The sequence below is a fragment of the Hibiscus syriacus genome, unplaced genomic scaffold, assembly GCF_006381635.1.
Source record: "Hibiscus syriacus cultivar Baekdansim isolate YM2019G1 unplaced genomic scaffold, ASM638163v2 tig00113548_pilon, whole genome shotgun sequence".
NCBI classification, from domain to species: Eukaryota; Viridiplantae; Streptophyta; class Magnoliopsida; order Malvales; family Malvaceae; genus Hibiscus; species Hibiscus syriacus.
The window spans coordinates 204750-315755 of NW_024063465.1; the positions used below are offsets into that span (position 1 = coordinate 204750).

General features: G+C 36.2%; 6 protein-coding genes and 8 pseudogenes across 6 annotated transcripts; 9 read left to right on the top strand and 5 right to left on the bottom strand.

Annotated features, from left to right (window-relative positions):
* Positions 1–3089: 3089 nt before the first annotated feature.
* Positions 3090–4743, bottom strand: LOC120186524 (annotated as a pseudogene).
* Positions 4744–6882: 2139 nt separating this feature from the next.
* LOC120186461 lies at positions 6883–10261 on the bottom strand (annotated as a pseudogene).
* A 5592-nt stretch (positions 10262–15853) lies between these two features.
* Positions 15854–17298, top strand: LOC120186462 (annotated as a pseudogene).
* A 744-nt stretch (positions 17299–18042) lies between these two features.
* On the top strand, positions 18043–20149 carry LOC120186522 (polyol transporter 5-like). Its single transcript, XM_039190421.1, has 3 exons — positions 18043–18322; positions 18406–18752; positions 18994–20149. The coding sequence occupies exons 1-3, from the start codon at positions 18172–18174 to the stop codon at positions 20032–20034; spliced, it is 1539 nt and encodes a 512-aa protein (XP_039046352.1). The 5' UTR covers positions 18043–18171; the 3' UTR covers positions 20035–20149.
* Positions 20150–21576: 1427 nt separating this feature from the next.
* On the top strand, positions 21577–23896 carry LOC120186521 (transcription factor GTE7-like). The gene is made up of 3 exons (XM_039190420.1): positions 21577–23199; positions 23283–23487; positions 23575–23896. Exons 1-3 carry the CDS (start codon positions 21781–21783, stop codon positions 23631–23633), a joined length of 1683 nt encoding a protein of 560 aa, XP_039046351.1. The 5' UTR covers positions 21577–21780; the 3' UTR covers positions 23634–23896.
* A 714-nt stretch (positions 23897–24610) lies between these two features.
* On the top strand, positions 24611–28837 carry LOC120186453 (annotated as a pseudogene).
* Positions 28838–29308: 471 nt separating this feature from the next.
* Positions 29309–38516, top strand: LOC120186463. Its single transcript, XM_039190373.1, has 6 exons — positions 29309–30947; positions 31551–31658; positions 35396–35774; positions 35948–36249; positions 36304–36696; positions 38112–38516. Exons 1-6 carry the CDS (start codon positions 29517–29519, stop codon positions 38514–38516), a joined length of 3018 nt encoding a protein of 1005 aa, XP_039046304.1. The 5' UTR covers positions 29309–29516.
* Positions 38517–42743: 4227 nt separating this feature from the next.
* On the bottom strand, positions 42744–44642 carry LOC120186496 (phytolongin Phyl1.1-like). The gene is made up of 2 exons (XM_039190402.1): positions 44398–44642; positions 42744–44148 (listed from the first exon to the last, which is right to left on the bottom strand). Exon 2 carries the CDS (start codon positions 43758–43760, stop codon positions 42951–42953), a length of 810 nt encoding a protein of 269 aa, XP_039046333.1. The 5' UTR covers positions 43761–44148; positions 44398–44642; the 3' UTR covers positions 42744–42950.
* A 595-nt stretch (positions 44643–45237) lies between these two features.
* On the top strand, positions 45238–46357 carry LOC120186497 (chromatin-remodeling complex subunit ies6-like). The gene is made up of 3 exons (XM_039190403.1): positions 45238–45515; positions 45733–45800; positions 46052–46357. The coding sequence occupies exons 1-3, from the start codon at positions 45344–45346 to the stop codon at positions 46181–46183; spliced, it is 372 nt and encodes a 123-aa protein (XP_039046334.1). The 5' UTR covers positions 45238–45343; the 3' UTR covers positions 46184–46357.
* Positions 46358–48704: 2347 nt separating this feature from the next.
* On the bottom strand, positions 48705–50295 carry LOC120186464 (annotated as a pseudogene).
* Positions 50296–52260: 1965 nt separating this feature from the next.
* LOC120186465 lies at positions 52261–53608 on the top strand (annotated as a pseudogene).
* A 650-nt stretch (positions 53609–54258) lies between these two features.
* Positions 54259–68842, top strand: LOC120186466 (annotated as a pseudogene).
* Positions 68843–70949: 2107 nt separating this feature from the next.
* On the bottom strand, positions 70950–72432 carry LOC120186467 (annotated as a pseudogene).
* A 6823-nt stretch (positions 72433–79255) lies between these two features.
* LOC120186468 (serine/arginine-rich splicing factor SC35-like) lies at positions 79256–79600 on the top strand. Its single transcript, XM_039190375.1, has one exon. It carries the CDS (start codon positions 79256–79258, stop codon positions 79598–79600), a length of 345 nt encoding a protein of 114 aa, XP_039046306.1.
* The last annotated feature ends 31406 nt before the right edge of the window (positions 79601–111006 follow it).

Genomic DNA, 111006 nt, shown 5'->3' on the forward strand with positions numbered 1-111006 from the left:
AATGCATTATGCATCAACATAACTACAGACATATGCATATCATTCTTTATCCTTATTATTATTATCATTTATATCTCTTAGTCATACATTCTTGTACTTAACAATTTATACATCAGAAAATGTATATCATTTCACAAGGAATACACATAACATTATATCAAATCATGCCTATTTAGGTACAATCATTTCTATTATTACCAAACTGTACATTAGTCCTTATAATTTTATACTCTTATCCATAATATCCTTAATTATCATATCATAACACATATATATCACTTCACACGAAATAACATGATCATACCAAGTTTATTTATCTTATCATTTTTATTAGCCCATGAACCATGTGAGAACTATAGATATGTGAGTCTATAGAGGTTTGCACTAATGCTGTCACACAGCTCGTATAATTGCACCGAAGTGCCACATAGAATTGCACCGTAGTGCCATATAATAATATCCATAAGGACCACATATCATTCCTTAAGAATCATATACATATACTAGGGATCAAGTATGTGTCTTACAAGACTTCACACATGTTCCACAGAATATATATATATCCCGAAGGATCGCGTAGAATTGCACTGTAGTGCCATATAATAATGTCCATAAGGACCACATATCATTCCTTAAGAATCATATACATATGCCAAGGATCACGTATGTGTCTCACCAGACTTCACACATGTTCCAAGAATACATATATCCCGAAGGACCACGTAGACCCTCGACTCTTGGCATGCCAACTATACCCCTAGCTCTCATGACACATAACATGGGCATTATCATTTATTTCATTTCGCATATTCGCATATCACGTATCACATAGCTTTTCACCTTTACCTGTATTCTTTTTCACATAGCTCATAGTCATAGGTCTTATCTCATAACATATACTTGTTTTCACATATATATTTCATATCATTTCTTATACCATCACATAATTCATTTAACATACATAACATATCATATAACATTATAATAGAAATACCTATAAGTCATATCACTTAGAGCACATATACTTATAGTCACATTGCTTATATCTTAATCTTATGCCTTCTCTTAGACATATATATTCACATGTTCAGGTAATCCACCATTTCATCACATAATTATGTATTCATATAACTCATTTCATTTCATATCTATATATATATATATTCTCATGATTTATCCTAGTATAATCATATCACTCTTATAATTCATATTCATATTCATCTATGTCAGACTTATAAACACATCTCACTTCTATTATTTCTTTATATATATAATCTAATCTGTTTACTTAGTTCAATTTCATATAACTCCTATAATCTTCTCATATAGCTTCATAAATTTCTATCATACAACCCCTGTGTTATAGTTTTATTTAAACATATGAATCTTTCCCATCTAACTTATCTTATATGTTCATATTATCATTTATGTTCAAATCTCCTAGTTAGTGTACTATTCTCACATCATCCTATAGATCAATATTATCTAGCTTATTTCACTTATCATTTAATAATATAATTATATTTTACTATGATCACATAGTTTATATCTCATATAATCATAACATTCTTATGTAATCACTTATACTTTATCACCTAGCACATAAAAGAATAGATCAATCCATATAATCAAGCATACATACATGCATATTCAACTCATGCCTTTAATCATGAATTCATGTGTAACACTTCAGGAAATAGACTCATCGCAAGTCTTATTCCCATCGCACATCATATACTATTGAATATGCACTCACCTAGCCTCACTAGTCAATTCCAATCTCTTATCTTTCCCCTTGATCGATCTTACTTGTCAATGATTCCGGAACTTGGTTAGGCTCTGAATCTACATAATTATACATTTTAAGACAATTATTAGGTACCTACACCTTGTAATTTGATACTAGCAACTTAAACGAACTTATTAAACCAATATTCATATTTTTCCTTTAGGGGGGAATCGGTTCCCTACTGTGGGGGTATCGATTCCCCTATGACATTCTGGAAATTTTTGTTCGTTTGAGGGGGTATCGGTTCCCCTTGAATGGGTACCGATTCCCCTAGCCCAGAAATCATATTTTGAGCTCGAAAATCACTTCATTTTCAGCTCAACACTTCATACTTCAACCCCTTTTATATACTAAACTCAAACACACATACTTAAGCCCATTTGTACTCATTTATCCCTTCTTAAGTCTCAAAATCCTATCTTCCCTATGAAATTCAAGTATCATACTAACTTTTCTACTTGTTCTAAATTCAATTCCATCACTTCATATCTCCTAATTAAGTTGAGGACAAGTCAAATTCATCCTTAGAATTTCAAAAACCTTTCTATATCAAAAGTTCATTTCTAATCTCTTAATAGAAATTCCTTTCTAATTCTCTCTTCTTGATGTTTTAAGTTTATATAAACTTTCCTTAAGCTTATATAACCCCCAAAGATTCAAAACCAACTTATAAATTCCAGAAATTAACAGTTAAAAATCAAACTTACCTTTAAGCTGGAGCTACGAGAAGAAGAAGAGAGTAAGAAGAAGGCTTCCAGAAATCTCCCAAAACCCACGTGTACAACTCTTATTTAAAGGAAACACAAAATATCATTTAAGCTGAAAAGACTAAATTGCCCCTTTAATTATCCATCTATGCTATTTAATCCATCATCAAAATTCTTTACTTAAATCCCAAAACTTTTAACTTATTTCAAAATTGAGCAAAAAGTTTTTAAAATTTACATTTTAGTCACTGACCCGGCTTTTGAGAGGTTACAATCACTCCCATGAATAGTCAATTTCCGAGGGCGCTGTTTTGAAGAACTGACGTCAAGTTGATGTGCAAATGATGCAATGGCTGAAAAAACCACACAAGTTGGTAACAAACTCGCTTCATAACACAGGTGATGACAGCCAACTTTTACCTCCAAAACAGGGGGACAAACCAGACCCCAACCACAAGTAATATAATATTGCTGCCCCGATAAATAGAACAATTTCCCGTACTAACACAGAAGTTGGAAATTACTTGAATATGTAAAATCTAAATAAAATTCGACACATTTCCTAAATTAAGCATAGAGTAATGATGTGAATGGAGTCAAAATTTGGTATCTAAAAGTGATGATATAAGCTTTGTTAACTCGTTGAAAGAACAGCTCGAAGAACCATACTCCATTAGGCAATCAGCGGTTTCGCCTTAAAATCCTTAGCTCTGTTTCTGATCTCATTCCCTTCCATGTCCACCATTAGTTTTTTACCCTTCTCTATATGTTCCCTCTTTCCAGCTCTTGCAATTCCAGCCCTATCTTCCAAACATTACATACATAAGACGAGTTAACCATCTGGTCTCCGAAGAATGGTTTGCACAACATCGGTACCCCTTCGCGTATACTCTCGATCGTCGAGTTCCAGCCGCAATGGCTCCAAAATCCGCCTGCGCGCCATGCGCTAGCACTTCCTTTTGCGGCGTCCATTTTACGATTCGACCTCTTCTCCCTTCCACCTCGAATCCATTCAGCATCGTTTGATCCATTCCGAGTTGCGAACCATACCGGGCCTAACCACCCACAAGAAAGGTTGTTCACATTGTACTAGCCCCCGAGCCATCTCGATTAGTCATTTTCCTCAATGCTTGCCAGGCTACCGAAGCTCACGTATATGATGGATTTCGGGCTTGTTTGTTGAGCCAAGCGATGCATTTATCATCTTCGGTCAGTATTGAGCTGCCGATGGTTGGTGCTAGTTGTGTAATGGTCCAACGGTGAAAATTGACGCTGGGAAGTGTTGTTTTACATTTGAAATTGCTTGTTGTTCAAGAAAAGCCATCGAGTTCACGATTATAGCCGACGAGCTCTTCACCGAGTTTGTGAATGCGACTCTCAATTCCACCATCGCTTCGGTCGGATACTGAGACAACAATGCACGTAACCGTGGAAGTTGAAGAGCTTGCAGCTCCGGCGAACCGATTTCAGAAATGAAATCTGCAACACAAATACTAAGAGTTTAGGATATTGACTGTTCCATCAACAAAAAAATGTTTAAATTATTAAAATCAAATGCGATTCAAATCCAATCTGAGCATATCCATGAACATATTTAAGCCAGATCATCTCTAACCGTAGGAATTAATGACGGATTAACGATGATAATTATTTATAACTTCAAGTGTCAAAGTGATAAAAATATCCTTAAAGTATTAAAATGAGAAAATCCAACTAATAATCATATTGTGTTAGTATGGTAACTTGTTGCGCAATCAAACATTAAAGAGGTAAATCGCATAGCTTTTTCCTCGAGTTCAGAAAACACAGGAAGGAACAGCAACGTCGTAGCAGAACTTGACGCAGACTTATCCCGGGTACCCTCAGCTCATCGGCGATAGTTTGAGCACAGAACATAAGCGAATCGTAGACGACGACGGTGCTATGATCGCGAGAGTGCACAATCTCTTCGATGCGTTGCCGTAACGGTGCTGCATTTCTGTTGAGACTCAGTGCGAGGCCGGCAACATCTCTATAAAAGAGCTGAGATTGCGTGAGCTTATCCGTTATCGATATGAAGGCAAATTCGAGGTGGTTAGAAGGGTCGGGAGAGTTCAATTCGGGGTGAATTATGGTGATCGAGAAGCCTTTCGAGTGTAAGATAGTGGCCAGCTGCAACATGGGTGTTATGGGGCCTTGAAAGGGTACCATTACCGGCACTAAATCACATGATTTCTGTTGCTTCTCCATTTGCTTGTTTTGGTCTGTTTCTCTCTGGGATTGACATGCTGTTGCAGTGAACTTTTGGAAAAGTTGATGAAGAAAATTGAAATTAGAGACTGGAAGGCCAGTGATTGGTATATTGAAATCAGTTTTCCACTATCTTTAGTTACTCAATATTCCATGGCTGCTGGCTTAAATGGGCTTTGGTTTTGAGTGGAAAATAAACCCAATCCTTGTCCGCCGCCCTTCTAGAATACTTGCATGCTTTTAGAACGGATAAATCAACATTTAGTCCCTTGCAGTTTATCTTAATTTGACCCCGAAGATTTTTGTCAACATTATCCAGTAATTTGGTGACCTCTCTAGTTTAACTATTGAATTTAGATTTTCTATTTCGTTGAATGTTTTTGCGCCATATAAACTTGGTGTTTTCTAAATTTATTAGACATTCGACATATTAATTAATTGGTCTAAATTCAAATATTGTAAAATTTTATTATGAGAATGATTTTTTTTCAACTCAACTTCATTCACATTGTAAAGTTTAACCCTAAATATTATCAGATGACCTCATCAATCTAACTTGTTCTGGTTGATATAATGGGATGATACATTAGGCCATATAAACAATGTCTAGAGTTTAAATCCCGATGTTGTGAATAAAATAAGTTCAATCAGAATTTTGTTCTTATGATGAGCTTTCACAGCTACTGATGTAACGCCCCGAATATCGACTTAGTAGTCTAGAGTCGAACCAATAATTTATTTAATAGATTTATTATTAAACGAAGGTCTCTTGGTTCAAATTTGAGTTTAATTGAATAAGAAATTAGCCATGTAGAAGTTAAAAAAGGAGATTTTTAAGCTTACGAAGAAGATGCAAGGACCAAAAGAGTAATTATACCATTGAAGAAAAAACATGGCTAATTTAGGAGGATTTTTAGCTGATTTTCACATGGGTTGGTGGAACCTTTTTCTCCTTCTCTTCCCCAAAAGTTTCTTCCTCTTTATATTCTCTTCTCCATTCACCTTCTCTCTTCTCTTTCTCTTTACTCAAGCAATAACAAAGAAAAAGGTTTCACTTTTCTCCATCTCCTTCCTCAATATGAAATCTATAGGTAAGATTCATAACCTAGAGTTTTTGAGCTTTATGAAAAGCTCACCATCTCCATAAATGGTGTTCTTGAGCTTTCATGGGAGTTTGGGAGGATTTAAGCTCCAAGAGCTTCCTCTAACGTTCCCATTCGATTTTCATGTGTTATAGTTGTCGTTTAACAACTTGTATCCTTCATTTTCATGTTGGATCCAGTTGGTGATTCTCGAATGATGGAAAGTGGAGGAAGAACCCCTTTTTAAGCTAAGTCAAGGAAAGATTAATCCTTGGGTAAGCTATAGACGTTTTGAAGTTTCTAAGAGTTGAGGTAACACATTATAATTCTTCCTTACCACATGTAATATCATTTAAATGAATATGTTTGCATGTATGGGGCAAGAAAAGAATGTGGGGGGTTTGGTTCAAATAAGCATGCTAGAGCAATTTCAGGGCAATATTCATATTTGTGTTTTGCAAGCATGAAAGTTAGTACCTTTTGACCTCTAAGACACTAAATAAGACGTTAAACATGTTTACTAGTCTTAGGGGAAGTGTTGGGTTGATTCTTGGGTGTTTCCCGAGCTTAAGCAAGTCATTCCTAAAAAAATAATCGATTCCTTGACCAAAGGGATCAATCCCAAAGTTTCTGTACGGAAAAAGATCGATCCCTTGAGGAAAATGATCGATCATTCGAAAGAAATGATATAACTCTTAAAATTTTGCTCGATGGAAAAATGGTGAAATTGTATTCTTTAGTGGTCTGAAGTATTGAGAAATGTTGTCTTGACCTCAACATGTTTTAATGAGTACAATTTGATCCATTAATTGATTTGCTTAAATACTTAAACCCTTAATATGAGATATCATTGATAATGATCAACTCGATTAATAACATTATGAAATAAAGTGACATAAAACTAGCCTTTGTTTGATACTCGAGAAACATCTAGGACACCCGAGTTACTCTAGCATTATGATGTTTGTCTGTTATGTTATGTTGATATCCGGATATCTTTTGTATGGGTACGCATCCGATGCACGTAAATTTCGGGTCGTACCGATACAAATTATGATGCACGTAAATTTCAGAATCATATCTTATGCTTAAGAGCCCGTATCTGTGGGATCAGGAAGTGAGCTTCCGATGCACGTAAATTCTGGACCTCACTCCGACCTCTTGAGGTTCCGTGGTAGACTAAGGGCTGCAAGTTTCGATGCACGTAAATTTCGGTTCTTATCCAGAAGCTATTACGTTTTAGATAGACTAGTATGTTATCCGAGATGCACGTAAATTCCTCCGACCTCATTGCTGGACCTATCTCTTGTTTGTTGATATGTTTCTGCATATTCATGAGATGTTAGGTAAGCTAAGGGTGTCGTCTTGAGATGCACGTACATTCCTCCGACCACACCACTATACTTACCTCATGATGTTTGAGTCTATTTGCATGCACATATTTTTGTTCGTCAACATGATCATTTGATGAATGGATGTAGTATGGTAGAGGTATTGTGTGATGCGGGGCTTACGAGCTTGGCATTCGGAATGTGTTTTCGTTCGTATGTTTCAGGTTTCGTGGATCACGATGAAACAACGAGATCATCATATGAGTCTCAACAGAGTACCAGGTTATGACAATGTCGGCTTAATGGGCATGTAGAGGTCATAAGTGTCACTTAGTATATATAAGGATTATTTATTTTATTTATCTAGTTTATAAATTGTTACGATTTGTACTTTATATAAAATACTTTGAAGCAAATATGATTTCTTAGGAAAATATTTTAGTCTTCACTTTTAAAATTTCATGTGACATTTGAATAAGTGTGATTTGGGTGTTACAACTGATCATTACAAAAAGTAAATAAATTCATGTTTCTTAGGGCATATTTTGACGAGAGTGTAATCAGGGATAGACTGAGAAGATATAGGTGGAGGCAATCACCCCCTTAAAATTTTAAATTACCATATATTTAAATTTTTTATGTATTTTCTATTGAAAATATATTTTTGTCCTCAGAAATTTTATTAATATAAATCCATCCCCTAATTTCTTAATTTAAATTCATCTCCTAAGTTTAAGTTCACCCCTACTATAAAATTATTAGCGTACTTATATGAAAATATAATTACAACACTGACATTGTATTTCTCTATGTCGTCTTTAATAGTACAAAATATAATTATATGATATAAAAATTTAATTATTTTAATAGTTTAAGATGATTATAAAATAATATTGGTTCAGATTTTTTATTATCGACAACATACATAATTTACAAACATTTACAGACGTAGTGTTCGAACCAAAACTTCGATAAATATCGATTCCTCCTTTAAACATAAATTAAAAAGTAACAATAAATTATAACGAGTACGAAAACACAATATAAATATATATGATTACACACAACGACTTTTCAAACATGGTTTTAGTATTACTTAAAAGACATAATTGTCGCAGTTGGACAGCCTGCACAGCCTGCATCGTTAGTCCGCACTCATCATCTGATGTTTTAAATCGAACTTAAAAATTTCGAATTATATATTCGTGTAATGTGACGGATACGTACTTCTTTCCGCCAAGTGGCTCGAAGCATCAGAAAGAGTAGAATGGTGGTTTGAAGGACGGTTCCGACCAGCATACCGGACCAAATCCCTTGCACCCTGAGGTTGAATTTGAATCCCAGCAGAGCTCCCGCTGGAATTCCAAATATATAATAGCAAACAATGTTGATTAAGCCAACATATGCTTGCCACCCTTCCCCCACTGCCACTCCTACGGAACCAAATCCATAATAATTAAATACGACATATTCTCGTATTCAAGACTTAAATTTGAGTTTCGGTAACGTAGTCCGAAATCAAATTACAGCAATTTTTTTTTACCATGGAGAACAGGGAGAATGCTATTGAGGAAGATCGTTGCCGCAAGGAAATATCCGAGATTCGATGCCGCCTTTATGACCGGTGGTTTGTCGGAGAACAACTTGGGAAAATCGTGTTTGGTTGCTAGAAGAACGGCCGTGAAAGCGATACCGACAGCCAAAGATGTCAAAGCGGTCACCATGATCGAGAATTTCGCCGCTTTGGGACGTCCGGGTCCGAGTTCGTTGGCAACTCGGACGCTGTGAGACAATAAGCATATGTTTCGAAAGCTTTAGAAGAAGATAATCATGGATATGATATTGAAACCATATTTTGTATGGAGGTTGAGCAATGGACCTTGCTGCTACGTTGAATCCCAAAGTGACCATTGAAGTCCAAAGTTGAAAGTTCATGCTGCAAAAATAATATCATTTGAAACTAATCCTTCAAATAATATCATTTCCTTTGATTTGAACCAACTAAATACATTTAACAAAAACTTTAAGATTGAGAAACAAACCAGATTGAAATCGAATCAACTGCAAGCGTAGGATTTTTAAGATATCCCACCATAAGAATAATTGCCGAAAATACCATATCTCCAAGCTGCAAAAATCAATCACTAAAAGAAACCTCAATTTTCTCATCAAATTTCGAATACGCAACTTAATCTTCACACACAGAGACCGAGAAGAACTAACCATAACATCACAGCAGAAGCAAGCGATAGTTTAACGAAACCCCACAACGATTTAAAGGCCAACAGCGAGAGACCCGTCCACGAATCCGGGAAAACCCCAGAAACCACATAAATCACCATCGCAATGACTTGAAGCCACCACGAGATATTACCGGCCATGGCTGCACCCAGTAGACCGAGCTCCAGCTTGGTCACCAGAGCCCAGTTCAACAAAACATGACAACCCAAGCTGACGACAGAGATCACGGTCATAACCCAGACTTTGGTCTGAGCTTGAAGGAACCTTTGGATTGGGAAATTGATGGCGTAAGCGAAGAACTGAGGGATCACCATCCTGCAATATTTTCCGGCAAGTTCCGCGATATCCTTGTCTTGTCGTAGTAGGTTTAGTATCGGTGCTGCGAGGAGGTAACATGGTGTTAGACTTAGAGCGGTTATTCCGGCTATGATCCATGATCTTTGGAGATAGATTCCGAGCATGTTGTGTTGTCCGGCGCCGACGGCTTGACCGCATAGTGTCTCCAGTGCACTTCCCATTCCTAAATAGAAAAGGACATGAACATAAGGATACGATCACCGGAAGATATGAGTCTAGGGTTTTGATATTACTCACCATGATACCAAAAACGAAGCCTTCGATGACATTCGTCGTTATGGTAACTGCAGCGAGTTGAAGTTCTCCCAAGTGACCGGCGAAAGCGACGGTGACGAAACCGATCGAAAACTGAGAGACCGATACCAAAATTGCAGGGCCTGCGATCTCCCACATCTTCTTTGATTCTTCCCAGCTTTTTCTTATGATCTTTTGCTTCACCGCCGGCTCTCCTCCCGACTGTCTCTCCATTCTAAATGTCTTTACTTCTGTTGGCTTTTCTTCTGCTTCTGTTGAATCCATTTTCGCTTTCTCAGATCAAATTATCTGTCACGCATAGAACCATATATATATATATATATAGAATCATATATATGTATGTATGTATGGATTGATGCAAGCAGAAACGAAGCTGGTAGCCCACACGTTGTTTAGGTTAAAAATTGAATTACGTGAGATTAAGTTGTTTAATTTTAAAATATTCGTCCGTTGGAAAATGAAGTCATAAAATTTAAGTGAATTATAGTTTAATTCCACTTGTTTTAGAAGTGAAATTTTTTAAAATTAAATATAATATTTTTTTAATAATCTAGAGTGATTATAAAGTAATATATATTTAAAAAAATAACTACCGACAATATGTACACATCTTTCAAATGTATTTACTCTAAACTCAGGATTTCTAAGATAAATAACATTTTCTTTTGAAGACAGAGGTTCATAACTAATAGTATATCTTAAAAGTAAAAACTTGAACATAAACACGAAATTAAACCTAAATCTTACGTTTTGAGTTTGAGAGTAACGTATTCGTGAGTTATGCCACACCAACCTCTCAAATGAAGACTAATCAGTAAAAAAATCTCATTTAATGGTATATGTTTTCAGAAAGCGATTCGAACTTTAGGGTTTTCTTCATATGGAGGGCATAATTGTGTGTTTAATGCTTGATTTGGTGTTTCTTTTGAAGCAAACCTGTGAAATCAATTTCTTTAACGTGCAGGCAGACCCCCTTGCAAGTTGCTACAACATTGTCTGATATAATTTATAACATGCCCTTTAGGTCCATAAACTGTAAAGAGCTGAAAATAACTGTAATTTTAGGGTTTCGTAGCGGAACACTCGTTTCATTTTTAACGGTGTAGCAATCTGGATCATTCAATCTATTTTTAGTCTTTCCAAAATGAGTGACACGTGATGCATTTGACTCTTGATTATATTGATGAAATATTGTTTTCGCAATAACTATGGCTTTTCTTCCTTTTATCATAAGAAACAACAAATAAACGAAGCAGCGGCATTGATTAATAGGAAATGGTGAGTACCAAAAGTTGACATTTGATGGGTCATGAGCTGCCGACTTTGCATCTCCTCCTCCACATGTTCTACCAGATTAACTATGTCGATCAGCTACAAGTTGGTGAGTGATCAAATCATCCGGGGATGGATCGAGGCGGGGTAGTCACTCCCTGAACTTTTAAAATTACGAATTTATATATATATTTCCTATTTAAAATATGTTTTACCCCCTGGAATTGTAGTTCGCCCATAGAATTGTAGTTCAATTCCTTAAGTTTAAATTCGTCCCCTAACATAGAATCCTGCATCCATAGTTGAAATCATCCTTTGTTTCCTGCTGAAATAAAAAAACTCCGATTAAATCGGTTGAATTGAAAATCGATGATATATTTGTTAATAATAATGTTGTTTCGATTCTTGTTTTTTCAAGTAATAGTGTTTCACTCCTCCTCTATCTTATGATTAAGTAACCTTATCAGACATATTCAGATATAGTTGTAGGATACAATATTTTAGGGACTCTCCGAATATGTGAAATAACTTTATGTCCTTAGGATACATGTATCCAACGCTTGAGCTACAATTTCAAATAACAATAACATTATTTTTCTTTGAATAAGAGATAAAATAATATAAAATTTAAAAAACACTTGATTATTAAAATAAAAAATATAATTCGGTAATTATTAATGCAATTTAGTCAACATACAAATTGAATGCAGGTTTTAGGAAGAGTATATCATTCAAACATTAATATATAAATATAGAAATTGGAGCGACCATATTTAGCAGGCTGGTCAAGATATTCATCCTTATTATTTCATAATTTTTTAAATCATGGACTTGCTAGGGTAACTCCCCTTTCTTTTCTTAGAGTTTCTGATCTTCTCCTCCCTCTAGATAAGATTAAGATAAATTTAGAATTTGTCAAAAAAAAAAAATGAGACCCCATGTCTCAAACAAACAATTTTAGTAATTAAGTGATTATTAAAATAGTTAAAAAAATTTAAACAAATATTAACTTATATTCATCCCAAATTAAAAAAGAAAGAAAGACCCCATACTTTTATAGATTGGCCATCTTTGTTGACAAGTTCAGTCTATCACTAACTTGTTTGACTTAAAACAATAATATACTCCCTATGCTTCATTAGATATGTCCGTTTCGAATTTTAAAATTATTCAATTTAAAAAGTTATATTAGAAAAATTAACAAATAACAATACTTATATTTATTTTTTTACACATATCAAAACAAATCTATCAATCATTTTTTGAGAAATAATATTGTCAACATAAACCCTAATTTAATATATACTAAAGTGTATTTAAACATACAATATTTGAAATTCAAGACTTTAAAAAATTTAAATAAAAGGTGAATTTTTTTGAGATAATTTTATGTTAATTGAAATTTGAGGATTTTTGTGTGCTGAGTCTAACCATGTAATTGGTCTAACTATTGATATAGTTTAATTATTAATTCATTAATACCTTAAAATTTAAACTTCTAATTAAAATTTTATTTTATTGAGCCAAGTAATATGTCGTATTATTTATGGATCATGTTGATTATTTAGCTTACATCTTTAACATTCGAATACATGTAAAATGTATTAAAAAAAAACAAAAGTGACTCAATCGCCAAACAAATTCACTTAAATTCAACAGAAGTTAAGGATCAAATACAAATAAATAAGAATTTAAAGAAATAAGATTTAGAACTTTTGTTATTTTAATGTATTAATAATAAATGTAAGGTAGAAGTAGATTACCGAAAGTGATGCCCACACAAATTGTCAGATGGAGTTAAGTTTTACTCTACATAATTATTTTGTATACATTTTTATTTCATATTGATTCTACTTAAGAATTGTATCTTTTAGCTGTCCATAATTTTATATGAATACGTAGGTTTTTACTTTAAAGTTTTTATTATTATTTAAATCTTGGTAAGTATGGCGTTTTCACCAATAAGTAATTAATTATTTAATTAAATTAAATATTTAAGAAGGAATTAATTTAAATATGACTTGAATATTGTAGATTTATTAGAATTAAATTAGGGTAAACTACGCAATTAGTATCTAAACTATCAATTTTGATCTGTTTTAGTATCTAAACTTTTAATGTTTTCAAAATCATACCTTACGTTTAGTTTTTTTTCCATTTAGTACCCGCCATTAAAAATTTCACGAGTTTAGTACCTAAACTATCAATTTTGATTCATTTTAATACCTAAACTTTCATTTATTTTCAAAACTTAACGTTAAATTTTGAGAGTACTAAAATGAAACAAAAACTAAAATTTAAGTATGATTTAAAAAGTTGAAAGTTTATGTACTAAAATGGACCAAAACTGATAGTTTAAGTATTAAACTCATAATTTAGCCATAAGTTTATAGTAAGAATCTACACTTATCTTTATTCTTTTATATAAATTCTGGTTTAAGATTTTGTTGTATAAATTAAAAATGAGTATTTAATTAAATTGAATAGAGTAAAATAATTTTAAATCAGTTGAATTGAGAAGTCCTAATATATTTGAGAAATTATTCGATAAATATGCTTTTAAAAATTAAACTTCACAAATTTATATACTTTAATTTCGAGTACTAAAATTTCAAATTTTAAACCTTAAACATTAAGAAGAATTATTTGATAGTGTAAAATTTAATTTATAAAACTCTACTTATTTTAATGCTAAACTCTAAAAACTAACTTTAAATTTTTAAACTTAAACCATAAATAATACAAATGATAAAATTGTGTAATTTTTTATGAAGTCTAAATTTAATCATAGTCTTATTGAGAGTGAATGTAAAAGAGGGATTGGGGAAAGAATGAGAGTAATCTTAAACTTTTAAACTTAAAACCTTGAATTCTAAACTTAAATAATTTATCCAACTCAGTCGCCTCCATGGTAAAAGAATTGTTGTTATTTATGAGGACTGGGATCGAATATCATAGATGCCAAGGTTGTGAACGATCAATGTCGAAAGGTTTAGAATTTATCTTTAAACATATATTACCTTATACTTAACCCTATATTAATAAAAAAAACAAATATATATCAAATAATTTTTTAAACATTAAATCCTTTTAAATTTAAAACTTTGAATTCTAAACTTGAATAACATACATAACATTTAATTAGGGGTGTGCATTATCGGATATCGGATATTATCCGATCCGAATTTTTGGATATCCAAAAATTTCGGATACCAAAAGTAATGATCCGTATCGGATCCGAAAAAATCGGATATCCGAAAATTCGGATCGAATATCCGAATATCCAGATCCGAATCCGATTTTTTTTTTTGCAAAAAAATTCAAAAAAAAAGTAACAGGAATTAAAATATTCATATTTGCCTGCTTTTTTATCGACAAAAGTTTTTTTTACTGCTGAATTTTGTTTTCCCCTCATCAGACTCCATCATCGAATCAACAAATACGGAATTAAAATCTCTATTCTCATCAAAAGATGACATATTCTGTAAACAAACAATAAAATATATTCAGTAAACAAGCAATAAAATAACCGATACATACAACTATTATATCAATTAAAGAATACTCTTAGAAGTATCCCACGTAAGACATTCTTTAATCCCTAATAAGTTTCAAAGACATTGTTGATTTATTCAAGTGACAACAGAAGTAACCGCAGATGATGCTTTGTTAACCCCAAAACCAGACATGGAATACTGTCATGTTTGGTGAAGATGAGTGACATCACCCCAAGCTTTTATGGTCCACACACCATCACCAGATATATGAAATATGTTCACAGAAGTATTTAGTATACTTCCCCGGAACCTTGTCGAGCAAGCCCGCCTATATAGTGCCCTTATGACACCTCCATGAGTCACCACAACGACTCGCTTTCCTAACATATCGGGAAACAGGCAACAATTCATAATATTCGAACCAGAAACATGTCCTGTCGGGTAAAACTTGGACGGATTGTTAAAAAATGACAGTATATACCTGTGTGTTTCTGACTAATTCTCTGTAATGAAGATGTAGCACGATGATAGAGCTGGTCTAAGCTTTCTCCACCTCTCTGGACGCATAGTGAAAACCAGATCGAGTAAACCAGTATGTTGAAACCAGAACGAGCATGTTTAATGGATATAAAGAAAATATCCCTAAATTTTTTCGGGTTTTCGGATAATCCGAAAATAGTTTTTTACCGATCCGTATCCGATCCGATAATCCGAAAAAAATTTCGGATACCCGATCCGAATTATCCGAAAATTGAAAAACGGATCGGATATCCGAATTTTCGGATCAGATCAACGGATCGGATTAGTCGGATCGGATTTTTTTGCACACCCCTACATTTAATTAGATAAAAGTGTGTACTCTAAATTCTAGGAATTCCTATAAATCACATGGCGGCTAACATATTTGTTTATGGGTGTTTATAATATTCCACGTTGATGTTAACATTTTTGTTTCTATTTATAGCAAGCTTTTTATCTTTCACAACAATATCTCTCTAAAAATCAAACCTCTGAGACTCAATATGGCTTCCACTGTCGTAGCTTGAATCTTTTATAATTCCAATATTAGAATCTGCTATTCTAACAAAGAAATATGTCTGGGTTTGAAGCAGATAACAATGGCGTTTCAGTTTCAACGGCAGCCGAGAACAAAACCCTAGCGGATTTCGAGCCTCCACAGAAACCTAAAATAAACAATGGCGTCGGCTTTGCACTTATGATTGCTCCTGTTTACACTGCCGAAGTCTCCCCCGCTTCCTCTTGTGGATTTCTCACCTCATTCCCCGAGGTCTTAAAACCTTTGAATTATTCCCTCTCTCTTTCTCTCTTCATTTCATCTTGGTTTAACATAATGTAGGGATAATAACGGTTCAGTTTTATAATATTGAATTAAAATTCAATCGAAATCTAATGTAACATTTTTTGTTTGAAGGTTTTCATTAATATTGGTATATTATTGTGATATGTTTCGAACTATGCGTTTTTGAAGCTGCGAACCGACTTGGTGTGGAGGGTAATGCTCGGCGTCGGCGCAGTCCCGTCGGTTTTCTTGGCTATCGGTGGTTTCATAATGCCGGAATAGCCTCGTTGGCTGGTTATGCAGGGTCGAATCGGTGAAGCCAAGACTGTTCTTGAGCGAACTTCCGACACCAAAGAAGAAGCTCAGCTTCGACTCACTGACATCAAAGATGCCGCCGGAATCCCACAAGATTGCACTGACGACCTCGTTCACGTCCGAAAGCAAACCCACGGGGAATGCGTCTGGAGAGAATTACTTTTACACCCCACGCAGTCTGTTAGGCACGTCTTGATTTGTGTCGTCGGAATCCATTTCTTCCAACAAGCGATAGGCTTAGACTCCATTGTTTTGTATAGTCCGAGGATTTTTGAAAAAGCCGGGATCACATCATCAAACCATAAGCTACTCCCCACCGTGGCAGTCGGATTCGTCAAGACGATTTTCATATTAGTGGCTACTTTCATTCTAGACAAAATCGGACGGCGTCCTTTGCTCCTCAGTAGCGCCGCCGGCATCGTGATTTCATTAGCTGCATTGGGACTTTCGTTAACAGTAATCGACCTATCCGACCAGATCAAGGTGACGTGGGCGGTCGGACTATGCATCGCAATGGTTTTGTATGTCGCTGTTTTCTCGATCGGCCGGATGGGACCCGTTACGTGGGTTTACAGCACGGAGATCCTCCCGTTGAGACTGCGGGCGCAAGGGGCGAGCATGGGAGTGACGGTTAACGGCGGGACCAGCGGTTTAATCTCGATGACTTTCATTCATTGTACAAAGCGATTACCATCGGTGGAGCCTTCTTCTTGTACAACGGGGCGGAAGTAGTGGCGTTTTGCTTTTTCTGCGCATTCTTTCCGAAGACGGGAAGGAGAACACTCGAGGAAATGGATGGACTTTTCGGTAAATTGGTGGGTTGGAGGGAAGAGGCAAAGAGGATGAAGATGAAGGAAGTTGACGGTGACGGAAGGAGTAACGGTCAGATCCAATTAGAAAATAATATAACACCTAAGGCTTGATAGTGAATCCAAGGATAATTTAGTAAATACGTATGTCGTGATAAATTGGGAGAAAATGCATTCGATAATGTTGGGATGTTTAAAGTTTTGATTCTTGTTGCTTAATTAGTTGAGCAATTCGTGAGTATTTTGAATTCGATTTGGTCAAAATTCGATAAAATCTCGATTCGAATTAACTTGAGCTCGAGTTCAACTCGAGACCTTAACGAGATGAATGGAGTAACAAAATTTTTTTAACGATCACGAATTGAGCGCTACCCAACTCGCGATCAACTCCCTTGATAAGCCCTCTTAATTCCAGTGATTAAAAGTCATGGTAATATAAATGCTTAATACAAAAATAAGTACTTAAACTATATCTAAAATTTACTTTTGACGTCTAATTTTGTTTTTGTTAAAAATAAGCATTTAATATTTTTTTATATAATTAAAGTTTATATGATTATAGGATATAGAAAGATTTATACAAATAATTAGAGATCCAATTTAATGTGTTAGGATAAAGGGATAAGAGATGTTAGATCATGCATGAGATCATGTACAAAGATGGGACAAAGAACCCAGTTGAGCCAGCAAGTGGTGTTTTGTCTTACGCTATTTTGAAACAAAACACCAATTTGTGTGTGGTCTAATTCTTTGTTTTGATTGGTTGTTTGAAGGCTTTTTCCACACATGTTTTAATGGCTATGGTTTCTCTTTTAGTACACGCCATGGTGTGTAAAATTCAACGAAGACTGTTCTTCTTGGACTTGGGAGGAGTGTTAGGTGTAATGACGACAATAATGTCCAAATTTGTTGCAACCTCTGCTTTTCGTTCTTAATCTGTTCAATTGCATACTTGGATAAATTTCTTTCTTTGCGGAGGTTACAATCATGGCTGAGTCCGGACCCGAAACCGGCGTCGTTTCGAGTCGGCCGGCCGTTGTGGTAGCGGATTTTGAGGTTTCAAAGAAACCTAGGATGAACAAGTTTGCTTTTGCTTGTGCTGTACTTGCTTCCTTAACTTCCATGTTACTCGGTTATGGTAAGTAAAAAAAAATTCATTTTTAAGCTCTTTTTGGGTAACTTTTTAGTGACGATTTCAGTCTAAATTTTGCATGAAAATAGATATAGGAGTGATGAGTGGAGCTATAATGTTCATAAAAGAGGACTTGAAAATCAGCGACGTTCAGATTGAAATCCTCGTCGGTGTACTCAGCTTGTATTGCCTAATCGGTTCGATTGTCGCCGGAAAAATCGCCGATGTAATTGGTCGTAGATATACCATAGCGTTGGCTAATATCATTATCTTCGTCGGATCTCTCCTCATGGGTTTCTCGATCAATTACGCTTTGCTTATGTTCGGTCGATTCGTCACCGGTATTGGCGTCGGCTTTGCCCTTATGAGTGCTGTTCTTTATACTGCCGAAATTTCCCCTGCTTCTTCTCGAGGATTTCTCACCTCATTCCCTGAGGTAATTCTATATTGTCTCGAGTTGAGTATTTTTACTTTAAACTTATACTTGATTTAATTTCATTTATTAGAAAAGTTTGATAGGATTTGATTTAAATTTTTTAAAAATAAAATTAATTTTATAAGATGGAACCAGGTTAAAATATATTAAATTCATATCAAATGTTTATTATTAATCCAAACCTTTAGGCACAATATTTATATATATAGAGATTGTAATCAAGATTTAATTTTATCTGTAGGTGTGTATTAATAGCGGGATATTATTGGGTTACATTTTGAACTATGCATTTTCAAAGCTACCGTTAAACATCGGGTGGCGGTTGATGCTCGGCGCCGGAGCTATCCCGTCAATTCTCTTGGCTTTTTCCGTTTTAGCAATGCCAGAGTCACCGCGTTGGTTGGTTATGCAAGGTCGACTTGATGAAGCCAAGATTGTGCTTGAAAAAACCCTCGAAACCAAAGAGGAAGCTCAACTTCGACTCAATGACATTAAAGAAGCTGCCGGATTCCCCCCAGGTTTCACCGCCGACGGCATCGTCCAAAAGCCAACCCACGGAGAAGGGGTGTGGAAAGAATTACTATTGCACCCGACACCCGCCGTTAGACACATCTTAATTTGCGCCGTCGGCATCCATTTCTTCCAACAATCATCCGGTGTAGCCTCTGTCGTTGTATATAGTCCGAGGATTTTTGAAAAAGCAGGGATCACATCATCGGACGGTAAGCTGCTTGCCACCATAGCCATCGGATTTTGCAAGACGGTCTTCGTCCTGGTGGCGACGGTTTTACTTGATAGAATCGGACGCCGCGTTTTGCTCCTGAGCAGCGTCGGAGGCATGGTGGGGTCCCTGCTGACGCTGGCGTTCTCCCTGACGATCATCAACAGATCGGAGGAGAAACTAACGTGGGCAATCGTGTTGTGCATGATTATGGTTTTAGCTTTCGTTTCGTTTTTTGCAATCGGGATGGGGCCGATAACCGGCGTTTACGTATCAGAGATCTTCCCGTTGAGGCTACGCGCTCAAGGGGTGAGCTTAGGAGTGGCGGTGAACAGGGTGATCAGTGGGGTCATCTCCATGACCTTTATTTCATTGTACAATGCGATCACCATCGGAGGCGCCTTTTTCTTGTTCGCCGGCTTCGCCGCCGTTGGATGGATGTTTTTCTACGTGTGTCTGCCGGAGACACGTGGAAAAACACTGGAGGAAATCGAAGGGCTTTTTGGTAAATTGGTATGTTGGAGGGAGGCTTCTAAGGAGATGAAGGAAGGTGAACCATGAAGGAATTAATTCTTCAATTTGCTACGGAAGGCAATATCTCATAATAAATTTCCCCTTACATTCCATGTTTGTACATTTTTATTTATTAAAATAAAAAAAATTAAGTTCTGATTCCTAGTGTTATCGTTCTAAAGTTTGGTCATCTTTATTATTAAGTTCTAGTCATCTATGTTATTGTTTTATTAAATTTTAATATCTCAAAAATTGAATGTCATTAATTTGATAACATACCATGTTAAAAAACATTTGATTTTTTTTTTATTTTTAACTTAAATTTTAGACAAAGTATTAATTATGAACCTTTTATAAACCCAAAGGAAGAAAATTTTAATTTATCCCTATTATTTAATATGTTTTTCTCACCTCTCTTGAAACCCAGACTTGTCGATCACTTTTCATGCTGGTGATAACTACGACAAACAACTCCTTGGACTTACTGTACGATACATTGATCACCGTGAAATATTCGGAATATCATCTTCCAAGGGGTCTCTATTCAAGTGAATCAAATAGTCACCTTTAATCCTATGTGGTGGATATTTTATATTAAACTACTCAAAACTCATAAATTAGATAACATTACGTACGGCTGAAAATATAAACGAAAAAGTCAATAGTTTTATTATTATATTATAAGTAAAATTTAAATCATGTGTAAAGAAACATTATTATCGTCGCTCGTTGACTCTTAAGAAAGCTGAGATGTCTGCTTGATTTTGGGCCAAAAACACCAAACTCAGATATCCCGTTTTATTACCACATTATACGGCATTTAAATCATCTCTATATATAATTTATTAAAACTTATTACTATTGTTATCTAAGTTTACCACATACATAATCACTTTAGTTATTGAGTGGTTTTCCTAATACAACGGACTATTTTAGTAATAAAGATAAACAAATCATGACAACAATACCTCTAACTAGTAATTATGTATTTTATCGCTTTACTTTACTTTATGAAAATTAAACATTTACTTTAGTTTATTGGAATTTCATCTTTGCACTTTACAAAAAATTAACAAATTAGGTAACACAATTTCCCAGGGTAATATTATCGTTAAATTATAAATACCAAAAAAAGACTTAAATATCAAATTTCACCTTAAAACTAGACCAATGTATCAAAATACATATTTATCGGATTAAAAATTAGACCTTAAACACAATATTATCATATATACACCCACACGTGCCAATGTTGGCTTTTTTTCGTCCACGTCATCACTCCGGTGGGCCGCATCTCTGAACATAAAAAATCCTAAAATTCACACCACATTCACCCCAAACTAAAACCCAAAATATACGATCCCGATCCACGGTATTGCTTTTTACACGTGTCGAAAAATCCCATCTCAACCGTTCATGCCAGATCACTTGGTCAGACTTCTCCTCGCCCTACTATTCTCTAACGTCCCTTGGATCAATAAAAGAACTCCATCGAATGGTCAGAATGCTGCCCGAAATTCAGCCGGGCAGATCTCATCGCCTTTAAGAGGGGACCTTATCCTCCTCTTGTTCGTCGCTCATCAAAATTCATTAGGGTTAAAAATTTAAACCCTAATCGTCTCGTAGATTGTTTATATTTTTTAGAAAATATTTTCAGTTTTTTCCCCAGTTTAAATTATAGGCTACATTGGTTAAGAGGCACGGGAAGTTTACGCTCGATCGTTTTCATGGTTCTAGTTTGTCAGCCGCGATCGCGAGACCCTCGCCGGAACCCTGCTGATTCCCGGAACTTGAATGGCGTCGGCCTTTTTGGCGAATCGAAGTGAGTCAAATTGGCCACGGCAGCTGAAAACCAGTGTCGCTTTAATGGGCAAAGTTCCCTTTACAGCAAAAAAGCCAAACCCTAAGCCTAAATTCAACAAGAAACGTCATTTCAACCATCAATTGGCGCAACCCGACGATATTGCAGGCCATGTAGTCGATGATCCCCCTGCCTTGACCCATTCGGCGGCTTCTGATGATGCGTCTTCAATTAATCGGAAGATAAATGATTTCAGCTCGGGCAATTACGTTAGCTTCCCCATCAGCTCTTATACGAGGAAGGAGTTGATTGATCTAAAGTGCCGGTTGATTTCCGAGTTGGAGCAGATTCGTGAATTGAAGAATCGAATCCAGTCGAATGATTTTCAGGCTAGATCCAGCTCCACGAAAAATTCGTTACCCAAAAAGAACATTTCAGGAAACAAGCGGCCTTTGTACCCAAATTTCAGCAAAGAATTGAAGAGATTGAACCCTCAAGAGAATGGAAAAGCATCGGAGGCTTATTTGATGAAAAGTTGCTCCCAAATATTGAGCAAATTGATGAAGCATAAACATGGCTACATCTTCAATTCACCGGTAGATGTCGTTGGGTTGGGTCTTCATGACTATTACGCTATAGTCAAGAACCCGATGGATCTGGGCACAGTTAAATCGAGGTTGGCTAAGAAATTTTATGTGTCTCCTTTGGATTTCGCGGCCGATGTCAGGCTTACTTTTAATAACGCAATGATGTACAATCCAAGGGGGCACGAGATTTATGCATTGGCTGAGCAGCTTCTTGCGAGATTCGAGGAATTATTCCGGCCGTTGAGTTTGAAATTGGAGGAAGAATATCCACAAGAAATGGAGTGTTACGAGGAAGAGTTGCAAGCAAGTTCTTGGGATCATGGGGAAGCTGAGAGGATGAACAAAGATTGGGAAATAGATAAGGATGATTCAATTAAAATTGCAGCGAGATCTGATAATGTTGCTGGGATTTCGGGCTATGTTTCAAACCTAAATCCACGGCCAGCACAAATGCAGTTGCAGCCGCCGCCGCCGCCAAGGATGGCTTCTCCAGTTAGGGTACCACCAGTGAAGCCAGCGAAGCTGCCAAAACCGAAGGCCAAGGATCCAAATAAGAGGGAAATGACTATGGAGGAAAAGCAAAAGTTGGGGCTTGGATTGCAGAGCTTGCCACAAGAGAAGATGGACAATGTGGTTCATATCATAAGGAAAAGGAATGGACATTTGACGCAGGATGGGGATGAGATTGAACTCGACATCGAGGCCATGGATACGGAGACACTGTGGGAGTTGGATCGATTTGTCACTAATTATAAGAAGATGGTCAGCAAGATGAAGCGGCAAGCATTGATGGCAAACAATGTTGCATCTAATGACAGCAATAGAGTAAGCACTAAGCACATTGTAATTGCTTTCTATGAAACTGATCTTTATTAATACACTAACTTGTGAATGATGGAAAATTACAGAGAGAAGAAAATGGGGAGAAGATGGATGTTGAAATGGAGATGAAGAAGATGAAGAAAGGCGATGCTGGAGACGAAGACGTAGATATTGGGGACGAAATGCCAATGAGCAGTTTCCCACCAGTGGAAATCGAGAAAGATAATGATCGAGCCAGCAGCAGTTCAAGCAGCTCCAGCAGTTCAAGCAGTGGTTCTTCGTCCTCGAGCGGTACCATTACTTCATTCCATAATATGTAATGATTGTGTCAAATCCGTTTGCGGAAGATCTCTCAAATTATTGATGCTAATTTTGCAGATTCGGGATCGGGCAATTCTTCAGGAAGTGATTCTGACGGTGATGATGCTCGGTCATAAGGCCTCGGTTTGAAGCATGAGCTTGTCTGCTCAATTTTTTTGTGTTGTGGGGGGGGGGGAATCCAAGAGGAATGGGAATTTAGATGAGGTAGATTTACTAACAGTGCTAACAAATTAAAAGTTAGATACGAACCATTTTCTTGTTTTGTTGAATGTACAGGGTTGGGTTGTTTAGAGTGTGTTGTGTGAACCTTGTAATGGTTGCTCTCTTTAGGGAAAAGAAATGGATGATTGCCAGAAGAATGATGAATTTGTGGGGTTTGGCAGATGTAGTGAAAAGAGGGTATTTTTGTAGGGAAGAAATAGTTTGGGGGGTTAGAAGGTATGCGTACTTTGATTTTCAGCATGAGTAGAGGCATGTACAATTCCAATCTTTTGCATCTTGACTTGTTATTGTTTGTACTTGGTTTGCATTGTACAATTACAACTGCAATGCTTGTTGAAGTTCATTGTGTTAGTGTTGAAGTTGGAGACTATACGATCTCAAGTTGGGTACATAACAACTCTTACTGCATAAATGGTGGGCTTCATTTGTTACTGCTTGCCTGCCACGTTCCACTTCATTAAACCTGAGAGCAGGTCTTAACTCTTTGGAACTCAACATATACATACATTAAGGCCTTAAGATGCCGTCAACAACACACTTATGATAAGGTCACGACCATCAAATTTACATTTTTCGGAATCGGAAACTTGAGATCAAATTTTAAATTATGCTAGCTTCTAAATACGACGACTATTACCATACTAGTGTGTTATAAAATAAAATTCATCAATTTAACTAATCTAAAATTTTTAATTTGACTTGATTAAATGATGATCGTATTCTTACTCAAATTGAAATAACCAATTAATTTGAATTAATATAACTTTTTAATTTTTAAGATTTCTTTATGAAATTAAGACTGCACTATTGAATCACAGAATTTGATACAAAGATCTAGTCTACACTAAGGGAGCTTATTCCTATTCAATGGCGGATCTAAACCACATTTTCACTGAGATCGGGCAATTCCCAGTACCTTTGTCGTGATTTTTCACCTTCGAGCTTCGGGCCCAATTCTCCATTTAGGCTCAAAATGAATATTCGAGGACGAAGAACCCCCCCCCCCCACCCCAAAAGAGAAATGGAAAAGCTGAAGAAGAAAATAGGATCGATTTCGTTTTGGAAATGGGTGGTAGCTTCGATCATCTTCAGATTAATTCCAATTTACTTCCGCAAAAACCTCAATCTGTCCTCTCGTCCCGAAGTTTCCACTCCGCTGTAATTTCCGTTTCCTTCAGTGTAAAATCAATTTCCTCTTCTTTGTACTTGTTTTTTAGCTTAATTTTCCTTTTTGATTTTTCTTGGTTGCAGTGGCTGAAGGTTACTGGTTAAAGCAGTCGCCCATGTCTCCTTATGCAGGTTTTTCTCTTTTTTTTCTTTGCCCAACATTTTCATTTTTTAAAAGTCTTCGTATTAATTCGATAAAATATTAAGTACTTGATTTCTCTCTGGGTTCATGTTTATCAGGATCTATGTACCATGGTTCACCTTTGTTGTTGTCTCGTCTCGGACCTCTTGCCGTTAAGAGGTGCCCTTCAGCTCATTGATAGACGTTAACCTATAATTGTTTTTTTTTAATTTACTTAATAATTTGGTTTTTTTTGGTTGGTTCAGAATTGAAGGACAACCTAATCATCTTTTGTATAGATAGAATGTTTTCTTTTTTACTAATTTTGAGTGTTTAAACTTTAAAATTCTATTTGAGGCAAAACGTAGAATATATTCTTCTATGGACTTCCGAGCATGGCATTCTATTTTCTTAAAAGATTGTGTATTTGCTTGCTCATGCAGTTAATACCTACATATTTTTTGATACAGTTTGGTTTCTGTGATTGCAGATGTGTTAGTGCAATGCTTATTCGTGCTACTGGACAGAATCTTCAGCTTGCCTATCTCCGTACTTTGGGATCGTTAGACCTTGTTAAACAAATAGAAGGTTCAGGTAACTTCTTTACTCGGCAGTTTTAGTAAGAGGGAAAATAACAGACTTCCGTATGCATTCTTCATGTAATTACAGTTAATTGCATGTTAATTCCTCTCTTTTTCTTGTCCGAAGCTGATGAACTTAGTTATTGTTTTTCAACCAGAGCTCCACTCTTTGGGGGATGTTGCCGCCCTTATCTACTTATGTAATCCTTTCACAATAGTTGCATATTTGGGCTTGTCAACATTGCCAATTGAAAATATGGCTGTTATTTTGTGCCTTAATGGAGCATGTTCACGTAAGAGACTTTTAAAAGCTGCAATATCCCTCCTGATAGTTGATTGCTGTGCTTTTATGTGTATGTTAATTTTCTTTGAACACTATTCTATTTGTCTTGATTTCTTCCAAATCTTGGGTGAGATACACCACTTTATTATTGAGAACTGTATTATCTAATAATCTTTAGAATGATTATAAACCAAAGAATTGAAATTCATGCTTCTGGTGATTCAAACCCTTAGTATCTGATTCTGCTATAACTTATGAAACAATGATACATATTAGATAATGCAGTTCTCAAGAATAAAGTGGTGTATATGGATTTGTATATGGACCATCATTTGGTAATTTTTTTTTCTATGGATTTTTCTGTTGGGATTAGCAGGTATCAACATATATATGGATTTGGTGTATATTATACCTTTCTCGCATAATTTGCTACTCAATAATGATCTTTCTGGATTGCAGGACTAATTCCCTTGGCTGCTTTTGGGTGGGTCATTTCAACTCATTTGTCTCTTTATCCTGCTATTTTGATCATTCCGGTATACCTCGCTTTTGTTTTATCTATCCGTATCCATAGAATTGCATAACATGCACAAGATAGTTTTCGAATTTCCTTGTTCAGTTTCCTCAAGTCAATCTCCAAGAAGTATATTCATTGTGCAGTTTTCTCACAGGTGATCTTTTTATTAGGACGTGGTCCAGATGCTCCTCCCAGGAAATTGTTTCTGCAAAGGAACCAACAAAATGGAATGTTGAATCAGTTGAAGCTCCCTTCTGGCTTCTCCTGGGGACCCATCATTCGTTTTGCATCTTGGTCTCTTGTGTGGTCAGTCTATGTGTTGGTTCTTTGTGGCATTTCCTTGAAACAGTTTGGTGGTTTATGGGAGATGTTTAAAAGGTAACGATCAAATGCCATACGTTTCTCTTTCTTATTGTATTGAGCTAGGGTAAAATTTGACGATTAACCCAAGAATTAGTTTGCTCAAGTTTTATTTTTTATTTTCAATATTGTAAACATCTTAGTAATAGTTGACTCTTTATTTTCTAGGCCTAGGACTTAATATCTACTTTATATGTAGCCAGAAACAATTTATCATGAATGCTGGCAACAACCTTTTAATTTGAAACCAAACTAAGAAGTTTTGTGGAGCTTGATAAATTTATCCTCAATGATTTTCCACAACTAAGAGCAGAATATTAGGTCATTTGGCATTTGAGTTAAGCCATATTTTATCTTACAAGATTGTAGTATAAAAGATTTTGATTGTTCATTCTATGTGGCTGGTTTTGTAGCACATATGGATTCATCCTCACTGTGGAAGATTTGTCTCCCTATATAGGTTTCTTATGGTGAGTTCAAATTTATCTGTCATACATCTTATGCTGATCTTCGCTGACAGTTTCATGTCCCTGATATGTTATGGCAGGTACTTCTTTGCGGAAGTTTTTGAATTTTTCAGGAACTTCTTTTTGATAGTTTTTTTCCATGTCAATACTTTATTTATGATATTGCCATTAGGCATACGGCTTCATCACCAACCTTGATACTTGGGTTTTGTATACGTTGCCATATTTTCCATGCTAAAGCCTATCCATCAGTATGTTCTCACTATATCCTTTTGGTTGTTCCGTTTTTACCATTTTTTTCTTCGTAACTAATTTGTGAAAATTTGAGATGCAACACCATCAACTTTGTATATGTGACATGGGCTAAATCAATCACATACCTGCGGTCTTCGATAATGTAGTGGTTTCAGGACCAACTTAATATTACAAAATCAGATTGGTCGTTCTCCTAACCTTTTGTGCTTTAATATCAATTAGGTTGGAGATTCAGCACTGTACTTGGGTTTGTTGGGTTGGTTTGTTAACGAATTATCAGGCAAGTTAATGGAATCTTTTTCCGATATTGAATGGAATTTATAATTGATTCATATTTTAAGCCTTATTTCTGCCTTACAGATATGCAATTCTCTCTCTTCCTCTTCTGTGGATATGTCGGGGTTTCTCTTCTAAGCCCGGTCATGCACAACCTATGGATATGGAGGGTACATCTCTTCCTTTTTTAATGTCGAATTAGTAGAAATCTATTATTCATTAGCGCTTATGTTGCTCCGACTCTTCATTTTTGTTGAGGTACCCATGTTCAAAGCCTGTGTCCGACCTATATTTAGACTTGTATGGGGGATATGACCTTCCAAAGACTCCAAATACATGGAAAAACTTCTGAAAGATGAATAAACCCGTATTGGACATGTACCCGAATCTTACACTCACATACGAGTCTGAATAATGTAGCTTAGTACTGCTATTGACTTGCTGAAATTTACAGGGTACTGGAAATGCAAACTTCTACTTCGCAACAGCTATGGTTTATGCTTGCTTGCTTGCAGGTGAGTTTTTTTTTTCCTGATTTTTTTGTGTAACTTGATATCAGGTCGTCGAAAATAGAACTCCAATGTAAACAAATTAGCTTCCTTGATATTTTTGGACGATTTTGCGAATGTTTCAACTTACCATTTTTTGAACGAAATTTGATAACTGATTCTATCCCTTACTTTGGCCTTGTTTTGCAGATTGTATTGGTCGTCGAGGGTGTGAGTGCCATGTTAAACCATGACAGAAAGTTGAGACGCCTAATCACCGGCAACCCCCAAGTCGACAAATCCAGAGTTCGTTGCGATTCTTCACCTTAATTCGGCACTACCAGAAAGATCCTTCCGGGCAGGTTGGTGCCACCATATCTTTGCTCTCACCACTGTTCCATTGTATCGAGATCTTGTTTGCCTTCACCGCATGGAATTCGTCGGAAATGATCGTTCATTCTATGTTTGTTTTCGCATGAATGGTTTTGTATAAGCTAAAAGTTGCCGAGAACCTTCCATCACCACTGAAGTTGTCAAAAATTGGTTCAAAATTATTGTTAAAACCTTCAAGTTTTCAATAGAAAGTAGAGGCCTTTTCACATTACATGAGATATTTGAGGTCGTGTTCAGATAATGCAAGTAAATCATTCCATTTCCATTTTAAAATTTTAACTCGTTGGTTGGATCCAGAACCTGTCAGAGGGTCGGATTGAGTCATGATCCGAATAATATGTTCTTTCTAAATAAATTAATATAGCATTTCCTCTGAAATATTGTATCAGTTAATATTACATTTCAAGAATTATATTTTTGAAGTAATTATATATATATATATATATTTATTTATTATTCGATAAAATAAAGATCTAGTTGAAAGAATACAGAGAGGAGTTTAAATACATGAAATTAAATATAGTATTAAATTAAACATTTTTCATTTTAAACTTAAATTTAAATTCATCTTTAAAAATTCTAATTAAATTTGATTCGAGTTTAGGCCTACCATTAAGTTTACCAAAAAAGCTGGTTTCTTTTGAATCTTAAATGGCGATAATATCCATAGCAGCATTTGATATTTCCATTCAAACCATTTGAAACCACTTGTGATTTGAGTGAAATAACTGTCCTCCATCGTCCACGCGAAAAGATTTCCCACTTTCGTCTGTATCTTTCCGTCAGACCAGCAAAATAATTCCCGGCCCGCAATACAGAAAAAGCAAGGATAGAAAATCTGAAAACCCTAGAGAGAGAAAGACAGAGAAATGGACGGTAACTCTACGGAGGTGGAGCGGTGGCTGACCATAGCGGAGAAGCTCCTCGCTTCACGTGACTTCCACGGGACGAGAACGTTCGCGATTCGAGTTCGAGAATCGGCCCCCGTCCTCGCCGATCAAATCCTCGCCGTGACAGACACTCTCTTGACCGTCCAAGCCAACCCTCATGATTGGTACGGCATACTCCAGCTCGTTCCCTTAACTCAGTCCGTGGAAGTGGTGGCGAGTCAGTACAGGAAACTCGCCATTCTTTTGAATCCTGCGGAGAACACGCTCCCTTTCGCAGATCAGGCGTTTCGGTTCATTTCCGAAGCTTGGAATGTGCTTTCGAATCCTTCCAAGAAGCTCATTTACGATAACGAGCTGAGGTTCCTTCAGTTTGGTCAGGTGAGTCAGTTCAATGAACTCGGTCAGCTTGGCCAACAGCATTATCAGCAGCAACCGGAACTCCAGCAACCGCAAACGCAGATGCTGTTCATGCAACCGCAGCCTCCTCCTCCCAAAGAAACGCAAACGCTATTTATGCAAACGCCGCAGAAAGAAACGCAAACGCAAGTTACGCAATCACTATTTGTGAGAAGCCCTAGGAGTAATAATAAAGATGGAAATACTGAATTAGAACGAGGAGGGCAGTTGGGTTTAAATAATGCTCCTCCGGAATCAACTCGGCCGGGTGAGTCAGCTTGGACGAGGCAGATTTATCAGCTAGGTCTAGCTGAGCCGAATCAGATGAATCAGACAGGATCAGTAAGTTCGAGCCATATTAGTTGGCCGGAGACTACACGGGCGAGCCAAATTAATCGGCCTGAGCCTATTCGAGCCAGCCAGGTCAATCAGTTCGGAACATCTAGCTCTAGTCACTTTAATCTGACTGAGCCGACTCGGACGAGTCAGGTTAATCACACATCATCTGCACCTCCTCCTCCTCCTGCTGCTTCTGCAACTACCACTACGGAGCATAGTCGGGCAGAGCCAGCTGATTTTGCTCAGAAGACCGATTCTACTCGGCCTAATCAGGCTTCTGGGTCAGAGGGACTGACTTTCTGGACGGCTTGTCCTTACTGTTACGTTCTCTATGAGTATCCAAAGGCGTACGAGGATTATACACTAAGGTGTCAGACGAAAGAATGCCGGAGAGCTTTCCATGCGGTGGCGATACCTTCACCTCCTTTGAATGGAAAGGACACATATTTCAGCTGTTGGGGGTTTTATCCCTTAGGATTTTGCGGGAATGGTAAGAATATGGGCGGTAATTTTCCCAGTTGGTCACCTATTTCTCCCATGTTTACTTGCTCTAACAACAAGAATGCAGGAAAAGAAAAGAATCCCAAAAAATCTGCTCCTAGAGTGTTCTATGACGATCATGATGTATATGTAGAGATTTCGGATTCGAGTATGAATTCTGAGGGTGACGATGAATGACCAAAAAATATGAAAGAAAAGTAAAAAGGTGAAGAGGTGAAGGATTCGTGGGAGAAATGCAAAGAAACCACGAAGTGATAGAGTGAAGAAGGGGACAAATGAGTAATGACCAAGTTTATTCTGCTAATTTTAGTGAATAATTTGAAAACTTGATGGACATTAGAGGCCATGGATGACAGAAATTCGTAATTGCTTTAGGTTTCTAGGTTGAATGCTTTCTGCTGGTTTTGGCCTTGTACTGTAATTCTTAGTGCTATTTTGCTTGTTTAGTGGTTTTATTGTTTGGTTGTACTGTAGTTTATTTTTCCTAGTAAAAGCTTCTTTATTGTATATAATCTGTTCTCTATGATTTTGAATTTTATTTAATGTCTTTATTCTATGTTGTTTTGCTGATAAGAAGAAAATAGTTGTATTGCAAGGGTATTACTTCAGGTTTTTATGTTCACTGCTACTCTGTTGGTATTGGCCTTGTATTGCAATTTGAATTGCTATTTTCAGTATTTTACTGGTGTAGTGGTTTTATTATTTGGTTTTGCTATAGTTTGTTTGCCATGGTAAAAGCTTCTTTATGATGTATATTTTGTTCTCTTTGCTATCTAGTTGATCATGAATCATGATCAATTTGAGGTGGGGTGGTGTATGATTTTGATCGAGTTTTATGCAATGTCTTTATTCTATGTAGTTTTTGCCGATGAGAAGGAGGCTACAGTATGAGTTTTTGGCTATCGGCTTGTTGAAATGGTTTTTAATTCAATGTTTTTTGGGTGGTTTATAGTATCTCAGTCTAATGTTTATTACCGGTGTGAGCTGATTGATTTATCTTAGAATGGTGAATTTTTTCTTGGTATTGTATTTGTTTAAAAGACTATCAGAGTTGACTAACTTCTTTCTTGTGTTGAGAGGATTCATTGCTTTAAGAAATTATTTCAAAAATGTTGATAATGTGTTGGAGGATCTGTCGATTGCTTGTATGGAACCATAACAATTGGAGGATCCCTGGTGTGCCTTGGTTGAGGATAACGCAGTCCGTAGATTGTGTCATACTTACCGCGACTTATCTTGGGTTCTAAGCTACTTCATGTGGTTCATCCTGGTTTATTTGGTTGGAGAGCCATGAGGACCAGTCGAAGAGTTTGTAGACTTGGAGGACCAAATTGGAGAGATAGTGAACCTTGGAGGACCAATTGCCACTGAACGGCGCAATTGTTGTTGAAATGCGTTTGCGGGAATTGTTGAGCACCTGTATGTGGGGCAACGGTAAGTACAACATGAACTATGGATCATGTTCTACTCAACTGAGGCGCTTCTGAGACCCTTGTAAGGGTTTGGAGACAAAAGTCCGGTGCTAAAACGGCATCGAGAGGCATCTAGAAAACACAATACCTCTCGGTTGTTTGGAGTTCCGACTGAGCAATGGGAAGATAACTCCAACAATATGAACTCTTTGGTTTAGGCTTTTTATGGTCTTTGTTGGTTGCTTGGAACTATGCTGGCTTGAAGACCTTATATCTTTTTGGATCAAAATAAGATCTTTATCTTGGCTTATGAATAATACTAGTTAATGCATGCATATCTTTTATGGTATGTGTTTAACATTCGTGTTCTAATTATATTTGGACATGTCCCTCCAAAGAGGCAAAGATCATACAAATATGTGCAAAACCATTACATATAAATTTATGTCGGACAAGTATCTGTATCCGATGCTTATTCTCGAATTCGATCAACATAATTGTTTTGTTCAAAGGAGGACTATTATGCAAATTTAAGTGCTTTAGAGCAGCATTTACAGGGAATTTCAAATAATATCACGTTGATTGATCTGATGATGTGATTTCAAATATCTTAATAATCATTAAAAATAAGGGTTAAGTACACAATTGGTCTTTCGACTATAAGATATGATTTTATTAAGTCTATTGACTATTAAAAGTTACAAAATGATCCTTTAATTATGGAGTGTTGACTTGTTGAGTCCCTTGACTATTAAAAGTTACAAAATGATCACCCGACTATTTATTATTCTCCAAACTCGTCATTTCTTGTTAAAAAAATTGAGGATATTCTAAGTTGAACATTAACTTATTGACCTTAATATGATTAAATCTGATATCAAAATCTCAAATGATTATCATATTTCAGTCATCATGTTAATGTTTAGCATAGACAATCGTCAATTTCTTAACGAAAAAGAACGAGTTTGAAACATAATGAATAGTTGGGTGATCATTTTGTAACTTTTAATAGTTGGAGAACTTAATAAAAAAAGTATTTTCTAATTATATGCTTATTTTATAAATAAACTTAATAAAATAATATTATATAATCAAGGATGATTTATGGATAACTAACATAATTACTTAAATATAATTCTAATACAGTATAATTTACTCTAATTAAACCCAGACTAATTGAAGTTCAAGCGAGTGCTGTAAGAATATCTCCACCATTTTAACTTTTCCTTACCTACCCCCAACACTCGTACTACAAGCTTGATCTTTTTTTGGTAAGACAAATAGTTGCCATCCTTCACCAAAAATAAATAAATAAATAAATAGAGAGAAAGGCTGGTGAGAAAATGGACGACGGCAGCAACACCGAGGCGGAGCCATGGCTGAACGCAGCGTCGAAGCTCCTCACTTCAGGTGACTTTCACAGAACCAGAACCTTCGCGATCCGAGCTCGAGAGTCAACACCTGTCCCATAATATCAAATTGCAATTGCGGATGCAATTGCGGTGTCACAGTTACAAATGATGCGGATATTACGTAACGTGTTACAGTTGTTACGGACGTAATATCTTCCTCAAAAATCACAATACATCTAAAATATTATATTTATATATTTTATTATTATCTTTTAATATACTAATATTAATATATTCTTTTAATATTTTATTTTAAAAATAAAAATTTAATTTTATAGATAAAAATTTATTAAAAACAAATATAAACTATAAAAATTCGATCATACTGGATAATGACTAATAAAAATTATAATGTTAATGAATAACATATAAACAATATCACTAAAATCATATCAAATTTATATTGTAACATAAAAATTTTCCTTTTACACCACTTAGAAAAAAAATACATAACTACAAATATAAAAATTATATATCTTTTAGTTCACCACAAAAATAAATGACGTCACATATTTAAAGCATTTTTATCTTCGTCATTGTCTTGGTTTTGATTCCTTCCTATTCCATGTGAAGAAGAAATTACATTATGTGCATCATAAGATATATTATTGGTAGAAAATATGTTGTATGATAAATAATGACAAAAAAATCCATAACTTGAATTTTGTTCAAGGTAAAGTAGATAACATAAATTTGATTGGTAAGAATGAGAACCATAAGATGATTAACTAATTTCATTATCATGTATAGCTAAACTATATGATGATGAACCTGTAAATGAATCATAAAAGTGTTCTCTCATCTTCGTATGAGTTCTATCATCATCATTTCTTCTATTTGTGATATATTTGTTCTATACAAACCTGAATTATCATCGTAAGGATATCTAGGTAAGTCAACAACACTATTATTATTTTTGTCTTTTACACATACTATCAAGGAATATATTCCTTTTTTATTTTATTTATAATATTATTTATTTATTTGTATTGGTTGATCCTAAATTATGTAATAATACTTATCAATTATTTATTTTTCTACGTTTATATTTCTGCACGCTCACGCCATCACTTTTTTATTTTGTCAATGAATATATTCTTTTTTTATTTTATTTATAATATTATTTATTTATTTATTTTTTATATTATATATTAGATAAAATTTTATAGTTTCATAATAAATAGATAAAATACATATACTATTATAGTATTATAAAGTGAATTCTTCTCTTATACAAAATTTATATAATAATAAATAATGATATTTAATGTTAATATAAAAATTTAATTTAAAATTAATCACGTTAATTTTAGATATGAGAAAAATTTAATTTAAATTTAAATTAATTTAATTTTAAAATAATATTAATAAATAATTTAATTAATTCAAATTTAAATAATAACTATTACAATATTACTAATGATATATATTTATAATCTAGTTTTAAGAATTAAATTAAAACAATTCTTCTATGTAATTTTATATTTTAGATAATTTAAAGTTTATTGCGGTGTTGTAGCGTAATTTATAGCGTATTGCGACATAATTTATAGTGTGATGCGGTGTTACGTAACGATTTTTTACCGCAACATCAAGATACGGTGATATTACGTCGCGGTAACCTTAAAAATGTTACGATGCAGGCCGCAGTTTAATACTATGGTCCTGTCCTCGCCGACCAAATCCATGCCGTCATCGACACTCTCTTAACCGCCCAAGCTAACCCTCGTGACTGGTACGGCATCCTCCAACTGGTTCCGTTAACTCAGTCCATGGAACTCGTTGAGATTCAGTATAGGAAACTGGCGATTCTGCTGAATCCTGGGAAGAACATACTCTCTTTCGCAGATCAGGCGTTTCGGAAGCTTGGAATGTGTTGTTGAATCCTTCTAAGAAGCTTGTTTATGATGATGAGTTGAGGTTCCTGCAGTTTGGTCATGTGAATCCACTTGGACAGCAACATTATCAGCATCAACAACCGCAGACGCTGTTTATGCAAACGCCGCTGAAAGAAACACAATCACTTTTTGTGAGAAGCCCTAGAAAAAACAAGGATGGAAAGGACGCGTTAAAAGGAGAGCAATTGTGTTTACATAATTATTCTGCTGGATCAAATTGGACGAGGCAGATTAATCAGAAAGGTTTAACTCAGCCGTCAGATTCATCAGACAATATCAGTTTGTGCGAACCATATTAGTTGGCTGAGCCTACACCTTCGAGCCAGACTAATCGATCAGAGCCCATCGGGGTCAGCCAGATTAATCAGACAGAGTATAGTCGGATTGAGCCAACTCAATCAGGTCAGATTAATCACTCGGCAACTCCTGCTCCTACTAAGAAGCATAGTCAGACACAACACAACCAACTGGTGCCACTCGGGCTAGTCAAGCTACTCAGTCAGAGGGACCGGAGAACGATTCGACTCCGGCTAGTCTATCTACTCTGTCAGAAGGACCGAAGAACGATTCGACTCTGGCTAGTCAATCTACTCAGTCAGAAGGATTAACTTTCTGGACCGCTCGTCCGCACTGTTACTCATGTTTCGAGTATCCGAAGGTCTACGAGAATGGGACACTAAGGTGTCAGACTAAGGACTGCAGGAAAACTTTTCAGGCGGCTGTGATACCGTCTCTTGAGACAGAGCCAAGTGGTGTGAGTCTGAATACCTATTTGACTCAAGCTAGTCAATCTACCGAGTAAGCGTGACCAACTTTCTCGACTGCTTGTCCATACTGTTACGTTCTTTACGAGTATCCGAAGGTAAACGAGGATTACACGCTAAGGTTTCAGGCTAAGAACTGCAGGAGAGCTTACCACGCAGTTGCGATACCATCACCACCAGTGAATGGAAATGACCCGAATTTCCGCTGCTGTGGCTTTTTTCCGATAGAGCGCACTGGTAATTTTCCTAGTTGGTCACCTATTTCGACCATGTTTGCTTGCCCTGACAACAAGAATGATGGAAAACAAAAGATTCCCAAAAAGTCTGCTCCGAGGGTATTTTATGATGAACGAGATACATATGTGGAGATATCTGATTCGAGTGTGAGTTCTGATGACGACGATGAAGACTGGAGAAATGAAAAGAGGGAAAAAAAGGCATGTTTTCAGAACCGATCATGTTACCGGTTCACTGGTTCAATAAGTCGAATCGATCCGACCGGTCGGAAGAACCAGATGACATCATAATTATTTAAAAAATTAAATAAAAATATCAAAAATATTTAATAAAAAATAATTTTTTATATCATAAGTCATATTCAAAGCAAGTCATAATATATATAAGTTAAAAACCATAAAATCAAATAAAACAAAATGATTCAAATTAACTACAACATAATATTTAAGGTAAAACATATTAAATAATAAATATAATTATATAACTATAATTAATAAATAAATTTTAGGTTAAAAAAATCATAACAAAATGATATTGTTTGGTTTAATTTTTTTTTAAAAACAATCTCACATGGCTAAGAAACATAGAAGAGCATCTCAAAAAGTCTAAAGAGTAAAAATATGAGAACAAAACAATCACACATTGCTAAGAAATATAGAAGCGCATCACAACTAACTTCTATAAATAATAGAGGTAATTTGACATTCAAAATCATGGAGCCTCTTGGTGAGCATTGAGTGAACTATTCTTTCACTTCAATCAAGCTCGAATTTTAGGCTTCAATCGAGCTTCTAAATTTTTTTTGAGTTCAAGTTTCAATATTATATTTCGAGTTTAAGTTGAACTTGATAATTTTTAGCTTGTGAGTTTGAGTTGAGTTGAGCTTACTTTTAAAGTTTTCAAGTTCGAGTTGAGCTCAGTAATACTCGAGTTCGACTTGGCTCGTTTAACAAACGACGTTGTTTGGTTTAATTTTTTTTAAAAAAAAATCCCGATTTTCAGTCGGTCCGGTTCGAACGGTTCAACAGTTCTGGCCGGTTCACTAATAGCAATTCAATCGGTTTAGATTGAACCGGACTAAGCAACGGTTCCGGTTGAACCGGCGGATCCGATTTTCAAAACAGAGGAAAAAGGTGAGCAATACCAAAGGGAAGAATCTCGGGGGAAAAGTGCGAAGAAACCAGAGAGTGAGAGAGTGAATCAGGGGTGTAATACCCAATATGGGGTTAGATTTTTTTTTCAATTTAAAAAAATGTGAAATGTTATAAGTCGATTGGAAAAAATGATTGTGTTATTATACTATTATTATTAAGCAAATTGATGGCCATTCAATTAGAGATATATTTTTTTTATTAAGGATAATGCATGGCCACTATGGAATCCATTGTTTTCCAGCTAAGAGGAATTTTATTTTATTCACAACTTGTTTCTTTGTTGAGAAAACAAATACGACAGCCTCTTGGTAACACATTTGAGCTCTAATTTCCAATTGTTTTATGAGAATTTGCTTCTTTTCCCAGTCTGAGAAGAGTTCAGTATCATGGCTTAGTCAGTTGCGTCCTCTGCAGTGAAAGCAATCGGCAAGCTGCTAGCAGACGAAGCAGTCTACCTTTAGGGCGTGGAAGAGCAAGTTGATGGTTTGCTAACTGAGCTCAAGTGGAAGCAAAGTTTATTGTTGGAGAATGATGTTAAACAACATGAGAACGAGGGGATTCGTCTTTCAGTTGCTGAAATTAGAGAGCTTGCCTATGATGCCGAGGATGTTATCAAGGATTTTGTTCTCAGGATTGTGTCCAAAAAGGAAGGTGGTATTTCCGGTTGCATCAAAATATCTACCTGCATCTTGATTGAGGGATGGACACTCCACAAAACACGTTCAAAGATCGAGGAAATCTTTGAGAAAATACTCAACTTGGTCCGACGATTTCAAGCATATGTCGTGATGGGATTGAAGGATGGAGATGGGCCGAGTTATTCAATCGCAAGGAGGGAATTAAGGAACCCAAACGATTTTTGTTAAATCGACTATCATTCATCATGATTCTTGGTGAACAAAGGCCATATCTGTGATGAGGAAAGCTAGACGAGTTTAGGTCTTGATTGGCGATTGATTAAGGTGGTCTGCGTGGGGGGTCTCCAACGATCAACGGTGGTCAGAGATCGGTTGAATGAGCAGCTCGTTTGTTAGCTTTCTGGAGAAGAGAATGAAACAAAGTGGGAAAATAAGAAATGAAAATTTAGTTCAGAGAGCACGTGGGTTTTGAAAATATTGATAAAGTGAAAAACATGGAAAATCACAAGGTGAGTCACCCAAGTTTGGTGAGATCTTTACCTTGTCTATTTGTTTCCAAGTGGTTATAGTTATGACACAATAGTTTCTATAAGATCAATTTAATCCCTAATTTAAGTAATTAAATATTTTGATAGCATCATTAGTTTTTAGTTTTACCAATTGAGTCTTCAAATTATTATTTAAATTCTAATAAGCTAACTTTATGGCGAGGGAAATTATTTGGATATGAGTTAGTGATTTTGATGGCATGGATCGTGAGGAAATTATTGGAAGTTGATTTCAAGATCGAGGACGTTTGAATGGAATTTAAATGGTCGATCAGTATGACACGAAAATTGAGATAATACATTACTACCTCTTTATGCTTTATGGAACATGTTTAAATTGATAAATGCATGAACAAGATAATGTTGGTCACTTTGGTGGAGTTGAATAATTTATACACTCGATATGATGTGGTAGAAATTCTGTAACTAATTACGGATCGAATGACTAATATAAGAGATTGATGAATTGTTAGATTAAATTACAAGTTTGTGATTAGTGATAAACAAACCAACCCTGTATATGCAACTTATAATTTATTTCATCAAAGGTTAAATGTTAGAGGTACTTGGATGAGAAATTATGAGAATATTCCGGTAGGGTAAAATTATGAAAATACCCTTATGTTATAAAAAGACAAGATTTGAATATGGAAGTTAGATAAGAGGATTTTACAGACATATTGATCTGATAAAAATATTGATGTGCATAAGAAATGTTAGTTTTATTTGGAAATTATGGATAATCAATTTTAATCCTAAGAGAGTTTGTGAAGGATACTAGAAGTCTGTTAAGAGAACCGTTTCAAGATCAGAGACTGTTCAAGAAAGTAATTAATCATAGGATCTCTAAATTATATTATTTTCTTTAAGAGCTAATATCGAAATTATTTGGTTAAGAAATTACGAAAATGCCCTTAAGAGGTAGAATAGTTTGAGTTGACCCTGAATGAGAAAATACTTTGAGGATTCGTACTTAACTCGATTAAGTACGAATTTGATTGTTAAGATCTTGACTTAGTTCAGGAAAATTCATGATATTCCGTTTGTAAAATCTGATAAGACACTTGACCCAGAAATATCCGAGTTATGAGTAAATACCTGAAGAATAATTTGTCGGGGTGTTCTGTTGTCATAATTGTTCGAAAGGACTGAAATAAATGATAAGATTGAATTTAATAGTAAGATCAGACGGAAGGAAATGATTGAAATACGATGAATCTGTAAAATGACCAAAATACTCCTGTAATGGAAATGACCCAAGAATACCACTAAGCTCAAGAATGATTGGATATCTTCGAGCTCTGAAATAAATGGAATAAAAATGAACACCAAAATTACCAAAATACCCTTGTGTCCTATTCTAAGTAAATGCCTTGGATTAATTAAGGAATCCAAATAAGTATAGGTGTTGAACTACCTTTAGAAGTTATAGATCACAACTTAAGTAAGTTGATCAATCTTAAAGATATGTCAGTACCTGAACGACATAGATGTTTCTTGAATGTGTGTTCGTCTTCTCAAGTGTGGTTCGATGATAATTTTGAAAGTACTCAGCTCAACTCTGGATCACATCCGGTACTAAGAAATAAATATTCGTTAGAGAAATCAACCAAGAAGACCAAATTGAATGGATCTGAAGTACAATATATATATGAAATACAGGAACGTTTGTATTACTCTGAAAAACCCTGAAGTAACTGGAATGGACTTGACTGCTAAATAAGCTAAGTAACCTCAATGATTGAGGATTAAGTAAGTGAATTGGATAAGTCTGGAAATTCTGATGAGTTTATAAGATGTACTGTCCTTATGGAACATGAACTAAAAATCAAGCACGTCAGTATTTCATGATATCGTGGAAGTTTGGAAATGAAATAAAGATCATTGGAAGATCTATTCAGCGATGATTCTGAAGATGATCTATGAACAAGAATTTGTGGTATTAAAAAGTAAATACCCTGGAAAGAAAATGAATTGACAAGTGGACATAAATTGTTAAGGTTCTGAATCTTCATTCTCAAGTTGTTCGATTATCCGATCAATTGACATGGATGTAAAGGATTTTGAATACCCTTCTGATTACGTACAACTTCTGAAAATTGTCCGAATAAGATATGATCCTAATAATTCGCATTTTGAATAACTGATAATTCCGTCAGTTATTGAACTTTTTACAATAGTGATTGTAAATTCCGCCATTCTATCGGTATACTGAAAATCCGTGTTTCTCTACTTGCTAAGATTATCCAGTACCTCTGAATAATATTTGTAAACTCTGGTGTGTTCCCTAATCATATAATTATTTTATATGATTTACGACTTGAATTCTGTTCTGATACATGACCTGAATTCTGTTCTGATTTCTGATCTGGATTCTGTTCAGATATCTGTTCTGAATTCTGTTTTGATTTCTGATATCTCCGTTTAATAACGGAAAAATGTTTTAATTGGGGGTATTGTTGAAGGAAGAAGTTCCGCAGGTTCTTCGGCTTTGTGCTCAGGGTCTTATATGATGTGTTGGGTTGGGTGTATGGTTCTGGGGAACCTACACATTCTGATGGGATGGGATGGGGTATATATATATATATATATATATGTTTTAAAAGATCTGTATCTTTTTACTGGTTTTACGGGAACACACTAGATAACCTATTCTGATCTCATGAACTCAGTCATCCGAAATATTTGTCTGAACTGAAAGCTCATTGTCCGTTACCACCTGAAATATCAGTAGGATCTCTGCTCAACATAAAAATCTGTAAATATTCAGAAACAATAAGGAAGTATATATTTATCTGTATCTGTACGTTCATCAGCATCATCTGGTAGTTCTGAATTACTGAGCTTTCCGAAGCTTACTTTATTACTCAACATTGCAGGTTAAAAGAATTGTACCAGTGCATCTATCGCCTTCAGTAAGGGAGTTCTTCCGGCGTTGTTGCAGAGTATGATACATGTGATTAGGGGGCATGTAATTGTATTTTGATTTATATACGAATCTTGAAATATGTTTTATTTTTAAATAGTGACAACTGATTTTATAAGTTACACGTTTCAATAAAAGTTTTAAATTTTCCGCTATTTTTACAGTGGGTCGCTCCGGTGGCCCAAATGTGACACCGCGGATCGGATCTGGTTACCCGCATCGGTCTGGGGGTTACAAGGGGTGTAATGAACAAGTTAATGCGGATTATGGTGGGAACCTGAGTGGTGTGTCTATGGCGCCCGAGGGTGTGCCAAGTGAGTCGAGCAGAATGGGGGTGACAAATAGTGGAAGGAAGCAGATGAAACGAGGAATGAAGGTTTTGGGGAAGTTGGATTTGAACGTAGAGTTTAGGAACGAGGCGGAAGAGCTTGTCGGAGGGAGGAGTAACGCTGGAATCAAGGAGGATAACAATGAAGGGAATGGCTTTTTCGAGGGTCTAGATGAATTTTTCGGTAGTTTGCCTATACTCTCGGTTGTCGGGGATGATAAAGTGAAGGCTACTGAGTGAATTCAGATCCTTCACGAGCATTCGAGAAGTAGGTTCAAGGTTAATTTGCTTCTTCAGAACCAGCAGTGCACACATTGGTGAGAGAAACTAATCCCACTCTCTTGGAGTTCAGTATGTTGAGTTATGGTGCTCGGATTAGGTACTTATAGGAAATATACGAAAGATCGGAATAACATAATCTATTGAGCTGGGTGGTAGTAGTGTTTTGTGCAATCCAATGGGGCTAATTACATATATGCCTGTTGTAAATGTTCCACAATTTTACTTTTAAAGCAAATGGTAATATCAATTAGCCTCTCAATTTCTTCAAAAAAAAAAAATGTTTGTGTTTGACAAATATTCAGATATGAAGTATGATCATATCCTAAAAACTAAGAAAAACTGGAAGAGTATACATCATGTCAAAGCATACCGACATCATTTGAATCCGCAATATGGTGCAAGAACATGATGTAAGAGACACTCATAGCAATATGATTATATGATGTGCATAAGCACTAAAACTATGAAACTATACAGAGGATTCTCAACAGCTAATGCCATTGGCTCGAAATTCGGACTGGTTCTCGATCTCTGGTCTGTAGAATGAAACTTCGAATGTTAGCATTGAATCGGAATCATTATCGTGTGCACGATAAGCCCTTACAGATTGACAACCAAACCACTAGCAGTAATAAACAAAAAGCTGCATCTACAGCGAGAATGATACGGACTTGGCGGCACCATTTTTTACGGATGTTCTGAGATCCGGGTCTGATCCTCGTCGAATCCAAGTCCTTCGGTAATGTGTTGGACGAACTTGCTCCGTTTTGGTTATTCGAATCTAATGCAGTTGGATCGGTTTTTACTCCTCTATCAGTTGATTTCCGAGGCTCCTCCAACTCGATATCTCTCACCGCGATCACACGATCCTTATTCTTCTTCTCTTGCTTGCTCGGTTTTCCCAACAAAGGGGATTTTGTGGAACTAACAGCTTCGAGTTGGGCATTTGCATTGCTTGGAGATGACGGAATCTCAGTTTTCCAATCATTGCCACTATCCGAAACTTGTTCCAACGAAGCTATTAAGCTCCGGATAACCGGCACTAGTTGCTCTTCGACACCCATCGAACTCATACTCGAGAAACTACTTCTCGAACCCTTCCTAGTTACATTTCTAAATTCATCTCTTATGTGCTCTAGAAACCGAAGCACACCATGGTTTTCAACGGCATCATCGGCAATCGCGAAATAAACACACCCATCTTCGAACAAAAACCCAAAAGTCTGTTTACCTATCGTCTCGAAATACCATTTGTGGAACGAGGGGATCCGTTCCAAACACAAGGCAGCCATCCTTTCAACCTCATGATCTCCCACGCTGTATTCATATAGAATCCTATCATCCTTCGAAACACAACAATACTGAACAGTATTCCGAATTGATCCCATTGGAGCTCAAATCTTCAACTTCCAACACGAATAAGGTTTCGATTTTGAAAATCCGAAAGTTATCAACACTAAAGGCAATCAAGATGAGGCAAAACAAGAGATGTACAAAGCTCTCAGAGCAAGCTTTTATAATGATCGAAAAGAACTCAAAACTTCGATTTATAACTCGAATAAAGCTTTCGATATCCAATCCAAAGTTGTCAACTATCTAGGCAATAAAGATGAGGCAAAACAGGGGATGAATCAAGTTCTCAAGGATCGAAATTAACACCTGGAAGAACACAATCAAGTCCTCAGCAACAATGTCGAAAGCCTCGAGAAAATACCAACACAGATCTTCTGCTAAGTACTCAAATTGAAGAATTAAGCTCCTCATGCCTGTAACTTCCTAAGTACAATCACAATTAACCAATAAATTCGGTAAAATTCATACACAGTTAAAATTCAAGGAAAACCCAGAAATAATTCTCAACCACAATCAAAAGATCAACTTAAAACCTCAACTCCAAGCTTAATAGAACAATCAAACTGAAAAAAGTTTTGAACTTTTCAGTCATTTTTTGTCTTCTAAGCAACAATCAAGAAAAATCATTGAAAGGGTTATTTCTTTTAGTGATCAAAATCATAATTCAATTACCTGAGAACAAAATCTCTGGATGATCTTTAAAAATTCTGGAAAAAATATTGGATCTTTTACATGGAGAAGTAGAGAACTGAGGGAAAACCAGAGAGGGCTTGAGGGAGTTGAACCATAATGAAAGAGAAAGAAGCTTATTGGTTTAAACAGAACCTGGAAAAGATAAAACCAAGTATTTTAAACTTGTACCAGTGAAGTAATGGATTGTGATTTGATGATCTTTCTCTTCTTGACTGCTTCAAACAATGTCGTGTTTCTTTATGACTTAAAAAAAAATCAGTACAAAGATCCGACGTCGTCTACTCATGTATAAGGAATAGGTTTAATTGTTATTTTTGGGATAACTATCCATTAGCTTTTGAATTATTTTGTTTATTGATTGATCACTTAAAATATTTTAAGTTAAATATTAATTTTATATATTAATTAATATATCATTGATCGTCATTTGTAGTAAAATCGATATTGAAATGTTTATATTTTTTTTTATTTTTTTATTTAGATTAATTTTTCTTGAAACTCAATTAAAATCAACAAAAAAAATTCATCTAAAGTCCAATATTTTAAAATACTAATCTCCACTAATATTTAAGATGTATCCTTCTTCTTTTTCTTTTTGAAAAATGCTTCAAAATAAACAGATACTTTAGACTCTTTAAATTATTTAGTTAATAAAAATAATCAGATTTTATCTAATATTTAGTTTTAAATAAAATATAAGACAAATGTAGAATTTTAATTAAAAGAACTAAATAATTAATATGAATAGTAGTATGGATATAAATGATGAGTGGCCCAACACGACATCGTTTGGTATCCCTCCATACAAAAAAAATTGATTATAGGGTTTTACTTCAGATTCAAGACCAAAATCTCAACTTTCTCTTCCCCAATTTCATTTGGGAGCTTTGGGATCATTTAGGGATTTGAGAATATTGGGAAATCAATGGAGGCAGAGGTGATAAAAGCAGAGTTGGTATTGCCAACGCATATGAGTTTCAAGAGGGTACAAACGTATGAGAAATACCCAAAGGGCCAATCGAAAGTTAGGTGGAAACAGCTCAAGCAGATCATCCAAGCTGAAAATTACCAGAATTACGATCCCGATGAACCCAATTGTAAGCCTCTTTCGGATGAATATTGCTGTTTTTGAGTTGTTTCATTGAAATTCCTACATAATTGCATAGTCCAAAGCCTTGATTGAAATCTTTATACGGTGTTCTTTTAAGAGGAATTCCATGTTTAAAAGTTATGTTTTTGTTTTAATATCCTTTTTGTAATGGTCAACGGTGATAAAGCAATGCCTTTTTTTTAAAAAAAAATTGTATTTTGCAGATGTTAATATCGAATCACCGCCTTCGATGCAGCCGTGTAAAAGAATTTGTGATATTACAGGATTTGAGGTTTGTGGCTAACTGAATTAATCACTTGAAAGTTGAAACTTTTGATTTTTTTTTTTTCAGAACATATGCTTTAAGCTTTCGACTCATGTTGATCCGATTCTTTATTTTTCTTTAAGTATCCGCGCTTGACACTTGCAATATGATCCCCAACTTACTCGTTTTGCTGAGTCGAATTCTAGCTAATTGTGACTTGAATAGATCATTTCAATTTCTTGAACATAATAAAGAACAATTAACAAATTGTTGTGCAGGCACCATACCAAGATCCAAGGACGAATCTTCGCTATGCCAATGCCGATGTTTTCAAGCTTGTGAGATCTCTTCCAAATGAATATGTGCAAAGGTATCTGGCTTTAAGGAAGGCTGCAGTTGTTTTGAGGTGAAGTTCAAAAATTCGGAGATGGACTCTGGTCTTGAACTGAACGATTTAGTTTACAATTAGGTCAGTCTTTACCTATATGAATCATGATAGAGATTCTCATGATGTTTAATCTAAAATTTGTATGATTGATGGATGTAAGGAATACCGAACCATGTATTCTGTTCCATTTCGTCCATGGAAACCGAACTTCGGATAGTTTTATATGGCCTATGAGAAATGAGAAAGCTCTGTTGTTTGATACTTATATGCTTTGATATTGGAGAGCATCTCGGAGGCAAATCTCTCATAGTGATGACAACTGAGATTGCGGATATGCATATTTGCAAATATGAACCGCTAGCAATGAAGTTTTGATCTCTCTCGCTCCCTTGTTCTTACCAGAAGTTCATCCATGAGCTTTTGGTCCAGCGATCTGTGCAATGCAATTGTTTGTACTTTTCCTTTTTTGGTTTGAGTGTCTGATATCCGGTAGTCACGTTGGGCAATGACTAAATCTTAGATTGAGCTAAGACCCTAAACCGAGAGGGGAGGGGCAAAATCTCCGAATGTTGTTTCCTTGGTCCACAAGACTCGAATCTGATATCTTATTGAGCTCCTTGAGTTGTTCAGTTTCGATAGATTCTACGTCATGTTTTGAAGCGTCTTCGAATCTCTTGGCTTAAACCTAATTTAAAACATTTCTAGCCCACCCATCAAAATTGGTTTCATTGTATAAAATATGTTTTGTAAGTCATGTTTGAATATGTATTCTATACGGAAATTGTATATAAATATCCCTATTCCCCAGAATTCTGGGGATTTGATAAGGCTTCATGTGTTGAACCTAAATGAGAACCGGTTGACAGGATCGATACCAGAGAGTCTGTCGGGGATGAAAAGTTTGGAAGTTCTGGATTTGTCGCATAACAGATTGTCCGGAAACGTACCTGGTTTCGCTCGCGGAGCTGAGTTTTCTGTCGAAGTTCAGCGTGGCGTATAATGAGCTCCATGGGGAAATTCCCATGGGAGGTCAGTTCATGGATTTTCCACATTCAAGCTTCGAAGGGAACAGCGGACTTTGTGGTGGAACATATGTTCCATGACCGGTTCAACATGACGCCATTGATGAATCTAAAGGGATGAAGGAATGACAGTTTTCGGTCGTCAGTTCGGATATGGAATTGCCACTGGTTTCGTTCTTACAGTTACTGTCCCTTCCATCCAAGAGAGAAAACATTTGAATAGGGCTCTTGATGTAAATGTAGACACCATGGTTAGCTACATTTTCAATTTTACACCATAGTAGTATTACTGTTAAAAGCCACATTTCTCTGGCTGTGAACCGTAAATCAAATCGCGTATTGGATCTTGGGTCTAATTTTTACAATATTGATTATAATTAAAATTGTGTGATGTACCTTCAATTTGTACATTATAAGTTTTAGTTCAATCCGTTAATACTGGAAACTTCATTAAAATTCTAAAGCACAACCGCTAGCTGTTGGTTCATATAAGAAGATATATACATAATCTCTATTAGTTTGAAAAGTAAGTTGATTACCAATATTCAGATCGGTAGGAGATATCATTCTCCCTTTTTTCTTTACTCATTGGATAAGCTCCTTCGGTTCTTTTTCCTTCTCGTGGGCCTGCCCTTGTTTCTTCTTCCTTTGTTCTTTTTGTACCGTGGAGCTCTGGTGACCACTTATAATTAGGAATAATTTATATTAGAACATTCTAAAAACTTCAGTTATTATTATTTAAAAATAAATAAATGAACTTCTGAAGAGTTTCAGTAGAAAACTGCATATGCTTGTTCTCTTGATTTTGTTGAAAGTAAAATCCACCGAATAGAAATTGTTCAAAAAAAAGATGATTTTGTTGAATTTTAGTAAAGGGTAAATTATTCAATTTAGTCATTGTACTTTAGGGTATTTATAAGATTAATCCTTAAGCTTCAACTATAAATACCCTAGCTCATTTAGCTTCAAAATCACCCTAAATCATTCTAATTTTCTCCCAATACTAGAGAATTTAGAGAGTTTCTTGAGGGTTGTTTTCTCTTTTTATCAAGAGAGAATTATCATGTTTTTTTCCTTGTTAGATCGAGAGAGATTGTAATTCCTATTTTCTCATAGTGAAATTCTCTCCGTTGCCGTGATTTTACCTTATATTTAGGTATTTTCCCGTAAATTTGTCTCTTTTATCTTCATTTTTATTTTCTCAATTATCAATTGCGATTTTTCTCTATCCGATAGTCGTCTTCTGCAACCACCTCATGACCAATTCCACAGAGGAGAGCTGAAATACAATCCAATGGACCATTACAACAACATAATGCACAACACACTTGTCCTGCACCCCAATCAGACAAATTTTCCACGTAAATTTTGTCTCTTTTTATCTTCATTTTTATTTTCTCAAATTATCAATTGATTTTCTCTATCCGATAGTCGTCATTACAACAACATAATGCACAAACACACTTGTCCTGCACCCAATTCAGACAAAAGCAATAACAAGTATCAGCATATATATTAATGTCACACAATCGGATCGCCAAGAGCTTCGGTTAACAGGTTATCCAAGTTCTGGGAAGAAGAACTGCCGTCATCGGAAGCCTCCTTCACTTTCTCCTCAATTCGATGGCCTTTGCTTTCATTTCGATACCCTTTTCTCCCGCCAGTAACTCCCTGACAAGCATCTCCACTTGATCTCTCTTTACGTCTTCATCGATCTCCATGCCGATGCCGAGCTTCGTGCAAGCCAACCATGTGTTTGTTTGCTGGTCCGCGAAATTCGGCAAACAAAGCATCGGCACACTGGCGGAAATACTCTCGATCGTTGAATTCCATCCCATGTGAGATAAGAATCCTCCTACCGATGGGTGCTTAAGCACTTCTTCTTGTCGACACCAGCTCGCTAATAGCCCTCGATCTTTGGTTTCGACTACGAATTCAGGTGGTAAAATTGCCGCGTTACCCTCAACGAGATTGGGCCTAATGATCCACAAAAATGGCTGCTTGCTATTAGCTAGACCCCAAGCAATTTCGATCAACTGGTGAGGACTCATCACTGCCATACTTCCGAAATTCACGTAGATTACGGATTCTGGTTCTTTAGAATCGAGCCACTTGACACATTCAGATTGTTCGACCCACAAATTTGAATCGATGTGTTTCAGTCTATTGTCCTCGATCTGATCAGCGAGTAAGTGAAGAGGACTAATGCTGTAAACAGGAAAAGGATCGATGATCGACGACATAGTATCCAAAGCGTCTTCTTCCAATGATTCAAATGTGTTGAAAATCATAGCCGAAGCCTTAAAGTGGCCGGACGTTGCTTTGAGGATAACATCAAGCATCCCGTCATTCGAGTCCGTTGTTCTAACATAGCTTGGAAGATCCTTGAAACATATATCTTTCATTCCAGGCATCCATTCTATCGCAGTATCTAAATATTCCTTAGTTAAACCGTCAGCACGTGCAATATATGTAACACATTCGGTATGTTGGTAGTGAAATATTTTCGTTTAATTCAATAAACGGATTAACATGACGTGTTCGTGATATTTAAGGTATCGAATTTGTATAGATTAATTTTGATAATGTGATGAGAGAATCATGCATACTTGTGACAGGGGTTAGCCCTTCTTCAAACAAACGTGGAACGTGAGCATAGCAAACCAATGAGACAGTGCTGGCCGTCCACAAAGCCACACAAGGGACCCCAAGCTCTTGAGCTGCTTCCATCGGGAATGACAATTCGTCATCCGTGACGATGCAGGTTACTCGGGGTACATTCGTAATGGCGCCGTCGTCGAGCTTGAAGGAGATCACGGAAATGTCTCAAGCCGTTGGCCGAAAAGGACTGAAACAAGGAGACGGAGTCTTGGGTGACATTGTCGTTATCCGACTGTCGGAGGCCGTCGGGGATGGTTTCGAAGCGAAAGTCGGGCAAACCGTCGAGGGAATAGGGACCTCTGGCTCGGAGAAGACGTTTGTGGTTGTATTCGGTGTTGACGAATATTATGTGAAAGCCTTTATGGTGAAGAACCTTTGCAAGGTTCAGCATTGGGGTTACATGACCTTGAGCCGGGTATGGGATACACACAGCATGCATTTGGGAAACCATTTTCCCAGAAAAAATATAAATATCGAGAAGAAGATCTTCTTTGTTGAGGCTGAAGCTGAATGAAAATGGAAGCTCTTTGCCTTCATTTATATGAACAAATTCTGTGTAAAAAAACAGAAGAAAATCTCATTACTATCATTATTGGATATTGATGCCCAACACTTGATCCTTTGAAATCCACGTTTTCTTTTTCTAACAAAAAAAAAATCAGCAAAATTTTTAATTAGTATTAATATTTTAGGGTTTTTTATTCAAAATAAAATAATATCAGACGTTAAAATTAAAATGATAAAAACTTAGTTTGAATTGAAAAAAAAAATTAAATTTAAGCTATTCGACTTTTTTTTAGATTGTATTATTTAACTTTTTTTAATATAAGAAAATACAATCATTAACTGTTTTTTAACAATCTTAGCATGTACGAATAAGATGGCTCGTCGCATATAATAAATTCAAGGTAAATTATGTTTAGTACCAAACTTTAAATTTGTTTTAAAATCATACTTAAAATTTAGTTTTTATTTCATTTTAGTGCCCCATTCAAAATTTAATGTTAAATTTTGAAAAATATTGAAAGTTAGATACTAAAACAGACCAAAGTGATAGTACTAAATGAGTTTTTTAACGATGAGATCTAAAATGAAATAGAAAATAATTAGGTATGGTTTGAAAAAATTAAAAGTTTAGATATTAAAACAAATAAAAATTGATAGTTTATGTACTAATGCGTAATGTACCCTAAATTCAATCGATTTAAACTAATAAAGGTAATCAAACTATGCCATTTTTTTTGCTTTAAGTACCTAATTATTGTTTGGTCAAACTAAGTCCTTAAACTATTATATGTAACCACTTTAAGTATCTAAACTATTTTTTGTCAAAATAAATCCCTAAACTATGACTCTTTTTCGCTTTAAGCCCCTAAACTATTTTTTGATCAAAATAAGTATCTAACTTTATACGACGTGTCAACATCTTATGGTCAAAATAAGTATCTCATTTTATATGATGTGTCAACATCCTATTGGTCCAAAAATATTTTCTAGCTGAAAAGATTATAGGACTTAAAATAATTAAATTTAATAGTTTAAGGGCTTAGTTTGACCAAAAAAATAATTTACGTACTTAAAGTAAAGATAATGCATAATTTGAGTACTTATATTTACTTTAAGCCAAATTCAGTACCAACAATCGATTGGTTTAATGCAATGAGACTAGATTTTTAACAAAGTCAGGGGTCCGAATTCTGGAATAGAGGAAATTGAGTTAGAAGGGTTGCCCCAATATTGGATCTTTGTAGTACTTGATATAGATTAGTCAATTAATAAATCAAATATCGTGTCTATATCAAAAAGAAAAATTCAATATTTAAAGTTAAATGATAGATTTTTTTTTAAAGAATAACTGACCAAAATAAGAAAAATGTCAAAGCTGAGGGATGAAAATCAGAGTTTACCCACTTAACAATCATTTTTGTTTTAGTAACCGTCGTTCAAATAAGCGATGGGACAAAATTAAAACCATGAGATAACAATCCTTAGTTGAGATCATGATCTCATTTTAAAAAATAGCAATCTTTAATATATGCGACGAGCCAGCTTATTTATACATGTTAAGATTGTTAATGAATTGGAAAAAAATGTTTTTTTATAGATAATAATTCGTATTAAAAAAGTAAAAGAAGTTAAATAATTCGATCTGAAAAATCATTTTATTAAATTATTTGAATTATAAATTCAACTCAACTGAAATCAAAGAAGTTATATAATTTGTTTGGCGAAAAATTAAAAAGTTGCTACAAAATAAACGTGGATTTCAAAGGATCAAGTGTTGGACATCAATATCTTAATATAATATTAGTAATAAGATTTTTCTTAAAATTTTTTTACACAGATTTTGTTCATGTAAATGTTCATTCAGCCTCAACAAAGAATATCTCAATATACTCTTTTTTTTCTTGGAAAAATGGTTTCCAAGTTGCATGCTGTGTGTATCCCATTTCCATTTCAAGGTCATGTAACCCCAATGCTGAACCTTGCGAAGATTCTTCACCATAAAGGCTTTCGCATAACATTTGTTAACACCGAGTACAACCACAGACGTCTTCTCCGACCAAGAGGTCCCGGTTCCCTCGACGGTTTGCTATACTCAAGAGCTTGGGGTCCCTTGGGACGGCCAGAACTGTTGCATTGGTTTGGTATACTCACTGCCCACGTTTGTTTGAAGAAGGGCTAACCCCTGTCACAAGTATGCATGATTCTCTCATCACATTATCAAAATTAAATTAAATAAAAATCCATACCTTAAATATCATAAACACGTCTTAATAATCCGTTTATATCGAATTAAAAAAATTCACTAACAATGTATCGAATATGTTACATATATTGCAGGTGCTGGCGGTTTAACGGAGTATTTAGATACTGCATAGATTGGATGCCTGGAATGGAAGATTTACGTTTCAGGGATCTTCCAAGTTACCTTCGAACAACGGACCCGAACGACGGATGCTTGATGTTAGCCGCAATCTAACATCCGGTAATATCGGCTTTAGTTTTGAACACATTCGAGTCATTGGAACGAGACGATTCGGATACTATGTCGTCGATCCTCCATCCTATTCCTGTTTACAACATTGGTCCTCTTCCCTTACTCGCTGATCAGATCGAAGATGATAGGTTGAAACACACCGATTCTAATTTGTTGGTCGAACAATCTGAATGTGTCAAGTGGTTCGATTCTAAAGAACCCGAATCCGTAATCTACGCGACTTTCGGAAGTATGGCAGTAATGAGTCCTCATCGGTTGATCGAAGTTGCTTGGGGTCTAGCTAATAGCAAGCAGCCATTTTCGTGCAAAATCAGGCCCGATCTCGTCGAGCGTAAGGCGGCGATTTTACCACCCGAATTCGTCGCAGAAATCGAAGGTAGAGGGCTATTAGCGAGCTGGTGTCCACAACAAGAATTGCTTAACCACCCATCGGTAGGAGGGTTCTTATCTCACATGGGATGGAATTTGACGATCGTGAGTGTTTCCGCCGGTGCCGATGCTTTGTTTGCCGAACTTCGCGAACCAGCAGACAAACACTTGGTTGGCTTGCACGAAGCTCGGCATCGACATGGAGATCGATGGAGACGTAAAGAGGGATCAAGTGGTAATGCTTGTTAGGGAGTTAATGGTGGAAGAAAAGGGCAACGAAATGAAAGCAAAGGCCATCGAATTGAAGAAGAAAGCGAAGGAGGCTTCCGATGACGGCGGTTTTTCTTCCCGGAACAACCTGTTAACCGATGTTCTTTGCACTCTGATTGTGTGACATTAATATGGAATGCTGTTCCTTGTTATTGCTTTTGTCTGAATGAGTGGTGGATGCATCAAGTCTCAATGCATCCTATTATTTTAAAAAAATGATTAAATTTAACTTAATATGTTAAATAAAATGAAAAACTTAAAATTTTTACATACTCATTTTTTAAAAAAAAAAATTAAACTTTAAAATCATATTCTTAAATTTTTAAATTCGTCACCTGTATGAATTGTGTGCAGAGTATGTTTGTGCATTATGTTGTTGTTATGGTCCATTGTATTTGTATTTCACCTTTTCTCTGTTGTAATAAAATATTTAATTCACTTTTTTATTTTAAAATATTTAATAATTTTTATTTTACAGTATAACTTTTTTAGTTAAAAAATATTAGTCATTAATCAAATAATTATTTTTATATAAAAAATATTATTTTAGTTTAAAATAAAAGATTGAGAGTTAAAATAATTTTAAAAAATAAAAACTAAATAATTATTGGTCAAAACGGTAAATTTTAGCATTATGACTAAAAGTAACTGTCTATGATCCCTTCAATCTTTGCATGCTCCACCAAACTCTTCACAAAAGAAAACCCAAAACCAAAAAATGAATTTACTTCCTTATAAATGAAATGCCATTTGGAAAAGAAAGCAAAAAGCGAAAATTGTTCTTTTTTTTTCTTCTGTTTGGTTTCAGAATCTGAGCAAAACCCAGATGATAAAAAGCGGTAATATGTTCTGGGTATTTGTTGTTTTACTTCTGATGTGCTTCCTTTGATTGTTTCTCGTTCTTGTTTTTTTTTCTATTTGTTTCTGTTTGGTTTCTGGTTCTGTTTCTGTTTGTTTGTCTGTGATGTTGGAATCCACCGCTGAGAAGAAGAAGGGAGGGGACATGAAGGATGATGATGAGTTTGATATGTTATTAGATGAGATACCTCATGCAACATCACCCCATCATCATCATCGTCAAAATGAGTCATTTAATGACATGTATGGTCTTATGTATGATGTTGATGTTGTGGAATTCGGGTTAATTTCCACCAATAATAATAAATTCACCTTGAAAACTATTATCTAGGTGACTAGTGTGAAAACGATTGTACTAAAAATCACCCCAAGGTAGATTCCCAAGAAAGAGGAGGGGTCACAATGGTCCCTCTTAAAACCCACTTTCCTTAGACAGAACTATCAAGACAAGTAATTTTAATAAGACAATAATTAACAACAACTATACCCGACAATAGCTATTAAATAGACATAAAGAGAACACCAAAATTTAACGAGGTTAGGCTAAAATTATGCCTACCTCCTCGAACACTACTAAAATATATTTCACTAGTAGATGAAAATTTAAAGAGAAAGAAAGAATACAAATAGCCTTTAATATAAAAGAAGGCTTATATTTAAGGGATGCTTAACTAAGGAAGATGATGACTCTATTTATAACAAATACACAACCAATGTGGGACTTTGCCAAAAAATCAACAAATCTACACCTTGGTAAATTCCACACACATCTATCAAAAATTCAATCTTCAGAGTGTCTACAAATTCATCTTTCAATTTGTAACAATATTGACCAAGTCTAAACAATGTTTAAACTTGACCGCAGCTACCATTTTTGTCAACATATCAGCAGGATTCTCAGTGGTCCGAATCTTCTGGATTATGACTCCACCTTCTTCTAGAATCTCTCGTACAAATTGATATCGAACATCGATGTGCTTCGTTCTTGCATGGTAAACCTGGTTCTTTGCTAAATGAATAACACTCTGACTGTCACAATGATCTTTGATGTGCTTCTGTTCCATTCCCAATTCACCAAGCAACCCTTGAAGCCAAATTGCCTTATTCACAGCCTCTGTAACTGCCATATACTCTGCCTCTGTAGTAGAAAAAGCCACTGTTAACTGTAAGGTAGACTTCCAATTGACTGGTGCCTTTGCAAAAGTAAACACATAACCAGTAGTTGATCGACGCTTGTCCAAATCACTTGCATAGTCTGAATCACAATACCCAACTACACACTGACCATCTTGTTTGTCCTGCTGAAAGACCAAACCAACATCTACGGTGTTCAGAATATACCGCAGAATCCATTTCACAGCTTGCCAATGCTCCTTTCCAGGATCATGCATATACCTGCTCACAACCCCAACTGCCTGTGAAATATCGGGTCTTGTACACACCATTGCATACATCAAGCTACAAACAACACTTGCATATGGAACCTTTGACATGTATTCCCGTTCTGCATCATCCTTAGGTGACATGGATTCACCGAGCTTGAAATGAGGAGCAAGAGGTGTACTAACTGGTTTTGACTTCTCATTCATGCCAAAACGTTTTAATACCTTCCTCAAATATTCTTTCTGAGACAAACAAAGCCTCCCCAATTTCTTATCCCTTGATATCTCCATGCCTAAAATCTTCTTTGCTTCACCAAGATTCATCTCAAACTCCCTGTTTAATTGAGTCTTTAGTTTCACAATTTCTGTCTGAGCATATCATCAACATAAAGAAGAAGATATATATAGGATCTGTCTTGTAGCTTGCGTAAATACACACAATGATCATATTTGCTTCTTGTGTACTTCTGCCCTATCATAAACTTGTCAAATCGCTTGTACCACTGCCTTGGAGATTGCTTCAATCCGTATAGCAATTTTTCTAATTTGTACACCATCTCTTCTTTTTCAGCAACTTTGAATCCATCTAGCTGAGTCATATAGATTTTCCCATCCAAGTCTCAATGTAAAAATGCAGTTTTTTACATCCATCTGAACTAGTTCCATATCCAATTGTGCTACCAAAGCCAACAAAATTCTGATGGAGGAATGTTTTCAACTGAGAAAATACTTTATTATAATCACTCCCTCTGTTTGAGCGTAGCCTTTAGCCACCAATCTTGCTTTGTAGCGAATATTCTTGTCAGGAAATCCATCTTTCTTTGTATATACCCACTTGCACCCAATTGCCTTCTTTCCCTTCGGAAGACTAGCTAGTTTTCCACGTCTGATTCTTTTGAAGGGATTGCATTTTATTCATTCATGGCGATCCTCCACTTTTTATGTTCTGAACTTTGGACTGCTTCATTAAAAGTGGCAGGAATGTCATCAATTGTAATTGGTGATGCAAAAGAGACCATATCAGCATAACGAGCAGGTTGTCTAATGGTCCTCTTTCCCTTTCTGAGTGCAATTGATTCATGTTGCTGTGGAGGTTCTTGTCTGAACCTCTTCTTCATCTGACTCTTCTTCTACCATAGGAGAGTCATCAGTTTCTTTACTGGCTGAGTCAATTCTGCTTCCTTCAAACTCCACCTGTTTAGGAGTTCCACATGTCTGTTCCAATTTTTCTGAAGTCACCTTTCTCAACATGGTAGATTCATCAAAGGTAACATCCCTGCTAAAGATTATTTTCTTTGTTTCTGGACACCAAAGACGATAGCCTTTCACACCAGAGGTGATCCCCATAAAGATCGCCTTCTTTGCTCTTGGATCCAGCTTTGACTCCTTAACATGGTAGTATGCAGTGAAACCAAACACATGTAAGGCATCATAATCTAGCAGGTACTCCAAACCATTTCTCTAATGGTGTTTTTACCACCAATAGCAGTCGGTGGTAAGCGGTTGACAAGGTGACAAGCATAGACCAAAGCCTCAACCCAAAATTCTTTGCCTAACCCAGCATTAGACACATACACCGAACCTTCTCCAATGTTCGATTCATACGCTCTGCCACCATTCTGTTGTGGTGTACTTCTGACAGTGAAGTGTCTGACAATACCTTCTTCTTCACAGACTTTCAGAAATAGATCATTTTTGTACTCTCCACCAATGTATGTACGGAGACGTTTGATTTTCCTGCCTGTTTGAGTCTCCACCATCTTTTCCATTTAAGGAAAAATCCTAGCACCTCATCCTTTGTCTTCATTGTAACACCAAACTCTCCGGGAAAAATCATCAACAAAGGTGACATAATAGTGTGTTCCTCCCAATGAAGTTGTCTTTGAAGGCCCTCATACATCTAAATGAACATAATCCAAAATACCTTAGTATCATGGATTGTTGTTCCAAATTCTTTTCACACCAGAGGTGATCCCCATAAAGATCGCATTCTTTGCTCTTGGATCCAGCTTTGACTCCTTAACATGGTAGTATGCAGTGGAACCAAAAACATGTAAGGCATCATAATATATAGCAGGTACTCCAAACCATTTCTCTAATGGTGTTTTACCACCAATAGCAGTCGATGGTAAGCGGTTGACAAGGTGACAAGCATAGACCAAAGCCTCAGCCCAAAATTCTTTGCCTAACCCAGCATTAGACAACATACACCGAACTTTCTCCACTAATGTTCGATCATGCTCTGCCACCCCATTCTGTTGTGGGTACTCTGACAGTGAAGTGCCTGACAATCCTTCTTCTTCACAGACTTTCATAAATGGATCATTTTTGTACTCTCCACCATTGTCTTACGGAGACGTTTGATTTTCCTGCCTGTTTGAGTCTCCACTATCTTTTTCCATTTAAGGAAAAATCCTAACACCTCATCCTTTGTCTTCATTGTATACACCCAAACTCTCCGGGAAAAATCATCAACAAAGGTGACATAATAGTGTGTTCCTCCCAATGAAGTTGTCTTGGAAGGCCCCCATACATCTGAATGAACATAATCCAAAATACCTTTAGTATCATGGATTGTTGTTCCAAATTTCACCATCGTCTTCTTCCCTTTGATGCAATGCTCACAAAAAACTAATTTGCAAGCCCGAGCACCCTTCAATAATCCTTGATCTATCAGCAATTTCAAGGATTTTTCAACAACATGCCCCAAGTGCATATGCCATAACCTGGTTGCTTCTGACTCCTGTTCATCAGTAGAAGCTGCCACTGCTGCTGTCCCAACAATTGTACTACCCAGAAAGTAATACACATTGTTTCTTTTCTGAATTCCCTTCATTGTCACCAGTGCACCAGAGATAATCCTTATAATCCCATCTTTTGCCCTCACTTCTAAACCTTTTGGCTCTAAGGTTCCCACAGAGATGAGATTTCTCATTAAATCTGGTACATAATGGACACCTGCTAAGGTTCTGATTGATCCATCCTGATTTCTCAAGCGAATTGAACCAATCCCAAGTGTGTCAAGAGGGGAATTATTTGCTGTGTAGACAATTCCACCTTTTAGTTCTTTAAAATCAAAGAACCATTCTCTATTGGGGGTTATATGGTGGCTACAAGCTGAATCTAACAACCATGAACTGGAACAGCTGGTTGATGGCGTAGCAGCGAATGCGAAATCTGAATCTGCATCATCATACTCGACCACATTTGATTCTGAGACAAGCCTTTCCCCTTTCAGGTTTGCCTTTGTTCTTTAGCCTGGGCATTCTTTCTTCCAGTGCCCTTTTTCTCGACAAAAGGCACATTCATCTTTGCTCAATCTGGACTTAACTTGATCTCCCTCTCCTTCCTTTATTCTGACTATTCGAACGTCCTCTAACAACAAGAGCTTCTGCTTCGACACTTGTGTTTTCTTGTTTGTCTTTCTTTCTCAATTCATAACTATACAAGGCATCAGTTATTTCACTGAGAGACACATCAACCTTCCCATGAAGTAGAGTAATTTCAAGATACTCAAACTCATCAGGAAGTGATCCCATCAACATCAGAGCCAGCTCTTCGTCTTCAAAAGTCACGTCCATATTCATCAGATCAGTCACCAGCTGATTAAAGCTAGTAATGTGATCATTCATAGTGGTACCTGGTACATAGTTGAAGCGGAACAATCTCTTTTTCATGTAGAGCTTGTTCTGACCGCTTTTCTTCAAAAATTTCTCCTCCAGTGCCTTCCACAATTTACTTGCAGAAGTTTCCTTAGAAAATGCATACTTCTGCTCTCTAGAAAACACGATCGAATAGTACTACATGCCAATCTATTGATCTTCTTCCATTCTTTCTCCTCAACATCATCTGGTTTCTCTCATTCAATAGCAATGTCTAGACCCTGCTGAAATAGGGCATCTAGAACCTCACTTTGCCACATGCCGAAATGACCGGTGCCATAAAAAATCTCCACTGCAAATCTAAATTTGTCACAGCTGTTGACGACGATGTGGATGTTTTTGTTGCGACTGTCATTTCTGCTACAAATTCTATTTAATAGCTGTCAATGCGGAATGCCAATTATCCCAAGGAAATTTTTTCTGATGTGGAAGATCAGCCTAAACCGCAACCGCAGAGCATACTAAAATAAACCAAGAGCTCTGATACCAATTGTTGTGGAATTCGGGTTAATTTCCACCAATAATAACAAATTCACCTTGAAAACTATTATCTAGGTGACTAGTGTGAAAACAATTTTACTAAAAATCACCCCAAGGTAGATTCCCAGGAAAGAGGAGGGTTCACAATGGTCCATTTTAAAACTCATTTTCCTTAGACATAACTACCAAAACAAGTAATTTTAATAGGACAATAATTAACAACAACTATACCCGACAATAACTATTAAATAGACATAAAGATAACACCAAATTTTAACGAGGTTAGGCCAAAATTATGCCTACATCCTCGAACACTACTAAAATAATATTTCACTAGTAGATGAAATATTACAAAGAGAAAGAAAGAATACAAATAGCCTTTAATATAGAAAAAATGCTTATATTTAAGGGATGCTTAATTAAGGAGGAGGATGACTCTATTTATAACAAAAGAATTTTCCCTCCTCCTTATATATAACCAATGTGGGACTTTGTCAAAAAACCAACAGATGACCCATCAAGCTATTTGCATAACCATACATGTGTTTCCACTGTAAGCGGTTTCTCTTTACTTTCAGATGGTTCTTCTTCGAATTTGTCTAATGGATCACCACCTCCACCGCCATTAGAGGACCTGAAGCCACATTTGTCTAATGGACTGTTCATGGATTCAACTATTAGGCAAAAGGCTAGTAGTGACAGCTTGTTTGATGAACTGGGTCTTTGTAGAAATCTTAGTAAAATGTTTATTAGTAATTATCAAGAGAATTTCGTTTCTAGTTTTAGAGATTTTTCACTCGAATCCAATGGAATTCAAAAACGTGGGGCTTGTGACGAACTGAGGAGAGGCTTTTATGATTTTGTGGGTGTCCAATCCCCTGTTTCAACGAGTGTTCCATTGAGTGTCAATGGTGGGAGGACTATGGCATTTTCTGGATTTTTCCAGCAGGAATATCCCCAAATGTACATTGGTTGCCCAGATACTTTGGTTTCACCACGACGAATGAATTGTTCGAATGGTGCAATGAGATCTCCAGGGCAGAAAAAAGAGTGTAATCTTATGATGAATGATGGTTTAATCTATGGACAACAGAACAGTATGAATTGAAACGATGGAAGAAAGCTGAATTTCCATGGTTCTCCCCGGTTTTTTTAAGCAAACCGTAATGCCAGTGTTGGAAATATGTTAAATCAGGGTTTTCCATTATTCGGTATGATGCCTAGAGCTCACTCGAATGTTGGAATCCCACATGAGGATAATTTCATTATTCAAGGAGATGGTTCAAACTTTGAAATCAACAAGAGGCTTGATTGTTCGAGGGGGCAGAACAAGGGCTCACTGCAGGAGATTGGTGTGAGTATGCGCCGAGATGAAAGCTCACAACTTGATAATCGGTCTCACTTTGCAGCAGCTTGTGGAAATGCCAAGTTATGTAACTCATTCTCTTTGGCGACTAAGTGTAACTCTTTGGCTGAAGCTCGTGGATATATATACTTAATAGCGAAAGATCAACACGATTGTAGGTTCTTACAGCAGCTATTCGATGAGGGTACCCCAGAGGACCTTGAAATAACATTTAAGGAGATCATTGATCATGTAGTTGAACTCATGATGAACCCTTTTGGGAATTATCTTATGCAGAAGTTATTGGAAGTGTGTAATGAAGAACAGAGAATGCAGATTTTGTTAATGGTTACCGAGGAACCGGGGCAGCTTGTTAGAATATCTCTAAACACACACGGGTATCTTTGAAACACTACAAATGTATATTTCTTGTCAGTTGTATTTCTAACATTGTTTTCCTTGTTTCAGCACCCGTGTAGTGCAAAAGTTGATCGAGACTCTCAAAACCAGGCAGAAAATTTCACTAGTTATATCAGCTCTTGAGCCTGGGTTTCTATCTCTTATCAATGACTTGAATGGGAATCATGTTGTGCAGCGTTGCTTGCTCTATGCCTTTGCAGTGAAGATAACAAGGTAAGCCTTCAACCCTTCTGGGTGTTAATGTCGGACCATTTCTGTGGCATTGCATTTTTGTTCATCAACTCATAGTGAAGTGTTATATCTTGTATTAGTTACTGATAAATCATCTCTTTTGGGGGTTTATACGAGTAAACCTCATACATGATAGCATTCTTAGAGGCAATGCATCACATTGCCTGTTCATGGTGATGGTGGATGGTCATATTGAAACTTCATGACCGAAAAGACTACTTCTGTTCTTTACTTATATATCGTGATTAACTTATATTTCTTATAAGTCATTTAGAATGGACCGAGAATCAGTGATTGTAACTTTATGCAAAATAATGGAGTGTTTATCAAGTGTTTTTCTCTCACTACATATTCCACCGTCTTTTAGAAGTCTTTTGCAGATATGCAGTTGCTAGCTATATATGTGATTTATTTTGTGTGTTTTGTGTAACTTAGCAATTCATTTAGAACTCAGCTAAGAAATGAAGTGTGCGCGCTTATTGAATTTTGCTATTGATTTTTGTTAGTTCAGCTTTGTTCTCGGGTCATTACTTAGCAGATATTGACAATGTCCTTTTTTCCAATTATTTCGACAGTTTATTTTTGTTGCTACTGCAAAGTATTGTGTGGATATTGCAACTCATCAACATGGCTGTTGTGTTTTGCAACGATGCATTAGTCATTCCTCTGGGGAATATCAGGAAAAACTGGTTGAACAAATATCCGCCATCGGGCTTCTACTTGCACAGGATGCATATGGGTAAGCATCAATCATCTCTCAGAGGAAACTCGACTTACATAATCTAACATAGTTGTGCATGTAATAAAGAATTTATGGTTTACCGAGTAGCCAGATTTTTGTTGAAAGTCATGGGGTGGCTACATCATTCAGCAGTCGGTGGCTTTGAAATAATTATTAAGCCAAATTGTTGAAATTTTCAAATGGTAAAAATGTTAATTTAGTCATTGTACTTTAGGGTATTTTCAAGATTAGTCCTTAAAGCTTCAACTATAAATACCCTAGCTCATTTAGCTTCAAAACCATCCCAAAGCATTCTAGCTTTCTTTCAATACTAGAGAGATTTTAGAGAGTTTCTTGAGAGTTGTTTTCCCTTTTTATCTAGAGAGATTATCATTGTTTTCTCCTTGGTAGATCGAGAGAGGTTGTAATTCCTATTTTCTCATAGTGAAATTCTTCTACCGTTGCCCGTGGTTTTTACCCTAAATATTTCAGGGGTTTTCCACGTAAATTTTGTGTCTCTTTTATCTTCATTTTTATTTTTCTCAAATTATCAGTTGCGATTTTGCTCTATCCGATAGCCGTCTTTCGCAACAATTGGTATCAGAGCCAGATTGGAGTGTGTAATATCTGCTTATTGTCTTTGTGGTTGCCACCAAAATGTGGATCCTCCAACATAAGAAAGTAAGAAGGTATTACCCATTCTTTGAAGGTTCCAGAGAACTATTCACGATAGTGAAATAGTGGGAGCTATTCGTAATAGAAGCTATGGCAACGAAATTTGATATTGAAAAGTTCAATGGGAGAAATTTCTCATTGTGGAAATTAAATATGAAGGCCATCCTGAGGAAAGACGGGTGTCTAGCGGCTATCAATGAAAGGCCGGTGGATTTCACAGATGACATCAAATGGAACGAGATGGACGGGAATGCTATGGCAAACTTTCATCTAGCATTAGCAGATGAAGTATTGTCAAGCATCGAGGAGAAGAAGACAGCTAAGGAGATATGAGATCATCTCACAAAACTGTACGAGGCCACATCGTTGCACAATAAAATTTTCCTTAAGAGGAAATTGTACACTCTCCGTATGCCAGAATCTACTTCAGTGACGGAGCACTTAAATACACTGAACACCTTATTTTCTCAGCTTACATCCTTAAGCTGTAAAATAGGAGAACAAGAACGTGCTGAACTTCTACTTCAAAGTCTACCGGATTCGTATGATCAACTCATCATCAACTTGACAAACAATAATGTCACTAGTCTAGTCTTCGATGACGTTGCAGTTGCTGTTCTACAAGAAGAAAATTGGCGCAAGAACAAGGAAGACAGACAAGTAAATCTGCAACAAGCAGAAGCGTTGACAACGATGAGAAGGAGATCAACAGAACGTGGCCAAAGCAGCAGTCATAAACATGGTAGATCGAAGTCGAGGAGCAAGAAGAATTTAAAGTGCTACCACTGTGGAAAGAAGGGTCACTTGAAGAAGGATTGTTGGAGTCTAAATAAAAACTCCAATCCACAAGGCAATACCGCAAACACTTCAGATGATGGAGATGCTCTATGTTGTGAAGCGTCAACCACCGTGGAAGAAGAAACGTTTTGCAGATATATGGCTCATTGATTCTGGAGTAACATATCACATGACCTCAAGAAGAGAATGGTTTCATCATTATGAACCTGTCTCAGGAGGATCTGTGTATAGGTGCAATGATCATGCCTTAGAGATCGTTGGCGTGGGAACCATCAAATTGAAGATGTATGATGGAATAATTAAAGTTGTTCGAGATGTGCGGCACGTGAAAGGCCTGAAGAAAAATTTATTATCCTACGGATTGTTGGATAATAATGCAAGCAAGATTGAAACACAGAAAGGAATCATGAAGGTGTTCTGTGGAGCGCTTGTGGTGCTGAAAGGCGAAAAGATAGTTGCAAACTTGTACATGCTGAAGGGAGAGACTTTGCTAGAAGCAGAAGCCTCTGTTGCCTCATGTAGTTCAGATTCTGCAATGCTATGTCATAAGAAACTTGGACACATGTCAGAACAAGGAATGAAAGTCCTTGTGGAGCAAAAGCTACTTCCCAGCTTAACAAAGGTACCACTTCCTTTGTGTGAGCATTGTATAACAAGTAAGCAACACCGGTTAAAATTCAACACATCAAATTCTAGAGGCAAAAGTGTTCTAGAATTGGTTCCCTCTGACGTATGGCAAGCACCGGTCACATCCCTAGGCAGAGCAAAATACTTTGTCTCATTTATTGATGACTACTCCAGGAGATGTTGGGTGTACCCTATTAAGAAGAAGTCAGATGTGTTTGCAACTTTCAAAAACTTCAAAGCGCGGTTGGAACTTGATTCTGGAAATAAGATCAAGTGTTTCAGAACAGATAATGGAGGAGAATACACAAGCGAAGAATTTGATGACTTTTGCAAGAGAGAAGGCATCAAAAGACAGTTCACAGTGGCGAACACTCCTCAACAAAATGGAGTGGCAGAGCGGATGAACAGAACCTTGTTAGAAAGAACACGAGTAATGTTGAGGGATGCAGGCCTAGAAAAATCATTCTGGGCAGAAGCAGTCAATACCGCCTGTTATTTGGTGAATCGAGCTCCATCAACTGCAATAGAGCTGAAGACACCAATGGAGATGTGGACTGGTAAACCAGCTGATTATTCAAACCTCCATGTATTTGGAAGTATTGTGTACGTGATGTACAACTCCCAAGAAATTTCGAAGTTGGATCCAAAATCCATGAAATGCAAATTCTTGGGGTATGCTGATGGAGTAAAGGGGTATCGCTTGTGGGATCCCACTGCCCGCAAAGTGATCATTAGCAGGGATGTTATCTTTGTAGAAGATAAGATACAAAGAAAAGAAGACGATGCTAGCGCTGAAAAGTCAGAGACTACTCATATACATATAGAAAAGGAGGTTGAACAAGGAGATTCTTCTGAAGCAGAACCAGCTCATGAAGAACAAGAACTAGAGAGTTCTGAAGCTCCAATAACTCATCAATCAGATCGTGTGAGAAGACGTCCCAATTGGTACTCAGATTATGTTATAGAAGGTAATATTGCATACTGCCTTTTAACAGAGGACGGTGAGCCATCAACATACCAGGAGGCAATAAACAGCTCAGATGTTTCATTATGGATGATGGCGATGCAAGAAGAAATTGAAGCCCTTCATAAAAATAATACATGGGACCTTGTGCCACTACCACAAGGAAGGAAGCCAATTGGTAACAAATGGGTCTTCAAAATCAAGAGAAATGGTAACGATCAAGTTGAGAGGTATCGTGCAAGACTGGTGGTCAAAGGATATGCTCAAAAGAAGGTATTGATTTCAATGAAATCTTTTCTCCTGTGGTTCGACTAACAACAGTTCGTGTAGTTTTGGCAATGTGTGCTACATTGAACTTACATCTAGAGCAGTTAGATGTTAAAACAGTTTTTCTTCATGGAAATCTTGAAGAAGAGATTTATATGCTCCAGCCTGAAGGTTTTGAAGAAGAAGAAAGAAGAACTTGGTTTGCAGGTTGAACAAATCTCTGTACGGTCTAAAGCAGGCGCCGAGGTGTTGGTATAAGAGATTTGATTCCTTCATTATGTGCCTTGGATACAACAGACTTAATGCAGACCCTTGCGCTTATTTCAAGAGGTCTGGTGATAACGATTTTGTTATATTGCTGTTGTATGTGGATGGCACGTTGGTTGCAGGACCCAACAAACATCATATTGAAGAATTGAAGGCACAACTGGCTAGGGAATTTGAAATGAAGGACTTGGGATCAGCAAACAAGATTCTAGGGATGCAAATTCACCGAGACAGAAGTAATAGGAAGATTTGGCTTTCACAAAAGAATTACTTGAAGAAAATCTTGTCACGATTCAGCATGCAAGATTGTAAGCCAATTTCTACCCCTCTTCCTATTAACTTCAAATTATCCTCCAGTATGAGTCCTAGCAGTGAAGAAGAGAGATGGAGATGTCTCGAGTACCGTATGCATCAGCAATGGGAAGTTTAATGTTCGCTATGATATGCACAAGACCAGACATTGCACAAGCAGTGGGAGTGGTTAGTCGGTACATGGCGAATCCAGGCAAAGAGCATTGGAATACAGTAAAGAGGATACTGAGATACATCAAAGGGACCTCAAATGTTGCATTATGTTACGGAGGATCAAACTTACTAATCAATGGGTATGTAGATTCTGACTATGCAGGGGATTTGGATAAAAGCAAATCTACAACAGGATATGTGTTCAAAATTGCTGGTGGAGCTGTAAGCTGGGTTTCAAAATTGCAGTCAGTTGTGGCTACATCCACAACTGAAGCAGAATATGTAGCAGCTACACAAGCCAGTAAAGAAGCAATTTGGTTGAAGATGTTATTGGAGGAGCTTGGGCACAATCAAGAGTATGTCTCTCTGTTTTGTGACAGTCAAAGCGCCTTGCATCTAGCAAGGAATCCAACATTTCATTCAAGGACAAAGTACATACGAGTTCAGTACCATTTCATTCGTGAAAAGGTGGAAGAAGGGACAGTAGATATGCAGAAGATCCATACCAAAGACAACATAGCAGATTTCATGACAAAGGCGATCAACACTGATAAATTTACTTGGTGTCGATCCTCTTGTGGCCTGTCAGAGACGTAAACAACATGATGGTACAAGGTAGAAAGAATGATGTGAAGATATGATTATTCTAATCAAATCTTCAAGTGGGAGATTGTTGAAAGTCATGGGGCGGCTACATCATTCAGCAGTCGGTGGCTTTGAAATAATTATTAAGCCAAAATTGTTGAAATTTCCAAATGGTAAAAATGTTAATTTAGTCATTGTACTTTAGGGTATTTTCAAGATTAGTCCTTAAAGCTTCAACTATAAATACCCTAGCTCATTTAGCTTCAAAACCATCCCAAAGCATTCTATCTTTCTTCCAATACTAGAGAGATTTTAGAGAGTTTCTTGAGAGTTGTTTTCTCCTTTTTATCTAGAGAGAATTATCATTGTTTTCTCCTTGGTAGATCGAGAGAGGTTGTAATTCCTATTTTCTCATAGTGAAATTCTTCTACCGTTGCCCGTGGTTTTTACCCTAAATATTTTAGGGGTTTTCCACGTAAATTTTGTGTCTCTTTTATCTTCATTTTTATTTTCTCAAATTATCAGTTGCGATTTTGCTCTATCCGTTAGCCGTCTTTCGCAACAATTTTCAGGTTGACTGGTGATGCAGAAAAGGTGCAGTAAACAGAAACTCTTTGCATATTTGATTGTTTTAGGTCTTCTATATTCGGCCTTTCTGTGATACTAATATGTGGTGATGAAAAAACTTTGTTTGAAAAAGTGAATTAATGGCTCATTTTGTGTCAAGGACTCATATTTTGTTAATAAGTCGAGCATGAAAGCATGCTGAATAAGTCATCGTGTTGGTGTGGTGCTCATATTTGTTCGGAAACAACCATTTGTCCTCGGTTAACCCTTTAATGTTTGAATTTTGCTTTATTTAACGATGCTTGTTGATTCCAAAATTGACATTACCCAATGCCCCTGAATTCAAGTTTTCCAATATATGTTCCCTTTTATGTGTGTCTTTTAACCGCAGATTTTTGTTTTCGATTTTGCAGAAATTTCGTTGTGCAGTTTATTTTGGAGTTAAAGATTCCGTCCGCCACTTTGACTTTGATATCTCAATTCGAAGGGCATTATGTGCACCTCTCGTCACAGAAGTTCAGCAGTCATGTGGTCGAAAAATGTCTGGTGGTGTTAAATGACGAGAGCCGATCAAAAATCATCCAGGAATTGCTCTCTACAACTCACTTTGAACGATTACTTCAAGATCCACATGCAAACTATGTTCTGCAAACTGCTCTCCGAGTGTTCGAGGTTCGAGAATCGATTACTTTTCTATTATTTACGAACAAACTCAGAAGACCTCATATTCAAATGAAATTGTTTGGTTCGAAATCGTCTTTTCTTGCATGTTACTCTAACCCTCCTACTAATGTCAGGAAATGTTTTCTGACTTCTCATTTCTGTCAATGATGTTAGGGATCTCTGCACAATTCGCTCTTTGAAGCAATCGAGTCCCATAAAGCACCATCACGCAACAGCCCATATTCGAAGAGGATTCTCTCTCAGAAGCTTCTCAAAAAGTGATGTACATTCTTCCCATCTCCGAAAGAAGCCGTCTTTTGCTGTTTTGTGTCTCTGTCCACTATAATTATCATCTCTACACACACACACATGCATGCATGGAAACCGGACTAAACTGTTAAGAAGACTCGTGCTTTTATCTGGGAAGAGTTTTCGTCTTCTCGAAATGGCAACACCCCTTCCATGTGATCAGAAGAGTGTAAAAGATAAAGCGATTTTGAGTTGCTTGAATTTTGGACATTGGGTTATTTATGTTGTTGATCTCTATCAATGCCATTGAATGTTTGCTTTGCATATTTTGCTCTGTATTGGATGTATTCCTTCTCCTCGGGATGAAGAAATCCGAGTCGGAAATAGAGAAAGGGGTTTCGGATTTCAAAAAGCTTCAAATCCTTAAATATATAAGATAGATTATATTATTATTCTCGGGTTGAGTTGAAAATTCTCTCCTCAAATTGATCTTATTTTATTTTTCAAAACGTGAGTTTAGAATCTTTTCAATACTTAGATCAAGTGGTATTCGCAGTAAAATAATTTTATATTGAATTATCTAATTCTCTAAATAAACTTCAGATATATCTATTTCCTTAATTTTGTATTTCATTCCCCTAATTTCGGCGAACAATAGTAGTAGAAACTAAAATAAAGTAAAATACCTAAATAAAATTAAGGGTAAATTATAAATTTAATAATTAACCTTTATTCGCTCTCTTATATTTTGCTCACTTAACTTTAAAAGTTTTTATTTTCCTCATTGAACGTAATACATTGGGTTTATTTGTCACTAAAATTTACTCTCTCTCCTATTTTGGTCACTTTAAATAGTTAACGGCATAAAAAATGACTTCGTTTTAAAAAAAATACCAAAATGATGTTTTGCATCTATATAACAACCCATTTTAATGATCGAGTGACCAGAAAAGTAATGTGTTAAGTTCAATGAAGAAATTGAAAAAATTTAAAGTACAATGAATGAAATAAGAGAAAGAGTAAAGTTTAGATACCAAATTTATAATTTACCTTAAAATTAATTAGTTTTAAAATTATAAACCGGGTAAATTAAAAATTTCATCACTAAACTTTATTATCTCTCCTATTTTATTCAGTGAGCTTTAAAAGTTTTCAATTTCTTCATTGAACTTAATACATTAGATTTTTTTATCATTGAACTTTACTCTCCTTTATTTTGATCACTCTATCGTTAAATAGTTAACGATGTTAAAAAAGATTTCATTTTGAAAATTAAAATTTCTACCAAAAGAACATCGTTTTACATCTATATATCATCTAATTTAAAGATGTTAACTATATAGTGACCGAGTGATCAAATTTATAATTAATCCTTGTGAACCTGACACGGCCACGTAACTAGAAACCTACGAAGAGCAAAGTTTCTGGCCAACCGTTTAGAGCCACGTGGCTCAAGGGACGCTAACCTATCACGTCGTGGAAACTGATCGGATCTCCTCAATGTACTTTTAGTTCACCAATTCTCACGCATACCCCACCTCTCATTCTTTCATGTTTCAACCTTTTCTTCTTAAATAAATACCATAAGATAAAATATTATTTAACCCCTTTCAAAGATATTTTTTTTATTAGTTTAGGAGATACGAAGTAGTATATGTTTAAAATTTTTTTAAACCATTTGATAATACACATTAAATCAACTTTACATATGTTATGCTCAAACTCAAGACTTCTAGAAATAATAATATTTTTGAAGTTGGTTGGTTCGTGCTTGATATATTTTATATGCAATATCTAAATTACCTGTAAATTATAACCAATAATTAATTGGTCTAAAAGAATGAAGCATTGGATCTAAAGAAAGGTTAGAGGTTTAAATTATGAAGTTATGAACGAATCAATTGAATTGAAAAACCCTATAATAAGTTTCTACAATACACAATCAATAAATAAATCAGATATCAAATTTTAAATTTAAAAATAATTTAAATTATTTGCATTATACGTGGAATATTTATGTAAAACTAAAGCATGTTTGAATTATAATCTAAATAATTAAAATATTTAAGTACAAATATGATATGAATCTAAAAGTGCGGTATGCATGGAAAAGCAAACTTTCAGTCCCAACGATGAGCAAATCCAAACATTGAGATATTAAAATCATCATCATCCACTTTTCAGTGACGAAAACCATTTTCGTCGCTAAAAAGAAATGGAACTTTGCAAATCGAAGCCATTACAGAGTTTGAACAACGAACTGATGAGAACGATCAGATGAAATTGTAGCTTGAAACAGTGTTTTGAGATTGTAAGGCCATATGATATCTGCAGTTCCATTCCACATCAACTCAGTGAATTGTTCGTAAGCCTTCTCCGTGTAATGATAGGCGTCGAAGAACAGATACTCGTCGGGATTTTCGAACAAAACGAACTCCGATACCCCTCTCTTCCCTCCGCAGCTGTAAACTCCTCGACCCTCGCCGGAGCCGCAACATGCCGTTGTTTTCTTGAAACCTTTACATCATCATCATCGTCATCCACATTAACATGCCGTCCTGTTTTGGTTAAATTGTAATGAGATGTATAAAGAAGATTGGGCTAACATTACCGTATTTTGAAGGGTTGTGCAACCTTTCAGTAATGGATTCATAGAAATCGTAATAGCCATACTTGAACCCATCGAGCTGGTTCATCAACTTGTTTAGGGTTTTGGGGAACTCTAAATTATGCAGCTTTGCCAGTGCATTGACTTCAACAATGCAAGGACCCCAGTTTGTGCTTTAAAAAACGGCAAACAACCGGCATCATGTTAGTGAGCCCAAACTTCCTCCCTCCTTTCTTGTATATTTCCTGAGGTTTTTAAGAAGTTTGAGCTTAGAAAAATGAACGAAAAGAGGTGAGAATTTCTGGGTTTTTTAGGTTTATGAAACTTACATTGAAAGCAGCAGTCAGGTTGCCGATCACCATGGAAACGAACTCTTCATCTGTGACACCTGAGGGTTTGGTCAAGTAATCATTGCCTCCAATGCCTATGAAATAAACAGCATCGAATAACAGCTTCTTGGTCTCTTCAACACCGAGTTCTTTCCTGAGTGATCTCTCAGCTTTCTTGAAGTATTTTATTTGTGTTTCCAAGTCTATTACCTGGCGTTTAATGGAACTAAATTACTTTGTTTTCTGGAAATCCTCTCAGAGAATCAAACAAAAAGTAATTGAAGGTCAAAGAAAGAAGAAATAAAAATGATGAAATAACATAAACATACTAATCCTTGATGAGTTTCAACTAGAGCACCCGCTCCACCCGACGCAAAATTCACCCCATTTGTAAACTTAGAGTTCCCCGGGTTTAAATATGCTGGAATCAACAGTAACCCGGCAAACTCAGCTGCAACAAAAGTCGACGAGTTCGCAAATTTGATTCAGTTGATTCATATGATCATCTCGAACCAAAGATATTTACCGATAAAATCCGGGATCAAACGGCCGTCGGAAAATCTACCGGTAGGGTATTCGAAGAAGGTCTCCCCATAAGGCCAGAAATCGGCTTTAAAATCAGGGATGGTGCTGAGATAATTGTTGTTTCCAGAATCAAGAATTGAATCCCCGAAGATGAACAAAGCAACATGGTTTTCTGGGAGCAGATGGTTATGGCAGCTAACCGAGTTGAGAAATATTTCAAGTGATAAAAAGCAACAAACAAGGGCACTTGATTTTGCCATCATAGGAAAGAAAAAAAATCGGTTTGTGTTCTTTCAATAACTAAATTATTGACTGCATAATCTACTTGTTCCTTACTGTTTGTCCTTTTCATTTGGAAACCTTCAATGATTCGATTCTAATGTTTTTTTAAACATGGTATTATTATGAATTAGGTTGACTTAAATTATTTAAGTATAATAAAAAGTTTGGATAATTATAAGTGGTTGAGTTTTATTTATTTATGTTCAACAAATATTACAAATTTGAATATAAAAATACAAATATGGGTCAATGTTAAGCTTTTTATATAATCATAACCGCACATAGAAAGACAAACATGCAAAAGCCCAAGTAGACATGATGGGTCAAACGATGGGAAAAGGCCTTGTGACTTTAATCAATCTGTCTACAATCTGTTATGTTCTAGTGCATACATTATGTTTACAAAACATATAGTGCTAAGGAGAATGCGAATAGAACAATTGAAGAACAAAATAAATATGAAAGTGTCCTCGTTTCATCCGAGTCATCATCTGCTGAATCATACGAATCCAAGTCTAATTCGTATTGATTCGATAGTGAACCACACAAAAAGAAAATCGAGGTCGTCCCTCAGTCGTGCACTAGTAAGAACCGGGCGGAAGTCTCGATTCTTTTCATTCATCGGATGATCCATAACAGAAACACTGCTCTAGATCTCTATAATGTAACATGATTATGAGCAAGCCGAGTAACAATTGCGTGAGAGGATGCCCCAAAGCACAATGTTAATGCCGAACCACACAAAAAGAAAATCGAGACCGTCACATGCTAGAAAGAATTATGCGGAGGTCTCGATTCTTCTTGTTCGCCAGATGATCCATAGCAGAACCCATGCTTTAGATCTTCATAATGTAACATGATCAGAAGCAAACCAAGTAACGGATGCTTGGGAAGTTGCTCCAGAGCACAATGTTAATGCTGAAACCGCAAGAGTCTTAACTCTCTAGTTACAAAGACAATGCAAATATAAAGATCTCGGACAGACTAAGCATAACAATAACAGCCTACTCAGAACTGCAAATTCAACAGGCACAGAGTCTCTTAACAACTAGTACTGTATGTCTATGCAGTGCTCAAAGCATAAAATCATATAGTATAGCTATTAAAGATTGCAAGACAATGTCTTAAATCCTCAATCCAAACTGGTTCAAAACAAAACCACACATCTTAAGCAATCAGCAATCCACAAGCATCCTATTCGAGATCTTGCAAATGATAAAAATCACTCTATACAATTTCGATGATGATAAATATACTAAACCAATAGTAGTAAAATTGGTTTTCCACATTGTAAATTACACTACAGAATGATCCCTGGGCTTAACTATGCACACATCCATTACTTGCACAAGCAAAACCATGAGATCACTTGGAAGTTGCATCGGTTGCTGCTGCTCTTGAACTCTTATCAAGCCTTAGCAGACTCTTCAATGCCAAGATCGCTTGCGGTGCCAAATCGTGAGACGCCTTCGCATATAAACACGTAATGGCGAACAATGTGTCACGAACTTAGGTTAGCTTAGTTGGTTCGGTTGCTAATCCGTACGACACTCGAAATGGACGCTTCCCCACTAATTCAGCCTTAATCTCATATATTTGATCAAACACTAACACAAATCGGGTTTGATATTTGTTGTAACTAGGTCCTTCGACCAAAGACCGAGATCGTGGGGCATAGCGGATGCACACAGTCGGCCTCGGACTTCTCCGAAGGGAAAAATATTTTATTAACGGAAAATAACATCGGGTTATAGAAGACTCACCCACACCATCGACTAGGCCGTAGGAGCAGCCCTCGATGGTGTTCACAAGACACATATCTTTACCTGTGGATCAGCCCAAACTTTGTCGGTTGTCCATCCCCTACATATATGAGAAAACAAAATAAAAGAAATGTTACCTGTAGACATTAAAATGCTCAAACTGAGGATTGTATGTCATACTCCCATTCTCTACCTAAAACATTGAAATGCTTGAAAAGAGAACAAGCTAATTCTACCCTACCAATAGGCCCTATACATGGTTGGTCTCGGCGTACCTACCCGGTTGTGGCCCCATAAAAGGGACAACCACGACATTTCCCCCACATAACTTGTCGACGCCCTCGTCGACTGCACTGCCTGAAACTCTTCGATCTTTTGTTTGAACGCCCTGAGGTCATACTCTCTCTCCAAACTGTTCTCTTCATGAACAAGACCTCCTCACTTGATTAGATACTCCCGTCTTTTCTTTTCGTCCATCTTAACCACTATACCTGTAAGAATCTCATCAACATGACGCTGTGAAGGTGGTTGCGTACAAATCGACTCCTTGGCAGACTGACTTTGATTGTCATCATTGGGATCGACATGGGCTTCAAGTTGCTCACATGGAAGACTTGGTGAACTCTCATCCAAACAGGAGGGTCAACTTTGTACGAAATATTCCCCACTTTCGCTACTATCGAGATCTGACCTTCATATTTGCGCACCAAGCGGCGATCCTTCTGGCGTAAGAATATATGTTGTTATTGCATCAACTTGACTAGCACCAAATCTCCAACCCGAAAATGCAAATCCCTTCTATCACGATCTGTACATTTCTTCATATGCTTCGCTGCTTTCTCCAAGTAAGCTTTGGCAATCTCAGTATTTTGCTTCCACTCCCCTATAAAGTTTGAGGCACAAGAGCATCTTCCTTGAGAAGTCTCATCCACCATATGAGGACCAGTTCAAAAGGGTTTTTATTAGTGGATGAACTCTTTTGTGAATTGAAACATAGTTGTGCAATATCCAATAAAGAAGGCCATGCTGCATGCACGGGCCACCAAACCGGCGAAACCGGCTAGGATCATGGATTTGATATCTTTTTCAACTGAGCCAACGCCGATTAACGACAAAGCTACTGAAACTAACCCATGGTTGGCTCTCAAAACAGCCGCTCGAAGCCGTTGTTGTCTCTGGGAGTAATAGAACTCGTTTTCACACTCAGTGCTGTCATTGAGTTTAGTCGACATTGCCATGACTAGAATATATGATAAATATTCAGAGATGACTCCCTTATATAGAAGATATTACACGCATAAAGTGTGAATAACCATGCAACAAACCCTAATAAATTTGATATCATGCCAGCACATCAGATTTCTCTAACAGATGCAATGCCAGCACAGCAAAGCTATTATTATTTCCAGCTCTTTTCTTCATGGTCTAACAAAGAGTAGCTATGGTGAGTGGGGTTTGGTTTTGAATTATAATGGAGATTCAACTATAAGGCACACGCTGCTAATAAAGACTAATATCTTCCCACACTCTTGCTATCATTTTCTTCTCCATTTCCGGAGCTACTTATCCTCCTGACCATGGCTGAGTTTTATTGATACAAATTTAATATCTATTATCAGTTGATTTAGTACGATAAGATATCGAATTTTTTTCAAACAAAGATTAAATGTTTAAATTAATTATTTTGAGTAGAGGAACTTGAGTTCAAAAATCATCTTCATAATTAATTTTTGTACAACAACGTTCAAACTAATTTGATTAATAAATTGATTACAGTTGTACCTCTGCAAATGCCCTTAAAATATTTATACCTGAACATCAAAGCCTCCTGCGAATAACCCAGAAGACTGTTTTCGTAGAAATAGCCTTAAGCATCTATAACTCTCTACCTATATGAGTTAAATCTATTGTTAACCAACCCTATCCATTTTGTATATCAACCAACAAAAAGTCATCATAGTTTTACGCCCAACACCATCACTAAGAATCAATATAAAATCGATTCGAATCACAAATATATTAACTAGTGAATTAATAAAAATATGTCATCCTATATCAGCCGATGATATCAACTAACGGATAGATGATTTATGCATAGAAACCATGCGAATTGCATGGCTTTCAGTGAAATAGCATGCATGCTATTATAAGGTATACGTTTTGATTTAATAAGTAATAGGTTTGAAACATACTTGATATGTATACTGTAATGTCATGAGTGTATAATTTTTATTAATAATAAATTTTGATATAATAATATATACAAATATCGTGTTTGTATTCTTTTCTTATTATATTTTTTTATAAAATTTAATTAAAAATTTATGTTGTGTCATCATCATACATTTTATATAATTAATCATTTTTATAAGAAATAGTATAAATTTATATGATATTTTACGTAATAATATATTAATTTAAATACAATTACATATACGATATGTTCAAATTATAAAGATCGTTTAAATCACATCATCAATTGGAACTTGATAGTTACGAAACCCATCAACAAACCCTTGAATTATGTTTCATTATAATATTTCTTATATATTTTAAGAATACAAGTGCATGGTCACCAATCAACAAACCCTTGAATTACGTTTCCTTATAATATTTTATTAAATATTTTAAGAAAACAAATGTATGGTCATCCAATTAACAAACCCTTGAATTAGCAGTAAATATCTCATTTTAGTCTCTTTAAATTTAGATTCATTTCCATTCATATGCTGCATCTGCCAAAATTTATTGCTTTTTAGCTTAACCTTTTAAAGAATAAAAGGATGGCACATATGGGTTTAGTTGTATTTCAATTAGCTCTAGTGCTTTCAATCCAGTCTGTGATAGGGCACGATAATGGATTAGGTTTTAACACAGACATCATTGAGGAGGTGAAGGAGAGATATTCTGCCTTGATTACCCTAAATTCTGATGATTTTAAAAGAATAGGTAGAGATATCCAAAAAGCCTTTGGGAAAAGTAAGATTCACAATGTACAACTTTCCCCTGAAGATGAAGAAGAAAAATCTATTGAATTTAGTTTTCTTGAGGCGGGATTTGTAAAACCCGATGTCGTGAAGAAAATAGCATCCTCCATTGAGATTAAGTTGATGCTCGCTAGGGCCATTCAAGTGTATAAAAGCACTGTCGGAGGTGTTGCGTTGAATTCGAAGTGTATAGTCTCTACATTAGCAGATGCAGATGTCGATGCGATAAAGAAGATGTGCCAACACGTCATGGAAGCCTTCGGAAATGCCAATCTGAAGGCGAAAGCTCTCGATGTGGCACTTTCCCCGGAAGAAGAAGAAGAGGCTATCGAATTTAGTTTCTTCCTCCCCATGATGTCGATGGTAAATGTAGGAATGATAAAGACCGATGTCGTGAAGAAAATAGCATCATCCGCCGAGATTATGTCGCGGCTAGCTACATTCGTTCAAGAGTATAAAAGCTTTGGAAGATGCTGCCATGAGTCTCGAGGGGCAGCTCCTACTTCATTCGAAGTCGATATCGAGGACATGCAAAAGTTGAGAGAACAGATGAACGAAGTCTTCCAAAGCGCTGGTCTCGACGACAAGGTTTCCGATGTAGCACTTTCCTCCGAACAGGACGAAAAAATTATCGAGATCGGTTTCTTACCCTTGGTTGCAATGGCAGACGCTGAATTAAAAGAAGAAGAATTAGTAAAGAGATCATGAATCACTTTCTCATACAACATGTACGGATACATCTAAAGCTGTATAAAGCCATCTGTTAAACTAAAAAGTCATACAATAAATTGAAAGTTCAATTAGTGTCTCATTAGAATTTATAATAGAGAAGGCTCTATTATTGTGTTATTTATATTTATGATAATATTATTGGAATGATTATAAAATATTTAAAATTTAATTAAAAATATGAAACTATAAATATACTTTAAAGTATATTCTAATACTCTTTCAATTTTATTCATAATTGATAGCTAGCGAAAATATAATGAGCTTATAGATAATATTGTTAGGATTGTTCAATATATATATATATATATATATATATATATTATATTGGCAGTCACTGAGTTTTAGCAAGGTTTATTTTAATCATAAAACTTTTAAAACTTGTATTATAATCACTAAACTTTTAATTCACTTTTATTACCATCGTTGTAGTTAGCTTCTATTATAACCTGCTAACCTGGAGTCCTCTTCCTCAAAAATCTTATTTTTTAATTCACTATCCTAAAAATTGAGTTTTCGATGAATGGAGCAATTCGAACATGATCGCCCCTTCCTTTTTTTTCGTCGTTGTTAAGTTGTTTCTCCTTTCTTTGTCTTTTTTTTACTCTTCTTTCTCTTTTCTTTGGTTCAACCTCCTCAAAAAAACCTTTCAATCTTAGGTTTTTTCATAAGAAAAATTTCACATGTTATGTCAATATTTGTTAACAACACTAACGACAATGATCATAATGAAAGTAAATTGAAATTTTAATGATTGTAATGCAAGTTCTAAAAGTTCAATGACCAAAATGAAAGTGCCTTAATAGTTTAAAGACCATTAATATAATTTACCTTAAATATTATTAAACATGTATTCAGTAATTAGATGATTAATATTAGCTCTTTTATTTATTTAAAAATTATATAAAAACAAAAGAACAAAGTACATAAATAGTCCTTTAATTATAGGAACTACTTTCTTGAGTTATCTGATTATTAAAAGTTATAAACTTGTCCTTCAGGCGCTATTTTGTTGAGTTCTTGGCTATTAAAAATTATAAAATAATCATTCGACTATTCATATGTTCCAAATTTATCTTTTTTAGGTGAAAATTTAATGGTCTTATGAGTTGGACATTAACAAATTTATCTTTTTTAGTTGAAAATTTAATGGTCTTATGAGTTAGACATTAACATGTTGACTAAAATATGATAGTTGTTTGAGATTATATTTTAACATATCTCAGTCAACATTTTAATGTCTAGCTTAGACTAACATTAATTTTTTTAATAAAAATGATCATTTTATAAATTTTAATAGTCGAGTATCTGAAAAAAATCGAATGGGTACCGTCACTCTGTTCGTGGACAATCTACCTGAGGCAATCCATTGGAAGGGATTATGGCATGTTGTAGGAAGACAAGGAGAGGAACATAGTGTTTTCATTGCTAGGAAACGGAGTCGTGCAGGTACAAGGTTTTCATTTGTAAGAGTTGGGAACGAGATGGAGGCAGCGAGGATTATTGAAAGATTGAATGGGCTCAAAATATTTGGCAAGCGGATTTCAGTGAAGTTAGCTAAGTATAGTATAAGAGATTCGAAGGAAAAATCTGTGAGAAGAAAGATGGTATGGAATCCAAAAAAAGGATGCTTCTATGCTGGTGGAGAAAGCCCAAGGGGAGATTAAGAGTCGGGGGGCTTCGGGAAGGAAGGAAGTGGTGGGTCATGTTCACGAAGAGGAAGTGAGAAAATTGAGAAGATGTTTGGTGGGTACCATGGCTTCTGTGTGCAGCGCTGGAAGTATTGTTGATAGATTAAACAAATGGGGCTTGGGAGAGATTAAGGTTCAGAGATTATGCGGGAAATCATTCCTGCTTACCACAGAAGATTAAGACTTATTCATCTTGCTTGAAAACCTTCAATGGTCGTATCTTAAGGAGATTTTTGAGGATATAACTTTGTCGACAGAAGTATCTAGTAAGAAGGAAAGAGTAGTGTAGATCGAATTATCAGGAATTCCTTTACAATGCTGGAACGAAATTACGCTGAGGAGATTGGCTAGTTAGAGGGGAAGATTTGAGGCTTATTGGCGAGAATATGAATGGTGACCACTTCTGTCGATTCCCGAATTGATGAAGTAGTGGATATTGTAATCGGAAATTTGAGATTTGGTGTCTGGACGCTAATGGTAAGAATGGTGGACAATTCACTGATTAAAACGAATGATTCAGTGTAAAATAAGTCTAAGGTGGTTGTAAATGACAAGGAAGATGCGGAGATTGGAAGTGCAGGTCATAATAGCTCATCAGATAATTGGAAATGAAAGTGAAGCGCTGAAGAAATTGGTGTCGTTGGAGGTATGTTGATTGTTCTGTAGGTGTGAGTTGGTGTGGGTCTATCTTTGGCTAAATGAGGTTTCTATTGTGGTTATAAGGGGAATCGGTGTGGTTACTAAAAATAGGGGCACTGCGGTTGCTGTTGAGAACTCATAATTAAGGGGAGTTGTGTAAGTTTCGCTTTAATCAAGGTTTAGGAGTTTAGTCGCTGGTTGTTTGTAGGTTTCGGATGTTGATATTTTAGCTTTGGGTTTAAGTTCTAAAGAGGTTATTTAATCAATGTTGGTTAAATTCTTTTACACCTTGGTCGAGTGGGAGGTAGGAAAGATCCAAAGTAGATAGTTTATTGGCTGGAATATTTGTGGACTTGGGCGAAATGGTAAATTGTCAGTGGGTGTAAACTTTTAGTGGTGTTTGAAGTTCGGATTGATTATGTGGTGATCGTTCCTTCTTAGTGGTGTTTGAATTTACATTTTTTGTGTAGTTTAGGTGGACGGGAGATGATGTTGAAAATTTTATTGGTGGAAGTCCGAGTTTAGCGGTTAACCTTGTGAAGTTGAATGCAACACGGTTATTGGGTTGTGATGAAAATTCCATGGTCGGTTGTTTTGGCTTTGAGATTTGCTAGGACTGCAGGTGAGGGAATAAAGAAGGCCAATGATGGTTATGAAGAAAGGACAGTAGCTCAGGATGAAAACCAATGAAGTTTGAACAGGTGCTATCCTTCTCAATTTTGGTGGTTTCTTTAGCTAATTAGTGAGGTTGGTCTTGTTTTAGTTTGTTTTAATCTTATGCACCAGTTTGAGTAGTATAGTATTGGTGGAACGTTCCATAGCTGGTTATCTTTATGTTTGCATAACTTAAGCTTGGTGACGGTCGGTTAGTCTGTGGTCCTTAATTCGGCTAGTGTTTTGCTCTCTTAAATCGGGTATGTTGTTTATATTGAGTGTGGTTTGGGTGCTGTGTGTATGTTTTACTGTGTGAATTGCTAAGGGCACCTCAGTTCTGTTATGGAATACGGCTATTGGATAGAGCAAAATCGCAACTGATAATTTGAGAAAATAAAAATGAAGATAAAAGAGACAAAATTTACGTGAAAAACCCCTAAATAATATAGGGTAAAAACCACGGGCAACGGTAGAAGAATTTCACTATGAGAAAATAGGAATTACAACTTCTCTCGATCTACCAAGGAGAAAACAATGATAATTCTCTCTTGATAAAAAGGAGAAAACAACTCTCAAGAAACTCTCTAAATTCTCTCTAGTATTGGGAAGAAAGCTAGAATGCTTTGGGATGATTTTGAAGCTAAATGAGCTAGGGTATTTATAGTTGAAACTTAAGGACTAATTTGTAAATACCCTAAATTACAATGGCTAAAAATATGATTCTACCATTGTCCAAAATTCAACATTTTCCAGCTACTTTCGATGCCAAATTTCCAGCTAATTTTGGTGCATTTATTGTGCACACTTTCCACCGAAATTTGCCATCAATTTGGCCACTTCTATGTTGACTTTTCAACAATCTTCCACTTGAAGATTTGATTGTAATAATCATATCTTCACACCATTCTTTCTACCTTATACCTTTATGTTGCTTACGTCTCTGACAGACCACAGGAGGATCGACACCAGGTAAATTTATCGGTATTGATCGCCTTCGTCATGAAAATCTGCTATATTGTCTTTAGTGTGGATCTTCTGCATATCTACCGTCCCTTCTTCCACCTTTTCATGAATGAAATGGTATTGAACTCGTATGTGCTTTTTCCTTGAATGAAATGTTGGATTCCTTGCTAGATGCAAGACACTTTGACTATCACAAAACATAGAGACATACTCTTGATTGTGCCCAAGCTCCTCCAATAGCATCTTCAACCAAATTGCTTCTTTATTGGCTTGTGTAGCTGCTACATATTCTGCTTCTGTTGTGGACGTAGCCACAACTGACTGCAATTTTGAAACCCAGCTTACAGCTCCACCAGCAATTTTGAACACATATCTTGTAGTAGATTTGCTTTTATCCAAATCCCCTGCATAGTCAGAATCTACATACCCATTTATTAGTAAGTTTGATCATCCGTAACATAATGCAACATTTGAGGTCCCTTTAATGTATCTCAGGATCCTCTTTACTGTATTCCAATGCTCTTTGCCTGGATTCGCCATGTACCGACTAACCACTCCCACTGCTTGTGCAATGTCTGGTCTTGTGCATATCATAGTGAACATTAAACTTCCCACTGTCGATGCATACAGTACTCGAGACATCTCCATCCTCTCTTCTTCACTGCTAGGACTCATACTGTAGGAAAATTTGAAGTTAATAGGAAGAGGGATAGAAATTGGCTTACAATCTTGCATGCTGAATCGTGACAAGATCTTCTTCAAGTAATTCTTTTGTGAAAGCCAAATCTTCCTATTACTTCTGTCTCTGTGAATTTGCATCCCTAGAATCTTGTTTGCTGATCTCAAGTCCTTCATTTCAAATTCCCTAGCCAGTTGTGCCTTCAATTCTTCAATATGATCTTTGTTGGGTCCTACAACCAACATGTCATCCACATATAACAGTAATATAACAAAATCGTTATCACCAGACCTCTTGAAATAAGCACAAGGGTTTGCATTAAGTCTGTTGTATCAAAGGCACATAATGAAGGAATCAAATCTCTTATACCAACACCTCGGCGCCTGCTTTAGACCGTACAGAGATTTATTCAACCTGCAAACCAATTTCTTTTTTTCTTTTTCTTTAAAACCTTCAGGCTGGAGCATATAAATCTCTTCTTCAAGATTTCCATGAAAAAAAGCTGTTTTAACATCTAGCTACTCTAGATGTAAGTTCAATGTAGCACACATTGCCAAAACTACTCGAACTGTTGTTAGTCGAACCACAGGAGAAAATATTTCATTGAAATCAACACATTCTTTTTGAGCATATCTTTTGACCACCAGTCTTGCACGATACCTCTCAACTTGATCGTCACCATTTCGCTTGATTTTGAAGACCCATTTGTTACCAATTGGATTCATTCCTTGTGGTAGTGGCACAAGGTCCCATGTATTATTTTTATGAAGAGCTTCAATTTCCTCTTGCATCTCCATCATCCACAGTGAAACATCTGAGTTGTTTATTGCCTCCTGGTATGTTGATGGCTCACCGTCCTCTGTTAAAAGGCAGTATGCAATATTGCCTTCTATAACATAATCTGAGTACCAATTGGGACGTCTTCTCACACAATCTGATTGATGAGTTGTTGGAGCTTCAGAACTCTCTGGTTCTTATTCATCATATGCTGGTTCTACTTCAGAATAATCTCCTTGTTCAACCTCATTTTTCACATGTATTTGTGTAGTCTCTGACTTTTTAGCGCTATCATCATCTTCTTTTCTTTGTAGTTTATCTTCTACAAAGATAACATCCCTGCTGATGATCACTTTGCGGGCAGTGAGATCCCACGAACGATACCCCTTTACATCATCAGCATACCCAAAGAATTTGCATTTCCTGGATTTTGGATCTAGCTTTGAAATTTCTTGGGAGTTGTACATCACGTACACAATACTTCCAAATACATGGAGGTTTAAATAATCAGCTGGTTTACCAGTCCACATCTCCATTGGTGTCTTCAGCTCTATTGCAGTTGATGGAGCTCGATCCACCAAATAACAAGCGGTATTGACTGCTTCTGCCCATAATGATTTTTCTAGGCCTGCATCCCTCAATATTGCTCTTGTTCTTTCTAACAAGGTTCTGTTCATCCGCTCTGCCACTCCATTTTATTGAGGATTGTTCGCCACTGTGAACTGTCTTTTGATGCCTTATTTCCTGCAAAAGTCATCAAATTCTTCGCTTGTGTATTCTCCTCCATTATCTGTTCTGAAACACTTGATCTTATTTCCAGAATCAAGTTCCACCCGCGCTTTGAAGTTTTTGAAAGTTGAAAACACATCTGACTTCTTCTTAATAGGGCACATCTGACATCTCCTAAAGTAGTCATCAATAAATGAGACAAAGTATTTTGCTCCACCTAGGGATGTAACCGGTGCTTGCCATACGTCAAAGTGAACCAATTCTAGAACACTTTTGCCTCTAGAATTTGACGCATTGAATTTCAACCGGTGCTGCTTACTTGTTATGCAATGCTCACACAAGGTAAGTGATACCTTGTTAAGCCTGGAAGTAGCTTTTTCTCCACAAGGACTTTCATTCCTTGTTCTGACATGTGTCCAAGTTTCTGATGCCATAGCATTGTCGAATCTGAACTACATGAGGCAACAGAGGCTTCTACTTCTACCAAAGTCTCTCCCTTCAGCATGTACAAGTTTGCAGCTATCTTTTCACCTTTCAGCACCACAAGCGCTCCACGGAACACCTTCATGATTCCTTTATGTGTTTCAATCTTGCTTGCATTATTATCCAACAATCCGTAGGATAATAAATTTTTCTTCAGGCCTGTCACGTGCCGCACATTTCGAACAACTTTAATTGTTCCATCATACATGTTCAATTTGATGGTTCTCACACCAATGATCTCTAAGGCATGATCATTGCAACTATACACAGATCCTCCTAAGACAGGTTCATAATGATGGAACCATTCTCTTCTTGAGGTCATGTGATATGTTGCTCCCGAATCAATGAGTCATATATCTGCAAATCTTTTTGTCTTCCACGGTGGTTGACGCTTCACAACATAGAGCATCTCCATCATCTGAAGTGTTTGCGGTATTGCCTTGTGGGTTGGAGTTTTTATTTAGACTCCAACAATCATTCTTCAAGTGACCCTTCTTTCCACAGTTGTAGCACTTTAAATTCTTCTTGCTCCTCGACTTCGATCTACCATGTTTGTGACTGCTGCTTTGGCCACGTTCTGTTGATCTCCCTCTCATTGTTGTCATCGTTTTCAATGCTTCTGCTTGTTGCAGATTTACTTGTCTGTCTTCCTTGTTCTTGCGCCGATTTTCTTCTTGTAGAACAACAGCTGCAACGTCATCGAAGACTAGACTAGTGGCATTACTGTTTGTCAAGTTGATGATGAGTTGATCATACGAATCCGGTAGACTTTGAAGTAGAAGTTCAGCGCGTTCTTGTTCTCCTATTTTACAGCTTAAGGATGTAAGCTGAGAAAATAAAGTGTTCAGTGTATTTAAGTGCTCCGTCACTGAAGTAGATTCTGGCATACGGAGAGTGTACAATTTTCTCTTAAGGAAAATTTTATTGTGCAGCGATGTGGCCTCGTACAATTTGGTGAGATGATCCCATATCTCCTTAGTTGTCTTCTTCTCCTCGATGCTTGACAATACTTCATCTACTAATGCTAGATGAAAGTTTGCCATAGCATTCTCGTCCATTTCGATCCATTTGTTGTCATCTGTGAAATCCACCGGCCTTTCACTGATAGCTGCTAGACAACCGTCTTTCCTTAGGATGACCTTCATCTTCAATTTCCACAATGAGAAATTTCTCTCATTGAATTTTTCAATATCAAATTTCGTTGTCATAGCTTCTTTTACGGATAGCTCCCACTATTTCACTATCGTGAATAGTTCTCTGGAACCTTCAAAGAATGGGTAATAACTTCTTACTTTCTTATGTTGGAGGATCCACCTTTTGGTGACAACCAAAAAGACAATAAGCAGATATTACACACTCAAATCTGGCACTGATATCAATTGTTGCAGAAGACGGCTATCGGATAGAGCAAAATCTCAACTGATAATTTGAGAAAATAAAAATGAAGATAAAAGAGACACAAAATTTACGTGGAAAACCCCTAAATAATATAGGGTAAAAACCACGTGCAACGGTAGAAGAATTTCACTATAAGAAAATAGGAATTACAACTTCTCTCGATCTACCAAAGAGAAAACAATGATAATTCTCTCTTGATAAAAAGGAGAAAACAACTCTCAAGAAACTCTCTAAATTCTCTCTAGTATTGGAAGAAAGCTAGAATGCTTTGGGATGGTTTTGAAGCTAAAATGAGCTAGGGTATTTATAGTTGAAACTTAAAGACTAATTTGTAAATACCATAAATTACAATGGCTAAAAATATGATTCTACCATTGTCCAAAATTCAACATTTTCCAACTACTTTTGGTGCCAAATTTTCAGCTAATTTTGGTGCATTTATTGTGCACACTTTCCACCGAAATTTGCCATCAATTTGGCCACTTCTATGTTGACTTTTCAACAAGTTCATAGGTAAAGAAGAAGAGATTACTAAGGATTTTGTTCATCTTGAATTCACTTTAAAAGATTTTGAGTTCGAAGAAATCAGTTTTCGGGTAATTTGTTAGATTCTTATTTTATGGGGTGTTGGACAGGGGTCATGTTTTGATTTTGATTTTAGGTCATAGTCGGGTTATAAATCGGTGGCAAATTTTGGACCCAATGTTAATCTTTTTTGTTGCATAGAAGGTGATGAAGGGTGAATTTGGCAGATAGTGGTTATTATATTTGTTGTGCATATACTCAATTTGTCCAGAGTTTTTAAGTCACATCCGCATTTACATGCATATACATATTTTATTAATTAGTTTAATTATTAATTTTGTTTATATATGAGTTAGTTGTTAGTTACCTTCACTAGTTGTACGTGTGTCTATATATATATATATATATATATATATTATATTAATATATATATATATGGTTATATTGTGACTTATATATTTATTTATATGGATAGATAATGTTATGGGTGATACATGTCCACATAAGTATATATATTAGTAGTAGTGTAAATCGAGCATAATTATATGTATTAAATTAAACTATTAATAGTAAATACATACATAGTTTAAAACAGTATTCTAACCTTTATTTTTTGTTTTTTTAAGTCCAGTCCACACTTTACAAAGCCGAAGCAAATGGGCCAACTAAAGTAGGCCCAATCAGTGACGAGTCTGCATATTGGAACCCAATGGAGCTAGGTTTCGGAAGAGAGTCCCAGCGCCGCCAAGCCTCGAACGTCGGATGAAGAATGGGTCTAATGGCCAGATTTGATTCGATCTAGGGTTTGTTTACCCTGGAATGTTGCTGTCGCCGCCAATATGCTACAGTCGTTGGGTCCAATCAGTGATCCAAAGGTCCAGATTCATTCAAGGAGGCTAGCCGTTCGATGCCCGGGCGTAAGATACACGTCATGTGCACCACCAGCAACACGACAAAGTCCTTGCCTCCGCCAGCCGTATGCCCCCTCTGCCACATTCCCTTGACAATGACAGAGGCTCCCCGATGCATGCAAACGAAATGGGGCAGAAAATATCAGCACACATACATATTACTTAACCTATTTAATTTTTGTTGTGGCCATTTTTGCACCCGAACTGTTGTGACATGGTTACATATATATTACTTAACCTAAATAAAAATATTATTAATCACTTTAATATGTATGTAAGTGGAAAATTTATAGAACGCATAATATCACTTTTGCATAATATGAATGAAGTCCTCACAAGCATAACTTTACTCGATCGAATAATTGAATTAAGGATAATGTCCAATCACATTCTAATCAAGGATTGGTGATGACTCCTCGAGCCATACATTTTTTACTTTTTAAAAGGGAATACCAAATTTTAGAAGCGAGATTTTTTAAAATCACACTCTTTAATCATTAATTAAGAAATTAAACCTTTGATTTTTTTTAATAAAATAAAATAAAAATCGTTTTGACATGTTGATTTAGTGCGCCAAATATTTTGTTCGAGCAGGAGAAAGAGCATTTTGCAGTGATTTGTTGTAGTGTTAGATTCAATTATTGAGTACTATGTTAAAGCGTGGCGTTGGTTGCTGGTTTTTAGGTCCATATCAAATTCGTCGTTTTGAAGAGCAAGCTGCATTAACTTCATGTTTCATGTCTTGAAGAGCTGCTATTTCAGGTAGGTCTGTAGCTTGGTTGAAGAGGTTTGTAGAGACTTTACAAGTCTCAGGAAGCAATTGTTCTTAGCCAAGGAGATTGTCAACAGCAGGGATATATGACTACACCCATCCTAGGTGGTAGTACCTTATTGTTGGTGTTTGCTTAGTTTAGTGTTGTGTTGTACATCATCGAGTTGCCTTTTGTTTTGTGTCTGGGAGTGGCTTTGCGTGCCCACAGTGTTGTGAGGTTGCTTTGTGATTCTACTCTACTATTTGTAATGAATCTTTCCAGTTCTGTCGGCTTCATTCTTGTTGCATGTACTTGAATTGCAACTGCACTGCTCGCCACACGAGCACCGCTTGTGGCCCATCTCGTCGGCTCCGCAGCTGTTGGATATTCATAAATATTGCATGAATTTTCATATTGTGAATAAATTATTCTATTATGATTCATATTATTATCAAAACCTTTTAATTGAATTTTTAAAATTATCAAAATTATTTTAATCGAATTATCGGAGTTATAAAACCAGTCAACAAACCCTTGAATTATGTTTCCTATCTATTCTAAGAATACAAGTGTATGGCCATTATGAAATTTATTAACAAACCCTTAAATTAGCCGCAAATATCTTATTTTAAACTCTTTAAATTTCGATTTATTTCTATTCATACGCTGCAACTGCCAAAAACTTATTGTTTTTCAGCTTAACCTTTAAAAAAAAATAAAAGGATGGCACGTATGAGTTTAGTTGTATTTCAATTGGCTCTGGTGCTTTCAATCCAGTTTGTGATTGGACAAGAAGAGCGAGCCAACGGTCTTGTTATAAATGGGTTAAACGGGTTAAGTTTCATAGGAGATTGTATCGAGAGTAGGAAGGAGACAGATTCTACATTGATTGATGTAAATACTGGTGATATAAAGAACATAGGTGGAGATTTCCAAAGAGCAATTGAAAGTGCCTTTTGGAACAATAAGATTCTCAATGTAGCACTTTCTCCGGAAGAAGAAGAAAAATCTATTGAACTCAGTTTCCTTGAGGCGGGATTAGTAAAACCCGATGTTGTGAGGAAAATAGCATCGTCCCTTGAGATTAAGTTGTGGCTTGCTAGAGCCATTCAAGTGTATAAAATTATTGTCGGAGATGCTACGGTGAATTCGAAGTGTATAACTTCTACATTAGCCGAAGCAGACGCCGACGCGATAAAGAAGATGTGCGAACACGTCAAGGAAGCCTTTGGAAGCGCTAGTCTGAACGTGAGAGCTCTCGATATAGCACTTTCCCCGAGAGAAGAAGAAGAAGCTATCGAATTCAGTTTCTTCCTCCCCATGATGTCGATGGTAAACACCGGATTGATAAAGCCAGATGTCGTGAAGAAAATAGCATCATCCCCCGAGATTATGTCGCGGCTCGCTGCATTCATCCAAGAGTATAGAATCTCTACTGGAGATGCTACCATGAGTCTCGAGGGGTCAGCTCATGCTTTGGCCGCGGTCGATATTGATGAGATGAAAAGGATGGATGAACATATGAAAGAAGTCTTCCAAAGCGCCGGTCTGGACAAGGTTTCCGATGTAGCACTTTCCCCGGAACAAGATGAAAAAGTTGTTGAGATGGGTTTCTTTCCCTTAGTCGCAATGGCAATGCTGGATTAATAGAGAAGAAGAATTAGAGAAAGGGATTATTAAGCACTTCCCAAGAACATATACTATATAATGACATTGCACGATGCACCTCCAATGTACGGATACATCTAAAATTTGTATAAAGCCATCTGTTAAGCTAAAAATTCAATGAAAATAATTTGAATGTTTAATTAGTATCTCATAAGAATTTATGGTAGAAAAGTCTCTATTGTTTGTTATTTATATAAAATAAACTTACTTGAATGATTATAAAATATTAAAACTCAATTAAAATAAAAGTTAAATTAATAAAGAATCAAACTAAAAAAAATCGTATATATACCGATTTTATTCATAAATGATAACTAGTGAAGTGATAATGAAATTATATAAATATTAAGATAAATTACATTGGTAGTTACTGAACTTTTAGTCTATTTTTATTTTTGTCATCAAAATTTTGAAACTTGTATTATAATCACTAAACTTTTAATTCTCTTTCATTACAGTCACTATAATTAGTAGAAAACAAAAGTAGATTTTTAATGAGGCACACAAGTAGGTTTTTGTGTATGTTTTAAATCTCTCTAATAAAATCATATTAACGAGCAAGTAAAAAAAACTAATGTTTGAAAATGTTGACGTGGTGTCCTCTTCATCAAAAACCCTAATTTTCCAAATTAATAGTCATTGTAAAAGTTGAATGATGAACAGGTTGCTTGTTAGACAATCCAAACGTTAGGAAGACTTTGGTTGGCCAGAAGATTAACATATCTTGATTTCAAGTTGATATGATTATTAATAGTGGTGGATCGAAAACAAATTAGACCATCACTTCCTTTTTGGGCCTTTTTGTGGTCGTTCGATGATTTCTCTGATTGAAAAAATCACCAAATTATTACTTTTCTTTTTTTCTTTCTTTCTTTTGATTCAACCATGTCAGAAAACTTTTCAATCTTCTTAGGGTTTTTTAAAAGAAAAATTTAATGTGTTAAGTCAATATTTTTTAACGATAACTAACAATAATGATCATAACAAAAGTGAATTAAAAGTTTATTGATTATAATACAAGTTTTAAAAGTTCAATGACCAAAGTGAAATCGTCTTAAAAGTTTAATAACCACCGATATAATTGAACTTAAATATGATTAATATGTATTCAATTGTTGGATGATTAATTTGTCACACCCCAAATTTCAATTTAAAATTTATTAAATTAATTGATTTTATGGACTAAACTATAAGTTTTTGAAACTTTTGGGTTAGTTTTAAAAATCTAGGAAGTTCAGGGACTTAGATCTAAATTTTCCCATTTTGGATTGGTAGATAAAATTTAAAAAATGGGAAAATGGTGGATAAGCTAGTTTGAACCCATGATCTAAGTGATGACCACCCATCCTTTTGCCATCTAACCTAGGCCACTATTTATGAATAATTTAATAAAAATATGTTTTATAACTTTGGTTTAGGGTTATAACTCAAAACCAAATCTGGTTCCCCCGTTCGTGAACCAAACCCCTAAAAAATCCTCAATCTTTCCCTAACCCCAAACATTCTTTTGCTCTATCATAGAATCTTCATCTCCAACCATCGGTGGTTGTCACTGCCCAGCCCAAAAGACGCACCTCGCCATCCCGGCCAAAATCCCCATGGTCGATCATTGTTAGCCATCGCCGTTAGCCGTGGGGATCTATTCGAAGTTCACCAAATACCTAAGTCATACGTCAATTTTTCACGAATTTTGGCCGTTCAAGGTGTTGGTTCACCTCACTGCCAGCACTATTGAACTCCCCACCTCTGTTGTAACATCCTCAATAACGGGTTAGTGACTAAATTGTAAAGTTTCAGAATTTGGTGATTTAAAGTATAATAATTTATTAGTGCAAGGACTTATATGAAATGTTATGTAGGATCAAATTATAAAGAAGAGAGAATAGAAGGATAGAATGATCTTTTGCAAGGAAAATAATTAAAGAAGTGATTTATATATATTAGCTCCACGTGGAAGATAAGAAAGAAAAACCAAGGTTCCAGAGTTCTCTTCTTCTCTTCTTTTCTCCCAAACGTGAAGACTTATAGCAAATGTGAGATTTTTCATAAGCTAATTGTTTTGGTTTTTCTCCTTAGATGTTAATTAAGCTTAAGGAAAGCTTAATTTGCTTTAAAACAACAAGATAAAGAGTGTGGGAAGAATTAAAGATTAGGAGTGCTTGAATGGAATTTTGAAAAAGAGTTCATATTTGGAATCAGATGTTGAATTTGACTTGTTATCGACTTAATTAAGACATACGAAGTGTTAGAATTAGATTTAGAACATGTTGAAATTTGAGGGAGATTCTTAAAATCTATGTGGAGGATTGAATTTTTAAGTATAAGAGGTATTGAATGGGTATTAATTAGTTTAAGTAGATGTATGCAAGTTAAGGAGATAAAAATATGGGAAATATGAAGTGTTGAGAGAATTATGAAGAGATTTTCGTGCTAAAATAACACTTCTGGGTTGTGTGCATCTATGCACATTCAATGTGTACCGATGCATCAAGGGTAAAATCCCAGAAATTGTTCAAGGTGTATCGATGCATGAGGTGTATCGATGCACTCCTTTAAAATAAAAACATCGAATGTCATTAGTGTATCGATGCACAAGTAGTGCATTGATGCACCCCCTTAAAATACAAACATCGAATATGATTTATGTACCGATGCATAGATTATGCATTGATGCACCCGTCAAGGGATGCATCGATGCATGGTGTAGTGCATTCGATGCATATCTTCATTAAAAGATGAAAATAGCTTTCTTTTTAGCCTAAGGAGTGATAGTTTAGAATATATAAATTAGAATATTGATAGTATCAATGTATTACTATATAGATATAGAACGTAATTTCGTTCCGGAACAAACAAAGGATTAGGATCAAGTCAAAATAAGCAAGGCTAAGGTGAGTGCATATCCTAGATGAAATGGAATTGAGACAAGACTTGCGATAAGTCTATCTCTTATCATTGAATTTATGATTTTATATTCATGCACATGCATACATATATATGTGTTAACGTTATAGTGATTTCATGCATTTTTCATTCATGATTAACATGGTATTATATGAATAAATGCCATTATCTGAGAATTCTTCCAGATATGTGAAATAATGAAAATGATCATATGAAGTGACTTATGTGTTTACATGGATAGTGATGAAAGATATATGAAATGAGAAATGTATTTATAATTAAGCCCATGTTATTTAATATAAGAGCTATAGGTATAATTTGCATGCCAAGAGTCGAGGGATTATCAGTGGTCCTTCGGGACAAATATTCAGTGCCCCTTGAGGGAATTATACGAGCTGTGGTGACAGCATAGTGCAGAACCTCTACGTACTCACATACCTTTGTTCTCCATAATGTATATGGGCAATTCAAAGATAAGTTAAAGTGGAATTAACATAAGAATATATGTTTTATATGTGCATGTTACCGTTATATATGTTATAGTGAAATATATGCATACAAATAAAGATGTCATGATCAGATGATAAGAATGCATGTTCATGAAAGCATTGTTATATATATATATATATATATATATATATATATATATATATATATATATATATATATATATATATATATATATATATATATATATATATATATATGCCTCACTAAGTCTATGACTTAGCATGTAAGTGATTTACACGTAGGTACTAAGAATCAAGAGGAACAGTAATAGAGGTGGCAATGACAACATCACTACTAAAAGATCATATCAGAAGTAATTGACAAAGTAGATATTTTAGTTGTGTATAGAGTGTTGGCATGTAATAAGTGGTTAATTACGAGTGCTCTGATTGATTTTGTATTTTGTGGTCTCTTTTATGTAAATTAATGTATTTAATTTTAATGAAAGTTTAAAATTTCCCTGTTTTTCTTTAAGTGTCAAAGTTTGAAAAGTCAATGTGACACCTCGGACTCATATTTGGGTCGGATATGGGTTAAGGGTGTTACATTTAATGGTATCAGAGCTACAGTTTAGTCGATTCTCGGCATAAACCGAAGTCTATAGTGTCCTATAAAGTATATATGCCAACAAAATAGTGAACACTTCTGATATGATATAATAGTAAGTATGTTGTTTTGCTGATAGAATGATATGGGTATGTTTTTATAGATGTTCGGACATGGTAGCTCTAGAAGTGAAGCATGAGATGATAGGCCCGCTGAAAGCAGTAATTCACCTACCCTGACCAGGCAGAGTGAAGACATGAACCCTCTGGAGTGCCTGTAAGTGATCAAGATGTGTTCTTCAGAACATTAGATGCGGTATTGGCGCATTTCAACCTTCTATTACTTTAACTCCAGAATGAATATTGCAAAGGAGTTGAAGGGTTTAGGAGAACCAGAGTTTAGAGGTGAAGCCGAAGAATGTCCTGTTGCTGCGGACCTTTGGCTTAATGATGTAAAAATCATGCTTGAGGGACTTCATTGTTCCGATACAAAGAAGCTGGATGGAATAGTCTCATTGCTCCGAGGGCAAGCAAGGATTTGGTAGACCAACGTTACATTGAGAATGCTCGGTGATCAAGTAACTTGGTCTTTGTTCTTAGAAGAGTTCAAACATAAATATATTGGAGATCAGTTCATCCGACAGATGAAGCAAGAGTTCATGAATTTGAAGCAATGGAATTGTACAATGTATGAGTACGAATGTGAATTCAACAACTTGAATCATTTCGCTGCTGAGTTACTTCCTACAGAGAAAGATGTTTGCGATTGGTTTGTTGAGGGATTGCGTCCTCGTCTGAAAGAGATGCTTATTGTGTTGAATTTATCTTCGTTTCAAGAAGTGGTGAACCGTGCTAAAGCTCTGGAAAGAGCTCAAAATGAGAGGTTCGGGGGTTCTTGAGTTCAGACTTTGAAAAGATCGGGCGCATTATCGAGTGTTGCACCATAAAAAAGGGACAGAAATGTGAGTTATCGACCCCAAGCAAGATCAGAGTCAGTTGTATCTTCTGCAAGGGGATCAAATCAGAAGAGGGGTCGAAAGACATAGTCATGGGATATGGTGTACATCCTCCATGCCGGGTTAGTGATTAATTTGCAAAGTTTCAACATTTGGTGATTTAAGTAAAATGATGGAAGAGTTCAATGACCTATTTGAGTTATTTGGTGTAGGATTGAATTATAAAGAAGGAAAATTATGAGGGCAAAAGAGTAATTTAGTAAGTGAAATAATTAAATATTCCTTAGGGTGATTTTATAAATCACGTGGGAAGCATTTGAGATAAACAAGGTTCCAGACATTTCTCTTCTTCTATTTCTTCTCCAACTGTGAAGCTTGCAAGCAAAGGTGAGTTGTCTTCTTTTGGATTAATTCTTATGAGTTAAGCATGGGTTTGGTTCATGAAGATTTAGGAAATATGATGGAGAGAAACAAGGATCCTAGAACTCAAAGAATTGCAAGTTAAGGGAGATTAAAGGTTGAGAGCCATTGAATGAAATCATAGATTAAAGGTCATAATAAGAATTAGAACCTGGATTTGACTTGTCATCAAGCTAATTAAGAAGTATGAGGTGATAGAATTAAAATTAGAACAAGTTGGAATTTGAGTAAGATTCTTAAATTCTATATGGATGATTAGTTTTTTTTTAGTTTTAGAGGTATTGAATGGATAATAATTAGTTTAAGTAAGTGTATGAAAGCTAAGAGTATTAAAGGGAGTGAAATATGAATGTTTGAGCTGAATGAGATGATTTTCGAGCTCAAATAGGATTCTGGGCTAGGGGAATCGGTACCATTCAAGGGGAATCGATACCCCCTCAACGAATATGAATTTCCAGAATGCTAGAGGGGAATCGATACCCCCAGGGGGAACCGATTCCCCATATAAAAAAAGAGAAAGAAGAGAAAGACTAAACTATTAATTCCTTAAATTGGTAGGCTATTAAAGATTAATTTCAAGACATAGACATCTGATAATCATCTTGAAAATTTTGTTTATGTAGATACTGAGCCTACACGAGTTCTGGAACAATCTACAAGTAGGATCGATTGAGGAAAAGGCAAATAAATATAAGTGAGTGCATATGCATAGCATAATTATAGAAATATACTCAATTCTAGACTTGTGATAAGTCTAGATTTTATATCTTGTACATGAGCATATTCTGTATTATGAGACATGACATGAATTCATATAAAATGCATTATATGACATGAATATGCAGGAAAAGTTATGAGCTATGTGAAAAGGTAAGAATTTATATGTCTACGCGATATAGACTACGTGAAATGTAAAAGCCCATGTTATGTAGATGAGAACTATAGGTATAGTTGGCATGCCAAGGGTAGAGGGTCTACGCGGTCCTTCGGGACAAAATTATACGCGGTCCTTCGGGATATATATATTCTTGGAACATGTGTGAAGTCTGGTGAGACACATATGTGATCCCTAGCATATGTATATGATTCTTAAGGAATTCTATGTGTCCTTATGGACATTATTATATGGCACTACGGTGCAATTCTACGCGGCACTTCGGTGCATTTATACGAGCTGTGGTGATAGCATAGTGCACAACCTCACAATACTCAGATACCTTAGGTTCTCAATATGATATCATGGGCCAATAAACTCATTAATACAAATTCATGAATGTTAAAGTAATATGCTTACAGGTAAGGATAATGGTGATGTAAACTACCTTGATTAAGTATAAGCTTTCATCTCATTTCATATCATTATGACATTTTCATTACATTGCCTTGTTATTATTATTACATTGCCTCACTAAGTCGATGACTTAGCGTGTGAGTGTTTCACACGTAGGATCCGAGAAAGTAGATGAGACAGGTGAAGCAGCTTGACAGCATTACTCCTGCAACCATCAGATCAGAAGCAACTTAATCAGTAGGTCATTTTGTTATGTAAATGGTAGTTGGCATGTAATTAAAGGGTTAAGTTGTGTATACTCTGAATATTTTTGGTAAACTTATATTACAATATGTATATTATCGTATTTTTTTATATAAGTTCAAATATTTTGCTATTATTTGTTAAGAGTTGTGTTTTAAAGTCAATGTAGTATCTCTGACTCATATCCGGGTCGGGTACGGGTTGGGGGTGTTATATTTAATGGTATCAGAGCTATGGTTTAGCCGATTCTAGGCATAAACCAGAGTCTATAGAGTCTTTAAATGGAATACATGCCAACAAATAGGGAGAACTTCTGATCTGGTATAGTATGAGTATGTTGTTTAGCCGATTATAGCATGTACTTTTCAGTTGTATGATAAATTAGTATTGGTACTGATTGATCTGGGTTCTAATTATTCTTATATTACAAGTAAGTTAGTAAATGAGTTGAGGATTCCCTTAGAAGCTACGAGTAATGAGATTATAGTAACAACTCCGTTAGGCCATAGTGCCCGGGTGAATAAAGTCTGTAAGGGGTGTCCCATAAAGGTTCAGGGAATTGAATTCCCTGCTAATCTGATGGAATTACCCTTTGACGAGTTTGAAGTGATTCTGGTGGTTGTTCCGTTATTATGGAGATGTTAATTGCAGATTGAAAAAGGTAACCCTGAAAAGTCCAGGAGGAACAGAGATAAGTGTGAGCAGTGAAAAGTTTAATCCCTTAGCAAATGTAATGTCAGTAATGTCAGTTAAGAAGCTATTGCTACAGGGATGTCAAGGATTTCTTGCAAATGTAATAGATTTAAGAGCTATAGAGAAAGGGCTAAAGGAGATTCCAATTGTTCAAGAATTCCCTGAAGTTTTCCCGGCTGAGTTGCCAGGATTACCTCCGGATAGAGAGGTAGAATTTCAAATTGAAGTAATGCCAGGAACCGCTCCAATTGCAATGGCACCTTATCGGATGGCTCCGAAAGAATTGCAAGAGTTAAGAATCAATTGCAAGAGTTGTTAGAAAAGGATTTATTCGACCAAGTGTGTCACCTTGGGGAGCTCCGGTGTTATTTGTTAAGAAGAAGGATGGATCAATGCGTCTCTGTATTGATTATCGACAGCTTAATAAGGTGACCATCAAGAACAAGTATCCCCTTCCGCGTATTGATGACTTGTTTGATCAACTAAAAGGAGCTTCGGTATTTTCGAAGATCGATCTACGTTCGGGTTATCATCAATTGAAGATCCAGGAGAAAGATATTCCGAAGACGGCTTTCAGAACGAGATATGGTCATTATGAATTCATCGTAATGCCATTCGGAGTAACGAATGCACCTGCTGCTTTCATGGATCTCATGAACAGGATTTTTCAGCCCTATTTGGACCAGTTTGTTGTTGTCTTTATTGATGACATACTGGTTTACTCGAAGTCCATTGAAGAGCACAGCGCACATCTGAGACTAGTTTTGCAAATTCTCAGGGATAAAAATCTCTATGCAAAATTGTCCAAATGTGAATTTTGGCTAAACGAAGTAATTTTCTTGGGGCATGTGATCTCGGCAGTTGGGATTAGAGTAGACCCTTAGAAGGTTAAAGCTATAATGGATTGAGAAGTTCCTAAGAATGTGTCTGAAGTTCGGAGTTTTCTTGGACTTGCCGGTTACTATCGAAGATTCGTTAAGAATTTTTCAATGATTGTACTGCCTCTAACAAAGCTAATGAGAAAGAACGTACCATTTGTTTGGACTTCTGAATGTCAAGAAAGTTTCGAAGCTTTAAAGAGAATTCTGACGGAAACTCCGATATTGGTTCAACCGGAATCTGGCAAGAATTTTGTAGTATACAGTGACGTATCCCATAACGGGTTGGGGTGTGTATTAATGCAAGAAGGAAGGGTGGTAGCGTATGCATCGAGACAGTTGAAACCACATGAAAAGAATTACCCTACTCATGATTTAGAAATGGCTGCTGTAGTATTCGCTCTCAGGATTTGGCGTCATTATCTTTATGGGGAGCGTTGTTACTTATATACGGATCATAAGAGCCTGAAGTACCTGATGACTCAAAAAGAATTGAATTTGAGGCAACGTAGATGGGTAGAGTTTTTAAAAGATTATGATGTGATAATTGACTATCATCCTGGAAAGGCTAATGTGGTAGCAGATGCTCTGAGTAGAAAGACGTTTGTAGCTTTACGAGCTATGGATGCAAGATTATCTTTAACGAGAGACGGTGGTCTTTGTGCAGAATTAACCCTTAAACCAGCATGGTGGAACGAATAGGAGAATTGCAAGTAAGGATGAAGTGTGTTTGAAAAGAATTGAACAAGTAAAGAACAAAGAGATTAAAGACTTTGAGATTAAGTCAGATGGAAATCTATATTGTAAAGGAAGAATTGTGATACTCGACAATGACGACTTGAAGAAAGAAATATTAACAGAGGCTCATTGCAGTCCGTTAACGATGCACCCGGGTGGAACCAAGATGTATATGGATTTGAAGGATCGATTTTGGTGGTCAGGGATGAAACGAAGCATCACCGAATTTGTGTCTAAGTGTTTGATATGTCAACAAGTCAAAGCCGAGCATCAAGTTCCATCAGGATTATTGCAACCGCTTTTCATTCCTCAATGGAAATGGGAAAATGTTATGATGGATTTTGTTTCGGGGTTACCCTTGACTCCGAACAAAAGAGAATCAATCTGGGTAATTGTTGATCGATTAACTAAGTCAGCGCATTTTCTTCCGGTTAGAACGGATTTCTCTATGGAAAAGTATACAGAGCTGTATATTAGAGAAGTTATTAGATTGCATGGAGTACCTGTTTCTATAGTCTCTGATCGAGACCCTCGATTCACTTCTAGATTCTGGAAATCTTTGCATGGAGCGTTGGGGACTCGTTTAAACTTTAGTATGACTTTTCATCCTCAGACTGATGGGCAATCAGAGAGAACTATTCAGATATTGGAAGATATGTTGAGAGCATGCGTAATGGAATTTAAAGGATCATGGGAAAAGTATTTACCACTGGCAAAGTTCGCTTACAACAATAGTTATCAGTCTAGTATAAAGATGGCCCCATATGAAGCCTTATATGGAAGAAAATGTCGTACTCCATTAAATTGGTATGAACTCAAAGACCGAAGTGTTCTTGGTCCGGATTTAATTCAAGATGTAGAACAGAAAGTTCGAGAAATTCAGCATAACCTCAAAGTGGCCTCTGAACGGCAAAAGTCCTATTCCGATCTTAAAAGAAAGGAGATTGAATTTCAAGTTGGGGATAAAGTGTTTTTAAAGGTATCTCCATGGAAGAATGTGTTGAGGTTTGGTCGGAAAGGAAAGTTAAGTCCCCGGTTTATTGGACCATATGAGATTGTAAAAAGGGTGGGACCCGTAGCATACCAATTGACTTTACCACCAAAAATGGAAAAGATTCACAATGTATTCCATGTCTCAATGCTTCGAAGATATCGATCGGATCCCTCCCACATCGTAAATCCAAAAGAGATCGAGGTACAACCGGATATGACTTATGAGGAAGAACCGATTCAAATTTTAGCTCATGAGGTTAAGCAATTGAGGAACAAGACTATTCCATTGGTTAAAGTTTTATGGAAGAATCACAAAGTAGAGGAAGCAATATGGGAGCGTGAGGAGGATATGAGGAATCAGTATCCCATCTCTTTTCTTATTGAAAATTCGAGGACGAATTTTCTTAAGGGAGGGAGATTTGTAACATCCTTCATGCCGGGTTAGTGATTAATTTGCAAAGTTTCAACATTTGGTGATTTAAGTAAAATGATGGAAGAGTTCAATGACCTATTTGACTTATTTGGTGTAGGATTGAATTATAAAGAAGGAAAATTATGAGGGCAAAAGAGTAATTTAGTAAGTGAAATAATTAAATATTCCTTAGGGTGATTTTATAAATCACGTGGGAAGTATTTGAGATAAACAAGGTTCCAGATATTTCTCTTCTTCTCTTTCTTCTCCAACCGTGAAGCTTGCAAGCAAAGGTGAGTTGTCTTCTTTTGGATTAATTCTTATGAGTTAAGCATGGGTTTGGTTAATGAAGATTTAGGAAATATGATGGAGAGAAACAAGGATCCTAGAACTCAAAGAAGTTAAGGGAGATTAAAGGTTGAGAGCCATTGAATGAAATCTTAGATTAAAGGTCATAATAAGAATTAGAAGCTGGATTTGACTTGTCATCAAGCTAATTAAGAAGTATGAGGTGATAGAATTAAAATTAGAACAAGTTGGAATTTGAGTAAGATTCTTAAATTCTATATGGATGATTAGTTTTTTTTAGTTTTAGAGGTATTGAATGGATACTAATTAGTTTAAGTAAGTGTATGAAAGCTAAGAGTATTAAAGGGAGTGAAATATGAATGTTTGAGCTGAAATGAGATGATTTTCGAGCTCAAAATAGGATTTCTGGGCTAGGGGAATCGGTACCCATTCAAGGGGAATCGATACCCCCTCAACGAATATGAATTTCCAGAATGCTAGAGGGGAATCGATACCCCCAGGGGGGACCGATTCCCCCATATAAAAAAAAGAGAAAGAAGAGAAAGACTAAACTATTAATTCCTTAAATTGGTAGGCTATTAAAGATTAATTTCAAGACATAGACATCTGATAATCATCTTGAAAATTTTGTTTATGTAGATATTGAGCCTACACGAGTTCTGGAACAATCTAAAAGTAGGATCGATCGAGGAAAAGGCAAAGAAATATAAGTGAGTGCATATGCATAGCATAATTATAGAAATATACTCAATTCTAGACTTGTGATAAGTCTAGATTTTATATCTTGGTACATGAGCATATTCTGTATTATGAGACATGACATGAATTCATATAAAATGCATTATATGACATGAATATGCAGGAAAAGTTATGAGCTATGTGAAAAGGTAAGAATTTATATGTCTACGCGATATAGACTACGTGAAATGTAAAAGCCCATGTTATGTAGATGAGAACTATAGGTATAGTTGGCATGCCAAGGGTAGAGGGTCTACGCGGTCCTTCGGGACAAAATTATACGCGGTCCTTCGGGATATATATATATTCTTTGGAACATGTGTGAAGTCTGGTGAGACACATATGTGATCCCTAGCATATGTATATGATTCTTAAGGAATTCTATGTGGTCCTTATGGACATTATTATATGGCACTACGGTGCAATTCTACGCGGCACTTCGGTGCATTTATACGAGCTGTGGTGATAGCATAGTGCACAACCTCACAATACTCAGATACCTTAGGTTCTCAATATGATATCATGGGCCAATAAACTCATTAATACAAATTCATGAATGTTAAAGTAATATGCTTACAGGTAAGGATAATGGTGATGTAAACTACCTTGATTAAGTATAAGCTTTCATCTCATTTCATATCATTATGACATTTTCATTACATTGCCTTGTTATTATTATTACATTGCCTCACTAAGTCGATGACTTAGCGTGTGAGTGTTTCACACGTAGATTCCGAGAAAGTAGACGAGACAGGTGAAGCAGCTTGACAGCATTACTCCTGCAACCATCAGATCAGAAGCAACTTAATCAGTAGGTCATTTTGTTATGTAAATGGTAGTTGGCATGTAATTAAAGGGTTAAGTTGTGTATGCTCTGAATATTTTGGTAAACTTATATTACAATATGTATATTATCGTATTTTTTTATATAAGTTCAAATATTTTGCTATTATTTGTTAAGAGTTGTGTTTTAAAGTCAATGTAGTATCTCTGACTCATATCCGGGTCGGGTACGGGTTGGGGGTGTTACATATGGAGCTAGAAGATCTAACTCGAGCCAAGTCAGACAATGTCCACATTGTGGAAGGAACCATTCGGGGATATGTAGAATGATTTCTGGAGCCTATTTTAAATATGGGGACACTGGACATTTTGTTCGGGATTGTCCCATGTTAGCGAGTGAATCTGCTCATCCAGATACGTATGCCTCGGCTACCCAGAGAGGAAGAGGTAGAGCTAGAGGTAGAGGTAGAGGTAGAGGAAGAAGTTAGTCAGAATCCTCGACTCCACAAGAGATACGCTCCACAGCTCGGGTGTATAATCTCAATACTAGCGAGGATAGAGATGACCCAGAAATAATAGCAGGTATCTTTCAATTGTATGATAAGAATGTGTTTGTAATGATTGATTCGGGGGTCTACATATTCTTACATTTGCAGTAAGTTAGTGAAATAATTGAATATTTCGTTAGAATCTACTAGCAGTGAGGTAATAGTGACTAATCTGTTAGGACACAGAGCTCGGGTTAATATGGTATGTCGAGGGTGTCCCATACAGATTCAGGGAATTGAATTACCTGCTAATCTGATGGAATTACCTTTTGATGAATTCGAGGTGATACTTGGAATGGAGTGGTTATATTGTTATTACGCTAATGTTGACTGTAGACTGAAAAGACTAACGTTGAGAAGTTCAGAAGATATAGAAGTTATTGTATTTAGTGAAGGATGAAACCCATTGGCTAATGTAATATCAGTGATGTCGGCAAAGAAGTTATTGCTACAGGGATGTCAAGGGTTTATTGCAAGTGTGCTGGATGTGAGAGCAAAAGAGAAGGGGATTGAAGAAATTCCTATAGTCAGAGAGTTTTCTGACGTTTTTTCTGTAGAGTTACCGGGTTTGCCTCCAGACAGAGAGGTAGAATCTCAGATTTAGGTAATGCCGGGAATTAAACCTATTGCCATGTCACTATACAGAGTGACCCCAAATGAGTTACAAGAATTAAAGATCCAATTACAAGAATTTCTGGACAATCATGGGGAGCTCCAGTTTTGTTCGTCAAAAAGAATGATGGATCCATGCGTTTTTGCATTGATTATAGGCAACTAAATAAGTGACCATCAAGAATAAGTATCCTCTCCCCCGAATTGATGATTTGTTTGGTCAGTTAAAGGGAGCTTCAGTGTTTTCAAAATTTGATTTACGTTCTGGGTACCATCAATTTGAAGATTCAAGATAAAGATATTCCAAAGACGGCATTCAAAATGAGTTATAGTCATTATGAGTTTATCGTGATGCCGTTTGGAGTTACAAATGCCCCGACTACTTTCATGGATCTCATGAACCGAATATTTCAACCTTATTTGGATCGATTCATTATGGTATTCATTGATGATATTCATTGATGATATTTTAGTGTATTCGAAGTTGGAAGAAGAGCATAATTCGCATTTGAAGATCGTTATACAGACTTTGAGAGAAAAGAAGATTTATGTCAAACTCTCCAAATATGAATTCTGGTTGAAGGAGTTAAATTTAAGACAACGAAGATGGGTGGAATTCTTAAAGGATTATGATGTAGTGATCGATTTTTATCCAGGGAAAGCGAATGTGGTAGCGGATGCCTTAAGTCGAAAGACATTTGCAGCCTTAAGAGCTTTGGATGCCAGACTATCATTAAGAGGAGACGGTGCCATATGTGCATAATTGACTCTCAAGCCATCATGGCTAGATCGAATTAAAGAATTGCAAGCTAGAGATGAAAAATGTTTAAAGAAGTTACAACAGATAAGGAATAGAGAGGTTACAGATTAAGAAGTGAAAGTTGATGAGAACCTATATTATCAAAGGAGGCTAGTGATTCCAGATGATCATGAGTGGAAGAAAGACTTGTTAACAGAAGCTCATTGTAGTCCATTGACTATGCATCCGGGAGGAAATAAAATGTATATTGATCTCAAGAGTCGATATTGGTGGCCTGGAATAAAGAGAGACATTACGAAATTCGTATCCAAATGTTTGACGTGTCAGCAAGTCAAAGTTGAACATCAGGTTCCGTCCGGACTGTTGCAACCTATGTCTATTCCTCAGTGGAAATGGGAGAATGTAACAATGGATTTTGTAACGGGGTTACCTTTGACCCCCGAATAAAAGAGATTCCATTTAGGTGATTGTAAACAGATTGACTAAGTCAGCTCATTTTATTCCAGTACGAGTTGACTTTTCTATGGATAAGTATGATGAGTTATATATCAGGGAGATTATACGTCTACATGGTGTGACTATTTCTATTGTTTTGGATCGAGATCCTAGATTTACTTCACAGTTTTAGAAATCATTTCATAAAGCGTTGGGAACTCGGTTGAACTTTAGTACAACGTTTCATCCACAAACCGATAGGCAATCCGAGAGCTTGTGTTATATAGTTCAAAGGATCATGGGAAAGGTACTTTCCTCTTGCTGAATTCACGTACAACAATAGTTATCAATCAAGCATCAAAATGGCACCTTATGAAGCTCTTTATGGAAGAAGATGTCGTACGCCTCTAAATTGGTTCGAGCTTAAAGACAAAGAAATTCTTGGTCCGAAGTTGATCCAGGAAGTGGAAGAAAATGTTCAAGTAATTCAAAGTAATCTCAAAGCAGCAGCTGATAGACAGAAATCATACGCGGATCTAAAGAGAAAATAGATCAAATATCAAATAGGAGATAAAGTGTTTCTCAAAGTGTCTCCTTGAAAGAAGGTTTTGAGATTTGGTCGAAGAGGAAAGTTAAGTCCTCGATTCATTGGACCTTATGAGATTGTAAAGAGAGTTGGACCAGTGGCATATCAATTGGCATTGCCACCTAAAATGGAAAAGATTCATGATGTCTTCCATGTCTCAATGCTTCGGAAGTATCGATCTGATCCCTCCCACATTGTGACTCCAGAAGAGATCAAGATTTAATCGGATTTAACATATGACGAAGAATCGGTCCAAATCTTAGCTCATGAGATTAAGCAATTAAGGAACAAGATTATTCCATTAGTCAAAGTATTATGGAGAAATCACAAAGTAGAGGAAGCAACATTGGAGCGTGAAAAGGATATGAGGAATCAGTACCCTCATCTCTTCATGCAATGAAAATTCAAGAACGAATTTTCTTTAGGGGGGAGATTTGTAACATCCTCAATACCGGGTTAGTGACTAAATTGTAAAGTTTTAGAATTTGGTTATTTAAAGTATAATAATTCATTAGTGCAAGGACTTATATGAAATGTGGTGTAGGATCAAATTATAAAGAAGAAAGAATAGAAGGATAGAATGGTCTTTTACAAGGAAAATAATTAAAGAAGGGATTTATATATTAGCTCCACGTGGAAGAGAAGAAAGAAAAACCAAGGTTCCAGAGTTCTCTTCTTCTCTTCTTTTCTCCCAAACGTGAAGACTTATAGCAAAGGTGAGATTTTTCATAAGTTAATTGTTTGCTGAAATTTAAGTTTGGTTTTGCTCCTTAGATGTTAATTAAGCTTAAGGAAAGCTTAATTTACTTTAAAACAACAAGATAAATAGTGTAGGAAGAATTAAAGATTAGGAGTGCTTGAATGGAATTTTGAAAAAGCGTTCATATTTGGAATCGGATGTTGAATTTGACTTGTTATCGACTTAATTAAGACATACGAAGTGTTAGAATTAGATTTAGAACATGTTGGAATTTGAGGGAGATTCTTGAAATCTATGTGGAGGATTGAATTTTTAAGTATAAGAGGTATTAAATGGGTATTAATTAGTTTAAGTAGATATATGCAAGTTAAGGAGATAAAAAGATGGAAATATGAAGTGTTGAGAGGATTATGAAGATATTTTCGTGCTAAAATAACATTTCTGGGTTGTGTGCATCGATGCACATTCAATGTGTACCGATGCATCAAGGGTAAAATCCCAGAAATTATTCAAGGTGTATCGATGCACATGAGGTATATCGATGCACTCCTTTAAAATAAAAACATCGAATGTCATTAGTGTATCGATACACAAGTAGTGCATTGATGCACCCCCTTAAAATACAAACATCGAATGGGATTTATGTACCAATGCATAGATTGTTCATCGATGCACCCGTCAAGGGATACATCGATACATGGTTTAGCGCATTGATGCATACCTTCATTAAAAGATAAAAATAGCTTTCTTTTAGCCTAAGGAGTGATAGTTTAGAATATATTAATTAGTATATTGATTAGTATCAATGTATTACTATGTAGATATAGAACGTAATTTCGTTCCAGAACAAACAAAGGATTAGGATCAAGTCAAAATAAGCAAGGCTAAGGTGAGTGTATATCCTAGATGAAATGGAATTGAGACAAGACTTGCGATAAATCTATCTCTTATCATTGAATTTATGATTTTAAATTCATGCACATACATACATATATATGTGTTAACGTTATAGTGATTTCATGCATTTTTCATTCATGATTAACATGGTATTATATGAATGAATGTCATTATCAGAGAATTCTTCTAGATATGTGAAATAATGAAATGATCATATGAAGTGACTTATGTGTTACATGGATAGTGATGAAAGAGATATGAAATGAGAAATGTATTTATAATTAAGCCCATGTTATTTAATATGAGAGCTATAGGTATAATTGGCATGCCAAGAGTCGAGGGATTATCAGTGGTCCTTCGGGACATAGTGGTTCTTCAGAACAATCAGTTGTCCTTCGGGACATAGTTGTCCTTCGGGATAAATATTCAGTGCCCCTTGAGAGAATTATACGAGCTGTGGTAACAGCATAGTGCAGAACCTCTACGTACTCACATACCTTTGTTCTCCATAATGTACATGGGCAATTCAAAGATAAGTTAAAGTGGAATTAGCATAAGAATATATGTTTTATATGTGCATGTTATCGTTATATATGTTATAGTGAAATAGATGCATACAAATAAAGATGTCATGATCAGATGATAAGAATGCATGTTCATGAAAGCATTGTTATATATATATGCCTCACTAAGTCTATGACTTAGCGTGTAAGTGATTTACACGTAGGTACCGAATCAAGAGAAGCAGTAATAGAGGCGGCAAGGATAACATCACTACTAAAAGATCATATCAGAAGTAATTGACAAAGTAGGTATTTTGGTTGTGTATAGAGTGTTGGTATGTAATAAGTGGTTAATTACGAATGCTCTGATTGATTTTGTATTTTGTGGTCTCTTTTATGTAAATTAATGTATTTGGTTTTAATGAAAGTTTAAAATTTCCCTATTTTTCTTTAAGTGTCAAAGTTTGAAAAGTCAATGTGACACCTCGGACTCATAATTAGGTCGGATATGGGTTAAGGGTGTTACATCTGTGCACTCAAAACCCAACTGATGGGTCAGGTCATAGCAATCGTTTTCCTTCGTCGTTAGATTGGGTAAACTTCTTAGACATTTTCATTCATTTTCCTGGTTTCTGGTTGAAATGTGGAATGTTGTAGATTGTAATTGGTGTTTGGATGCTCTCGAAGTACTCGATAACTGCCCCTAACCCTGTTGCCGCCGCCATGCACCGTCGCGTGCGCCTGGGCTCCTCCCCAATCTTAGAACCTCCTAGAACTGGTCTGAGTCAATCTAAACCGGTCTGGCCCATTAACTTTTACCTGACCGTTGTCCTGTTCGTTGACTATTGACCAAGACATGTTGACTTTGACCTTTAACCAATTTGACTGTTAACTTTGACCAAAAAGTCAAAATTTTCAAAAAGTCATATTTTGTGTTTTTCGACGTATTAAATCCAAATCCGGAGTCCATTTTGCCAAATTCAAACTAAAAGCCTCCAAATTGACCAATAAACCCTAATATGCATATATAATTTAAGTAATTTATTTAATAGATTAATCTAAGTGCATTTAATTTAATTTAGGGTCAATGACCAATTTATGTTATCGTATATTCAAGGTACCCGTAATTCTCCTGTTCGTTCGTCTGCTCGACTTGATTCCTCTCGATCCGCTCGATTGCGAGAGTCCGTGATTACGCGTATAGTTCTGTAACCCTATTAAATACTCAGTTTAGTGTACTACTCCGATAATAATTTTGTTCTGACATGACTTAGGTTCTCGTACAGTCTAAGAGCGTAGTGAAGCTAGTGCTCAATAGATCTACCAGACTGATTCTTTTTGCGATGTGTGTTCCTTGTGTGTCATATATCTGTTTTAAATATTTGTTTGAAATATCATGTGCATATGATTATTTTCTCTAATTTGAAATGAATTGTTTTCTCTGATTTTACTACTGTATGATTTATCTTATTTAAGTATGATTCCTGATTTACTGTATTTTAAATCATGCTTGCTTGACACATGTTCTCTAGTTATTGTTTTTTTACTGATAAATAACTATGTATGAACTTTGATTTCCCGCTACCACATGTTACTGTCTGAAAAATGTTTTTCTTCGAGGTACTCTTGGATCGGGTATGAAGTCTCTGAAGCTTCAGCTCCGATCAAGCTTGTAATTCCTCATGTAGGTTCAACACCGATCAAGCTGGTAATTCCTTATGAACCTAAGGCGACCCTTGGGTGGGTTGTTGGGCCCAGTGGGCCTAGTGGTAAGACCTTATGGACCCTAAGGTACTCCTTTAGGGTGGCTCTTCTACTATGTGCATTGGGTAAGTCCTTATGGGCCTGAGTACATACCCCTCAGGTGGGCACATACGTTTCGGCTAGGATATGACCTTATGGACCCAAGGTGCTCCCTTAGGTTGGCACCTACGCCCTTTGGGCCTAGGGTAAATCTTTATGGATGTAGTTCTGGGGAACTACATATGGTGTACGGTTGGAAGGTGATTCTGTATTTTCAAACTAAAAACTCTACCGACATTTCACGGATTTAATAATGAACTAATTTTGAAAACTTAACTATATGTTTTATTTTTACACTGTTGGAAGACATTGAGCTCTCTAGCTCACTCCCCCAAACTTTCCCCTTTTAGATACTTTTTGATAGGCGACTCAGACCTATCACTTGGAGGATCGACTTATTCGTACATGATTATTTTGTTGTAATATTTTTATCTTCCGAGTTACATTTATTTTAGGTGACATGTGCTTATATTTTGAAAATACTTGTTTTACAATGTATGTTGCTTTTGTTATTGATGTATTCAGGATCCAATGGCCGTCTGGAGGCTTTTCCCATTTCACCAAGTGAGGTTGGTTTGTAATTCTACTCTACTATTTGTAATGCATCTTTCCAGTTCTGTCGGCTTCATTCTTGTTGCATGTACTTGAATTGCAACTGCACTGCTCGCCACACGAGCACCGCTTGTGGCCCATCTCGTCGGCTCCGCAGCTGTTGGATATTCATAAATATTGCATGAATTTTCATATTGTGAATAAATTATTCTATTACGATTCATATTATTATCAAAACCTTTTAATTGAATTTTTAAAATTATCTAAATTATTTTAATCGAATTATCGGAGTTATAAAACCAGTCTACAAACCCTTGAATTATGTTTCCTATCTATTCTAAGAATACAAGTGTATGGCCATTATGAAATTTATTAACAAACCCTTAAATTAGCCGCAAATATCTTATTTTAAACTCTTTAAATTTCGATTTATTTCTATTCATACGCTGCAACAGCCAAAAACTTATTGTTTTTCAGCTTAACCTTTTTAAAAAAAATAAAAGGATGGCACGTACGAGTTTAGTTGTATTTCAATTGGCTCTGGTGCTTTCAATCCAGTTTGTGATCGGACAAGACGAGCGAGCCAATGGTCTTGTTATAAATGGGTTAAACGGGTTAAGTTTTATAGGAGATTGTATCGAGAGTAGGAAGGAGACAGATTCTACATTGATTGATATAAATACTGGTGATATTAAGAACATAGGTGGAGATTTCCAAAGAGCAATTAAAAGTGCCTTTTGGAACAATAAGATTCTCAATGTTGCACTTTCCCCGGAAGAAGAAGAAAACACTATTGAATTCAGTTTCCTTGAGGCGGGATTAGTCAAACCCGATGTTGTGAGGAAAATAGCATCGTCCCTCGAGATTAAGTTGTGGCTTGCTAGAGCCATTCAAGTGTATAAAATTATTGTCGGAAATGCTACGGTGAATTCGAAGTGTATAGCTTCTACATTAGCCGATGCAGACACCGACGCGATAAAGAAGATGTGCGAACACGTCAAGGAAGCCTTTGGAAGCGCTAGTCTGAACGTGAAAGCTCTCGATGTAGCACTTTCCTCAAGAGAAGAAGAAGAAGCTATCGAATTCAGTTTCTTCCTCCCCATGATGTCGATGGTAAACGCCGGATTGATAAAGCCAGACGTCGTGAAGAAAATAGCATCATCCCCCGAGATTATGTCGCGGCTCGCTGCATTCATCCAAGAATATAGAATCTCTGCAGGAGATGCTACCATGAGTCTCGAGGGGTCAGCTCATCTTTGGCCGCGGTCGATATTGATGAGATGAAAAGGATGGATGAACATATGAAAGAAGTCTTCCAAAGCGCCGATCTGAACAAGGTTTCCGATGTAGCACTTTCCCCGGAACAGGATGAAAAAGTTATTGAGATGGGTTTCT

Coding starts and splice junctions, on each gene's coding strand:
- LOC120186522 (XM_039190421.1), top strand. CDS start 18,172: ATGGCTGAGTCCGGACCCGAAACCGGCGTCGTTTCGAGTCGGCCGGCC. Junction 18,323..18,405: donor TTCCATGTTACTCGGTTATG/GTAAGTAAAAAA, acceptor GCATGAAAATAG/ATATAGGAGTGATGAGTGGA. Junction 18,753..18,993: donor TTCTCACCTCATTCCCTGAG/GTAATTCTATAT, acceptor TTTTATCTGTAG/GTGTGTATTAATAGCGGGAT.
- LOC120186521 (XM_039190420.1), top strand. CDS start 21,781: ATGGCGTCGGCCTTTTTGGCGAATCGAAGTGAGTCAAATTGGCCACGG. Junction 23,200..23,282: donor CATCTAATGACAGCAATAGA/GTAAGCACTAAG, acceptor GGAAAATTACAG/AGAGAAGAAAATGGGGAGAA. Junction 23,488..23,574: donor TGGTTCTTCGTCCTCGAGCG/GTACCATTACTT, acceptor CTAATTTTGCAG/ATTCGGGATCGGGCAATTCT.
- LOC120186463 (XM_039190373.1), top strand. CDS start 29,517: ATGGACGGTAACTCTACGGAGGTGGAGCGGTGGCTGACCATAGCGGAG. Junction 35,775..35,947: donor AGATTCATCAGACAATATCA/GTTTGTGCGAAC, acceptor AAGCATAGTCAG/ACACAACACAACCAACTGGT. Junction 36,250..36,303: donor TTGAGACAGAGCCAAGTGGT/GTGAGTCTGAAT, acceptor GAGTAAGCGTGA/CCAACTTTCTCGACTGCTTG.
- LOC120186496 (XM_039190402.1), bottom strand. CDS start 43,760: ATGGGATCAATTCGGAATACTGTTCAGTATTGTTGTGTTTCGAAGGAT.
- LOC120186497 (XM_039190403.1), top strand. CDS start 45,344: ATGGAGGCAGAGGTGATAAAAGCAGAGTTGGTATTGCCAACGCATATG. Junction 45,516..45,732: donor CGATCCCGATGAACCCAATT/GTAAGCCTCTTT, acceptor TGTATTTTGCAG/ATGTTAATATCGAATCACCG. Junction 45,801..46,051: donor GTGATATTACAGGATTTGAG/GTTTGTGGCTAA, acceptor ATTGTTGTGCAG/GCACCATACCAAGATCCAAG.
- LOC120186468 (XM_039190375.1), top strand. CDS start 79,256: ATGGGTACCGTCACTCTGTTCGTGGACAATCTACCTGAGGCAATCCAT.